At 36.4% G+C, this 129,600-nt stretch overlaps 1 protein-coding gene across 1 annotated transcript; it reads right to left on the reverse strand.

The window, feature by feature from the left end:
• Positions 1 to 27,531: 27,531 nt before the first annotated feature.
• Positions 27,532 to 121,416, reverse strand: LOC104279527 (voltage-dependent calcium channel subunit alpha-2/delta-3; the record flags this gene model as incomplete). The annotated part of the gene is made up of 21 exons (XM_009876839.1): positions 27,532 to 27,941; positions 28,757 to 28,839; positions 29,591 to 29,703; positions 45,942 to 46,053; positions 48,374 to 48,429; positions 50,014 to 50,066; positions 53,259 to 53,334; positions 60,503 to 60,573; positions 63,219 to 63,281; positions 69,246 to 69,290; positions 70,228 to 70,289; positions 105,913 to 105,993; positions 106,562 to 106,683; positions 108,118 to 108,213; positions 109,825 to 109,918; positions 110,711 to 110,808; positions 110,962 to 111,007; positions 112,797 to 112,864; positions 114,739 to 114,800; positions 115,035 to 115,106; positions 121,333 to 121,416. Coding segments are annotated over 21 exons (1,650 nt in total), but the record flags the coding sequence as incomplete, so codon positions are not given.
• Between the last annotated feature and the right edge of the window lie 8,184 nt (positions 121,417 to 129,600).

Genomic DNA, 129,600 nt, shown 5'->3' on the forward strand with positions numbered 1-129,600 from the left:
CATGTTAAGTTCCTACCTGGTCCTAATTTCCTAGGATGTGCTTTATATCATCTTGGTTTTGTGTTTTTGCCAGTGGTAAAAGTTTGTATACGTCAATTTTATCAGTTTTCTGCATATGAGGAAAAGCATCAATTAGATCAGCACAACATCTCCCTTTCCCAAATGAGAACAACCTTATTTTTCTCAACCAGTGCTCATTATTTAAATTCTTTTGGTTTGCAAGTGCTGTGTGTTTTAACATTCGATACAGAGATTTAGATTTCATTACAAAGTCACATGAAAAAATAGTGTTTGTAGATAGCAGCAAGAACATCAAAACTCAAAGCAGCACACAATTCTTTGGCAACAATCGGCTAACTCTTGCTTCCAAATCAGAATAACTAATTTTCACTATCTTGAATTTCATGGAATTATCACAGACAGATTCTTGAGGTAAACACAATTAAACTATTATCTTACTGCAGTTTGAAAAGTAACACATTAAGTGGCAATAGGGGTTGCCACTCTTTATTGCCCCTCTGTGGCTCCCACATTAAATTTGGGCAGTCAGTGAGATTTACAGCAAGCTTCCTAATCACACTTTTTTTTGTTACAATTTTGCTCTAAAGCCCTAGCTTTAATAAAGTTCTCATCATTAACAATGTATATAAAACTAAAAAAAAAATAGCAAAAGTGCCAAAGGAAAAAGGACTGTTCCATGATCCATATTTGCAGTAAGCAAAACACCATTCAGCATGTCTTTAGGAAGGACAATGAAATCAGGAGAAAAAGACCTTGAAGAACTGTAAAGGGGAAATACAAGACGAATTTTTCATCTGAAAAGAGAGATGATATGTTTGTCATCCTTTTCCATCAGTAATTATGATGTTTGCCTCACTCAGTGTGTTGGCCATTTTTAAGTACATCGTACATGGAGGAGTGCATTCTCCTTAGCTGCTTTCCAAGCTTGTAGGCTAGGAGCTGGCTGGTATAAAAGCTGTGTAGCTGCATTAACTTGGCACTGATCCCAGGCTTGTCAATCCTGCTGTTTGCACTTCCCAAGTGTGTTAGATTTATACTAATATTCTGCAGAAAGCAACTGTTAGGAGAAATATTTGCCAATACAGCTTTCAGAAATGACCACTGTAGTACTGAACATTAATGATGTACTAAAAGTACTTCCAACAGCACTTGCATAGCAAATACCATGCTCACACACCCCACCAAATCTTGCACACGGGCTGTGCAAGACTTAACTATGAACAAATTGATAATTGATGTGCATATTTATTTTGAACAACTAATATATCTTACCAGATCATCTGCCCAGTAAGTTAACAACACAGTAATATTTCTGCTGTACCTTCATGTATTTTGTCTGGGATAATAGCAGCAAGAAGAGTCAAGAGGTTAGGAAACGTCAGAAGAACTAGGAACATGTTCTTATTTACTGACTATATCCAAAGATGCTCTGTTCTCAGATTCACTCTCTTGGTCTAGCCTGGAGCTGAATCCTTTCTGGAGAGCAATACTATGTAATTATCATGTGGGATTCACTCACTATTGACGTATTCCTTTGTTTTTGACAGATGCACGTGTACTACCATGTCTATTATTTCTACCATGGGTATTGTTTTTATCTCCCATGATACCATCCAAAACTGAAGTCAGCCTCTTTCTAACTTTCTTTGACTATGGTTAAAGGATTTTAACTGGTTGAATGTTTTCTTGCTCTTCTAAAGCTTCCCATTAAAATTGTGAAATGTTCTGGTTTGTAATGTCCATGTGCTCTCAAATGGGCTTTAAAAACAGAATAGCAATAGCCACTATGCAGCCTGCAAATACTTTCTCCAAGATAAGCAACAGTGAGTGTAGAATTACAATTCTTTTAAAGCTTTTGTAGTGTACAAATAGTGCACCGGGGGAACACAAAGCTCCCCATTCACATTTATTACCTTCTCTGTGTCATTTCTCACTTACCAGGGCACTTCTTGGTGCATTTTGACAAGCTCTGTAGATTTAAACATTTTAAAAAAATTCATTCATCTGCAAAGCAGTAGTTTATCTCTTATTTTCATTCTCTCAATTTGAATTTTCATTAATCTCTCTCATTTTTCTAGCTTAATGCTTATATTCAGAGGCACAAATTCCAGGGTTCTTTTGATGAGTTAAATAGTCTCACTGCATGACAGATTTGTTTGATGAAAGTCACCTTCCTTCCTGCCCATGCAATAGTTTTCCATATTCAGGAAGCATTTTTAAGAGGAGACAGCATTGAGGTATTTCTGCCCCTACTTAAATCCTGTGACACCCATATCCGAAACTTAACACATGTAGAGGTGAAAATAAGAGCTCTTTAAAAGTCTTGGAGTTAAGAATTACACACAGGCAGTATTTAGCCCTTTTGCTTGCATTTTTGTCCTTCTCCTAGCAGATGCAGCAAACAATTCTTTTCTCTTTATTCTGAGCAATGAAGTGAATGATATAGCACTACAAGTATGCATAAGATTTTTTCACTTTTTCTTTTTTTGTGAGAAAACAAACTAACTCTGACACATATGAATAGAAAGCTGTAATTTTGACCTGTACAGACAATAGCCTGCCAGATAGCTGGGATAGAAATATCAAGGAAGAATGAAAAAAGACAGATATACAAGGAATTCTGGCTCCATTGAAACGGATGGGAATTTTGCCATTGATTTGAATGGAGCCAGGATTTCATTGTGAAAGCATTGTTCAGCTGTAAAAGTTGTCACTTTCAAGTCTGTATACCCTCATGCAATCAGTTCCAAACTCCTGATGAAATGATTCGTAATTTTTCGTATTGCTCAAATATTTTTTTTAACAGATGACCCTTTCTCTTAGCTAAAGAGAACCTCCATCTCCAAGACATTGAATGCTTTTGTTGATTTTACAATGACTTTTAGCAACTTTCCCACATTCCAGCAAAGTCTACTTAAGCCATTTGCCCCCACTCAGTCCCTCTTCTTCTCATTTTTGCTAAAATCACAGTGAATTAACCAAAAATAATACAGAACCTGGCTGAACTGTGGCACTTCCTGATAGCAGTAATATTTTATCATTATTTTGTCTATGTTTTTTCTTGCCAATACATCTAGATGAATTACTTATCTACTGCTGTTATCTTTATTATGCCAAACACTTTAGTTCAAACACGGGGCTGGATGTTTGGAGAAATTTTATGTTGTTTGTTTCATCGGGGAAATGTCTTGCTTGCTATCTATATGGACAGTGCATCTGTCTACCCTCACACCTGACTTTTGGAGAGGTAACCACATGGTTCGAAGAGGAAGAAGAAGAAAGTAGAGGGTAAATATTTTGTATTATGCTTAATATAAAATATTAAATGATGTAACTTGCAATAATGTAGCATCATGTGACTTACACAAACCATTGTGATGCATTCACAGAAGAAATTCCTATTAGCTAATTTGGGACTGTGTATTATCTGCTAAAAATAAATAAATCACAAGCAAAAATAACAGACAAAATGGCAAACATACCAGAAAAATATTTAGTACAGAGGCAGTGAGGAGCGCTGGGCCCTGGGCTGACGTGGCAGTCAGGCAGCCCATGGTGGCAGCAGGCAGGGACCTCTCCTGCTGGGAGCCAGGCACTTGCCCACAGGTCGGGTCACAGCCCAGGGCTCCCCTTCCAGGGCCTGAAGGAACCATCCTCCACAGAAAGGTTAATACCAAAATGGTACTCAGTCACCCCACTCGGCCACTGCGCCAGTACGCAGTAGAGGGGCAAAGTGACTACCTGGAACAAGGAGGAAAGGAAACACTTTTGCTGTACTGTTCCTGCGGGCAGAACGGGGAAAGTGACTCTTAGAGCTACAGCAACCAGCTCCGAGGTGACAGCCAGGCTCGGTCTAGTGCATGGAAGGGAGCTCTGTGGACACACTCCCCTTCAGCACCTTTAACCAAACTCAACAGGAGCAGTCAGCTTTTGGCCCTCACCTGATTTTCTAGGATCTGAGAAGCATTTTGCCATTCTTTAACACTATGGCAAGCACTTCAACCACACAAAGCCTGGTGGGACCCTGGCTCCTCATGAATGCTGAGGAGCACCCTTGCACAGAGGTCAGAAAGCTGGTGGCACCCACCTGGTCCCATTTACAGCAGCGGGTGAGGAGAAACAGAGAGGCTGAAGTGCTCCTCCTCAAATCCCTCTGCCTTAAGCAGTCCAGCCCCAGCTGCCTTGAGGTGAAGGAATAGGGGTCTTCACCAGCCTGACACTGTGACCCAGAGTCAAAGGCAGTTTTGCCAGCATGACAGTCAAAGGGAAACCTGTGAAAATACACGTTCTAGCTATATCCAAGAGGAACCTATCCTGAGAACAAGTCACGTGAATTTAACAAACACATCCTTAAAATAGTTGATGCTTTTACTGAAAATCTTTCAGCGAGCCTAGCCCCTGAAGGACATCTCCTTAGGGGTACACCTATGTCTGTCAGATTTGACATATAAAATCATGTTAATCTGCTTCAAATTAAATTTGAGGAGAAAGAGGGTAAAAATTAAACACAATTGGTTTAGAATGAAATGGCTACTTTGTAGTTCTTGACCCTTTTATTTATAGTAAATATTTGGCTTGCCTTGGAGTAATTTTTATTTTGGATGTCTGTAATTAATGACATGGTTCATTAGTTGCAGGGAAGCTAATGTAGCTCGGTTATACAGTAGTTCACATAATTGTGGGAGGTAACTCATTCCACATGCTCGAACATTGTAATTTCAAAATATTTTCCTAATAGTTCTCAAATAGAAATATTTCTAAGTGTACATCGAAAACCGCCTATATCCAAGTAACATTAACAGACCATAGTTTAAGCATAACATGCCAAGAAGTATTATTTTTGGCTGTAACATAATTGGTATCACATGCTGTTGCTATTTTATATACTCTTTCACTTTTTGCCTAACTTTTATTATTTTATATGGGCACAGGTATTACCTGAGGGTCACTTTTGCATAACAAGATGTAGGCATGTACTAGGCACTGGAATTTTAGCCATTTAGTTTTCTTGTTACAAGTTGCAACAAATACATGAAGCAGTTAAAGAAACCGATCTAGCAAATATTTCCCCTTACACTTGGCAGAAGAAACATAATTTTAACATGGCATTTTAAAAAACGATTTAGACAGGACAGTGAAGCACAAGATCTAGAATAAGACTGAATATGGAAAAAATGAAGTCGGTGAATACTCCTGTAAATCTCACCTTTATGTACAAGTATTTAAGCATTTCAGCTCTTTTGTCCAATTTACCTGTAAGATCTTCAGAATCCTGATAACTTGCAATCCATATCCCAGTGGCTGGATGTGTCCTTATCAATTCTTTAGGATGAATCAGACATTGATCTTCCACCTTATAAAACCCTTTATGTGTGTGCCCACATAAGATTAACCCTTGTCAGTCAATGGCAAGATCCTCAATATTGTGTGCCCGAACTAAAATGCAACTTAGAAATCCCCATAGTGTAACAGGTGCAGGAGATTATTCCTGTGCTATCCTGCAACTATTTAATGGGGCACCTGGGAGGAGAGGATACAGCACTGCTAAGAATGTGAAATATTTACCTGTGTTTGCTCTCAAGAACATTACACAGATGTGATAAAACAGATATGCTATTGTTGTGGTGACAGTGGATATTACTGGTTTCATAGGTATGTAAGAGGAACCTGCTATGCATTTGTTTTTAAAGAAAGAGTTTTTAAGACTTTTAGGATATACTTCCAAGTATTAAAAAACTGTCTAGCTACTGAAGCAGAAGGATTTGCTTCCAACCCTGCGAAGTAAATACAGCCATTAAGCGACCTGATCGATTCATGATTCAGTCTTCCATGATCATGCAATAAATGCATTGACAGTCCAAATTGACTCAGGATCAAATATCTGTGCTTGCCATACTTTGACTAGTTAACATTTACATAAGTAACCAAACCTCAACTCATACTTCAGGTTTGGGTCTAAATCTCACTAAAGTCTACATGAGCCTACCCATTGGTCTGAACCGCACTTAGGTCAAGGTATTTTCTGGCTACTGGCAGATGGTGTCAGGTGAGTCCTGACCTCAGCTGTGCCCCTGGTTCTGCCCCAGCTCCACAGGTGGGTACAACTCCTTGGGATGGAGTGAGGCACATGGGTCAGGCAGGCATCTGGGCTCTTGAGATTTCATGGTCTGGGCACATGAGGGACCAAGACAGAGATTTACCTGTCCTGGCATGTACAGGTGGCCTCTGGAAGTAAAAGCAAAATTACAGACCTGGAAAAAGTACCAGTTATATACACAGCAAAAAGTGCTAAGTATGGCTTGTTATGACAAGCAGGTGTATTACGTAGGCAATGCCACTTTTCCAGAAACAAGACGGGAATAACAGCTAAGAAGGGAGAAATGTTTATCCACTTGAGGAAAAAACCCAAAATATTAAATTATTTCATTATTTTCAGGTTTGAGCTATATCTCAGTAAGACTGAATTGTCTTAGTACTGAGGATGTGCAGTGATCTTTCCTGTGGAGCTCTGCTTCTACATACTTGTTTGTGCATTACTACTATATCCTACCTAAAATATTTGGGCATGTTTTTCACATTGAGGTTTGAATTCAGTACACATCCAAAGACAAATTAAATGTTGCAAAAGGGAAAATATTTATATTTGAAATAGCCATATAGAAAAAAAAGTATGCAATGCAAATCTTATTAATTAGAAAACTAATTAAAAATTAGATTATATTTGGATAAAATCAGAACTGTTATATATCAAATTTTCTTGATATGTTAGTGTAGAACACAAATTTACTCCTAAAGGCATTTTAAGACAAGTGTAACTAACAAAAAAAGTATACTTAAAAAAAAGTAGACTTAAATTAATACCCATTTTTATGCAAAATAGCGGTACGTGAGTTAGAAAATAACAGGGAAATGTAAATTATTGAAATAGTCATTACTGAGATCCTCTTCTCCACAAGCTTACTTTCAAGATTGTTTGTGTGATAAGAATTGCTGCTATTATTATTTTTTTTAAAAAAAAAACCAAAATGGTAGTCCCCAGCCAAAAGCTTATCTGGTACTATGATGTACCAGACAAGTTTGTAAAAAAAAAAAAAAAATAGTCAAAGCTACACATATTGTTGGGGTTTTGGCATCGCTGTTTGTGACACAAGGTAGGCTGTTAATGGCAGGTAGGTTGTTAATGGCATATCCTGGGAAACACACTCAAATTTTACCCTTGCATCAGCAAAGCAACAAAAAGCATAATTCACATGATATATTCAGGTAGCTCTAAAAAGTCACTTTGGCTAATTTTAAGATTTTTTGAGTACCCAGAATAGCATCCAACAGCAATATCATATGAAAAATCCAGAAGGAGATGCAATTATGTGACGAGGTCTAGTCAATATTAGTAAATCAGACAGGTTTGAAGCAAAACCATTCTGATTACATCACTTGAAACATAATTTATTAGTTCTTAAATCTTATGTATAAAATTAAAGAGCTGCCACATCAACTTAGTATGGATCTCCTACATAGCTTCCATTTTCACATATTTTCAGTGTAATCTTTCTATCTCTTATTTTAAGTAATAACCATTTGTAATTCAAACAGAAGTAGTGCAGTTAATTCATGAAGCATACATAAAGTAATATCCACCAATATATTTTACACTATTGTTTTGTCTTCAGAAACTATTTTAGAATATCTAACAGCAAAAAAAAAAAATAAAAAAAGAAAAGCTATTTTTTGTGCACTTAAAACATACCTGTTGAAGGGATTCCTCCACTTGCTTCATGGTGTGGAGCTATGGAAGAACCCACAATGTGGATGAACCTGAACTGGAAGATGTATCTCAGAAGCCCCAGTAAAGTACTGGAGCTGTTGGTTTACTCAAGCGACTGGGCTAAACCTTTGCCAGAGTTGAACTCCTGGCTTTACCACATGGTGGAATGTCAGATGCTCTGCACCAAATATGTCGTGTTACAAGAGTTTCTCCTGCTGAGCACGTGGCTTGCTAACGTAGATGTAGTGTACGTTTTTCAAACATAAAATACATAGTTCTACTAATTACCAGTGATCTGTTTCCAGAAAGTCATATATTCCAGCTTCTACAGTGCTTGGTAGATGGAATACTTGGTTCAGCAGGAGCCCTATTTTTTGTCACTACAATAGAATCTATTTGTCCTACGTTTGACAGAAAACATGTTTAGATATTCCAAGTACCTAAAAAATACTTTAAAAATCCCAAACTCCCCCCTCACCCAAATGGATATGGAAGGATCGTATTTATAGTGAAGGAAAGAGAAGCATAGCTAGATTATGTCTAATTCACCTTGATTTGCGGTTGCAACCAAACCTCCCTCAGTATCAGAAACACAAGTTGTTCTACTTACGTCAGTTTGTTTGGGATTGGGACTTCTATTGCTTAGAATGGGAGTGCTAAACCATGGTGTTTCCCAACTTGGTTAAATCAAACTGTTTGTACTACTTCTTGTGTTTGATTCAGCACTGCTGAAGTTAATAGAACTTTGTCCTTGGATTCCATGTAAGATGATTCAATGTTTACCATTAAAAATGTCAATATAAACCCACAGATACTTCACAAGTAGTAATGGGGATTTGGGACTTCTAAGTTGCGTATAGAATAATATCTGAAATTCAGAGATGTCATTGGTAAACTGTTGGGAAAAGATATATATTTTTAATTTTTTTTTTTCTCATGGAAGTAACTTTGTAGAACATCCAAAAAGTTGTCGTTGTCTTATCCATATTTATGAAGGAAATTCTCCATTCTAAATTTCCTGGTAGAATCCAACCATTTGAGCTAATTTTAATTTCAGAATGGATTAGGCCTGAACACTCAGCTGGCTATACCAAGAGAACAGACTTCCTTGTATTTCCCCACCCCTCACCCCCAATTTTGGACGTATTGAACATAAAGCAAGACAAGCAGACAGTCATATTTACTTATAGCAGATACATTGCCAAGTTTACAGAAACAACCTTTATCAAAAGTTTTTTTGTCTACTATACTTCTCTTCCAGATACATTTTGAATTTTCATTTCTTTTCATATTCCCTTAGATACTTTGTTGATTTTTCTGTCTTGGCAACACAGTCTATCATTATATCTTGTTTTAAAATGTGTTGAGTGATTAGAGAGGAGTCAGTGTAAAAATAGCAACAGCCATGACTGCCTGTGCCTGACCGAAAATACCCAACCCTGCACGCCCTCAGAGACATTGAGCTCTTGAGGCCACCCCATGGTAGTGCCCATTCTGAATTAGGCTCACCAAAAAGCAATATAACAGTGATAACAGAGCATTACCCAAATTAGGTCTTCTGTCTCACATTCATTTCTCTTGAGGAAAAGAAAAAACTATTTACTTACGCTGGGTAAACTACAGGTGACAACTTCAAGTCTCTCTGTTCTCTTCCTCTAAGCCTCTATTTTCAATTAAAATAAAAATAGTGCCTGTAACTAACTGTACTGTAACTAAACTGTCTGTTTCATACATGTTTCCTTGTAGCATATGTATCCATCACCCTTCTGGTTTTGTTTTTGATTTTGTCTTTCAGAGCAGAGATGATGCATTTTGGTTCTTTGCAGACTGACCCATCATCTAGAAGCTTGCTCTCATTCCTAAACCCTTACTGCAATAATTAATAAACAGTTAGCTATCTGTGTTCTGATGATGCTTTCACAGTTTTAATTAATTAAAGGTCTATCTCTTCAAAAAAAACCCCAATAAACACAAAACAATTGGTCTTTTACCACTGAAGCCACTGAGGGCTACAGGGGGAATTTGCTTTTCATATGCATAAGCTGTCAGTCATAACTTCATTCCCACTCTCATGCCCCCAATCTACTACCTTTTCTGCCTTTCAAAGTATTTGCTGATCAAGTTTGGTTTATTCATCATTTTGTGTCCCTTTCTGATAATGGAATTCTTGTCATGGTCTTTTTACAGATTTTCAGGATAAAAGCAAACCAACCACCATATTTTCTCGTGGATGAAGCTTTGTGTCTTGGCCAAAAGCCATTTATGGAAGGAATACATCAGTTGGAGGCCTTTCTCTCCAGTCTAAATGAGAAATTGCTCCTTATGTTGTCTTTCATCTTTTAAATATGTTCCGATCTGATCTGAGCAGCTGTCTATGTTAGATTTATTCCTCGGCTTGTTCACTGATGTTCTCATCCATGCTAATCAGTCTTCCTTTGTACATCTTGAGCATTATCTTCTTAATCAAGTTTATTTTCAGACCCCATTTCTTGGCTTTCATGGTCCAGTTCCTCCATTAATTCTTGTAGATTGAGTTTTTAGACCAGCATGATATCTGACAATCTGATTTACTTATTTTTTTAAAAGAAATGCTAGGCATTCATTTCTCTTATTCTAGACATTCCTTTTACAAAATTGCCATGGAATATCTGCAAACAGCTTTAAAACAGTAATATCACATAGTTTTATTTCTCTCTCTCTCCCCCTATAAATACACACACACATGCACATATAAATAATCCTACACAGTTTAAACATATGGTGGATGTTTCACATTACTGTATGCTTCCTGGAGACACAAAACAGTGTAACATTTTTATGTGCTTTAGCTTTTCAAAACTCTGACTCTCGAGTTTTTCTCCAGCTGAACAGCTCTGTTCCTGCAGTTCATGAAAGCCATACAGAGCAATAGTTAGGCCTATACTTGTTCTCCAGTAACTCATTAATCATTTGAGTATTATCCGTTACAAAGCACCCAGAACAAAAGCCTGTCTGTTTTCATTGTCTGACTAGTCTGGCAATTTCTGCAAGAAGTATCTTTACACATTTCATTTCTGAAAGGCCTCAACCCCACCAAGCTTCACAGCTTCTGGGCCAAGGCATCATTGAGATTGTTTGGAGTCCACCACAACAACTGCCAGCATTAGGGTTTCTTTTTGCTACCTCATTCACTGCTCATTCTGCTTCATCTTTGGCATTATAGAAAATGCCTGCAATGATCACACAAGGAAAGTCACTAAGACACCAAAGGGACTCCCCAAAGCAGCAGGCAACTGCTTCATCCACTCAGCTGCAGGGCTGACGGCCGCTCAATAACCATTCTTCCTTGTGTCCTATGCAAAGCTAGAAGGACTTCAACCAAAGAAAAAAGACATTGCCTTGTCTTCATCCTCCCTACAGCATCATTTTTCCTAGGAGAAATACTCTTCTCCCTGTCTACCTGCTCTCTCTCAGGCAAAATTTCTGTAGGATTTTAGGCAGAGGACAGGATGGGAAAGCACCCAAGCAGCCCCCACCTCCACCTCGGCTCCACACCCAGGCTACCTCTTCTTGCAGCACAACGCAGGTTGTCGTGTGGTCAGCTTACGCCTCCTTCCTGCAGTGCTGAGTCCTTGTTGCCAAAATCTCTGGTTTCTGAGGACAGGTTTTACCTACAGAGAAGCTCTATTGTGGTGCTCTGTGACAGCACAGGCTCATCGAGAAACTCCCCTCTGGCCACCATTTACTGCTTTCTCCCTGCTTCTGTCTTCACTCAGGCACTCTGCCCCTTTCTCCAGATGCTTTAATTCAATGGAAATTGTGAGGGAAATTTGTCTCCATGCCCAGGGCCCACAAAGGTCCCATAAACCATTTCAATTTTATTACCTAATCCTGATTATTGAGTGTTTTGCCACTGCCTATAGGTTGCCAGAGCTTTGGTCCAACACAAGGCTTAAACAGTGCATCAGGCCCTGGAATGGAAAAGAGCTTCTCCCTGTCTTTACTAAAAGGAAAGTCCTGACTGCTGCCACTAATGCCTGTCACTCCCCGGGCATAACTGTGCATTTCATCCAAAATTCTCATCTTCTAGCAAAGGGCATGCAAGTCATCGCTTTTATAACAGCACTGACCTACACGGCACTAGACCAGAGGCTGCCAAAGTATCTTAAAAAAAAAAAGAAAAAGTGAGCAGGTTTCGTAAAACCCAAGTGGCAGCTACAAGCCAAACACAGTGGGTGGCTTTCACCTATTCTAATGCCACAAGAGGATTTATGGCAGATTCCCTTAACGATTGGAGCTCAAGGTGCTGTTCTCTGCTTTCACAGCCTGGGAGCCGTGTGCTTTGACATCATCAGCCCGAATCTTCCTTTGATCTGCACTTCAAGGGTACACAGACCATGGAGGTCTCTGCCTGAGCCACTCAGGTGAAAACACACCCAGCACCAGCACTCAGTTTCTTACCTGAAACAGCAGTGTGGAGCCCAAAGCCTGGTCCACACCCATCTGCTTCCCTTACAAAAGCAGAGTGTAAGGGATATTGATTTAAAAGGGGACTTTGCCTCCACTGAACAGCATGGGGCAAACAGATGTTTATGTTGAGGTTCCATTGTATTTTATTGTGGGCTTGCCTTGATAGTGTTCAATTACACATATGTGAAAAATAAATAAAACCATATAAGCACATGTCTGTTACAGCTCAGGCCAGTTAGTGTCAGGTCCCTTGTTTATTTTTTTTTAATTGAAGATGCTTAGGCATTTAATAGATTGAGACAGAAAGAGGTCCCTCTGTTGGCTTGTGTTCAGGCTCATTTGTATTCAACTCCACATTTTGGAACAAAGAATCCAAAGTTAGCACATATTGAAGTTGAATGATGCATCAGTCACTGAGCATGGCTCTGGAACATATTGTGCATATAATCTCACAGAACTGGGTTTGTGAAGCACTGTGTTTCAAGGGGGCAAAGTCCCTTGCTAAATCAGGCTCTGCTCTAGCAGACGTTTATGCATGTGCTTAATTTTTAGAAAAAAAAGCTGTTATACTAAAGCTGATGGAGCTGTGCATGAATCTGAACGAACCTTCTAGCTCAGTGCGTGTTGGATCAGGGCCACTGGCCGTTATACTGCAGTACAGAGGGGAAACTTATTGAACAGAGACAGCATTTTCTTTTAGGAAAGTGTCTCATCCTTCATCTGCTTTTCTCAAAGTTAACAATCAGAAAGATCTGAATTATATTTCCTTATTCAAGCATGCTGCTATTTATATACATATAAGTTGTATGTAATTTTACAGCTCTCAAGTTAAAAAACAAACAAACAGGTAGTCAACAAAAAGAACATTTCCCATTCTAACAAACATTTTGACATTAAATTCAAAATGACAATATTTTAGTGGAACAGAAACTACTCATTTTATTTCATGTCAGTTCAAAGTAAACTTTTTTGGATTTTACTTTTATTTTTTTCAAGAAAAGAGTGTTGTGTTTTTTTTCCCTCAAGGAAAAAATATTTTCCATGGAAAGAAAAAGGTTACAGCAAAACCATACTAAAACCTTTTGTCCAAAAATGTTGACCACAGCTTAACATAACTTAACAGTTACCCATATTGTTGTACAACTGCCATCACGTATTTCTGTGGCATGAAGCCTTTCCTCAAAATCTATCGTGTCTTTTATCTGCAATGCGCATAAATGATTTTCTAAGTAGTAATGCATTGTGACAATTGCCAAAACACAAGCATATTTAATATGCTGTGACATTTAAAAAGACTACAACTGTTTCTTGGTGAGGTACTGTAATTGTTTTTCAGAATTAAACAGGAAAGAAAAAGCCAACATGTACAGTGTATTATACATAATTGGCCAATCATCAAAATGACCAAATAAGTTTAGGACTCAGCCCATGTGTTAAACATAGCTAAGGAAGTGGCATAAATTAACTAAGCTTCTGTATTTTATTTTCATTTCAAAACATATTACTAGAGCTGTAAGAGCTTGGGAAAAAAACAGCCTGGCAGCGCACACTTCTCTAAGCGGCTCCTCAAGCTGAAGAGTCTCGGGAGAAATTCATTAAAGCCACTCACTATTGCTTTTACATATGTCTCCAACCTTGGTTCTAAAAGTCCCGCCTCTCTGTGCCAAAAACTTAAGTAGGCATTTTTAAATGAACAGTTTAAAACCCAATAATTTGAAGTTATATAGCACATCTCTTCCCAAAGGATCCTGAAGCATGTTACAAAGCTGTCAGACTAACTTCACGATTGTCTCAGCGCAGCCAAATCTCTCTTACCTTCAACTGCAGATTTCCCTTTGCAAGGTACTTAGAATTAGGGCCCATAACCAAGCGAGGAAGGATGGAAGTATGAGAAAGTAACTAAACTTGTAGCTGGAGAACGAAACAAAGAGCATTGCTCCCGGCAGAACACCACTGTTCTGACAGCAATGGAAAATTTCTCACTGTAGAAATGACATGCAGATAAAAACCATCAACTATGGGACATTTCTTATTTCAAGCATTATTAAGAAAAGCAATAGAGAGCTGAATTAAGCATTAGCATCAATGTCTAATCCATCCATTGTGTGCTTCTCCTCTCTGAATCATCAGAAGAGGTGTGCCTAATTTATCAGCTCTAGATTTTAACTACAAATGTTGCTACAGTTTTTAACTGATTTCCCCAATTCATTACTTACTGTCTGCAGCACTAGATGAAATGTGATTAGATCTTCCCTTCTGAACATGTTTAACAGTTCACTTTTTTTTTGTCTCTCAAAGCTCTATTGATATTTTACACTGTTTTCAGTGGCCAAATCTAATAATAGAAAATCAGAGTTAGAGTTCCAAAAATACATAAGTCCTCCAGCAGTTTTTCCATGCTTAGTACAATATTTGTTCCTGAACACAGACTGATTTGTTACTATGAAAAATCAAAGCGTGTTTCTCATAAGAGCTAGTTCTCCAAGTATATATAATTTCTATATACAATTTATTAAAGTTTTCTAGCTACAACTAAAATATAACCAGTTGTGAGGTCAAAGTTTATCAGTGCATCTGACAGTATATGTTTAAATATTTATAGAAATTGTCACAAAGAATGAGCATTTACCCAAAATCTTTTTGTACCTTTTAAACTACCTAGACAAGATTTAAATACTCACATCCTTCCTTAACAACAATCAGGAAAAAGCCTGTGCAAAACTCCCCTACCACAGAGCTCCAATTTCCATCATAACACATAAATTCCAAAATTCATAGAAAAGGATGTATTTTGCAAAATGCCCTGAAGACTGATCAGCACACTCAGGCTCTTCTAGTAAGGGATGACATTAACAAAGGATTTATAGACACCTGCCTCCTCTCTTCAGACAGAAAGAGGACGCCTTTGCTCATTTTAACTATACAAGTACAGTGCTGGAAAGTCATTCTCTCATATAGGATAGTCCAAAGCTATTTGGAGCTTTCTAAATCAAAACCAGTGTCTTAAATTCAGCTTGGGAGCTAATACCTGTAGATGACAAAGTAGCAGGACCACATGCTATAATAATATCATCTATTAAGTAGGTGACATTCTTCTTCAGTAGTCTACTCTCCAGGAGTTACGGTCTGATCCAAGGTGCACTGCAGCAGCCCCACCTGGGAGTGGCAAAAGCTCCTGGTCTATATCGGAAACAAAGAGTCAAGCTTTTCGCCAGGCACAAATCTGACCCAAAGAAGAATCCTGACTAACCATCCTTAGAAAGGTGGGGAACACCAGTCTGGCCACATCACCCCTTTCTCCAGCATACCATCACCACCCCCCAACCTCCCCATTCTACAGCTATACTTTCAGTTATATTAAGAACAGGATTCAGCCTATAAAGGTTCCCCCTCTGATCTCACACTTATCCCACGCTCCCACACTGAACAGGGCAGAAAATGCTGCCGGACATGGTGTTGCTTTAAAACTGGGTGGCATTAGCCGACTGAAAACCTTTCAGCCCATACCTCCTAATTTAGGGCTTCTCTACACTGGGAAATTTACGAGCATAGTTATAGTTGCTTAATTATAACTGTTATGATTGGGATATAAATATAACTCTCTGTTTGAACATTCATATAAGGACTATAGGTGCTTATCTCTGGTTTAGCTTATGTCACTTTGAAAACTGTTTAAGGAGAAAAAGATATCTTTATTCCATACTAAATATACCCAAAAGAAGAGTTATACTGGCCAGACTGGTGTAATTACAACTGGTCTAATTATACCAGTATATCCAAGCTAACACATGTTTCCCTGCAGACAGTCCTTCCTAGCAGACACACGCACATGTTAAGAGGATGAGAAAGCAGAAGGATGTTTGTGGAGTCCCACCTCACTTGGGAAGGAAGCATCCTTCAGCACTCACTGAGATTGCGAAGCAAGGGATGAAGACTGACAATTGAGATAATATTTAAAATTACAGTGTGTGATACAGGCAGAAACAGCTACAAATATTTTGACTTGGCAATTTTTTATACTTGTGCAAAGTGTCAGCATTCAATGATGAGAATTGATCAAGAGCTCTGTTCAGTCCTTAGTGAAATAGTAGCACTTGTAATAGCTGACCAAGACTTGCTGAGAGCAGGGAAGCATGCCAGCTGCTCAGTGCTCCCTGAGAGACCTTCATGCAAAATATAAGCTTATATGATGTACTTAGGAAGCAGCTCTAATATTCTACTTCCTCTAATTAGGAAGCATCTCAGTGTGAATCCAGCATCACTATTATTTTTTTTTCACTAATAAGTTCCTGACATGTCAGATTCTTATGTAAGAATGGCCCTCCATATGTGATTACTATTGCTCTTCATATTGACAGAGGTGCACAGAAACTGGAATCTTTTTGCATTCATGCAATATTGAAAAACTTATTCATACTGAAAAAAATATTAATTCAGATTTTTTCAAAAATCCACATTTAACATTTCACTGGGTATTATCCATTATTTTTCTGAACAAAAAAATAATCAAGAATAATTGCAGTTCTAAGTTAATTCTGAAGAAGACATATTTGTCTTTATAACAAATTCATAAACACTATCAATATGCAATACCTTGCAAACCTTTCACAAGCAAGAAAAAAACAACAGGATATCATTTGCTGTCAATTAGTTAGACAGTTCTATCTCTTTGAATGTTTCTCTTTACAGAATTGGACCAAATAGATCTCATCTTGTAGAGAGCTGTCTTCTACAGACAGAAAATTAGCTAGACTATGTTTTCTCAGCGCTAGGCTTTCTGAATTACTTTAACAGTGTGGTTCAAAAAAAATTTGTTTACATTTGCATGATCTCAGTTGCTTTTGATTGCTAAACTTTAAGAACTTCAACTTATAGCAAATGAATTTCAACCAGGCAAAAACCAATTCCACCTGGCTCTGGCCCATGGCATGGGTGAAGATAGAATGACATATTGCTAACTTTGGAAATCCAGGAAATCATCTCCCGAAAACTCAGGAAGATTTACGCCTTTCTAATCCAATCATAATTCACTTCCACAAAACATGGAATGAAATCCACCGAGAATCATCCAAGGAAATTCTTTGAGCAGACATATGGAGAAATTCCTCAGTAAAGGTAAAAGGTCATATATTAACCTGAGACAACTGAATAAAAATAAAGAATAATCATGGCCTCCAATCCTTAGAAGAAGAGTCGTTTTCTGAGATCTGTATAGGTGAAAGAAAATGGGGAAAACACAGCAGCACCACAGATATAGACAGCATTTCTTCTTGTGACTGCATTAACCAACATGGTTAGCACAGAAGTGAACTTGAACCAGCAGCTCTTAGAAAGAGCCAGGAGGCTAACACATGGTTTATAACTCTGCTAAGAAAAAGAAAGTCCAAGTCACAGCCCAGAAACAGCAAGGTTTCAGTTGTCAGTGGCCACCTCAAACACCCACCACTTGCAGTGGACTACAGAATCAGGCCCATATGTACTTTTCTGCTAAAATTGCTCGAAGTACGTCATCGGTCCCTTCCAATACAGCTTCCAGCAAACTTGGTAGAAACAAAACGAAAAACTGTTTTTGTTAAAGTTAAGCCTCAAGATAAATCCAATGTCTTTTCTTTCTCTGAAACTAAAGGGAAGATGAAATGACAGGTAAAGCACTAGGCATTGCTTGCATTTAAGAATATAATTTTGAAGTACACCATGGAATTCAATTACTTTTAAATGGTCCTGCCACACCACTTCAAGTAGGGCACAAGTGCTAAAAAGCACATTATGTGAATGTACAAGTAGGGAATGAAGTTAATTCTCTCTAACAAATGCTTGAAAAACACCAAGTGAAAGCAAAAAGAACTGAAAAAAATACTGTTATCTGAGGCTTCTCAATAGATGTTCTTTTCTAATTCTCCCCCTCCAGCCCATGTATTAGACACTTTAGAGGCAGTCCATGTAGGGAGGACAGATGGAATGAAGTGTAGGGAGCCTTGTCGTGCAGTGCATGCTGCTGCACTCTTCAAATTCATTGGGGAGGGAAAGGAGACAAGGATTTACATTCTCTGTTGAAGACTGGACCAGGAGATTGTGAAAGAGTTATGCTGTCACTTGAGAAGCCAGCTTGAAATATACATGGTCTATAATATTCCATGAATTATTGCACTCCAGTGCATAGGTATAGACTAGGTTAAGAGAGTGTAATCAGAACCAGAAAGTAAGGATGTTCTAGGATGACACGTTGCTTATCAATATCTGAGTAAGTAAAATAATGCTCTTTAAGACATAACTTTTTTCCAGAGCTATAATATATACAAAAACACATACATATATAGATACATTCACACACATACAGATATCCCCAATATCCCCTATAGTATTGCAAAACTGATCTTTCTGCTTCCAGTGGTAGCAGTCTATATGTAAAGCTATAAAAAGATTCATTGAGCTCTTTATCTTCTTCGATCTGATGCTAAGGTCTGGTGGTTTGTTGGGTGTTCTAGGATTTTTTTCAGAACTCATGGAAAAAAGTAAGTAGGAATATAAACACAAAATGGAAGAATTTAAAAGGACCTAGAGCCCTATAAGCTACAGCAGAAAAGATCCATCATGACAAAACTATAGAGAAGAAACAGATGTGGAGTACAACAGCCTCGGAAGACTGGAACAAAGAATGAGAGGTCAATCTTATATCCATTTGCTTTCCCTTTTCCCCTTCATGAATGCTGTGACTGTGTTTCTGCAGTGACTATTCAGCTATTAAAAAATGCAAAACCTGATAAACTGATATGTTAAAAGGTTGTCTGTTTGACAAAGACATGGGTTTTTTATTTATATGAGAGGCAAACCTCTTCCAGAAGACAGTGCAGGTAATAGAAATTCATGTTTCTAGAAGTTCAGCAACAAATGGGTCAAGAGGCTTGTTGAAGGTATTTTTCAATGTTACACAGTTATTTAGCTCTGTTAAGGCTTCAAGAATAGTTTAATACTCTCTTCTTCCAGAAAATAGATTTTTTTAGGATATTACACTCCAGGTCTTAGAGGCACATTCAAGATTTCTCTCCTTGAGAGAAACTGCAACTTCTGATAAGCACAATAAACATGACATACTTTACGAACTATTTTTCATATAATTTCATATCATACTTACAGCACTGATCTTAAGATAACATAATTGAGATAAAGGACTTCATATGGTCCAAGATAAAGTGGAATATGGAAAAGATACTTGTACCTATATCCTTGTCTTTTCTAGTAAAAAAAAAAAAAAAAAGAGTAAGACTCCAGTAGCATTTGCAATAGAGATGAGATTTTCACTTGATATGTGTCCATTTAAACGATCACTCTACTTTGTCTCAGGACACTGTGATTTAATAGGATGAACATGAAACTGGTATGTAAAATTCTTTGGAGTCATGTCTTTAAATCCCTTGTGCACAACTGCCTGAATGACTAGACTCCTCGATTTTAATTCCTAACTTGATCGATGTAGCATTTCTGGGGCAAAGTATTTACACCCCAGATAGGTCAAGCGCTAGACTATTTTTTCCTTCCTGATTGAAATACAAATGCAGACTCTCAAGGGATTCACATCCAGAGCTCTCTGCATTTCCATCTTGTCAACTATCAAATGAGGACAGTACAGGAGAAGAATTCTAGAACCTTCTGCTGAACTGAGAGAAAACCTAGCTGAGTAGCTTGTCTTTTTGTTATTCTATTTCTTCCAGAATTTACTCAAAGACAACTTCCCTCCCTTGCTCCCTTGTCTACTTCAGGTCTGAATCTGTGCTATCCTTGCTTGTGCTCATTCTTGGATAACAAACGAAGCTTCTCATAAGACACCTTGCTTGTCACAAATATAAGCATGCACCAAGTTGCCTTTTCTGCAAGTTGGCACTGAGGCACTGCCTCTAATAATACAGAGTTGTGTCCTTCCACATAAAAACTCCTTTATACTACAGCCATGGAAATGCTGTCTAACCAAAATTTTCACTCTCTAACACCTAAAAAAAAAAAAGAATCTTATATGCTCTACCTGTTCATAGGTAGTTTTCCAGTAGGTCTACATAAAAGCAAGACTATTTTCAAGAATGTGGCATGGATATTTCTATGGACCTTCAGAACAGGACAGAAGGAAATTGTGTCATTCTTTGCTCTCAGGAGGCCATAATCTTTCCTTTCTATGCCTCCCGTTTACCAGGAAATTTTCTTCTTGTGTTAGACTAAGGCAAAAGCTAGGCAGGCAGGAAAAGAAGTATAAAGCATAGAGGATTTTTTCCCTGTTTATTCTGCTTATAGAGAGGATTTAATTTTTTTTTGCATTAGGTATCCTCCACTAATCTTAAATCTGTCAGATGCTAATGAAGATAGGGTTGCCGTATTTGGAAAGGAATGGGCAGGACAAATTTCCAGGTTTTCTGCCATGAATATCAGAAGGATAAAGCCTTCTTCTCTCAAGTGAAACAGTTAAGAAATTCATGGTTTGTCCTAATCTGAAACAGCATTGCCTAGAGGTCCCAAATGCAGCGCTGAAAATATGCAAGAATCTTTGGTGCATTAGGAGTTGTAGATCATTTACATGCTTGGCAAGGCAGTTTAAGATCATTGTTTACTGTTAAGAAGTTCTCAAGTGTTTATTGAAAAATATGTTAAATGTGAAACTTCTAAGTATCTCCTATTAAACAAAATATCTTTCAAGATAGACAGATGTAAATACATAATGACTGCCATATGTCAAAAGGATTTCATGGTTAAAAAATGGACTTCAACAATGCCTCTCTAAGTACCAATAAACCCAAGTTTTTAAAGTTTTTTCTTTTAAAGAAAATCTGGAGGTTTTCTGCCAAGAAAAGTTTTATCAGTGGAAAAAACCAATTCTTGACCTTCCTATATCTCAGAGAATATTTATCTTCCTACAGAGATCTCTGCTTATATCATTACTAGTGTGTCTACAGGATATTAACTAGATATCCCTTATTGAGTCCATAATTGTATGAATTTAAGTGTATCACAGTAACTTCAGGTTTTAAGCTGAATTCAAAATACTTTTTGTTCACAATTTCTCCAGAGGATAGATTTCCTGGGAGTTCTTGAAACCATGTGGGCTTGGACTTTGAAAGACTGAAGAAGAAAAAGCAGAAAGAATGCCTGCTTTAAAACAAAATGCCTTTCTGAAACCCACAAAGATCTGATGATGGGAAATTACAAGTTTCTGTTTGTCTTTATCACTGTTTTGTGTCCTGCTTTTAAAAGTCTGTTAGAGGTAATGAAATTACAAATTAATTGTGTGTCTGTTTTGTTTTGGATGCTTAGAAACTAGCAATGTAAGTAGATTTTTTTTTTCACTAAATACTCCACTCACATCTGTAGACATGAAACAGATGTACCTAAACAGCTTCATTAACTATAATGGATAATAAAATATCAACAGGAACTTGGGATTCTATCTTAACTATTGCACATATCACAGCAATGTCTCAGAGGTGGTATTAGAAGATCCAGGAATGCAGCTGGATGCTTACAAGTTAATTCTATCTATTTTTTTCTCCACAAACAATATGGGCAAATGAAAAATAATCTTTCATTTTTCAGCTAAACCCAACTGACCAGTGCCAAAACACTAATAAAGAAATGAAACAAAACAATTCTCTATTTCCTGTCTCAGGAGCCATCTGCACATTTGCATGCCTGCCAAAAGCACTCTCAATTAGTTCAGCTATCCCAACTAGTCCCAACTAGCTTTCCCTGTTAAACATATAGCACTCTTCCTAGGACATTTGAATTGCTGATTCAAAACAATTCTTGCTATGAACCGAAATCTGATCTTCCCTTTCTCCTGGAAGTGAAATACTCAGCATGTTAAAGCTGCAAACTAAATCCTAACGTAGTCAAACCAACCCAGCATTAACCACTTGAACTTCTGGTGTTAAGGTTCAAATTTGACTCAGAATTGTCAAGTGCAACCTTTTCTTACAATGCGCCTTTAAACACATGTAAGTGTAGTTCAGGAGAGTATCTGGAACAAAAATACCAGCTTTCAAGTTAGATCTTACAGAGGCCCTGCTAGCTGTCAACTCCTTATAACCTTTTGATAAAAGAATTCAGGTAAGAGATAACCAACCTCTGCAATACTTGAATGAGCTAGAGCTCAACTCTTCAACAAGCATCTTGGATTCTGTAGCACTCTGACATGACAAAGTGGAAATTCATCCTCAATTCTATTTAATATAAATGTAACAAAGGACTTTCAATTAATAATTAAAACATCACAGGGTGCTTCTGTGCCACTTATCTTGATAGTGCATTGGTTATTCTTTTCCACTGCTATTTTGACAATTTTGGGTGAATTACCTACAAATCTCTGCATAGACAATGTGCCCCACATGCTTCCAGAAACTGTTACCACTGGAGCAGAGAACAAATGTGAGCTTTTGGCATCTGGTGAGGTGTTAGAGGGAACCTGACATAAATGCAATTACCTGGTTCTTTCTGCCACAACGACGAGCAATCAAATCTGTTAAAACAGATGGTTGGATCAATTCACAACTCTCTTGGCTACTCTTAAGTAAGGCCACCTTCAGACTTAGGAGAAAAGCATAAAAAGATTTAGTTACCACTCTGATTATTTTTCTTCTGTTTAATTAAGGGTGCCTTTCTTAGAATTACAGATCTAAAGGAAGCCTCAGTAATTAGATATCTAACAAATCTGTACATGAGAATGCAATGCTTTCACAATGAAAAAGCATACCTTGTTTTTACTCATTTCAGTTTCAATTAGATCTGTTTCTGCAAGTAAAGTTTCATGTTCTTAAAACTGTCATCTGGCATTTAACAAGTGTTACGTAAGGTATAATTTTTGTTTTAAAAAGTTAATACTAGTTACTGAAGGGTAATATAGCTTTGGTTTACCATCTTTAATTTTGATCTAACTCTATCATAATGTAAAACTACCTCTTGTTTCAACTCTAATTCAATGAAGGTCAAAGGATTCCCCCTAGGTGAACAATGTCCTTTGAAATTTTTCAAAGCATCTGGTAGGCGGAACTATGGTCTTCAAAAATAAGTTGTAGTGAGATTGCAAACAACAGCATAACATTTGCTTAGCTGACCACAGGTACTATGGGAAGAAAGAAAGAACTCTTAAAGAGTTGGAAACATCCACTCAGAGAATCACAAGAATACACTATGACTTGGTATATACAAAATTATAACATCCAGCTCCAAAAGTATTCTTGGGAAGAATTAGAGGACTAGCTTTGGAAGATGAGGTAAAACTTCCTAAGGAGCTATAGCAATATTATTAAATTGGAAAAAATATGATCTGAGACTAACAGCTAAAGGCTAGATGAGAGAGAAGAAAACTGCCTTCAGACTGGATTGTGATAAACTCCAGTGTAATCTTCTGACATATATGGGAACCATATCTCTCTCAGTAGGTATGTGGAAGCTGGACCTCTCAGAGAGAGTACATTGTTTTCAGAGAGCAAGTCAGCTAAATACATACTTCACATCTTCAGAACCATGAGGAAGAACTTAGACAAGAAAAAAAACATACTAATGGAAGTATCATGGACAGCTCAGGGAGAAGAATATTTAAGCGGGACAATTAAATAAACTTAGTATTTTTTCCACAGTTGCAGGAGTTTGATGCACTTTTCTGCAGAAAACTTTCCAGTTGTGAATGCCTATTTACATTAAAGTTGCACAACGTGGAATTTCTGAGGTGCATGAAGTCCCAAGATGTAGAAGTCTTTGGAGGCCATAACGGGTCCAGGACACAAATAAGTGGCGTCTTCCAGTTACCAACCTTCTGAGCCAATCTTCTATCTTGCCTTCTGAACCCAAATGACTCAACAGGCCAGTGCCTTGCTCTGGGGTTCTCGCTATCACAAGAAAACTGAAACAGTCTCTTGAAACCATTTAGCCAGTGAAACAATCACTGCTGCTTTTCATATCTTCTGGCCTTAGGCTACCACCTGTTTCGCCTAGCATATATATTGCAGAATCGGCCCTGGCAGCAAAATGCAGTGGGTCAGGCAGGCTCAGTGTCACAAAAAACAGTGACAGGAGATAGCACAGCTGCAGAAACCTGCCTGAGGCTCTCTGTCTTGCAGGATTTTAAAGGAATGTTTGCAGCACTGACAGTTACGGGTAGACAGTTTTCCCACACAAAGCCATTAGAATGTGGTGTGTTCATGGACAGTCCTGAGACCTCAAACAGATTTTGCTGTATCAAGATGAAAGCAAAATGAGGCAGCTGGGGCTAATAAGTTGAAAATCAATGCCATTAACAGAGAAAAAAAGAAAAAAAAACCACATCCAAGCCCTGTAGAAGCTGAAACTTTCATCTATGCCTCTTGCTTTGTAGAAACAGACTGTACAGCGTCCTGGCTCTCCTTGGATTTGATCTCAGATTTAGGGAGATAAAAATATAGATGATATCCAAATTTCCTGTTTATTAAAAATGCATATAGTGTACTTATATGCAGCTGTATGCATGCATATGTATATATCTCTGTTTTGCTATTGGCTACATTATGCTTTGAACAGACATTGCATGATATTTTTAGGATTTGAGAGGAGCAGCACCTATGATTAGTGAGGTTATGAAATTTAATTATACCTTCTATGACCTGCCACAGGTTATGGTGTGACAGCACAGACCCACTTCATGGTATCTTCACACCTTCTTAGTGTTTCAGAGCTAATGATGACATACAGACTGGCAAACTCAACAGTCAGGGACATTCCTAGGCATTAGAAGATCAGCTTTCTTTAAAACTGTTTCAGATAGCCCTTGGCATGCTCTTAGCCTGTGTCAGCTAGCTCTGTACCATAAAACTCATAATCATCGTTTCTGTGTGGAAATTAGCTGTTTGTATTGCAGCTACTCCACTTTGGAGACCCAGAGAACTTAGAAGCATGTACACACACCACTGAGCCACTTGGCCCCAGTGGCAAGAAATCTTTTCAGACACACTCACTTTACTGGTATAGGTGCAGCCAATTAGTTCAAATAAATAGAGATATCACAACTTAATCGTTCGCCTGCTCTGTTGATCTGAAATTCAGAAAAAGCAACATGAATGCCAGTGACTGAACGCACCCAATTGAATATGAGGACCTGAATAGGCAAAAGTCCACAAATATGAATCCAAGGCAACATCTCCATTTCCCTAAACTAGTGGCTTTATAAACCTGAATTTACGTTGCATCAGGAGCTTCTGAAGGAATATATACAAAATTAAAAACATATCTTCATTAGCAGAGAAATGGCAACTTAGCAGCTTATTTGAATTTTTCTGGTTTTGCACAGTAACTTGTTTGTGTACACCAATACAATCTGCTTTACAACTTTGCCTGAATGTGTGAAAATGAACTGTTGCATTTCCCTGAGCAATATTAATGTACATACCCATCTTTTAATCTCTTTCATAATATTAATTTAGACTGTCATATTTTAATCTCTTTTCTTACTGTCCTGCTCCTTTCTAATTACAAAACTGTCCACCTCTTTCCAAAATTAACAATGATTTATTATTAGGCATTTTCATCTCATTCCATAGAATTTAATTTTCTCCTTTAATTTATTTCTTTTCTTTGTAAGAGCAATGATGATTTATATGTCAGACAGAATAGGCATTTATATGCAGAGCTGTTCAATAGCTCTAATGAGAAAGATTTTTCTTTTCACTTTCTACTAACAAGGAAAAATCACCTAGACTATGTTCATTTCTAAACATTTCCCATTTAAGTTGCATTGAGAATGAACAAGTATCAGACATACAAAAGTGTTATGAGGCTGTAGTGTCTTGCATTCTAGAAATTTATAAGGAAAATTAAAAACTAAAATACTTTAAAGTATTGAGATTAATTTTTGACAGAATGATGGACAGTAAGGAGGAATGATGCTCAGAGAAAAATCAAGCAAAGAACTGCAGGATATCCATGTCAGTCCAAGTGTAGAACATGCCCTGAATTCCCAATTAGCTCAGTAAACAGAGCATGTCGCTAGGACAACAGATTGACTGAATGTCAGCTGGAAAATTATTCCCACAGTGAGTGATTTTGAGACCAGCAAGGAAGGACAGAGAAGTCTGCAGGAAACAGAAACCAAACTAACCAAAAAAGGTGAGGAAAAGAAAATTGTGAGTCCAGACAAAGATCTGCATGGTTTCAGAACAAGAGGAAGTACCACTACATTCGAACCCCTTAAAGCATTGAAGTGAAAATGTTATTTCACTAGTTCCTCCTCTTACAAGCTGGACAGTATTCCTTGAAACAAAGCCCCTCTCAGTGGCTTAGCTCCTTGTTCTCACCTAGTACACACAGCAAACCTGCTTAGCATTTTTATCTAACGCTAAAAGCATACTTACTCTGATCAGGAAAGCGCACTCTTCAAGCACCAGGTTTGTAACAGTGGCATTTTATTTTGTGTCTAATGTATTATATTGTTAGAAGGTCACGTTATTCTCTTGATAGCATTCTACTTCACATAAACTTCAACTGAGAGATTAAAATGCGTCAAAGACCAAGATCTTCATATCCACAACAGGGACATTACTACCAACTGAAATAGGAATATACTCGTTATACTAGGGATAGGATAAATATCCCTCTTTGTATAGGGTTTTAAAAGACTCAAAGGTTTTATTTTATCTTCTTGTTTCCCTTACAAAGAAGTAAATAAAGAACTAAAAGAAATATTGGTCTTAGTCTTTGCCTACCAAGGATGAGTTTCAATGAATTCCCAGTGAAAACCATAATTTCTTCTTCTTACACAAACGTGTTTTAAGTCAAAATTTCTCTGCTTATGAATTTCCTCATAACAAACTTCTTCTAGCCGACATGACATCTATAGAGCAGAACATTAACAGAACACTATCATCCTTTCATATAGATTATTTTACATATTTTCCCACAAATTGTAACAGATGAAAAGTATTTAATTTTGCCATCTGCAAACAAATCAAACAATCTGATCTAAAGTTTGGTCAAGTTAGGGAAAAGGCTTTAATCACGCTTTGGCTCACTTTCTAAATGCGGCTGAGAAGTTTTATAGCTGTTTCCAGAAACCAAATCTTCACCATAAATCAGCACAGCATATTACCTGCTCAGATTCATACATGCACATGTGTTTCCCTAACTTGTTAATAAACCTATTCTGTCTTATTATAAAAGCAAACTCTAATTTTTCTTCTCTGAATATTCTCAGAAATAAACTAAAAGCATAAGAAAATATCCTCCAGCTATTTTATTCTCATCATTAATTAAAGGAACAAATATATTATCGTACTTAAAATACACTCTGGAGCTGTGATTTTAATATACTTTATTGAAAAAGTACACAGTTTTAAATATTTTTTCAATGGGACAAAGCAATGGTCACCTCTATCTACCAAGTCCTTTTCTGATGAATCATGACTACCATACGCCAAATTCACATCTGCATGACTTGCAAAGTAAAAAGATAAATCTCTTTTCAACATATCTTTAAGAATTTATATCACCAACAGTTTAAAATCATGAAATGCTGATGCTCTGACTATATTTCGCGTCCTTTATGTTGCACCATTTCCCAGATCACAGTTTATCCATGTATTAGCATGTCAATTGAACACATCAGTCAATGTCACCTTGAGAAGATTGCCAATAGCAGAGGAAGAAGAACAAAAGGAGGTTTAGCACTAAGGCCTGAGACACCACCACATTCTCTTGCATTTTCCTACAGAAAAAAAAAAAAAAGAAGAAAAAAAAAGAAAAATAAATATTGGCCATAACACTCAGTTATGATAAAAGATCGTTTACCAAACTTCACAGGCAAGATTGGTGCAAACAAGAAAAGCGATGAACTAAATACTTTCAGGAAGTCATACAGGTACGCAGTTATTTGAACAATCTTAGATTGTAGACTGAAAGTGAACATGACCAACAAGAACTACAAAACCCCCTTCATGCCATATTTTGGGTCTCATTCTACACTGCATTATGCTATTGAAGGCATGCGACTCCCGAGTGAAACAGATGTCTATGAACATATGCTCTACAAGCCACCTGGCACTATACAAGTAAGAGTACTATATGTGGAACACGGAGGAGGAAATATGTGTAGCCATCCCTCCCAAGAAATACTATGTGTAAACATAATGACTATGGCATAACAGTTGGGATACTGAAGCTAGTTACTGAAAAAAAAAAACATTAAAAGCACAAGGTTCCCAGCCATCTCTGATGAGGAATCTTGCGGTCAGTGTTTGAGCCAGACTAAGTTCTCCAATACTCCTGGCTGCCAGTCTGGGCTCACTTTTCACCACATTCTCTTATATGACACAAACCAGTCTATAAAAGCAGCAAGTCACAACATTGTCTACAGGAGTACTAAAATGTTTTGCAGCACTTACAGCATCACTCACTTGCCCTACTACTGTGCTCTGAGTGTTCAGAACACTTCCTGATGTTTCACCTTAGTTTTCCTATTTATTTTTAAAAAAAAAAATACAATCAGAGTCTAAAAGAGAGGAAAAGAATGTAGAAACTTACTTCAGGGTGAAATCCATGACAAGATTCCGGGCGTCTTCTTATCTTCTGAGATTTTAAACGTTCACATTTAAGGGATTCGTTATGTACAAAGCAGTTAAGGAGAGATCTTCTGAGCATTGCATTTTAATATCTTGAGTATATGTGAGTGTTTTGAAATTAATATAATAAAAAATTTTCAGTTCCTTCCTTTCTCTCCATCAGAAACCCAAGGTGATATGTGTGGGTCAACATAAGAAAAAGAAGGTAATTCTAGCACTTTCTCCTCAGTGACCTATAGTTGAGACAGTATCTTTTGCACTGACACTGCTAACCTGTCTTTCTGTAAGTCTGCAACAACTTAGGCAAGAAAATAAATCCTAAACTACAGAGCAGCACAGAATAAAAAGTGGGGCAACTAAAAATCACATGACATATTTACTTTGCTACATTTTTATATTTTTGAAAAGCAGGGTTCTGAAATATTTTCAGTACTCCAGTCCAATACTAAAATAAAAGATTTGTAAGGAGCTCCATTCTCATGAAGAAATTACTTGGGAGCTAATTTGAAACACATTCAGCTACCTGAGGATGAGCATAACCTTACATTACTTACAGACACATATAAGCGTGTTTGCTTAATTTGTATTCACTGTTCAAAAAAACCCCACAAAGTGAATTATCCTTGAAAATAAGTAAGAAGGCATTCTCAGCTGGCTTAATCTCAAACAGCCCCAGCATTTTGCAGAGGGTAATGATGTGTTCATAAGTCACATAATGCAAGTTTTACATAATAAGAAAGTTTTCAATATTTGCATCTTGAATCTCTTTCTGACAACTTTGCAAATAAAAGGATATACCTTATTTCTATGGGTGCCATGGTAATCGGTGGGACAGAGTCACAGAAGCATTCATTATCCACTACCACCATGAAGAGATTGCTGCTTGGAATTTGCTGGATAACAAAAGACCTGCAAATTAAAGAGAAATCAAACAATGGTGACGTTATCTATATTTCTGAGGGACAAATTTCGTTAGGGTTTTTGAACTGTCAGCAACACCTGTATTATACAGTCACAAATACCACTGACGTTATGCAACATACTATATCTCCACACTTTATAGAAGTAGAGGGCCTTGGGCAAAGGTTACCCCAGAATGTGTCCATTTGGAGATGTCTGTGCTGAAAGGTGCACAGGGGAAGCAAAACGGATGGGCTCAGAGCGCTGATAGTCAGCATGGGGACTGGGACGCATGCGAAATACCAAGGCGTTTATCAGATTTTAATACTGAATCTCTGCCCTGCTATGAATACCTAGCTATTTATTTATGATCTGGAATTTTTAAGTACACACGAAAGTGACGTGCAAATACAACGGAGGTTATTCTGCAGCCACACAGTGATAACTCAGGGTCCCAAAATTTAGTCCCTACAATCACATTGGGGTCTTTATTCACTCTGGGTCTTGCCTGAAGCAACATGAAATACTAAGAAAGATCTCAGCTTTCAACTGTCCTCCTGAGACTCATTTTATTACTGAGCCAACAAAACAGAGATTAAGCCCCAAAATCTTTCTAAGCAAGGAGATTTATTTTGGAATAATGACGACTGTATGGTACAAATATGGTGATAACTCAGCACCACATTCAAATTAAGACAAAGTAGGCAACTCAAAAGGAGACTGAGAAATAAAGACACTGCCTGTAAGAAGGAAAGCACCCAGGGGGACCAGGGTAGGATCCTGTGGGCACTATTCAATGATTCACAAAGTTACAATGAACTAAACTCTTAAGCACATACCAAAGAGGGAACAGGAGGAGGCAGAGCCGAATAAGCACTGTTTAGCCTTTTCTTTGAAATTCAGGACACAACACAAAGAAAGGCTTTAAGGCTCAAACCCAGTTCTTGATAACTTTTTAAAACAATCTGTCAGAATTTATATATCGTACCAACAGAATATGTGCCATATTGAATATCACTGAAATCTGGCAATTCCAGGAATTAGGTGTTTTTCTGTGTGGTATGCTGGTAAATGCACAAAACGTTAAGTGAGGGTTTGAGCACCAAGAAGATGTGGAGAGAAACATATTTTTCCTCAGACATCTTTATTCAAAATACAGATTGTCTTACTAAAATAACTCCCTGCTTTTTCCAAAGATCACAGAAGATGAAATAGCAGAGGGGGCAGAGAATATTCAAACCTAGCTTCAGAAAAAAAAAATAAATTGGAAAACTTACTATAAAAATGTTGCCAACAGAAAGATTAAACACTTTTCAGTACTTTTTAAACTTATTGAACCACCATTAAAATTACACTTAGAGTGATCTGCAATATGTTAGCTTTATGTTTATACATGAAATATACATTTATGGCATAATGTAAAAGGCTGAACTTTACAAATGTACCTACCAAACAGCTGGAGCAGACTGACATCATTTTAACGGAGCATCTGTGGCTTTGTGGATTTGTGTGTGGGAGAAATGGGGCCAATAAAAGGAAAGGAGGGAAAAATCTTTAACAGACAATAACACCAAAATTGTAATGCATGAATTTCTCATAAGAGTTGTGAATAAATCAAACCCTAAATGGCAAAAAAATTACTGATTTTTTTCCCAGAAACTGGCACAATGTCGATTTTGTGCAGACTAAACTTGAATTTATTGTATCTTTAAAACTAGTTCAGAAAAGGACCTGAAGGGTATTGTATCAATTAGCTGGATGCCAAATGATTAATTTCTGGTTTTGAAGAGAAGGGAGTAATCACCCTTCTCTTGTACCTGTGGTGTGCCTGACTCCAGGTCCTTTTGTGTCCCTCAGGTGAATTGTGAAGCCTGTGAGAAAGCACATACTACATAACCAGGCTTAAAGGTGCCATATTTCATGAAAGGCGGGCATGTTTCCCATTTAATTTCTTCTTTCATCCACTTCTCTGGGGTGGTATAAGGGCTATACAGCACAGGCTATTGCTTCCCTCAAGAAGAGAAGGGGAAAAAGAGAAGTAAAAAAAAATAATTGCACTAAGCCAGAAGAAAATTATGATGCTGAGTGACTTACTATATCACTTCCCTGACAAAACAGTCAAAAACTGCAAAGTAATTAGGTGATACAGAAAATTTTCTTAGACCTGGCCATTTGGGGAATGCCATGTATACATGGATTGGTGAAGATTATGAGTTAAAGGAAATGCAAAGTGCAATATATTAGGATAAATAAAAATAATTTCTACTTTAAGAATTATATGATCGATATTGACCAATTATACTGATTCAGTTTACCAAACAGTGACTTTTCTTCAAAATCTGCAGTCTGTTTATCTAATACAGATGTTTGGGAAGTGTCTGACCTTATAGTGACTGTCACGAACGTGCGACTGCCACTTAAATAACCATAAAAAGATAAAACTTTTGGAGCACTGCCGCATTTTTTTCCATAGTGCATAATACTATCTTAACTAATATCTTGTGAATTGGAAGAATTAACTTCTAATCCACCATACTAGAGGTGAAGAAAATGTTATGTTCAATGAGCATTAAATGAAAGTTTTACCTTTCACGATTCTCAAACATAATCTTGAAATGAAGTTGTAAAGCCCAATGCACGTCCTCACCAGTCATTGACTTGTGAGGTCACAGGCAAAGGATTAACATATCAACAAGTGAAGACAGGGGACTGAAAACAAAGATTGAGTCAAGAAAATAATTAAAGGCAAAAAAAGGTTTATGTCCAATTTAGCTTTCTTTTCTATTACTAGAACGTGCACAAGCAAATTATACTTCTCTCACCTACTGTAATTTAAGATCATTTCACAGTCATGAAGTATTCTCACCCTCACTAGATCAGGAGCAAAGAAGTTTCTGCCAATTACACCCACTGCAGTTGCTCTGTGACTACTCAAATAATTCACAGGGCACTGCTTCCATGCCCAAGCTGCATAAAGCACACAATCACCTCAGCAGCAGCTCCTCTGTCTCAGTTCAACTTTCCGTCTCCATGGTGACACGCGCAGGCATCGCTGAAATTCATTTTTAGTGAATGTTCATGCCAATAAGTCTCAGGAACTGAACATTCACAGAAAACAAAAGGTGCGTAAATGCAGTCAGAACAAAGTCTTTCAAATGCTGCAATATTCCACCACAATGTTTCACTGCAGACGCCAAGATTCAGTTGCAAGGGAGAAAAACCTCTAGCAAAACAGCTTCCATGACTGCAGTGGGAAATAAAGAAAGGTGCTGACAAAGTAACGAAAATGCTCGCCTTTTAAGTGAGCTCTGCTGTGCGTCCCTAAAGTTTCTATTACAAAAGCATTTTTGAACACTTACTGGCTTGGGCTGTCATTTGTGTCACTGGCAATATGGGAGCCAATTCTCAGGGACAGAGTAAGAGTTTTTGTTGAATGTATTGCTAATTTAACAATCAAAAGAAAGTCTATGTTCAATAGCCTATGTTTAGTATTTATAGAGAATCTTTCATATTTAAAGGGTAAAGCTCTATTTGCATTAAGTAATGTAAATTTGATTTAAACCTTTTTTTCTTTTACACTGGTATCATTACCATCATTTGACAGTGACAGCACAGAAAAAACCTTGCATATGTCTCCATATATAAAATGGAATAAACTGTTGGGGTTCCTGTGATTTCGAAGCCACACTGAGTCAATAGGAACTTTATTAATAATTCCTCCTCCATCTTTCATCCACTGAGGAACTAGTTTGGTTTATTTGATGTGCACGTTCAGAGGCTTAAAACAGATCTGAACACAAACTGCTTCTTCATTTTGCAGGGAAGGTGAGGAAGGAAGAAATTTAATACCTGAAAGGGGTAGAGAGAGAAGGAGGAAGAAAATCTATTCATGCCAAGCTATTTTGTTAATGAAAAAAAAAATAAGGACAGAGAGCAAATTTTCAAGAACGCCTGTATTTGGAGTCAGAGCTTTACTCAACACTTTTCTCGGTTTCTTGCTCGTCTCCTTCTGTATCAGCCCATATAAAAACATCCGCATAAATATGGAACAAATTGATTTGGAAAAAAAGACCCAAAAAACAGCTTAATGTTTTGCTTGGAAATAGTAAATATCTGCTCAAAAATGCAACTATTTATCAAGCTGTTCACTGAAAATTATTTTTTCATTGTGGAATGACATGGGAAAAGACTTGGACTTCAAGTACTGCTACATTCATAGTTATATTTGCTAAAGTTGTGCTTATGAAGGCATGATAAGAAAGCACATTTAACATGTGTCTGGTGGCTAAATGACTTTCCCACAGAGAAAAAGTTCCTTCTAATTTCTTAGGATAGCCTAGAATTTGGAAAGCATCATAACAAGTCTGTAATACAAATCCTGGAGGGCAGTCACACCAGGTGCCTTTGTCCATATAACCCAGCTTCCTACGTTAGAAGAGTAGTCATCTCCAACCCTGAACAGAGCACAGGCAGAGACACAGCCTGTCCAAGGATAGCTCAGAGCAGGAGCTTGGCTTCCGTGACCTGAATCATCCTCTGCAGGAGGGCATTTCTCTCTCTAATGGCTGAAGAGTGATCCTGCAGAGAAACACATCCAGAACGGGGTGAAATGTGATGCCTAAAGCAAAGAGCAGACTACACCACCTGCTCTAAAACAGCCAGAGCACTATGTTCAAACCTGTGGTGTTGGGTTTTTTTCCAGTTTGAGTATCTTCCTTTTGCTCGTTTATATAAAAGTTGTCAGACAGTTACATATTATATTGCTATCATAATAATTTCTTCCATGGATTATGTTAAAAATAATTTTTAAAATACCAGCTTTATTTTTTTAAATAAAAATTCCTCCTGTGAGGAGGAATAATCAGAAGATATCTGCAGGGCAGTAGAGATGTAGGGATTGTGCCAACAATACCGCTGCTGCACTGCTCTCTCTCCACACCATGTGCTCCTTTCTCTTCCTTTCGTTTCCAGCCTCTGAATCTCTGAGGTGGCAAAGTACCAGTAAGGCAACTGGGTGAAGGCCAAACCTCCCTGGAAAAGAGGGAGATGTTCCAAGATGTGGGGAAAGGGCGGGGGTGGTAGGACAAGCAGCGTCAGCGTCCTGTGTGAAAGGGACCAAGGGAAAAAGGTTATTTGTTACTGCAGCAGGTGGCTTTGCTGTGGGCCCTCTGCAGTCTGTCCCATTAGGGATTTCAGGTTGTCTCCCACATTAATGAAAACAAGGACAGCTGCAGTGAGGCAGAGCTAGACCCTTTTTTCTTCCTGGCTGCTGCAGTCATGAGGCTGCTCTGTCTCCTGAAGTAAGAAGACCAGTTTACTGGCCAACTTGAAGGTCACACACTTCTCTAAGTCACTTATTTCCTCGCTTGATGCTGGTCATTGCCTCACTACAACTTCCCAAATCAGAAGGTGCAAAATCTGTCTGTGGTAGGCTTAACATCCTGTCTCTGAAATGCCGTTGGCTTTAACGTTCCTTTCCTAACATAGCTGGATCTATAACAGGCAAAGCTAAGGTAATCCAGTTTCAAACATGCAAGAGATGAGGCTTGTCCAGCTAAGCAAACTTAACCTTTAAGTTGTTTACTCTCTACTATTTGACTATAACATCTGCTATTAAAGAAAATCAATACTGTTAAACAGCTTAGTCTCTGTATTTCCATGCAGAAGAGAGAATCCATTTCCTTGTGCCCCCGTGTTAAGTTTTGGACAGGATATAAAGTGAGCACAGAGCCACTAATAAGCAGCCACTTATATAGCCCCAGACACACCCAATCTTTAAGGAAACACGTTGAATGCAGCATATTTTGTACAGGGCTGAGGGTGGGCCAGACAGCTGTAGAGAGGACATAGTCATATTAGACCTTTCAGATTGAGGATCCCAAAGAGCACCATTTAAAAGTCACTTGCACTGAATTATTTGGCTTTTCCCAGCTTACAACCATGCTGCCATTAGCTGAGGGCCAGTGACACCGCTACATGACTTGTTTCAACAACAAAGAGTGGTAATAAACCTCCCAACAGCATTCAGAAATCTCGAATTTTCAGAACCATTTTCCACTTCTTTTCTCAGACAGTCACAAAGTTTGCCAAGTGTTTGAGGGAACAAAATGAATGACAAGCAGCATGGAACTCTGAAGATACTTACAGGATAAGACTACACTTGAGGAATGAAAAGTTTAGAGAAAATATCTTCCCATTATCCTGCAGAATGGAAGATATTTCTGTGTAATTTGAGGATGCTTTGTACACAGCAGACACACTAAAAGCAATTCAGCTTGCTAAAAACCAATACTGTGTGTTTCTAGTTGAAACTTAATTCTTGTTTTCTCACAGGAATACTGCATTATCGTGCTTTCTTTTAAAACACGGCTGTTCATAACTAAGAATTATTGATCTATATCGGGTATTTTACAAACAATATACATGTTTTCAATTTTACAAAAATATGCTACTGTATCTGTGCTCATGACGACAGATGCTATGCAGTGGAAAAAAATCTGTATTTTTCATTTGTTTCTGTAATGACCACAGGAACGCTTTCATACTATGCTTGATGTTACAGTGATGACTGTGGGACTTACATTCGAATTATACCATATGTCACTCCTGCACATACATAATCCTATCAGTCCTTTTTAAAAGTAAATAGAAAAGATCTTTTAGCCACAAGTTGTTTTGCCTATGCAGATGAATCCTACACGGAAGAATTTCACTATGAGTAGTTTAAACTGAAATAAACCGAGGGCAGCATTTTCAAATTGGCAACCTAAACACATGCACAAAGATGTGAAAAAGTAGCCTGAATCGCCAGGTACTCAACTCGTAAAGCCCCCACTGGGCGCTCTGATGCTTGAGCAGCTATGTAAATTCAGCCATTTCCCTCCAGGCCCTTCAGCATCTTTTTTTTAAAAGAAAACCTGCATTAATGAAGTTTGAGTATTTTGGATTAAGATTAGTTTTTACTCTGGGATTACATTTAGTATCTGTCAAATTTGATCTTCCCTAATTTGTTAGAGAAAAAAAACACATATCAGCACCAGGGTACAGTAAATGGAAAATGTTGTGCACTCTGCACTCAAATATGTGTTACTCACATAACTGTTGGTTGCAAATGTTCAACCCTAATGGTCTGGAACAAACTTTAAGCGTTCAACAGAAGTGCAGATATCCGCTGTGCTCTTTCCCAACTCCTATCATGTGCTTTCCAGGCTGCTGGCTACATTTCCAACCCACATTTCTCTTACTTATCACATTTTTTTAAATGAATGAATGAAATGTTTATATCACAGTCAAGTTGGGCTACTTGGGTTTTTTGTTGGTGGGTTTTTTTTAAATAAATGATGATAGAGAATGGAATATCTTTAATGCAATTTATAAAAATAACATATATGCCAACAACAACATTTCTGAGAGCTGGAGCAGTTAAAATGTAAGAAGAAAGCAGCTAGTGGTTCTCTTAAATAAAAAGACAGATAAACTCTCAGCCTCATGCCTGCAACCTGCCCCCGTGTGAGCAAAACACGGCTACCAGGTATAGCCTGACCGTAGCACAACGTGGTGTCAGTGTAAACATACCTGCTCAAAGTAAAAGTTTAGAATCAAGGATTCAAATGAACAATATCGCCCTCACCATTCCTGTGTCTGCCAAAGTCTTGCAACCCTGGGGAGCTGTGGCATGGCTGGCAATCGCTTTGCTTCAGGCAGGAAACCCCAGAAGTGCCATTCCTCCTTCATTAGCAACCAGGGGAGGCTTTCTCAAGTAACTGATGCTCAGATGCTAAGAGTGCCTTACCATCTGCATGTTAGAAACGTTACAAATATCCAAAAGCTTTGAGTGTACTGACTTTAGGATGAAAATAAAGTATTGTGTCATGAGAAATTTGGCAATGCTCCTAAGCTTTCTAGCCCAATTTGCAGATGTAAGATAACGGAGAGCTTCAGATTGCTAGTTTTAAAATGGACTGCAAAATTTTTGCACAGAAACCAAGCTCAGAAATCCCACAAACTTTAAGTAGGAGACAAGACTCACACTCCTGAGAGCGTGGCATAAGTGGCTATCCATAGGCAGAGTGGGTCCCTTGTTCTGTGATAAACTGCTCACATTGAACAGAGGAGATGCAGCAATCAGCACAAAGCGATCGCTTCAGAGGTCTCTAAAAGCTTGGCTTTTGTTTTTTGACAGTGGCTCCTGATTAGCAGAACAGCGATAGGGATGTCAGAGAAGTTACCCAGACAGGAAAATGCAGTTCTCCTAAGTGTGTTAGCCAACATGTGTTTTTCGCAGAGTTTTTGAGCCCGACATAAGTGGCTGTGGTTTGTACTGAGAGACGTCTCAGATAATGGTTTTAAAATAGTAGATGATTTCTAAGCTAGATTCTAAATAATAACTTAAAAGATTAAAAAGCCAGTTGATTTCTTCTGATTTAGGAAGGCTCACATGACCGTGTAAAAGTAACTTTTGAATTGCATGAGTTGGTAACTACTCTTTTCCACAGCTTTAGGTCTAGTCTAATCTGCAGAGATGATACGGCACTAGCAAAGAGCTACACAACGCAAACTTAAGTATAAAAAGCAGAGATGATCAGGAGATTCATATTACAAGTGTAATAAATACTAGAACTAAAATCCTCATCCAATGTGCTTTACAAAGATGTTGTTAATTTGTATCTGTAAACATAAGCTTTAGCAATGACTGACTAGGCCACATCTGAGAGAATTAAGTACACTGCATGCCATCTTCTCCATAGCTAGCTGAAATTCTTCTATATTTTAGGTAATATATAAATGTTCCCTCCATGGTACTCAAACCTTAAGACTCATGTTGTTTTTTTGAGTTAAAAGCTATTAAATGCCTACTAAGCTCTCAAATATTCTAAAAGAGAAGTACTACATGTACAGATGTCTGTCATATTTGAATTTTCATCAGAATATAATGTAAAATGAAAGTATTATAAACGTAAATGAATTTCCTAGCATTTGCAATTCTTCACAAGTCTGCCTGCTTTAAATATTCATTGCAATGTCTTCCAATTTTAATAAATTCTCCTATTCCAAGTAATTTTTAATACATACATATTACTACTCAGCTCTGTATGTTATGGCACTCTTACCACCTCTAACACGTCCTGTCATTACAAGCATCCTTTCATTGTGTCAGCTACAATCTATCACTTGGTTAATATTTCTTACTGCTTGTTTAAAAATGTAAAATTATGTTAACTGTTAAGTAGAGTAACATTTACATTTTATAGCACTACTGAGCTTAAGACCAGCGAATGGGTGGAGATGACCACCTTCCCAAGCAGGTGTTTTATTTACAAACTTCTCAAGTAGTTCAGCTCTAGGCTCCTTTGGAAGACTTAAGTAGGGACGTGGGGAGTTAAGAGAGAGAGCATATTTCGTCCCATCCCTTAGAAAAAATACAACCCTACAGTGAAAGTAATGACAATATTAATAGGCTTAATTGCTAGGAAGCTGACGCACACAGCTCCAACTTTCTACAGCACTTACACATGGACCACATGGTCGGTGCTATAAAGTCTTCTAATGAAAAAGTTGCACATATCTGCAAGGAAAAGACCACTGTACATATACTCATCTTCCTCTTCCTTCTATAGAGTTCCCCTCTCATTCATTAAATATTCCTTGCCCTTAAAAATGCCCTTTGAAAGATACTACTATGGTAAGATTTTTTATTTTTTTTCATTAAATGTACTTATCCTTTGATCTATAGTGATTCTTTCGGTCTCTAGATTTTTATGATTATTACAAAGTCAAGAAAATGGACAGATTTGCATGGTCTTGTCAGCTAAATAAACACCAAGGTTTTGATTTTTGGGGGGAACACTGATATAGAAACTGAAATAATAATGAAAAACTGTTTTCAATATACGGTGGCATTCTGTACATAAGCAGTTACAATATTCCCGAGTTCAACAAGCACACTAAAAAACTTTGGAGACAGAAAAAACAATATTTAAAATCTTTGTCTATTCAAAAACAAGTAACTCAAGGAAACAACAAAACAAAACCCTTGAAAACTGTCCAAAGGATTGTTAAACTAATGACTGGCGGGCACAGACGTGCTTGGTAACTTATATATGTCTTGCCCTGTTATTTCATATATCTATTTTCTTAAATGAAAATAGTAATTTACAGTGTTTTCTGAACTGGTCATTTAAAATACACATTATCAAAGGGTAGAGTTAAATTACCCATATAGTGACTTTAAATTGCACCTGCATGACAAACATTATAATCACTGTTGCTTTTGGAGTGAAGAGGAAGTTACTCAGCATAAAAGTGGAGAAGTGTGGGTAACACACACTATTTGATTTTAAACTAAGTATAAAGACATTTAACAAACAATTCTAGCAGCTGAATGGCATAATTTGGTACTTTTTACAAGGAAAGAACAGGACCAAAGATCTTCTGGGATCTTGTAGAGTTTCTGGGGGGTTGGCTACCATAAGTTTCTACCAGTCCTGCTGTTGCCAGAGATGTAAAGATTTTTGACACTCATCAGTATTCTGTAAGTCTGAAATATCTGATTTTCAAAACAGAGGTGCAAGATGACTCTATAGACTAGGATTTTGATTACTGAGACTTCAACAAATCACAGTTAAGGTATGTGAAATGCTGTAGTTCCCTCGAAGACACTCCTTGATTTCTGTGCACATCTAAGCAATCTTTTCAAAACTAAGGTGTGTTCAACGTGGCCAAGACCAGCAGTGAACAGTCTGACTGAAGCACACCTGAGACTCAGTAAGGGCACAGGTCAAGCTCGTTTACGTGCACAGTATCACATGTGTCCCTGGCATGGTTGCTGAAATAGAAAGCCTGCAAAAACACACAGCCTAAACAAAGTGCAGTGAAATACAGAGAATATTCGGAGTTTTTTCAGGGTCCTATAAGATTAATACAGTAAAATGAATACAATCCACAATGTCTTCTAGAAGACTGAATACAACCGGCTGCCCAAACTACTCCAGGAAATCTACAGAGAGATTCTGATGTACATAGCTAGAGGTCCAAATGAGAAGAAATTCGCCCAAATGAGAAGAAACAAGCTTTGTTGCTTGTTTTACGTGGCAAGCTGATTTGTTTAGAAGTAAACTAACTACATCTGAAAAGGCAAATGATTACTTATTTCATGGGAAATTGGACTGCATATTTATTTACACATTTTCAACAGGATCAAGTACAGCAGTTTGGCAAGCTTCTACTGAGAAGGAAATGCAGAAATATTTTAACAAATGGGGGTATGTCTCAAGATTAAGTACTTTTTAAAAACCATTACCATTTGAACGCCTGAACATGGCATTACTTCTGACACTAATATACTCATGCCCCTATCTGAATCTAATCTGTATTGTTATTTATTTGTTATTGCCAAATAAGCGTGTTCAATGGACAAGTCCGAAATCTGCCATTATAAATCCCCATGACGGGTTCAGTGTCATACTGAACTATAATTCCACTGCCATTTACCTATTTTTATTGACAATGTCCAGTCTATAAGCAAGCAAGAGAAGGAATGTGGCTCATTAATGTTTTCCCCTGTTCAGTAATTGTCTGGCCCACTCCAATGGGCCAAATATATAATATATGGGATCGTGTTTAACCAAATAACTAGCTCCTATCAAATTAACGGCAATTTACATGTGATATACAACAAAGTAAAGGGAACACTTACATTTATCTTGCATAATGAACACACACACACACACAAGATTTTGCCAGGGTTAGGATGTTCATAACTACATACTTCCTTGCTTCCCGAGTGAGAGCATGGCTTTCTTTTCTCTTTATTTTGTGTATTAAGACTGTGCACAAAGAGTCAGCAGTGAACAAAACAGTTTCTTTGCAGTTTTGCTATCAATCTTGTAGATCCATGAGTGTTGCAGTTAAAAGAGATGGGGGCTTTGGTTCCAGGGTCATTAGAAGCAAGGCCAGACTTTTCACCTGCATCCAAGCCCAATATATCATCAGACATCAACAGGAGAGGTTAAAAGGGCAGAGGTTTAAGTATTTGACTGTGCAACTGCTGCCTGCTTTGTATGCCCATAGTTTTTACTGTTGGACACAAATTTTTGGCAACTCTGCACTCAAATAGTTCCTAGCAACTTTAAAATTTTAAAATATCTATTTAATGTATAAATAGTCAGATGAGTAAATTGCTGTGCTTACAGAAGATCTATACTCACATTCATAGCAGCTTGACTTAATGCTGAAACTAATAGTATTTGCCCAACTGAAACTAAATAAAAACACATGAATTTTCATGCTAAAGCAAGATTTGCAATTCAAGAAAGCTTTTTTTGTTTTTTTTATAAACAGATGAGCAGATATACTAAAAATATCAGGTAACGTTCTCTGGTCAAATATAACAGCCATCTTCCTTTCTGATTCATAACAATAACTTTTTCTTGCCAAGGATGCTGTCCTTAAGCACTTTAAGTGCTTTTTAAGTATCAGCAATTAAACTTTGGTAATGTAACCAGTGAGAATTGCTGAAGAACTCTGGTTGACACACTTACTTGTATGGAAAATTGGCAAACACATTGGGGCAATACCTCATAAAACCATAAGCAGAATCGAGATGCTTATTTCACCAAAGACTTCAAATTTATTGTCTAATCAAAAACACATCTCAGAGTAGCACACCTTTAAAACCCATCCCAAGTGCATTCGGCATTAGTGTAGTTCTGACTCAACAAAAAGAGTGCCAGATAACATTGAGTAAAAAAAACCCACCCATTTCTGTTTAGCAATTAACCAACATTACCAACATTGAAGCTGCCATAGAACATTCAATAGTCTACCATCTGAGTTTTCAGAAGCAGCGCTTTTAAAATTATTTTAATTATTTATTTTTTAAGGTTTTTTTGCTATAAAGGGGAATAGCTTACTGGAAAAATATGAAAGCACTTCAGATTTTTAAAAAATCACAATTTTTCTCTTGTTGATAGTGCTTAGCAAACGTAGGTTGACTTGGTTTTGATTGCTGTTTAAATAACAGATTAATATAATAATCGTTGGGATATTGAATAACAACAAATTATGGGGCAAGACAGCCAAACCCTGACCCTAATGACATTCTTATGTTAATTCCTATCTTTTTTTAGGCTCCTGCTTTCTTAATAAAACCTATATTTTTGAAAATCGTTTTTAAACATCACAAATTATCTCAAAGTAGCATTTATTTTTTGCTAGTAAGAGATAAGTTTACACATAGAATGTGTATTTTCTCTGTTTGTGTACATTTAGTGCATGACTCAAAGCCTGCCTAAGTGTACAGGCATCATTTGAATGATCGAATAAGTTTTCAGAGATGGCTGAAAAGGTGAGCCAGCTAGTTAAGAAGTAATTAGCACACAGCCCTTTCTACTGTTTGATTTATTTGTGAGGATACTTCTATTTAAATCCATGCACCTATGATTAAAAATGACGATTGGAAATGTTTATAAGAACAAGGCTTGGTTTTAATAACTACAGTTGGTAACTGTTGCCCTTGCTAACGGTGGAGTATTTCTCTCAGATCAGTCACAGCACACCCTCAATGCAATAAGATAGACTCCGACTCTTACTCTGTGACCGTTTTGACTGTGACTGTGATTTTGTTAGCAATAACACAGTATTTGTGCTCTGAAATGTCTTATCTAAGTAACATTATATGGTTTCAGTTAACATCAGCATCATTTTTACTTCTGCTAAGAGACTGCTTTTAATGTTTTTCGAACAAGAGCTCTATAGTAGGGGCTGACACTGTCGGAACAAAAGACAGTGACTCCAATGAGTAACTTGTGGCACAAACTTTCTTGCAGCAGAGCATTTGTGCAACTTCTGTTTGCAAACCTGTTCACAATATACTGATTTTCCCACTGTCTTTCAAATAGGTTTGCAATATTAAAGTGGGTGTACATTCAGCTAAATATTTGCAAATATATTTTCCTACTTGTAATCAAGATTTGCGAGTGTATATCACAAACAGAATAACCTATAACATGATCCAAGGAGGACACAGGAAATAATCCCACTAACACAAAAGGATCTGAATTCAGGGTCTAGTATGCAACAGTTTTCCATGTAGAAGAATTTTGACTGATTGAGCCCATCATTCTTAAATTACAAGCATTAAGCATTACACTTGCTTGTAAAAATATTTATCGGTACCTAGACCATGAAACAGAAAACTGGGTCAGAAGATGTAGGTCTACAAAGGACTTTGGGTCAAATTCCTTAGCTGTTCTGTGGGGAAGTGTCCTGGGTTATAACAAAAATATTTGGAATCCAATGCAGTCTGCAGTCTTAGATGCAATTTGTAGATTGTTAACGACAGTGGGTAAACATTATAACGAAGAACTTTCCCATGAGAATCTAATAGTTCTTCCGGATTATTTCTTTAGGTTTTGCCATTGCTTGTGGAGAAAAATAATGGGTGCCTTGAGATCAGTTTGTAACTTACAGGGTTTTCTTTTATTTTCTTGTTCCACAGTGGAACACAAAATGTTTTTCTATGAAAAAGATCTTAGCGCATTATTTTTGAAATACTATAATTTTCACTGAACTCAGTTTCCAACTCAGTGCTGTCCAAGTATTGCAGAATTGTGTTATTTTTGAAAGCTTTTTCCTTTGACCTGAAGTTACCTAAGACGACAGACTGAAATCTGCCTTCCTCTGAGAAAACCTGGTCCTGTTAAATTAATCTTCTTTTGATGGATCATGTCTGTTTGCAATATTTAAACAGAATCATAGAATGGTTTGGGTTGGAAGGATCCTAAAGATCTTCTAATTCCAACCCCCTGCCATGGGCATGGGCACCTCCCACTAGACCAGGTTGCTCAAAGCCCTGTCAAACCTTGCCCTGAACACTTCCAGGGATGTGTGATCATTTGTTGCACAATTTCTCAGTAATCTTCTCCTTAATCATCACCCAAATAAGGCTGCTTGAATTCTACAATGTTGGCACGAAGAACTCATAGCAGTGTAACATACATTGTACTTGATACGTCAATTGGAAATGTCATGGCTCGATTTTTTTAAGTTTGTACTTTTCAGGCAATGGGACCTATTGTTACATTTAAAGGGTTCCCCAGGATCAATTTACAAAGCACTTTCATACTTCTATTCCACAAAGCCATATAAAAACAATTATTCATAGTAGACATTAATAATTTATTTACAATTAAAAGCTGGTGAGCAGCAAATTAAAAGGGAATATTAACACTTAAAATATATCTCTAGGGTACTTAACTCCTATTTCCTGATTTAAAACAACAAAGATATCAAGGAGAAAATTTAGAAGCAAGTCCAAAAGCACACCTATTGACTTCAAAGAGAAGTTTTCACCTTTATTTGCTAAATGCATATTGATTTGGTCTGGAAAGGGAGAGTTGTAACAATTTTTGTTTGACATTTGTATTGATAGACAGACTATTGCTGTAAATACTTATCTCCTTTGTGATGATGACCTCTCAACATAAAGGAAATCCTATTAAGAGACTTAATGAAGTACAGAAATTTGCATAAACAATACCTGTGTTATTCTTCAATTAAAATGTACCATAAGGACACTAAGAATGCCACGCAATAGGCACAAAATGCAGAGATAAGACATTTTCAATATGTAGGAGGGAAGCAAGACTGAAGTCTTGCTCTTTTAACCCTACGAGGGACAACTGCACAGTAGCACTGATAGAACTGACAAGGCAGCAGCACTGACATGGGAGATCTGTTACGGTTAACTCAGCTTTCCAAGCAAGTTTGGAAGATAGGTTTAACCCTCTCCCATGCTTTCAGCCTTACAGTTCCAAGAAAGAAACATTGTTTGGCATTCAAGTAAAACAACCAGATCTTGCTGTACCACAAAGGAGCGTCTGACATCACCATCAGGGTTTTGCTCCTGTACAGGAGAGCTAACAGCTCTAACCTGTCTGTAGCTAAATCTTCACAGAAAATGCCCTGAGAACGTTGCCTGCATCCAGGGAAAGTCTTAAAACATTCTTTGAAATTAGCATAAGCATCTACTAGTTTTACATTTTTTGGTAGAAAATAACAGGCTCTGCTTTAATTTAAGAGTATAAAACTTTTAAATGACCCCTGCAATAAGAGAAATGACACCCTGACAGAGGTCACTACATAAGATACAACATAACAGACTTGTACATTCTTTAATATAACCTTGAATAATTCAGCTTTATTGCTTTGTCACAAACAGCTGTATAAAAAAAATTGAAAGGGCTTACTTGAAACAGTCATCGCAAGCAATATTCCCCGTGGTCTCCTTTATAGTGCGTTCGGAAACAAAAGCTGGATATTCGGTATCACAGGGCTCTAGGGTTTGTTTCAACCTCTGCGCTATAGGCACAGAAAAAATATCTTGATGTTAACATGGGAAGAACAGCACACAAAATTCTGAACAACATGAGATGCTGTATTACAGAGCTCCCAGAGAACGGAAATGTTACTCAGCTTCTGCCACCCTGTGAGATTTCCTAGGCAGTGCATAACACTATTTTTTCAATTACAAAAAAATAAAGTTTATCCATGGAATGCAATTTTGTAAGACATAACTACTAACGTAGTTATTCATGGTTTAGCTGTTGCCAACACACTTGACATTTATGCACAGGCTTTTATTTTCTCTGCAGATTCAAGCTGGACTTACTGATGTTCTTAATTCCACGGTGCTGTGCATCACTAACTATTATGTACAGAGGTTTACTTTTATTTGATATTTAAATTGTGTACATTTACCCAAGTCAAAACATTTTCTTGGATTTCAGCTTGGGAATCTTTGCAGAGTTTCATCAGTTAGGACAACTCTGTGGGTGGGGGTCAACACCGTTACTTCACCCAGAACCAAAGCTTGTTATCTGTTTCCAAAATATTAGTAATTAAGACTCCAAAGCACTTTTTAGTCTGAAGCCCTTATAGTGCAAGGGGAAAGAAAGTGTCACTATTTTCATCTTCAAGACTGGGAAGTTGAGGCACCAGGAAGGACTAAGACCGGTTCAAGGACAAACTACAGGACAACAGCAAAGCTGGGAACTGAAAGCAGCTCTCACACAACTCCCACACTGACAGATCTGTTGGACAATGTCTCTCCCTCATTCCCTTTCTTCTTCCTCCCCACCCCTTCATTCTTCCTTAACACAGAGATACATTTGCACATCAGCACAAATGTTAAGCCTATCTTAAACTAATTGCTAAGTGAGAAAACAAGACGAGGCATGACAAAAATAGATTACACTAAACAGGCTCTTGGACTTGACAGATCTTCCATTTAAGATAATCTATTTCAGAGCCAGTGGTGTATCTACTGCATAGTGCCAGGGGAATGACCAAAATTCTATTTGCAATCACACTCTAGGACATGCATTTCTGAACTGTTCATAACTTGTGTATATAATAAAAATATTCTCCCAAATTCACAGATCTCAAAGCAAGCACTAAAGTTGGTCATAAAAGTCTTGGTTTTTTTCTCATGTTTTCACTACAGTTGTGACATATTTAACAATTTAGGATTTTTTTAAAAATTGACTGATTACCTCTAGTGCACCTTCTCCCTTTCTATTCTCTTCTCCTTATCTGTTGCCAAGAATGATGGAAATTTATCACCTGTATTTCGGGTCTACCCTCACTTGTATCAACATATGGCTTATGTAACGAAGAGACTGCCAGAGATCCATGGGTCTCAGATTTCCAGCACCTCGTTAGAGTCCAGAAAATGATGGAGTGGCCCAAGGTTTAGGGCATCAGTTTCTTCTTTCTCATTTACAAAAGTGGTTAAGATTACAAGATCTGTGCAGAAGTATTTTTCATATTAGGGTTTGGTAAACTGGCAGGTGCGTGGTAACCTTCCAGGATTCTTGCAATATGTGATGTTCTCCTAGTGTCACAGTTTGAGCAGGAAGCAATTCCATCCTCAGAGGAAGTGATTTTTTTTAGAAACGTTTCTGAAATACCATAAAAATCTGCTAAAATATTGTTGAAATTGATAACTTCCAGTTCTTATAGGTACTGTTAAAATTTCATTATTTCAAATGAAGCCTCCACATTTGTAAAACATCATTTTGACTAAACTGAATTTTAGTTCATCTAGATGTTATTACTTTTAAATGTCTATTGGGACTGGAATGGTGACACAGTTTTAACCACTCTTGTTAAAAGTAAAAGGATAAAATTTACTATTTTAAGCCTTAGCAATTATTTTCAGAAGAAATTATATTGAAACAAACATATTCCTATGGACTTTTGTTAAAATGGCATTTTCCAGCACAATAACCCCCTACATATTACAGCAGCTCCTGAAAAAAAAAATGAAGCACCAGCAGAAAAAAAGCTAGTGTAATGGCTTTACTCACAAAGACTGCTTTGGAATGAAGGGAAATCTTTTTATAAAACATATTTAATTGTTATCTACTACTTTAACTTTTCTCTTATAGTAGTATACCATATTCCTAGAATACACACAAGCAGTTTGTGGTTATTCATAGAATACTCTTGTGTGTTTTGGGCAACATTAACAAAGAAGAGGATGCTGACAAGGGAGACAAACTATTGTTAGCAGCTGTCTGTTATTTAATCCAAAACATTTTATGCACATCTGAATTTCAAAAATCCACTTTAATATAGATATTTCTGCCATTAAGGCTAAGAAAAAAATGACACTTACCTTTTGCTGTTAAGTCAGAGTGCCACCAACTGCATAGATTGAATTCCACAAGGAACCTAGAGAAATTATTAGAGTTCTCATATTACACCACAGAATGTTTTCAAAACACTGAATTGGCAGTAGTTTGATATCATTAATCTTATCTGAAGTAAAAGCTAACACTGAACTGAAATTCATGTTACTAGCATAACTCTGGGATTATCAACCATTGTTATTCTCACATTTTCACTCTGTGGTATCTTACTGCTGAGAATTTATCCTGAAATAAACCCCATCAACAAATTATAGATTTACATGTTATTAACTTAAATTATTGATGTTATTTGAAGTGTCAAAATTCTCAAAGCATGGCATCATACGGTATTTTCACTGTTGAACATTATTTCTTCACTATGCAGGTACTTTGACTCTCTAGTAAAGTGCCATAGGATTATAACTATCCTGCCTACAGTACAGGAATACACATAAAATACTACTTATAGCAAACCTGAAACTAAAATATTAAAACTATTTTCTTTTTGGAGGAGAAAAGATTGATTAACTGGTGTCTAAGTAACTCTAACTAGGCATGTAGAAAATGCAGTTTCCCACTAAAATATACTGCAATTTACTTTGAAGAATGGACTGAAATGTGTCAGTTTATCAGTTATTGGAAGTGTAAAGAATGTGAAGACAACATCCAGTTTATCACACAGACAGGAAACTACAATACCTATAAGCACAGAAGGTTTCTTGAGATTTTTGAAGCTGTTATAAACTAGCATCAAAGTCTAATTTTAACATGATTTCTTTCTCCAATATTTACTTTGAAAGCTGCATTTAAGATCAATCTCTGCCCTCTGGCAACAGCCACTCAGTTAATTCTCTAACTCCTATTCCAAACTTTGATGAAAGCTTATACAATTTACACTTGAAAAAAAAATATTATAAGAAAAATTTAGTTCTATTTCAGTAAAGGTAAAATTCACTTAAATCTGCAACTCTGCTCTCTGATAAGAAGAGTAATAAAACATATAGGTGAATAATACAAGACACATTTTAAAGCTTCCTCTTCTCCATATGATATTTCTCTGAGACTTCTTAGGCAATCTCTCTTAAAGCAAGGCTCATTATATATTAACTGGCAATGTTAGAAGAATTAGACAAAGTAAAAAAAATCAGCAATAGCCAGAGTACACCTTATCTGCTATAAGACCGTAAAAGGTCCATCTTACAGAAATTCATGAAGTGACAAAGCAAACAGTGAATCACTGCAACAGTTTGCTATATTGACAGCCCACCCAAGCAGTGTTAGAAACAGCCAGACGTTTATGTAAAATTTAACATAACTACGATAATAAATTTGGGTTGTATATTGCGATCTGCTAGACTAAGCAAAGACATACGGATATAAGTGAAGACCATGAATAATGTAATAGAAATGCGACCATGCATTTATATAGCCAGAATTTTTCTCAGATTTTAACAATGCAAATATTGGAAAGCAAAAAATTGATGAATATTACTATATTTAAAACCTTATAATAAAAGCAGCACAATGTAAGTAGAAGGCAAAAAATACAAATACTCACTAGGTATTCAGCAGTACAAATATTCAGTAATTGATTCAAAGATTTGTTAAGTTGATAAAATTTACTTACAAGACAAGCTCAGTCATAATCCATTTTACTGCAGCAAAGAAGGCATTGTAAGGCTGAAGAGAAGCAACACATTCAATAAAAGAGCAAAACATGCAGTATGTATATCTTAACAATTCTTCATGTAAAGACAATGTTATGGATATTCAAATGCAAGTGTAAAATGATAAAAAGAACAATAACTTTTTCTTATGAAGAAATAAATATTATATTGAATATATATAGTAATGTGTAGTAATGAAAATACATACTAATGAAATTTCCTTTTAATGTGATTAGTTATATACATAGATTATCAGTTGGAAAAGGAAAGTTTTGCAAATGATTCTTAAATCTTTAACCTCTAGGGGTTCCTATTTCCCAGGCTATTACTGAAGGAACAGCTTTGGTAGATAATACGAGCTTTTCATAGGCTGCAATTCACAGGCTTGCCTCTCTCTAACGTTACTCTCTATTCAATACCTCGGTCTAACTAGACCAGGAAAGTCTCAAGTTTGAATTTACCTAAGTTAATTTACCTCTGTCATATTGAAAGTAAAGTCCAGTTATAAGCACTTTAAGTAGTCTTTAAGATTCTTCCCTCCTCCTTCTATTTTTCTAGATCATAACAAATACAGTAAATATTTTGAAAAATCCTGTGTTTACAGTACTTTTACATTTTGAATATTTTCTGTTTGAAAAGAATATCAAAAGGATTTTTCTTACATGAAAAAATCTAAGGCAGAAAAGCCAATTTTCAGAAATCTGGATTCTATCCTTGCCTCACTCGCTTGTGTTAGGGTGTCCTAGTTGCATAAAATTTTGCAACCTTTTCAGATTCTGTATCAGCAAAGTATTTTGGCACATGCAAGAAGTCATACTTTTCGTATGTTGCATAATGCCATATGATTTAGTGTAAAATAATATATTACTTAATTATTACAAACAATACATAGTTAATGTAAAATATGCTATGTATTATAAAATAATTTTAATATGAGAACTAAAAGAAAATTTAAAAACTCAATATATTTGAAAAAAACCCAGTATGAATAGAAAATGAGCAAAATAATTTGTTTTGCAATTTTAGTGGAAAAATATTTCACTACATTGATACAAATGCATTCTCATGAAATGTCACTTTACTAAGACAGCCTTTTCCACTCAAAGACTGTTGCTTCAAAAACTGCAACAAAACCTGCAGGAGTTTTATTCTCACTTTGTATCTAAACCATCACTGAGAGACGAAGGATTGGAACTGGGTAACTCTATGGCACCACGGTGTTTGCAACACAGTGGTTCTATGGAGAGTTATCTAGAATTTAAGTTAATTGAAACAAGAAAATATGCTAAATAACAAGGTATCTGGATATCCTTTAAGACACAATCTCATACTGTCAAATAAAGGCACCAGATCTATAAATCTATATAGTAGTAGTTCATCCCTAATTTATCATTTCAGTCCCACAGCCTAAAAGCTGTGACAGAAAAGGGTCCAGCCCTGATGCTTGCTTTCCATGATTTTTTGCTGGATTCTATCACACAATCTCTAATGTCTGTGTTGTTTAAAAGATGAACTTTTTAGATAGGTTAAATCTTGTCCCTATATATATGCCTGTATTTGTAAAATCTTCTATTTTCAGAAGAATGAACATCTGTAAACAAATTTTTTGCTTATGCAGAAACTGCACCGAATACTGACTAATAACCTTGTCTATATGTACAAAACCAGGCATAAAACCAGAAAAAAAAAAACTTTTGAGGAATCCAACCCTACCTGGTTTCAATGCAAGTTCCCTTTATAGTTTCTCTGTAGCCACGGTTATTAGAACTGACTGAATCAACAGGAAAATAATAACCGAAGCTCTGCCCATTTTTCATGTGGAACATCACAAAAACTCACTTGAGCTTTAAAAGAGAGCTTGTTTATCTTTAAAAAATAAAGAACATGCTCGCCATTTTTCAGTGTATCCCACAACAGTTGCAGAGGCTTTTTTCTGTAAATACAGCCAGGATAAAAAATAGTGAAAATCTCTTGGATTAAAGCCCACTTTTAAGAGAGAAATACTTCATTTTACATGCTGGGTGCTTATGCAAACTGAGCTGAAGCTCCAAGCCCTAGGATAGGAGGTTGCTGCTAGTTGTTGTACCATAATTATTTTTTTTCATGCAAATATGATTCAGAGCATCCCATTCTATTTCACTGAGAGTTCAAGTATTGTTCCACGTCCTTGTGCTTATTATTATGTCAAGATATTCCTTTTTCAGGTTTAGGCTTTAGCAGATGCCACACTGATAAATGCAGTAAATCCAAATCTGCAGGCATTTGAAAAACACAGAGTCATGTAAATATGTAAATGAAAACATCCCTAAATGTGTATGATTATTAAACCATAGATGCTATATATATATATGTTTGGAAATTGCCAGATATTTACTCAACAGTTTAACTATGTATAGACTATTTTTCTAGGGGGATCCTTGTGCATTTAAAAATACTATGAGATAACTTTTCCAGACTGGTAAGATTTTTTCATGTTAATCACAGAATGATAGGTGTTAATACTATCATATATTCATTAAAATGGTTCTTTAATACACAAAAAAACTGTACTTCTTCTAATAGATTATTATAGTGATCAGTAAAATATATATGTTTATAAAACACACCTGAGGTTACCGCCTAGATATGTGATTTAGCAACAAGGAGATGTTGCCCTTGCAAGACCCAGCTTGTCTCACAGAGCGACAAGGTTTGTATCCAGATCTGATATTAAGACAAGAGTTTAAATGCATTGAAATTGTACCTTGAAGGACATCTTTAAACACTAAGGAAAAAACTATTTTAAAAACACAGACTTGTAGCCTGCCAATTAGTCAATCGTTTTGTATTTTCAATTTGTAATTTGAATTGCATTTCTACATGTGTGTGTGTGTTTACGTACAGAAAAAGCATATGTGATTCCTGTCCCGCAAACAAAGCCTGATCTATTACCAAATTTACAAAATCCTAAGAGGGAGGTTTCATGTGGTGCAAAGAATATTCTGGTGGTCTGGCATTAAAACTGGTTGTATAAGTATTTCAACTTGAAAATGCTTAACACTTCGCATTTGTTTATAATGAACCACTCCCTGTATGCACTAGAATAAACACAAGAGCTGTAAGCATTCCAAATCAAAATAACAGACTTACAATGGCCATGAGGTATTTGCAACAATTTACTTTGATGACTGCATGGAAAGGTGCTCAGAAAATTTACTATACTTACGTCCAGTAAGCTATGGGCACTGTCGCTACTTTCTTTGTTTGTTCTACACATGGCCTGGTAGTCATAAAGTGTAATTCTACAGAGAAGAACAGAAAACTACTTGACTCAAAGAAGAAAACACAGTGGAATAAAAATGATGATATGGAACAGTCTGCCCACAGCGTAGACAGGAAAATAAGAAGTTTAACGGCAGCGGGGAAAAGAGGGAAAGGGATCATTAAATTACAGGTTACACAAAGGAGAATAAAGGTAAGGAACACCATGAAAACGTTCTAAGGTTTTTATCAGACTACAGACCAAAGCAAAAGCATAACTGGGAGACACCAAGGAAGATACACATACAGTGTAACACACAGTGATATAAACAATGTGAGGAGGAGAAGGAGAATACACATTCAACATGATGCTTAAACAATTGGTTCTGGACTAAGATCAGCACATTTAGCCCCAGAAAGTGAAAGAACCTATGCATTTGAGGGGCTTCTCACAACAGACCACTCTTTAACTCCAGTAAAAGCAGAAAGACACTTCCATAGCTCCAGCATCTCAGTGCACAACTAATTTGTAAAAACATGGAGTTGCTTCCAAAGAAGAGAGGTGGAATTTCAGTGTATTCACAGCATAGATAATTGAAGCAGGAGGGGTTTATTTTTGCTTCTTTTCACGAGGGCAAAATATGCCATGTCTGGTACCTGTTGTAATCAACACATGCCAGAAGCCTCCTCAGATGCATAGTAAACAGGGAAAAATATTTCTGCTTGTGATTTTACTCATCATTGGTACACTTCAGAGATCTAAATGTAAAATCCAGAACTCAGAGATAGTAAATGGGATTGTGATTATTTCTCTAAATCTGTCTGTCCATAGAACAATTAATTAACTATATCCATCCACATAAAAAGCATTTAACATCTATAGCAGATGTAAAGAATCTTTAGCTGATAAGCTGCAACAAATGTAAATATATAGAAGTTACTAGTATTATCTGAACATATCCATTTGACTTTGCATCATCAGAGGCACAAAGGAACACAATCAAACATAGATGGTTTATAGGTGTCTGAGATGGGACTTCAATGCTTTGCAATGTGTGCCTCGCTTCCAAGGGAAGAGGAAAAGAGAGCACACAAACTCAGGTATGGAAAGGATGTCCCAGAAGCTGCCAAAACCAGGTCATGAAATGCATTCAGCATCACCATGAGGCATTCTGCACTGCATGCCATGAAACATTGCAACCTGTACCAATAACGTTGTAATCCATTGTGGTAAAAACTGTATATAATTTTTCTGATCTAGTTTTGTGACAGCAACCATCACTAAAAGCTTCTTTATTATGCCTATATTTTCTTTTTTGGCTTAAAGGCAAAATATCTAATATATTGAATCTCGCAGCTTCAACTAAACATTTAGTACATGGTCATACTGCTTACATTATTATTTTTTTCTGATCTTGAGAATAGAAATGGCTAGGAAGCCATTGTTTTGTGGACTGGCAGAGAGAGGCACATGGTAGACAAACGCAAAACTAGAGACCTAAACATGGGTGTAAGTTGAACACTGACCATATTTGGCAGAATCACGCCCACAGCCAGATCCGCGCACACAGATCTGCCAAGACAAACAGAGCAGTACATGGTGTAAGCTGTGCTGCCTGTGTGGCATGCAGTAATACACCACTTTCCCTAGCATTTTTTTTTCTTTTTTTCCTTTATTGCTTTCCCCCTTCCTTTTTTTCCCCATGGCCAGAATCCAGACCCTGAAAGGCTGTCTCTATAGCTCAGCCTTTCAAGTCTTGGTGGGTTCGTTTATTCCTCTAGATTCAAGGATTGTGTTGCTTGTCCACTTGGACCTCATAGTGAAGGTGGAAGTGCTAAGTGCACCGACAAGGGCAGTTTACAGATGTTAATGCGCTCTCTGCGGAGTAGTCATGGAATTCTGTATGGATTAAATGGTCCCATCCTGCTTCATTCAACATCTAGTGTTATAAGCAAAACAGCATTCAGTTTTATCCTTATACTTTGTAAATGGCTTTTCAGTATAGTAAGTTTGTTGCTCATTTGTTTGTTTGTTGTGTCATTTTCAGCACACGTATGGATTTCTGCTTGGATAGTGTAAAATACCATCACTGGAAGTTATAATATCTAAAAGATCTTCAATGCATAAAATTCCAAATGTTTTGTCACCTGGTCAAGATTTTGTTTTTTTTCATATAAAATATAGGAATAATAATCTTTTTACCATGAAAGTATATGTCAAGTCCACAGGAAAAAAAAAGAATTTCTCCAAAGACTCAAGTCAATAATACAGGAATCCCTAATTACAGACACTAGGCTATTCTCAGTAGTCTGAGTGGAAATGAATGGTGACTACAGCTTACTTGTGGTGGAAAGATATTCATCAACTAAGATACAAGATACGCAGCCCGTTAGGCATTCTCACAAGGAGGGACAGCGTTGAATGGTATGAAGCATAAACTAGTTTCTAAAGTCTAGAGAGGGTCCTTGTGGGGAGGTAGCAGGACACTAAGAAATCCTGTACTGTTGCTGCTCTGGCTCTACCACCGGCATTAACAGATAGATTATTTGTGTCCAGAAGCTGTCAGACTAATACCTTTCACCACCAAGAAAACCAATGAAAAGCATAAAAATAAATTACAGCAATTTGACAGAAAAACATTTGTCATCACATATCTTTGCCTTTATTTTTCAGCTATTCCCAATTGCCAAGGTGCTCCAAAGCACAACGTGTGTAAAAACTGCAACTCAACCCGAATGGCAACTTGTTTACACAGCACATGTGCCTGAGCTTCTCTTGAAGTAGGTAAGAGGATTCCCATATATAATACACTGCATTAAACTGGTGACAGTATTTACAGAGATATAAACTCCAACAATGCCTAAACTCAATTTTAAGACATTAATTTATGAAGTCACATGGACAAAATACCAGCAGAAAACATACCACAGAGGAGTGGGGGAGTTTCTGAGCACAGGTACCAGATGTAAATGCAAAACCAAACAAACCCAGAAACCAGAAAAACCCAAACAAACCCAATAACCAAACCCAACCACCACCACCAAAAACAATCCCCCCCCCAAAAAAAAACCAAAACATAACAGGGTTTTTCCTGTCGGTAATGACAAGAGGGAAGTGACAGATATTATTTGGTTCCTTGTAAATCTGTTCTAGAGAGTCTGCTATATTGTTGCCTTTCTGACAGCTATTTCGCTGATGAAAATGGAATGTCATTCTTCAGGGCAGTGCAATTACATTATTCATTTAGAAATTGAAGATTAAGGGTGCAGGCCTCATACATGCTCTGGAGAGCACATGACAGCTAATATAGAAGATAATTATCAGAAATAGTCTGCTTGTTTTCCTACCTTGAACACCTTCTGTCTACCCATACAAAAAACGCATATTCATCTACTCGACTAATTTTTGTCGTATTTATGCCATAAACATGGGGCATGTTTTGAGCTTAGTTTTTCTTTTACTAAATAAATCATCCCCAAAGATAGGGGAATTTTTTATACCATTAGAACAACTATATTGCAGAACTGCACGTATTGTGCATTTGCACAACACTAAACCCATTAGTTCCAATCTGAATCCTTCAATCTAGCATTGATCTTCTCCAAAGCACATGTTCAGAAACATTGTCAAATTAACAGACATTCAAATCAATGACTGTAAAAATCCACATGAAAATAAACACAAATTTTAAGTATGTGTCCATTTAAAACCTTCACCAAAAATTTAAGAATATCATATTAAAATGAATGCTTAAATAAGAAAGCATGGCCTAAACTAAACAGAAGAGTATCCTTCATTTGGAGGCTTTGGTCCCTCAGAGGAAATTATCATTCTGTTGGTGAGCAACTAGTTACTATTTTCATTTTTTGGCTTTAAGATTGTTTAAGTAGCTTAATAAAGCTACTTAAAAAAAATAAAGGTAAAAATAATTTTGTAATAATCTTATAACCTGGAGGCAGAACGCTTGCTAGGGTTTGCTTATAAAACAAGCCAACGCAGAGAGATGAAAATCTGCTTCTCAGTGCACGCATCTGGAGAACACAGGTGAAAGATCTGGATCGTACGGTGCCATAAGGGCACAGCCAGGATGCAATAAGTAGGAATGTGAGTAAAGATACAGGAATCAAGCAAGACGAAATGCGAGACAAAAGAAGCTCTCAAAACAACAGGAACTTATTAGAGAGAGCCTTTGCATCTGGGAAAGCTAGAATTCAGGGGTGCATCACTGCAGTCATACAACCTAACAATGTGATTAAACACCAAAGCATAGATTCTTCTTCAGAGGCCAAGAGGCTGGCTGCTGGAAGTAGAACTGTTAAGAGGAAATGATGTTGCTTCCATTTTGTTGTACCAAAATGCTTTGTTTTGCTCATACAGGAAAGGATGAAAATGTTTTGAAATCACGAGATATTCAATCTTCTCTTAGAGATTTATTAAGCTCATTTCTCTGGGGATCTTATTGCTCCAACAGTCCTTATTTTTTCTGATGTTAATGTGGGGTTTCTTGACATTTTCATGCTTTGAGCAGTTGAATCTATTTTTTCACTGTTTTAATGTAAAGTGCTGAGGAAATGACAAAGAAACTTTTTTCTAAGTTATGCGGAACCAATACTTTTCCATAAGCACATACTAATTTATTTAATAATAAATTTAAATTACATTTAAATTATTTAACTGTGTGCAATATTCAGAGCATAAGATAAACATAATTTTCACTAAATGAAATCACAGAACATGTCATGTTGCTGTGGAGGAACTGATATAATTTTTCTCCCTAAACATAAAGCGCGTAAACTAAGAAAATATACACACGTACATATGTACACATTATTCAAAAGAAGGACTGAGTTTAAAGAAATTGAGGGGGGAAGGAGGTATTTAAGTTCACTTTAAAAAATAAACAGCGAACGCAAAAATTGAATTTCATGCTGCTGCAGGTTGAAAAGAAATACAGTCAGGAGCAAACAACCCCCTTTTGTTTCACACTTGCAGCTCAATCCTTAAAAGAACTTCTATATCCTCCAAATTAGCGGTAGCTGAGCGAATGCACAAAGGGCTATTTCATTCCTTTTGTGGATGGAGAGCCTGAAAGCTGGCGTGAATCAGCGAGGTGGTGGCACATATCTGCACTGCACCAGAAAGGGTTCCCAGTCCTGTAGTTACTGGGATGTCAGTAAACTCAGTTCTGAGTGACAAGCAGGCACTGTAGAGCCTTCTGCTTTTAAACCAAATGAACATGGAGCAAGACCTGATCAAACAGGGCACAGCTATATAATTCACCTGTGGACAGTAAATGCCATACAATAAACAAATTTTATGAAAGGACGGCTCTGGAAATTATCAGAGTGAAAGGCTGAGGAACAAATCTTGCTCTCCAATTTTTAATCTGTGGCAAGAGCAGCAATGACAAGTATAACGCATGCAGTATCTGCACTGCTGTGCTCTCAGGGAAATGGTACTGGTAGTAGATTTTGGCACTGCATTGTTCAGTGCTTTTTTTCCTTATGTGTAATTCCACGTAAAATATTTTTTTTGAAAAGCAAAACACAACTCCACCCAAACAAATTAGTGATGTTAGAAATGGTAAACGTGTCTCACTATTTTGCATGAGAGCCAGCAGAGATTTCTTCATATTTCTGGAATCTAACACAGCTCAAAACCAGTTTGGGGTTATTTTTGTGGCTGCACAGAGCTATCTGCTGTACAGCAGGAAAAGCAAGTGGCTCATTTAGTGCAAATACACTACTTTGATTCTCTCTCATTTTTAATTGATTGGCAATGGCCAATCTATTGTGTTTAAACAATCAGCCCATTGTGTTTACATTTTCTTCACCATGCATTTAGCATGGCTTCATTATCAAAAACTCCCTCAGAGCTCAAGAGGAGAAAAATCCTAAGGCAATGACCCACGCCAAACTGGCACCCACTGAAGTTCAGACGACACACTTGAGTCATGCAGTCTTTGTTTTCTCAGTGGTGGTGCCTATTACCATCAATTGTTCAGCAGATATTCTCTATGAAATGCTTTGCTAGGCAGGACAAAACAAATTGGGACGAATTAAAGCATTATCCCTTGATTTTGACTGTATGTTTTTGTTTGCATTAAATAAAATGCTTCATCGCTTGTATAAACAGAACTTCGCATTGCAGAACTCAGTCTGTAAATACACATTACTTCACTTTCTTTTACAGCATATGTTAAGAATATAGTGCTAAACACAAAAAGGTTGTCACCCTCAGAAAATCAGAATTTGGGATGATTCAGTGAGTGCTAGAGCTTTCCATTTCAGGTCAGACATTTACTGAGAGTGGCATTCAGCTATAATGTGCAGAGGCAGCACAGAAAGCTTTTTCCCTTTAAGAGACCTGGTTTACCAAGGAAGCATATAAACCATCTGTTTTGAGAGCCTCTGTACACACCCTCACATATAATAACTAAAATCAGTGGTTGATGGGATCAGTGATGTGCCTTTTTTATATATATTAGAAATGCATAGGAAAATAAAAGGGAAAAGGGTAATATATATGGTCAGTGCTTCTGTCATGTTGTAAGAAGACAAAGGCGTAAAGAACTTAGACCATGTGAAAGCCAGGAAGACTCAGTGTTACAGGTTAAGGGGAAAGTTCTTTCTTATTTCCCCAGGATGCATAATTCATTTCAAAAGACAACACATAAAGTCACTATTAGATTTTATCGTCATCATGACAGTAAGACCAGGTGAATTGTTAGAACAATGGTCAAAGGTGAGTTAGCATGTGAATGAAAATGAATTGCTGGCGGAACACTTTCCCTTTAACAGCAGGACATTTTGCACTGCCTAGTCTGAGTAAACTCCAACTTTTCACAGGTAAAAATATTTAAAGTTGCTTCAATGATTTGCTTTAGAGCTCTCTGAAACCATTCAGTAGTAGATAGGGCCCAATCCCTTTTTTTTTTCCACTTGAGCATAGTAGGACAGGAGAGGCACACAGTTTTAGCATTGTAGTCAAATAAACTGTTCTTTTAACAAGAAACTCACTGTAGGCTGTCTCCAATACTCTTAACATTTAATGTGCAGAGCATCAGGTTACACTCAGATCATATGGAAAAGTGGCATAAATGAGAATCCAGCCAGCCTTGGCCTTCCTTTATACGGCTTCGTGTTTGTTTTATTGCATTTTGTTGTGGCAACATTTTTTAAGAGGTAGAAAGTTGAGTTAATTCTTACCTCTTAAAGGAGCCCATTGTTAGTAGCTTGTTCATCACAGCCCCTTCAACCTCCCCAAAAAAGTAACCAGTCTGTAAGGGGAAAACACAAGAAATGAGCAGAAGTGTACACAAATGCAAAACAACTCTGGATACAATTTGAACTGGCATATTCTCAGATCTGACAAGAGCAGCTTTGACAGTTACACAGATAGATTTTCAGGACTACTGCGACATAAAAACTGGAGGACTTCACAGTCATGGCAAGTTATAGGGATTACATTATTACCCCTGAGCAGATGTGAGAGCTTAAACAATATATTGAGGTACATTATATAACATCTAATATCAGAAATAAAAGCCATCCAAACCTAAAGCTTGTAAAGAAAACACACTAATCTGATCACAAACCCTTGTGATTAAAATTTTACTCAAAAAAGATACAAACAGGTTGCGAGAGGATTTCATAAATAGTCATTAAAAAGCATTTTTTTTTATATAATTCCTGCATGACCCGTTTAAGGAGCTGGAACAGCTCAATTCAGAGTCATTTCATATTTAAAACCACTCAGTCTGATGAATAACTCATCTTGTCCTTGTTCAGTAGTTGTGGACTAATAAAAGTAAATCTGTTGAGAAAACAAACATTCATGTTATGAATTTGGTACAGAATATGGAAGGGACTCCATTGTCCACAGTCATTCACACAACACTGGAAAATCCTGCATGTTCGGCATTTTTCTAGTTTGGGAAGACATTTTTAATTTTAGAGTTTCAACTCCCAGAAGGATTGGGTATGTTCTCTGCTTTGTTTAAAAGGAGAAATCCCACAATTTATGGGGGGGAAATGGCACTACACTCTCAAATTGCATAGATTCCATAGGTTTTGTATGAACTAAACCCCAATTCCATTACAAGAAACTTAGCTGACCTCAAGCATGCACCTGGGATTTTGCAGGCAGAAAAGTTACAGCTCTAGCCAAAAAAAGGCATTCCTCCACCTACAAAGCAAGTATTGCCTTTTTTTTTTTTCAACTTAGGGGAAACTTGGAACATTTTCCAAAACATGTGGGTGTGTAAAGTCTCCTAGAAACAAAAGGAACATTTGTAGCTTATATGACTAAAAATACTAACTTCAATAGCTGTAGCTGATGAAGAAAGATTATCCTTAACTATGGGAGAGGCAGTCAATGTCAAAAAGCTCAAACCATAAATGACTAGTATAACCTTAGATAGTTATAAACCTGATTTATCAAGTTGCGCTTCATTCTTATAAAGACATTTCAGTGACAGCTCTCCACATAGAAGCTCCATTTGGAAATGTTAGCTCTCCCCCAAAGCAGTAACACACAGATTATCATTACTTTTTAACACATTAGGATTTAGCTGGAATACAGATGAAGAATTACATTGTCCTTGAACAACATTCTTTGAGCAGTTCAGGTAAGTTTTGGGAAGTCCATAGAAGAACAGTGCTGAAGCAACCCCTGACAGATGAGTAATTGATAATGCATCATCCCACTTCCCTACCTCTTCTCCATCAACAAGAGTGTATATATTATACATACACATATAAAAGTAAATATATGCTATTGCAATTATGATAATCTTAATACTGCATTATATAAACATAGAGACTTTACTGTCCGTCTTACACTTAGATCAGTTGCAACTAAAAAACTAGGTCATAACAAATTTCTAACCTAGTTCTGGTAATGGCTAGTATCAGGTAACCTGTCAGAGAAAAAAATCCCTTCCTAATCATATTTATTTACTGTAGCCATCTATTAACTAGGAAACCAGTTACACAAGTCACAATTAAGCAGCTGTGAATAACAACAATGGGAGGAATAATGAGACAAATTGTTAAGGTTGCAATAACCCAAGCTTCTGATTTAAAAGCAAAATGCTCGGTCTGGCTTCTTTTTTGTCATTCACTTCAAGTTTTTTATCTCTCCAGTCACTCTTCCATACCACCCAGAGCTCTTTCCAATAGCTGTTTCTCAGTAACCAGACTAGTCATAACAAATTTAATTCACCTGAGGGCTAAGTAGGACCGTGGATATTCCTATTTACAATTCCAACTCATAAAAGAAATTCAACTCCAGACAATTCTGGCATAATTGGGGCACCATCCCAGCAGCTTTCAGGCAAAAGTGATAGGTTCTTCATAAGGTTTGCAGGATTGAGCAATTAGACATTCATTTTTCAATAATTTTCCATGAAGGCAAAGCAAATTCATGTTTTGAATGATCTTCTCATTAATCATGATCCTTGCCCTCTGCTGTGATGCTTAGTGCTTAGTTTTAATCCTTCAATGACCGTAATCCACTTCAGAAAACAAGCTCATCGGCTAATGGCTCCATAAAATTTCATTATCTCAAGTCTGAATGTAAAAGTCCTGTGTTCCCAGCATCCTCCCTCCCCAGTGTTTCCATCTGGCAAAAAAATGCTGTACAGAATCTTTTTTTCTTGGGATAAAAATGTCTTACAGATGACAGACACTTCTGCAGCAAAAAAAGCCCTTTAAGAGAACGTTTAGGAGTTTAAGAGCAGATCCTGCCACAATGAGAGACAGAAACTGAGCTCCTGTGACACACAAATTCCTTGTTGAAGGTATTATTTTAATCTTATGTTACTAATTCCTTAACATTTAAAGATAATGGCCCACTCAACAAAACAAGTTATTTCATATGAATATGTTACATGAGAAGACTGAATAAAAACCTTTCCCTTACCTGTCTATAGTCTTCAGACACTAAAATAAATCCATTGTTATCTATTAGGTAACAGTTGATTACCTGAAAAATAAAGAAATACAATTTTAATTTTTTATTTTAGGATACAGCAATAAGTTCATTACTTAATTTACTCTAATTCCAAGTGACTTCCAAATCGGTAAATTTTTCAGATTGCTATAATGGCTTAAATAACTTCTAAATGGATGTAGTCTCAACTTACAGGATGTTATTTAAGTTTTTTCCATTTGTTTCATGCAAAACAAAAAGGAAGATGTGTACAGAAAGGGAGAATATAAGATAATTATAAACAAAAATAAAAAGAACAGGTCAGTGTTTTTATGATCCATTCCTAAAAGTTTTCCCCAAAACTAAGTTTGCTGCTCCTGATGGCTTCTCCTGTGTTTGGAGAACAACATCAGCACAATGTCATTACCCTAATGATGTATTAATGAAAACACAGTGTCAACTGGGAGAATCAACTGGGGACCAGGTAATATTTTTTAATTTGTTCATTGGGGGATGGGACCAGAAACTTCTGTCTAAGAGGCCCCACAGGTCTCCTAAAGCTTTTCAAATTGTGTTTTTAATTGGGAACTGGATTTAGAGGCAGGACTGCTAGCTTTTCGTAGGTCAGATGTATAAACTGTGGAAAATAAGGTAAGCCCAAAGCAGTGCTTCCCCCCAAACATGCATGCACTATTTTAACTTCAAGTGAATTATTTGCTACAGGCAAAGTTTTAATTACTGCACTTCAAAGCTTAAACATAAATTTCAGCTCAAACCTTGATAGAACTCAGTTTCTCTTCAGCATTGCCGAATACCTGGCTCAGTGAAATCTTTAACTTATTTCTATTGTTGCTCTAAATCAGCAAACATTTTATCATTCTTGCTTGAATTCTTTGTGACATTTGTGAAACAAACGATAGCTTCCAATATAGGAGTCATCATGTCTCTGCTTTTCATTCAAAGCCTTTTCTTCTGCAAATGAGCTGTACAGAAACTGATAAAATACGCTACGTTCTGCACATCCAGCAAGATCTCTTTGCTGTTCTAGAAAGGAAAGCAGTTCCATGCAGTTGTGGTTGGGCAAGATGTTGTGAAAATGCAGTCTGATTTTTCAAGAAGTACTTAGATGTGTCTGATTCCTACTCTGGTCTCATACTAGTCCTGTTCTGTGGGGTTGGAAAAGATTTTTGCAGAAATGCTGGCTATTTATTAAAAAAGCAAAGAAGTCCAAATCAGGCAAAAGTTCGGAATGAATATCATCGCCTAACTCAAATGCAGGATACTCATTTCAATAGGGGAACCTAAGCTACAGACACTCCCAGTGACAGAAAACCTGTCAAAAGAAGTTGAAACAACTCATTTCCAACCTTTGATCTGCTAGGAAGCCCAAAATTGGCAAATGCAATGTGAAAAGCTGGTGATGCTGGCAAAGAATCAAGTAGAGCTAATGCATTCAGGAGAGGCAGCTACTTAACCTCAATGGTGTGTGAAGGGTGGAATTTCAGAAGTAGACTGTAACACCAGAACACTGCTCTCCCCAAAGTCAATCATAAAATTCCCACTAACTTTATTAGGAGAGGAGCTAAGACAACAAAGAGCTCTTTTGAGGATACATATTTGCAGTCCTCATGCATGAACGATTAATCTAAAGATAGTGCTTCAGAAACAACATTTCTCCACAGTATAGAAAATAAATAAAAGTAGTTATGCTGGACGAGGAAGAGTTCAGGCTTAATTTCATAGTTTACGGATTATATGCCATTGGGAAAACACTGGCTTGATTCAAGAATTAGTGGCCATGTCTCAAATCTTTAAGCCATAGTCATTCACTAGCTTTGTTCAGAATTAAAAAAGATACCAATGTTTTAACATTTTTATTGGAAACAGGCATAATGCAGTAAGTTGAATCTGTATCTTTCTGTAGGAATGTGAAGATAAGAGGGTTTCTATTTCAATCCATTTCAGAAACATTAACAAGGGAAAAATATTCATTCAGGACCATTCATTCACTTGCTTGCCAGCAAGTTAAATAACTTAATATTCAGCAGTACATTAAAGAAACAGTTTGCAACTTAAATTTAGCACTGACAAAGAACTGTGGGGTCCAATACATTAGCACATCTCAAACCAAAGTTTTCAGATAGAAGATTAATGCGTGGGATATGAACTATGCATAGGTTTGCCCAAAGGTTTAAGTTCAGTGAACTTCAGATTTCAAGGGGAACTTTCCATAGGTACAGAGTCCCTGAGCTTGTAAAATAGAGTAGGCATGAAGTCCAGAATAAACACAGCAAGAATGTTGACTGAGGTCTGGGAACACATTTGAATTATAGCAGCTTTTGACCAAGTTCAAGTACTCTACGTATTTTTCACAGCTCCAATATACAAATAACAGTAATGGAATGTAATATGGGTTAAGAAATCAAAAACTAAAAAGAAAAAAACCAGAAGATTTAAATAAAATGTGAGACACCAGGAAGAAAAGAAGAACAAACAAGCAAATTCAGAGTTCTTGGGGGAAAAAAAAACCACGAGAAAAGGATTTCTAATTAATTGGATATCTGTATTTTACAATCACAAGTATCACACAAACTCACCAGCTAATTCTTTGTATTCTGTTGAGCCACTCTATTTGCACTGCTGTCTTAATACTTTTAAATGCTTTAATTTATACCATAACTGTTCACTAGATATTTTCTTGCCATTGAGAAAAGACGGCCATGAAAGTTAACAGACTCAGCAGAGAAGCTGTGATATTTGACTGAGTCCCATCGTGCTCTGGCGGGGGGGCTGGACTAGAGGATCTTGTGAGGTCCCTTCTAGCCCCGACATTCTGTGATTCTGTGAAAAGTATATTTTGTCATTGAAAAAAAAGATCGGAATCTCTAAATCACCAACACTCACACTATTGCTAAATTTCTCTACATGCTTACATGGCTCCTGCTGGTGTCAACTGAAAGTAGCTGAAAAAACTCCAAGCTGTGTTTTCTTTGAATGTGGATGTAGCAGTAAATAAGTTCTGTGTGAATATTTAGCAAAGTGACTATTCTTATTGACTGCCAATGTGATAAAAAGCAAAGACTGCTTCTGGCTGCACCCTCTTAGAAACTTTATCAGCATGTATTTGCTTCCCAGCAAGGACAGACCAAAATCATTTTTGCAGTAACAATAATACGCTTGTTTTGACGAAGTTGTTGGCAACTTTGCAGCAGAAGCATGTTTTAGATAAATTATGTAGTATTAATGTTCTATCACAAAGGCTGTTGCAAAGCAACAAAATAATCTCTGCCCAGTTTTTAATCCCAAGAGCATGGAGATTAATCTAAACAAGGAGTAGATTTTATACAGCACTTTACCTAGACTACCTGCAGTTACACTTCTCAAGCTGGTTGGCTATGATTGCAAATCCCTTGATGAAAATATTTAAAGCTGCTGAAAAAAAAGTCTACAGCAAGCTACATCTACAGCAAGCTACAGTAGAGACAGGCCACAAAATTCAGGTAATTAACAGTTCTACAGAACTTTTTCAATAGATGTCTGATCACTGTTAGGAGGATGGGGTAATAAACATGAGCTCACCTTAAAATTTGTTAATATGCAAATGACAGCCTAGAATTGAGCGAGGTGAGCACTTTCACCCACACCTGTGTGGAATCTGCTTTTCTCAATACTTCATATTTGGAAAAGTTTATCTAATAATTAAGATGATACTAGCTTCAAATGGAAGTTGTTATAGCTAGAATTGCAAAAGATAATGTTGCGATATGACGGTATGATCATCAGGCTTTTGCGGCTTGCCTTACTGCAAATTTTATTTTCTAATATTTATTGGTATCTCTATCCTCCAACTGTTAGATCCCAGGGTGCTAGTAGATTAATTATCGTTTGTGTTGCTGATTTGGTATGCTGAAAAAGTCAGTGTTCCACTCTTAAAACTGCTGTTGCTTTAAGTTCTGATTCCTCCCTGGAATGACTTTTGTGGTCAAATCTCCTGTTAAGCAGACATACATTTCAAAATGTTTTATCAGTGCACCTATGTCCTGGACTGACTTTTCAATAAAATACATTTTAATGTCACAGTGTATTAAGCTGTGAATCAGTATCCTAGAAATGAGATTGCTAGGACTGACAATATACTTTTATTTTATACAAAAGTAATAAAATAATAAAATAACTTTTTTTGCCTTAAACAAATAAACATCCAACACAATAGTGGTACATGTTAGAAAGCAGTCCTCAAACACATCTATGAACTCTTTTTTTTTTTACCATGCTTATTTCAAGTTTTATATTGCCTATCCACAGGAGAGCCCAACTCTGCTGACTCTCACTACAGGAACATCACGCAATGCTTTATGGGACCAGCCTTGTTACAGTCCTGAACAAACTTCATGCTACACAACACAGAGCACACTCCAAATGAATTAACTATTGTCAGGCAGGAGTACAGTCAGGGCAACAGTTCAGGCGGTGTAACACGTGGAGATTTCACTGAAAATACATTAACACAGGGCAAGTAGCATCTCTGTGATAAGAAGTGGAAGTTTATTTCAAATGCTGGGACAGTCAGAAAGAAACCTGTAAGGTGAGACTATAAGAAACATAAGAAGAGAGAGCAGAGAAGGAGAAAAATAAAGTCTTGCAGAATACTGCAGATAATATATGTGGGTTCCTATTGTAAAAAGTACTGACACAGGCTTGTGAGAACTTGAAGATATTCAGAAGAAATGGTATCAGAGAAAAGAGATGAAGGCTTTGGTTAAACAGCAGAGTTTGCAATGGTGGAGGGAGCTGCAGTTGTCATGGTTTGTTTTGAATACCCTAAGTCACGCCTTGTTGAAATGGGAGAGAGAACTAATGCTGTGCTCTCTGCTGACTCTTGGCCATGCAGACAGCAGCTGTCCTGAAAATATCTAAGCATGTATGGTCTAGTTCAGGGTATCCTTCTAAGGTCCCTTCCAATCTAAGACATTCTATGATTCTACGTATGAAAAACTGAATAAAACCATATAAAAACCTTATAATTGTATATAAAAAAATATTATTCTACTTAAAAAAATTGCAAAAAACACTGCACTGACATGAATTACAGAGTCAAGCAGACTCTTGTATTCTAGGCATGTTTTACAATAGTTCTACTGGCCACTGCACAAAAAGTATCATACAAGTAGAGCCTGCAGGTTTTTATTTCCAGATGTATGAATTTACATTTTATCATATTTAAATTCATAAAGCTTGTTCAAGCACAGTTTATCAGGTGATTCAGATCTCCTCACATCTTTCACTCAGTTTAGAGATAACACACTGAACATTATCAGTAATTGTTTTTTCTTTAAAATCACTAACTATACTTGAAACAATATCTCAAATTCAGCTGTCCTTTTTTAGAAAATACCTCAATTTTCCCCATATAACTATACAGTTTGTGCTTTATTAACCGTTTTTTAATTCATTTAACTTGCCATATATTGGTTGTTTAACCAAAATACCATATGGTATGGTGTCAAATGCTTTGCAAAAATCTATGCAGAGAATAACAAAAATACTTTTTGTACCTAACAAATTAAATTACATAAACATCTACTTTGGTGAGTACAATAAGCCAAATCGACTCTGGTTACTTCTTTTTTTTAATTTCTGAGGTGCTATTAATGTATTAGTTCTGCAGTGACTCAACTCTGCATTCATGTCTAATTCTAGTGTGAACATCAGAGATTAGTTTCTAGGATGAACAATAAAGTAGCAAAATATGCCTTATAAGAGATTCAAATTATTTCTAAAACTTCACAAATTTATTACAACACATATTTGAAGTATTGGTGTCAACCTTGCAATTAAATGGATGATCATAAGCGGCCATTTAAAAAAGCCTTATTGTCTAAATAGTATAAAATTTAGAAGATGATTCCAAATTACACCAGGAGATTATAATGTACAATGAGATGTTCACATTAATTCATCTTTATGTTCTACTGCAGTACAAGTATAAATGGAAAATAAAATCTGTTAAATACTTACTTCATCATCGCAGCTTATAGCACATCTGCCATCGAGAGATGCACACTAGGGACATAAAAAAAATCAATAAAATATTTTCATTTCTCGCTTAATACAAAATATGACATTTATAAAGCCGTATGAGCACATTTGTAACGAAGTTGACATTGCTTACATTTTTATCTGATAGCAATTGTTCTAAAAATGACTAGGTAAGTTTTAAACCTGTTCACCAATCCTGTTCTGCTCCTGCCAGCAGAGAAAGGGTGCATTCACACCATAACAATTTCAGCTGTTTCAAACACCATAATCTCTGTGATTTAGAAGCTTGGGGACCATCTGTAGATAAGAATACATGTTCTCCAACTGGGCTGGGATAGGATCTGAATTTTAGGGGTTGTTTTCTGAAATAGCACAGTTCCAATCTATTCTCAAAATAGGGATGGCATCTCCTAATCTTCAGAAAGCACATGATTATCCTCTTCAATGATAACAAATCCTGTATCCTGAACATTTTCAGTATAGTTCATTAAAGATTATGAATGCAAATCACGATTCAGTAATCTAGTTTAGTTAATTACCTATGTAATGCTTCAGTTTCTGAATGTTGGAAGACAGGTCCTAAGTGAGTGAGAAGGCATAATTCTGCTATCACTGAAAACGAATAAATGTCAGTCTGGTTTACTGTTTCCACCTTTTTCTGAGGGAGAAAACCAAAACATGTCAGACCAACCAAGGAACTCCTTGTGTATAGGGCCTAAAATTAATAATCATCCGACTTGCTTTCATAAACATGGGATCAAGCAGCTGGTTTTGACCACTGAATTCTCTCTTTTGTAATCACAAACTGGAATGTAAATCAGAAGAGCTAACCATTATATATTTCAGATACCTTGTTTCTTTACAATAGTTTCACTTGTGACAAAAAAAATGCAGATCATCATCTGCACAGGTAGAAAGATGTTGTAGATTCAAGGACAAAGAAAATTTCATTAAAATATACCTGTCTGCTTGCAGTCCAAAATTTTCGTTGGAAAAATTCAAGTTTCATCTGGATACCTACAGCTGGGAAAAAGAAATAAACAAAAAATAAATAAATTAAATCAGTGTATTGAATTGCCTCATATGATTATTTAAAATTAATCAGAAGCAAAACCAGCCTTATAACAAAAATGGAAAGTAAGCACTAAAATATAAACCCACAAGTAGTTAAGCTGAAGTTAACACACAGTCATATTTTAAACCATTTACAGTTTGGTTAAACATAAAGGCATTGCTAACATAACGTGAAGAATATATGAGGAAAACATCATTCTAATTGCACATCTCCATAATTAACATAAAAGAACCACAACTTGAACACAGTTTTGTTCACATCTATCTCAAATTTATAGTTTACTGATAGTAACAGCTGTAGGAACACACACGGTGTGTTTTGTGTTGAAACCCAGGAAGATTTGCTGAAACAACATGAATATATTGGTTAACATTTCAAGGGATCATTTGGGTTTGGGCCAGTTAACCCATACATTATCACTGGAACACAAGAAGCCTATTTCAAACATTAAAAACTTCTTTAAAAATTTGAAATTGAGAGCATTATGTGCAATTCTGTCACATGAAGGTATCTGACAAACATTACTGCTTTTCAGATCTCAAAACAAAGGATGCTAATGATAATTAGTTAATATATTTTTCAGTAATGATTCAAGATACTATTGGTTTAAATTATATGTTTTTCATAACTTCAGACAGAATTATGTTTTTACTAATATCAGTGAACCTTTCTTCCAGCCTATTCCGATGTTTCTATCAGATCTAGCACTACATTGTTTCTATTGAACAACAATAAATGCACTGTGGTTTGCATAAGCTCTGAAGCTAATTGATTCTTCTGGTTTCACCTGCCTAAAGCAAGAGAACTATTAACACATCCATCTACCTGTGCTGAACATTTCCAAATTAGCTTCCTTTTCTTTAAAAGTCCCTGTACCAAGTGATATTCTAGTTGTTCAGTACAATTTATTAGCAGGTTCTAGTTCAGTGCCCTACAGCTCCTTGATATCAGCTTAGACAATACATAATCGCTACGGTAAAAAGAATTAACTGGGCCCTAGAGAGTAATTTATAACCTTAGTATACTATTTTCCTCCCAAATGCTACAGTTTTTAAAGACTTGGAAGTGTGAAGACCTGGATTCTAGCAAATTCAGTGATACAATGCTTCAAAATAATCTAGTTGTTTTGGAAAACTGAAGAAAATTTTATTTATTCATTTCTCCTCTAAGATCCACACAGCAGGGATCTTTTAAAAACATATTTACATTTAGATTATTGCTACTTGCTTTTCCAAATGCACACATGCTGATGTCATGCATATATTTGGTTTTGTGTCAGCAGGTAGGAAAAAGTATGTGAAATGAAATCTGCAATGAACTGATATGATGGGATGTGAAACTACATAAGGAATTTTCTTATTATAGCAGGTTATAAATAGTTTTTTTGCTATCTCTAAAGTCATACACGCTTCTTTGCTTAAGAGAGTAAGTGGAGAAATCCATTACTCTTTTGAATAAACTCCAGAGGAGACTCTCTCCAACTACATTTTATTATCTAGTAATTTATTTTACAGTCAATGAGATGCTATCTGACAGCCGTGCAGCACATGTTTTCTCCATCTGTTGTTTGCCTTTAGGTTCTTTCCTAGCATGCAGGTGATCTGCACATTCTAGCCACATTTTCTGCAATGAAGGCAAAACGAAAGAGTTCAGAAACTCTCCATGAGGACATCACATTGCTTCTGGATGTTACATCAGTACTTGAAATGTCAATCTCATATTCTACCAATCCATTTACTCGTATAAAACAAAAAAAAAAAACCCTTTTATATCAGTAAAATTCTTCTTGATTTCAGCAAGCAAAGTTTATGCCTTGTTTTCTACGTGTGAACTTTCCTGTTGAATTCCCTAAATCAAGCCACACGATGAACATCATATACAGAAATAAGAACTTTGCTGAATCAAAGACTAGGATTTGACTCCAACAGTTAAAAGACTCCAGCCTGCAAAGACTGTTACCTTTTGCAGACTTCAGGTAGAAACAATAGATTTCTGATCATGGAGGATCAGACATCTTTTCAAAAAGAAACAGAATTAATAAGCTTTCTGAGCAACAAAACATCATATCGACTGGAAACCAGAGTGGGAAATGGTTATCTTTACTCTGCATTGGAAAAATATAAATTCTTAAATCTATGTTGCAAATCTTTAAATGCTTCTGAGCTCTCAGTTTAAAGGTAACCTGACAGGACTCAGTGGAGTCAATGCACTTCTCAGATGAGACACGGCTGTAAGCCAGTAGGCATTTCATGGAGCTTCATCTTTCCCCAAGGGATTTTCTAACAGCATCTTCTGGCTGATCTGTTTTGAATGGTTGAGTTCCTAAAAAAAATGGATTGTTAAAAGTGTTTGGGTTTTTAAAGATGCAGATTTTCAGAAGTGTTTACACAGAATTGCTATTAACTCCTGATTTCTATGGTTCCATAACCAAGCATGACTGTAATCTGTTTCTCTAGAAAGGTTTCTAACTATTTCTGCAAACCCTCCAAAATGCTTGTCTTCACTTATGAACTCTCAGGTGCCTTACAAATTCTATTCCTCACTCATTCATGAACACTAAAATCTTCAACTAGCTACACTTATTACAGAGCACCTCTCACTAAAGAATCTCAAATTACTCATTAAATATGGTTAAGTCTTAATATTCTTATTTTATAGCCGGGAGAATGATGCATAAAGGAAATGAATATCACAGTTCACACAGAGATATCCTCCAAAACCCTGTCCTATCAGTTAGAAATACTTCTGCTTTTAACAGGCACAGATGAGTGGACTGTACTTAGATATTGTTCATTTAAGTTAAGGATAAGGACCACCACCTGCACGCATATTGCAGGACAGGAGAAGACAACACAGCTCCCACAAACATGGTATGGTGAAAGCAGCAATAGACATTTTCTTTCAAGGGCTGTATCTTAACTGAGATTTTAATCTCACAATTTTAGTTTCTTTACATTTTGTTCCTTGCATAATTCCACATGGAACTTCCCTGTCACTGAATGTGTAAGTTCTAAATATTCTATATCCTGCATGATACATAAAAAATTACAATTATGAATGTTTCCCACAATTCAGCTAATAATTATTTGAATGCCTCTACAGTTAAAAGAATTAACATTGTTAGTGTACATGAAAATCATTTTCTTTTCTGAGGTGATACTAAAGCATTTTTGCAGGCACTTTTCCCCTGAGCTTTTCGAGAACATACTAACTAGCACAGAATAGTTTTTGTGCAGGTCATTTAATGCCTTAAGAACCATTCAAATATACTTCAAAAGTTTTTAAAGTCAATACATTCTTCTGAGCAATCCCTAGTCCTTCATCATTTCAGAACTTCAGAATGAAATATGTGTGCTCCAAGCTACTTCATTTTTAAATCTATGTTTTAGAAACTGGATGCATATGCAGAAAAAGGGAAAAAGGGAAACTTCAGAATTGTACCACCCAATTCCAATGGTCTTCACCACTGCCTTGCCTTTCTAATGTCACGGGGGAAGGGGGGTCTCGAGCTTGAGGTGTACAGGAGATAGCTAATGAGAGCTGACAGAGGAGTGTTAAGGCTCTTTTCCCCATGTTACACAAAAGGTGTCATTTCAAATGAATATTGCAAGTCCCATTTTTTGTTTCAATCATATTAGCAAATTAGGTGATTCCAATAAATGCCTTTAATGCTGCCTATGGAAAACGATTATTAACTCCCTGAGATTTCTTTCCTTTGTTTAATAAAGTGGCTGCTATTTGGTAGCACATACTCTGTGAAATAATAACAGATGGTTGAGAATTACAAAGTTAAATTCTTGGCTTAGTGATAATTATTGCCAAATAAATAGTTTCCTTATGCATTGATTACACGGATGAGGGTAATATTTCACGCTTTTCATAGGATGCTCTGAGAATATTCAACTGCAGAGCTTGGGGCTGCTTAGTATCAAGGCAAACATAAAGAAAAATAAGTAACTACTCAGAATAGAGCAGGTTTGCTTGTGTTCAAGATCTCCACAGTTAAGCAAATGGACAGAAAGATAAGGAAAGCCTTCCTCAACAAATTACTTCTGCGCACAGAATTACAAGAGATCTTAGGCTCTAAGTAAAAAGAATAATCTCCTACTTTAAAGAAGAGAGGAAAATAGATTAGATTGGTTTATTTCAGGCAAGAGAGGAGCTGTATCTCCCTATAAACCTGGCAGAGGGTTTCCAAATACATAATTAAGGAAAAAGTAGTAAAAGCTAAAAGGATTTCCATTCTGTGAAATATCTATAGATTGTTACACTACATAAAAGCACTAGATCAGCAAGGTTAGAAAAATATCGTAAGGTCTACATTTTGTACAGAATATGCTAAAATTCTCTCACACCTAAAAGACATTCAACATTTTGAGGATATTTGTGGCTCCTATTTCTGATGGAATTATCTTAAATGAGGTTTAACTTGGCTTCAAAATAAGAAATCTTGGAAACAGATTTGTAGCAGGATTACTTTGTTAATCTGTATCACCTTTGCATATTAGGTTAGACTCCTTAAGATTCCCTTCTTTCTGCCTACTCATATTACTGCTTATTAATATAATTTGAAATATCTAGTAACTAAATGTGAAATAATCCAGAACACCTTCAACTACTGTAAAAAAGTTGATTGCACTTCTTTTGCTTATGCTTTAAATCTGTTCAGTTCAAAATCTGTCTTCAGTTTTTAGTTCAACCAAAGAGTAAGATGTTGAATATCACACTGCAATGCATAATACTGAGATAAACACCATAACTGCCAAAAAGCACCTCCAGTACACATTAATGGAAGACTCCACCACCAAAGATATTGCCTTTAAAAATGCTTATAAAATATATGTGTTACATACTGCAAATAAAAAGGTACAGATTTTTTCCCCTCAATTCCAAGAAGTCTTACCTAATAAATTAGAGGTATTCTAACAGGCATTCTCTTATAGTAATATAGCTGTGCTTCAGTATTAACCAACATAGCTATATTGCCAGTGATAATCATTCTTTCATCACATTCAGGATATAAAAAATATGAATAAGCATTCATCAAATGTGCACTTCCCAGACTGCTTCTAATACCAGTTTCAGTTTACTTGCACAATAAAATGCAGTTTCACCCTTTCAAATTTCACACTTCATTGGGTTTCCTTCTCGATCTCAGTGATCATTTCTATTGTACCCATACCTTCCTCTTCTCACCCCAGCCCATTCTATCTAGTTCCTCTTTTCAAATGGAAGATCATAATAGTTTTATTATCCGGAATGTCTGAACCTGATTCAGAGACTCAGCATAAAAATTTCCAGCCCAGAAAGTTTAAGTCTGGCTATTTTTTAATATACAGAAAACATGAGCTTAGAATTGGAACCCCAATACTTGGTGGTGATAACGGCCATCTTGATAATGAACGGTGATAAGCAGGCTGTGATACAAGAGTAAAACTGACAAAAAGTTGGACCAAACTACTGAGTATTTGTGCACTTTCTTCTGTTTTGCTTATAATAAAGCATAGTTCCTACCCTAGAAAAAATAAAATAACAGTTATGCATTTAGACAAGATACTACTATTATTCACCAACTGTCTTCTGCAATGTATTGTTTTGTTGGTTTGCTGGGATTTTTTATATTTTAATATTTAACTGAAAATTTCTAATTTTCTTTACAACTTTTCCTGCAGCTTCTTGCACTGAAAATCTTCTTGCATAACCCTACAATATGTTTATGGCATATTTATTTCCCCTAAATTATTTTAATATTAAATCAATCTGGAATTCATGCAAATGTGCACCTACCTCTTCCACCTAAATTTGAGCTCCCATGCCTCATTACCACTAACAAGTTGATTTTTCCAAAACCAAGAAGTTTAATAATCTATTTTGGATTGTAAACAATATTCAGGAAAACAATCCTGTATTATTACTGGTATTTTTCCTTGTTCTGTTCAAATAACCGTAATGACTGCACATACACACACATTTCTAAGTCCTAGTTTGTTATGGAAGACAGGTTTCATATGTCACAATATGTTATTAGATTTTAACAACACAAAGAATACTTCCTTCATCAGAGCTATCGGTATGCCACATGTAAATGAGTAAATTCTTGTCAAATGGACAACGGAAAGTTGAAGGTCTGTCTCTTTACTCATGGACATCAACCTGCTATTTTCTTCCAGAAACTTTTTAGAATTAGAGGTGGAAGCAGTTGCCTGGATGGAAACTCCCAAGATACTGGGAAGGCAGTGACAACTGGTATTTCCTGGAAGCCAAACTCAAGCAGAAAGGGAGGAGATATTTGGAACTTGATGTGAGGCCAACCTGAAAGGGGAGCAGGATGATGATTGCTGTGAGGCCGAAGTTCATCCAAACTGAAACCACTGGGGAAAGCTGAAGGGCTTGGTTCGCAGCCAACCCCCAAAACTGAACTGCAAAGGGCAGTCTGTGAACATCATCATAAACCAGACTCCCTTTGACTCCCTGACACGTATCTTCCTTCTGGAGGACTAATGAAGTAGCAGTAGGAGCAGGAGGAAACACAAAAAGGATATAAATTGAATGAAAGCATTAAAAAATATAGATACTGTTGGCTGAAAGTCCATTGGCTTTTCAGGAGGCTTTGCTGAGGAGCTTGGAGGGAAACAGGTTATCTGTAAATTATGATCCAGACAGTTATGCTGTATTTCAAACTTTACACGATAGTAGCTGATGTGCTGCCAACACTCTAACAAAGGGCTCCCACAGAAATCCACTCATTTACTCTGTGATAAACTTGGTGTACGAGGAGCACAGCACAAGGGAGCTATTCGGGAATCCATCTGTAATTAAGAAAAAACAAAACAAACCCCAAGCAACCAAGAAAACCCCAAACAAAAAACAAACAAACCCCAAAACAAAAACAAACAAAAAACACTAGGAAAAACCCTCCCAGAAGTTTGGAGTGAGGTAACCACTTGGCATGCAAAATTACAGTAAGTGCACTTTGCTGGGAAGATACATACCTTGAGTCTGAGAAATACAAGGAGCACATTGATAGCATGAAATAGGGGGTTAGACTGCACAATTTGAAGAGGGTGAGGCAGGGCACAGTTAAGCCCTGTCTGCTGTCTGGAGTATCATCCCTGAGACTTTTAGAAAATACCCGACACCTACTGACACCTGGTTCATTCTATTACCAAGGAAAAAAAGAAAAATACGGGTTGGGCAGTATTTTTATTAGCCTCAGAAATGCTTCAGTAGCATGCAGAGAGAAGGCAAGCACCATCAGAAAGAAAACTGTGCTGGCTGTGGAAAGTTTATAAGGAGTTCCTATGAGCTTTCAGCTTGCTTTCAACATCCCCCTGCTTGGCCATAGTCGGACAAATATTTCTAAATTCTGACGGTAGGAAGCATGTGAAGACTGAAATCTGACTACAGTAACACTAAAATAATGAAGCAGCGATGGTATTTTAATAACTCCCTAACCATTTTTTAGTTTTATGAGATTTTCTTACTCGTTTTTTGGCAATATTCAAGTACATCTCATGACTGAAACAAAAAGAAAGAACAGTATATATTCATAAGCACATTTACAAATCCTAAGGGAGGATCCATGACTTATCAAGTTCTCAAAAAAAGCTTTACTTCTTACAGCCGAGGTCCTAGTGCAGAGCAGCTTAGCCAATATACCTTTCACATCTCAGCCAGAAAGCTGTGGTTTCAGGTTTGCAACTAATGAAGCCTAAGAGGCTCAAAGTTCACACAAACATCCAGAAATTAGGATACTTATCTGAACTCTTGGAGACTGTGACCACATTCTCTTAGGAGATGTCAGGCTTCCTGCTTCTATGTGTAGCTAAAATACAACATGTTCAAAACTTGATAGTATTCAGGCTTGATCCTGGCTACTACCTAACTGTGTTGACAAAGAAAGTCCATATCTCTGTATCTCAGCATTGTCAGTAAGGTTAATTTCAGAAATAGGCAAAAATTTATTGCTTTCCAAAGAGGTTTTCCCTCTCAAACTGAAACCCTATCACAGAACGGCTACAAGTTGTCCTACTGCCAGGCACAGAATACTTTGGACGACGCATTAAAGACAAATGTTACAGCATTCAGTGCAAAATGAACTCCGGAGGTCTCTGTCCAGTTTTTCCCTTCTCAGTTTAATGCCTTCTATCCTACCACTGACCTAGAACCCAAGACATGGAGATTCTGCTGTTACCAATCTTAGCACAGAGGGAGATATTTACAGAATATAACTCCCCCTGTCTCCAGAACACACTGATAGCAACTGCCTGCTCTATCCAACTAGCATTGTGGGTACCTGCATGCAGACAAGGTCCGCAAATGTATGAAATCTCATTAGCAAAACCAGACCTAGGACCTCAAGTGAGAAAACATCAACATTTTCTCAGATCACATAATTTGGAACTAAGTCTTGGATCTCTAAGTTATTATAGTGACATTCTCTGCAAATTGTTTGTGCTATACAGTGATTAGCAAATTGCTCTCAATTACAAAAATATGAGTAATGTTATTTGAAGTCAAATAATACATCAGAAATACCTCATCATGAATACAACTCTCCAGTCTTTCAACACCATACCTACTGGATGTTTTAAAAGTCAAGTATTTTCTGTAATGTTCCAGAACAGTTTTCATGGTTTTATTTTTCTAAGATCACTGCTTTACTTAACCATGGTTTTGCTGTTTAACCACATGGTGGTAATCTATAGTTTCAGAGCGGCACAAAAAAAATGTGACCAAAAGTCTCAGTGCACACACTTTTACGTATGTGAAATAGACTCTGAGTAGTTCCATAGTACCCTGAAGTAGGAAAAAAAAAAAGAAAAAAACAACGGTGGATCTTTAATCCTCCCAATTTAGGCTTCTGTCTTTTACTGAACAATTTTAAAAGAAAGTAATAGCAAAAGATACAGACATAATATTTTTCCATGAACAGTATTAGCTGCAAAAGCAGCTTTGTTAGCTTGTTTTTTCATTTTTGGTTCAAAAATGTATTTTTATTGATCTCTGTATACAAAAGGACACAGCTGCCTATTCGCTCTACAAAAATAGGAGCTACTACTTGAGCTTGTCCTTGGAACATCCTGAACTAGAGATTTACAACATGGAGAGTAATTAATAACACTGAAACATCGCCCAGTATACTAAAATGTAAGTTTTCTTTTTTGTATGTGTAAAAGAAAGAAGAAAGTATATTTCAAGATGTGTTCAGTATATGACATATAAACATCTCACTTGAAAGTTTCTAAAACCATGGATTAACATTGGCCATAATCTGAACATTTCACATTTACCTAACTTTATTTCATGAGAACATATTATTGCCACCATTTTGAAACCCTGTCAAGAAATGTTAATTATACCTCTTCAGAATAAACTATATTGGTGAAAATAAATTATCTTTATCTTTTGCTTTATCTAACCCAAATAAGTTCGTGAATTGGAAAATGGCTAATGTGCAGCCAACAGGTTAGGCATTGAGGGACGGAACGACAGCTTTCTATTTTGCTTCTCTACTCACCACATTTCAGGAAAAATAACAAATTTAGAAAGCAACATCTTCAGAATTGCTATATAACCCTACATACTCTTCAGCAGAATCTTTGCCTAGGTCTTATCTTGTGAATATTCATGAATTGCAAGAGGTCTTCATATTGCTGAAAATTAGTCAAGAGCTTCATTAGACAAAGTTGAAATAATTCCTTAATGCCATGACATACAAAGAACAACCTATTGACTAATTTACAGCCAAATACATAATTACTAAACGTTTTGAACTGATACTTCAAGAAAAAAATAAATATGCATTTGGTCATTAAAAAGAAGACTTTTTAAAAATGTTGAGTGGTAAAATTAAAAGGCACTGACAGATTTTTAAAATTTCTTAATAAAATGTCATTTTTGCTTGAGATCTGTGTTCCAAGTTATGATCATAAGTGAACTTCTCCAGGAGAGTTATTAACTTCTGGAAATAGTGTAAGTGCTGACATGACTTCCACAACAGAAGTACAAATGTACTATACTTACATCACCTAAACCATTATCCAGATGCTTCAACAAGTAGTATATTAGAATTTATATCCTAATGATTAGTAGGATTTAGTTGTCAATACAGAAGTAAAGCATAAGTTAGAAATATAAATTTGTAATTTTTGAGGAAAATCAATATCATGGATACCAGCTGTAATCCTCTTTAATGGAACAGCTTTAGAATAAATCAGGAAGGTTTGCTGAAAGGTAGCTGTCTTTGATAATGCATTAAAGCCATGATTTATCATATTAAACAGCTTTTATTTCTACTAACTCGCAAGATAGGTGCAAATTCAGCTGGGGCTTCTGCCTGAAAGGTGTTGAGCGCTGCTAGTGCTCATTGAAGGCTGTGAGAGTTAAGGGATGCCCGGTGTATGATAAGAATACTTAGCACCTTCCAGAATGGAGCTCTGGAGAACACAGAAGTCCTCAGATCTCCGCTCAGAAAAGGACTTTTGGCAATAACTTTCAGAAATTATGCTGTTGTCTAAAGGCAAGCCTATTATTGACTTCCAATGAAAGTTAGCCTTCCAAAGGCCAGATTTTTATAGCTGTTAAGGCATATACTAAGAGCAGACTGATACTGATGGGATTTCCAGCAGCACTTATTTCACACTGCAATCGGTAAACATTAGGTCATGATTCTGCAGTCTCTACTTCACATTTCAAGATGCAGACATTTCTAAATAACAAAGATTCTCTTGGAAATGTAGATATAACACATTTTATAAAACATTTAATTTTCTAAAAGGATCAATTCAATCAACTCTGCATTCTACTGCTATTTTACAAACAAGGATGCCAGAATCTTTTCGAGAATTCATAAATCTTCCCAGCATGCCTATAAGGGAAGTAAAGATTATCTTCTCCATTCTTTCAGAGTACAGAGCTGATACGCCCTACACTAAGGGAAACACTCTTCTCCCTTTTGTTAAGAAAGGAAGTCAAACAGACACACTAGAGATGCAGTAAGTTAAAACCAACTTCAACAAAGCACATTTGAACAGATATATTTTAAATTCTGCTCTTGATTTTTGTATTAAAAATGGTACAAGGAAAAAGAGAAGGATCACAAATTTCTCTGCTTTATTGTTCTTACATGCAGTTAGAAAGCATCTATAAGGATGGAAGACTATGACTTCTGCATGTGTACAGATACTTTTGTACTGTGCTGACTTCATAACTAAGGCTCTTTTTCATTTAACTCAATCAGATTAGATTGTGGTGCTAATTACGATCATATCCACAAATCAGCATTTTAACTGAGTTTCCATGGAAACACTATATGTCCTTGTTTTCTTTTTAGACAAGGCTATGCCTGTTTAACAAGTTTGTCGAGGACAACATGTTTTGTTTAAGTTACATTAACTGGAGCCAATACTTCCTAATTACATTACCAGAAGAAACATTTACTGCAGTACTTTTACTATGGGAAACCCTCCATCACTCAGCCCACCTTAATCTCTGAAAAATAGGAAACATCAGTATTGCCATTGCATGAAACGTGTTAACTGGTCTATAAAAATAATCTCTTTTATTAAATGACAACATTGGTCTTGTTTTACAATATTCATGTATAAGGACATTATCCCAAATCCATTATCCGGATTTCTGTGAAACTTCCATCAAGGAACATCTGTCTATGAAGACGGGGTAGTCCAATGCCTAAAGAACTAAACCGGAGATAAAAGGTTTGTTCCTTGCTCTGCTGTTTACCTGTTGTGCAACTGGGACCAAAGTATCTCATTTTTCTGTGAATTTTATGAATGAAACCAATAATAATTTAGTAATCCTACAATCATACGTTATAGATTAGGGTGCAATCCAGAAACACACATGAAAACTTGCATGAAGACATCTTGGGTGAGTAAAAAATATAGCAGGATTTGATCTTTAAAATGGTAAGAGAGAAAGTGAAACTTTTTATTCAGAAGCAAAAGTCAATCTTCTAAAAACACTGGACTTACTGTTTTATAAAAAGTTAGAAAATAAAAATCTTTTCAAAGCATACCGTCATTAATTTTTAGTCTACAACTACAAATAGCAGAAATAGCCTGTGGCTTTTTTTTTAAAAAAAATCTCCCAAACAGAGCACTTGCTAAAATCACATAGTGGGTGTCTACTAACTCTTAACAGAAGGTGATCACAAACAAAAAGAAGGTGGTTTCTTATTTGTGGTTCCAGACAAAAGGCTGAAAGTCTAAATCCTAAAAGCCAGAAAAGAAAGACAACACAACTAGTACTTTTTTTAAGAACATTATGACTTTAAGTTCCAATTCACAGATCTTACGCCTTTTCTCACAACACTGACAGAAGTAAAAGAAGTCCACTCATAAATATTTTTCTTCCTCTAAAGGCTAATAACATTGCCTATTTGAGCCTTCTCTCTCGTTGTCTCTTACCTTCAGTAGAGAAGCAGCATAGATTAATAGACTTATTTTTGTCCATCCCAACTATTTTTTCATCTTAATTTATCTTAATTATCAATCTTAAAGATACTATATGAATAGCAATAAAAATCAAACAGCCACTCTCTTTCAGGAGTGATTTTTTTCCACATGTTTAGCTTCACTAGAAGTCTAGAAATCTAGGTCTCACAGGTGCCATCATCTGTCCAAAAAGATCCAAAATGTTTTGAATCTTTTACTAGCTTATTTCGTTTGCTCTTTCATACTCTGCTTATTAGGAAATACAGAGAGATCGTACCATACTCACACTCACAGGTCATATGGTATGTTGATGAAAGCATAGGTATTACACTCCATCTTAGCCCTGCTGAGTTCAATGAAAGACTTGCCTAAGATTTAAGAAGAATCAGGCCCAAAGTCTTAATTACAAATATTTAAAGCCGCAAGACACACCTTAGAAAAACTACTGTGACCTCCAATGAAGAGATTTGAGATCAACAGTTTTTTTGAATTTTGTAGTTACATCTGCACTGTACAATTTGTTCTGCATAACTGATTTCAGCCAAACTCCCTTCAGAAAAAGTACTGGAGAGAAACAAGCATTATCCGACTCCTTCAGATAAACTGGAGTCTCCTCCTTTCTCAAAACTGGTTTCACCAATCTAAGAAAATGCAGCACTGTTCTATAAAAGATCTCCCTTAACTCCAAAGCTAAGAAACCAACAATAGGTAAAGTATGGCCAGCTGATGGTATATGGCACAGTAGACAAAGTATTTAGTTTCCATGGAAAAGCCTGTATTACATTTCCTTTCAGTTGCACAAAATACAAATGCTCACTTAAGTGCCTATGTATGGAACATGACATCTCTAAATTATCATGACCTACAAATTACAGAGAGAGCTCTCTGCTCTTTCTTCTTTGTAAAGGGTTTACAGAAAGGGAGCTTGTAGCATAACTAATGGAAACCTATTTAAGATCTTACTGACACTAAAAACCAGAGGTATGGAAATTATTAGTTCACTAAACCAGGCACATGATGCTCAACTTTAACTCCTAAAAGCAATTAGCCTACTTCTCTCAATGAGTACTTTAAGAAACAGAGAAGCCAGTAGTATTGTTCTTTGAACTCATCTATTCTAACGGCTGAAATGCAGAGATGGAGAGAAAATGGACACTGAGCAATTTTGAAAAGGGAGAAGGATAAAATGTCTCAGCCAAAACATGAATAACCAAGGTCTGCCCTGCCATTATGTTCCAAAATAACATACTGCAGAAAGGAATGAAAGCAAAAAAAGAACAAAATACACCCTTTTTGACCAAGACCGCTACAGCTCTATGGACAGAGGAAAATCAGCTAGGCTTGGTGACTTCTGAGATCATGCCCTAAATGAAATAGTACCAAAATAAAACTGCCTTTGGATAAAAAGGGATCACATTAAATAATAATAGGTATTACTTGTATACTTTATACTATACAACAAACACAGTGGCAGAAATCAGATATAAATATTGAAGACAAAAAAAAAGCTGAGATCAACATTTAAACTTTGCCTGAACTTTAAGGTTAATAATCTACTTTTATACTGCATTTTTACTTTATACTTGCCTGCAGGCAAGTATAAAGACTATTATACGTTTATCCCCTCAACTAATGCATGTGCTCCACCCATAAAGTTCATCCTTCAGCAGCTTAGGGGACAGTGAAACAGAAACCACAGTTAGAAGTTTGCAGACAACTTTGGTTAGTACAAACAAAAAATAGGCATAGCTCAGTATTATGACTGTCAGGACTTCATCATTTATGTCCATCTTATTAAAATATTTTCCTTCATGCTTGGAAAAGAGCAGTCAGCTATTTGGTATGATCCTCATAACAGTTGCATTAAATCTCAGTGAACAATCTTCCTTTCTATTACGTCAAGAAAAGGCAAATATTATACACTGCAGATACTTTATAAATTGCAATAAATATATAAAAAACCCTAACATATTCTATTAATGAGAAAAGAAACCATAGAATGAAGGCCTTTTGCGATTCTCAGAATGAAAACAGGAAACCAAAACAGACATATAGAAGAACATAGAGTCAAAACAGACAAAAGTAATAATAAAGAGGTAAAAAAGAGTGTAAGAACAGTGAAAACATGATGCGCCGTAAATATTTCGACCTTTAGTGTCCTTTATTTGCTATTAGGTTATCCCAGTCAAGTTGCTTCATTACTGCTGGTATAACTGCTTGCTCACCTATGTAAACAGAGTTTTAGTAAAACTCTTTTTTATATTCATAGCTACAGGTTTGGGGTTTGGTTTTGGTGTTTTGCTTTCAGTTCTTTTTTTTTTTTAATTTATATACCTATTATTTTACTTCTGCATAAATTTCCTCCCAGGGTATCTGAAATCCTTAATCATCATTACAGTATTTCTCCCCGACATTACACTTTTAGAATCAAGTTCCATGACTTTTAAGAGTTATGCTTACGTCAGAGAGATCAAGAGGCTTAAATTTCAGTACCTATTAAAGGAATTTAATTATCCAAACAGTTCCATTTGGATACACTATTACTGTTCTTTGCTAATCTATACCAGATTTTCCAGTATTGTAATTCTCATTAATAAAATGCACTCTGAAAGAGCTTTTCTTTTCCTTTTTTTTAAAAAAAAAAAAAAAGAAAAAAATACCTCAGTAGCCTTTTGTAATGAATTCTGAACAGAAACTTCATTATCCTTTAAATTAGCTAAGTTTCCCAAGGTTTTATCATGTCTGAAACCAGCACAACTAGCTAAACTTGAGGGATGAGAAGCTGGCAATTGGTACATCATACTTCACCTGCTGCAAGACAATTAAGATACTTTTAAGAGTCACAGGCTTCAATTTTTTTTCTCTTGCAGAGGAAGTCTGTCAAAGGGAAACACTCCATCAAAGTTTGAATCCAAAGCTACTGAGCATAGCAGTTCTGATCCAACAGAACACTTAAGTATATATTGATGTTTAAATCCACAAAAGTTACATCTTTTATGTTTACCAGCTGCATATTTTTAATGTCAGCCTATTTAATAACTTAAATTAACGAAAAAAAAACCCCACGGCTATTTCGAGTGTTGCAAGAATTACTGCAGCAAACATCATCCCTGCTTCTGCAGGTTCTCGTGTTTAAACAACTACTAGGGCAAGGAGAAAGAGAGTCCTTTTGAGCCCATAAACACAGGATTTTCCAACATTTAATAGCGAGTTTTACTTAACTACTACGCTTTACGTTAAAAGCACAAAAGGTATTCATGAAGTATGAGTTCTATTTTGTAGCACAATTGGTGAGCAGCAGCTTAAGAAATGTTTATTACGCTTTACAAATTCCATTTACAGGAAGTTGTTCAAGAAAAATCCTACCAATTCTTAAAAGAACTGGACAAGAAAAACAACAGTGAGAAAGCACAGGAAATTTGTATTTTGTTCTTCAGTGTAGGATGAATAAACTATCTAGCACAATAGTGAATGATCTCAATATTATGTTTAACAGCTGAAAAAAGCATCTAAAATGTCAAGATAAAACGAAATGTACACCTGTTCTTATCTTCTCATTTTATTCTCTTTGTTTCCATAAGCTTTATATCAAACAACATACTCTTCTATTTCAAATAACAGCAAAAAATAATTCATTCATTAACTCTAATCATAGTCAAACTACATTTTATCTACAAATGCTCTGCATGTGTAATAGGTCATTGTCATTAGTCAAGAAATTATTGAAAATTGAATCTGCACCCCCCGTCTCCTCCCACTGCAATTTGTGATGAACAAATATACCGATGACACATAATCTGACCCTTGATGCAACCTGCAATTAAGATAAAGAAGCCCAGCATCTCTGTTCCCTGTGCTTCTCTTTTTGAAGGACTCGCATATTGCGCTTCTAGGAAATATTCTACCTACCAAAGCATACTGTAAGGCTGGTGCTTGAGCGTTTTCCATGTAATCCCTTCTCATCTTCATGTTTCTGCTCATTTACTCATGAGAAAAGGAGTACAAGCCAAACTAAGTCCTAACTACATCATACTAGAGTTATAACATCACAACAAATTCCTTACCAATCTACCCACTGTCTTGCACCACTTCAGCGGAGCAAAAAACTGAAAAGAACTGCAGACAAAGGACGGACCCAGACAGTTGTCTACAGATTACCAGCACAGACATGGACACGAATGTTAAAAGAATTTTCTACTCCAAACCAGAACAGTGGTCTGGAGATGAACAGAGCCCTGACGCACACTTTGAAGGTGCTCAGACTGGGAGCCCCAATGGCATCCCTGAGACAGCAGCACACACCTCTCCAGCCTGCTCCAAACAGCAGGGGCTAAGACTGCCCAGCTACCCCTTCCCCCACTGTACATTCCCACCTGGAATGCAGCATGTTCCAGTTCATCTAGTCCACTATTACATCTCATACACTGGCCTCTTCTAGAGGTGTCAGAGGAAGGTGTAAAAATTCCCATAAACAATAATTGTGGAAGAAAAAAAAAATGCCCAGAGGGAAAGGTTTTTCTCCATAACTCCTGTCATTAGTGGTTGATTAAAGCCCTTAATAGTGTAAGTTCATATCCCTTCTAAATGACTTTTTGCCCCATGAGGTAACTACAGCACTAGATTATATGTGAATCCTACTAATCTTTTGGCCTAAGGATAACTTCCAACAATACATTACATAGATTAATTATGCATTGTATAAACAAGTACCAGATGTATCTAAGTAAGGTAACACAAGCCACTGTAAAGAAGAAAATTAGTGTCTTCTCCTCATACTCAGTGATGCAAAACATAAAATCACAACTGGCTGTTTCCTCATTTCTATAGTTACAAAATATTAAAGTGATACCACCAAACAATTCATAACAACTGCCAAGGACAGGCCACAAACAACTTTTTAGATATCATGGTGTCTCCTCTTGCCATGTCATAACTAAGATCCAATGTTTTTAAACTCTAGCTGGTATTTCTCTCCCTTTACCCTGACTAAGCAATAAGATGTCAGAAGAAATCCATGCACCCACCTCTACTGGAAAATACAGCCAGCATTTTAAGGTATAAATATTCCTGGCCCAAATTGAGTTTGATCCTTTGGCTTATACTTCTCTTGCGAAAGGTAGACAGAAGTAGGATCCATGACCTTCCTCTAATTTTTGTCAACTTTTGATAAACCTAGTACCCTGCCAGGCAAAAGCTGAGAGGGTCCTGTGCTCTCAGAGTACAAGGACTGCCCTTGTAGAAAGAAAACTATGAGAGATTGGACAGTTTCTCATGTCCTGTCATCTTTATGCAGCATTCTGACTCAGAGCTGGGAAAGAATAGGATTTTTCTCCATGATGCAGCACTGTGGGGGGGTTTTTTAAGTGCCAGTTAAAGGGGGAAGACTTTTAACAACAAAGGCATGAGCTGTTTCACTAACAAATATGAATTAATTTTTGCCCTGAATCAAAATGAGTAGAGTCTGCATTGCCTAGAATTGCAGTTAGGCTCTTTGTCAAGAGCTTAGCTGTTTTACCAGTCTGGAGACACATGTTAGTAAAGAGAAAGTCAATGCTATTTCCTGTAAGTTTTACACACAAAAGCTTAAGGAAAATTGGTCGATGCGGTCTCAGGAACATATTTTTATATATATATAATCATGTCTGCCTGGACTTGATATACAACATAGTGGAATTCAAATGCTGTAGCTTTTAAACTTCTGAAATATTTAAATTGTTTCCTTTCTGCTAGAGTTTAATTAACATAATGTTGTTCTGTAAAAAAGATGGTTCTTACACATACTAGTCCCTCAAAGCAGATGGCAGTAACTGCTGCAACCCCCACCAGTCAGCCAGTATAGCATATTAGTTCATTGGGCTGTCTTGCTATTTGCAATGGGAAACATATCTGGTTACAACAACGCACAAGTTAATTTAAGCAGTCACAATAACACAGTTGCTGCACCACATCAGACAACTTAAGAGAATCCTGCTAGTTGTTCAAAAGGCCAGAAGTAGAGTAGATTTCATGGATATTCTGTTTCTGGCAAATCTCTACCTGTGTCACAACTATAATCTTCACCACATCAAACTTCTCTGTCATAACCAAAGTATTATTACTAATAAATGGGAACAGGACTTGGATTATAGGTTGGGGAGACTTCTGTTTACAAAACACGTGTATTCAGAATTCTTAATATAAGGAAAAAATAGCCACATCTACATGAAAAGCAAATCGACAGATTTAATCATATGTTTCTAAATCTGAACTCGTCATGAAGATTTAAAAAAAGAATAATTTCTTATACCACAATTCAGAGTACATAAAACAACCTCTGCATTATTGTTGGAACTGAACCTCCCACAGTGCTTAACTTTCAGTGACCTTGTCCTATGAACATCTCTTTAATATGGCATATGCTAAAAATGATACAATTATAGTAGCAAAGACTTACCTAAAATAAGAGAGGCAGTTAAGAGACTTTAAGTCCTCTGTTAGATGACACAAATTGCTGTGGGAGCTTTTAAGCCCACCTGGTCAGCAAACATCAGTTAAGAAGGAGAAACAACTTTAAAAAGAAATCTTTGAATTCACAAACCAAAATAAAATTTTAGATTCCAAAGAGAATTTAAAATAATGAAAGTCTTATCCCAGAAAACAATAACTTAATAGCTAGTACCTCCTGCAATATAATCAAAAGTCATGAAAGGGGCTATCATTGACACAAGGGATGAGCTATTGCAATGACAGAGGGATGTCAACTCAAACAACAAATACCTGACCTAAATCTGTTCTTTGAAAGAGCAAAGCAGAGTATCTGCAGCTAGCAAGGTTACAACTTGTAAGGATGACAATATTTTATAATAGCCCTTTTTACATCTAGTTCTGTTGTCATCAAACTGATTCACTGCTACTATTTAAGATAGGTGTGTTTGTATATGTGTGCACATACATGGGCTAGGAAAGGAAATAGCAAACAAATGCATTGTGCAACAAAGATTAGAGAAGCTTTTCACTTTAATCTAGCATTTATTTAAAGCACATTACAGCTGATCTTTAACCTTATCTCCCTCTCCCTTTGTAAAGCTGTATTTAGTATGACCATGGTACCAGGTAACCTACATATACAGTATTCCTCCACACTAAATAACAACTTTCATCCTGTATCAGGATGATGTGTCATTCATCAAGAGTGTCAAGGACAGCATGGTCTGCCATTTGTAGCACAAATCCTAGTATCCTCAAGATGAACAGTCATGTTTTCAGAATGTCAGTTGCTCTACATTCTCCTTCACTGCTCAGCAGTATTCACTGTTCCTCTGGGAATCTTGACTGGCATTAGAAACAACTAACAGTAATAACAGTCAGAGCTCTCACCTGTGCTGGTGGTGGCAGAGATCTACATACAGGTTTCAGTAACCAAGAGGTAGCTATGGAGAAGACGGAGTTACTTTATTCACAAGGATGCATGGTGACAGGAGGTGATGGACAAAAGTTGTGCAAGTAAAAATGTCTGGATGTAAGACAAAATTATTAGTGGTGAGGACAGTTAGATGTGGGAGTTGGTTGCCCAGAGAAGTGACAGAACCTCCCCTGCTGGAAACATTCAAGTTTCAGCTTGACAGGACCCTGGATAATGTCTGGTAAGACACTGTTTGCTACAGCAGTTTGGACCTGATGATCTTGCTTTTCTGTGATTCTTTCCATGGCATTGCCTATAGCATATAAATTTTGCTTTAGAAAGTGAACTTTGTGTGATCTGTTCAAAAGCACCTAAAAGCAGAGTTTGAACCCAAGAAAGCTATGTTACGTGTAAGAGTAAATCTGAAAGCTTTTGATTGCATAAATTCCCTCTCTATGGGATGGCTAATAGATGGAGTGATAACATGGCCTTGAAAAAACTCTACTATACACCAGATCCTATAAACACCTTTGAGTTCATTCATAGTCACAAGTTATTAATTCTTTCATTGTTGTAGATGGTACAGTATGAATGTCTTATACTGAAACACTAACAAAGAGAGAACTCAAGGCACCACAGGAACACACGAAGCACAATTTATTGTCATCTGCTATTTCTTTCCAGTATCTTTGAAAATAAATAAATTTGTTCCGTATTCCTGGTGACCATAGCAGTATGTATGCCATTTTTACAGAAGAAGCCACCAGTCCTGTGTTCCCATGCAAGAAAATCCTGTCAGCACAACTAATGGATGTCAGATGAATAAGCTTAGAAGAGCAAACAAGTGCACTGTCAAAACCATGTCATCAAGCCACAGGCCTATTCGTAGTGATATTATACACTCCACTGCCTCCAGTCACAGCCCAGGATAATCGGAATCCATGTTCAGAGTCATCTGATCCTGCAAAAATTGACACAGCATAGCTAATAATCCACCAGAAATCAGAAACTGTACTGGATTTAAAAAAGCAGCTTTATTTTTGTGCCTTGCATTTGAGGCAGATTAAATAAATGGAAAAGGCAAGGCTCTCAGGTCATTATTTGTATGTTACAGCTGTCCAGCTAGAGTTGACTGACACTCTTTACATGGCCTGTTGACTGATTAAGAGGCAGAGTGACTCTGAGGGTCATAAAGGGACAGGGGAAGGCAGGGGGGAGATTGTGATGAAGAAAAAATCAAAAGCAACTAGAAATAGTTGCACTTCTACAGAAGCCACAGATACTATCTAAAAAAGCAAACAAAATTCCCGCAGAAAGGAAACTGGATGAGCACATCACAGTTCTGAAGTGGGAGTTGGAACAAAGTGTTAGTTACTGTTCTGCATCAGAGAACTTGACTGAATCTTCTGCAAGGTGAAGAACAAGCAAAGCAGAATGAAAGGTGAGCTACTGAAGCATTCTAACTAATAATGATTTTTTTTTCTGTTCTCTAAGTATTTCCTTGCTGAGCACTGTTTATTTTAACTCTACGGTGGAAGCTGTGTCTCAGCTTCTGAAGCCAAATGTTGCAGAACAACGTGATGAACTGAAAGCAGTACTTACCTTGCTTGCAAGATTGTTGAATTCTTTCAAGTGAATTCTACCACACAGAATTCAGCACTGCAGAAGGTTATGCATAATTTTAATACACATATAATCTTATTTCTGAGTGAAGAATGAGTAGTTTATGACCTAAACTGTAGTCTCAAAATAAAACTTTCATTTATACATTTTTCGTATTCAATGTTATAATTGTATGCTGTTATGCCTTTAATATGGTATTCTCTACTCCTAACACCTCATGTCTGTAAGTCAATAAGCAGTATATATCTTTTAACTTCCGAAGATTTCAAGTAGTAACTGGCCAACATGTTTTTCATTTTGAAATAGCAAATAGTAAAAATTATTTGAGACATCTCAAAAACAACGTTATGAAAGAATTTATTATTCTGACTTTCTTCAGTCAAATAGAAGTTAGTTATTCAACACCGCCTGATCATATTGTTTTCTTTTCATGCAGTGCATACGAACATAGATTTAAATGGCATCTTGTTTTCAAAGTAAAATCACTAGCAAGATATGAAAGGTAAAAAACAATATTTTTTTTCAGTTAAAATTGCTCTGAACATCAGGGAAGAGAAGATAATTATAAATACTAAATATTACTAAGCACTCCTGTCAACTCATTTATCTTTTTAACAACTTCTTGACAAATGTTTACTGACTGTGTAGAAACCTGCATCTATGGAAGTACAGCTGCCTTTTAGATAAGCGAATTAAAGTGATAACTATAAACATAGATATTTTAAAGAACAAACGTACAGAATCCAGATTGCTGAAAAAGTATTGTTAACTGCTTTTATAGCAACATTTTTGAAGTTATTGTTTTCACAGCACATTAACTTAATTCTTTTTAGGTAGTACGATTAGTAAAAACACATTTCTGCTTGCAGTTCTTTTGACAAAAGGTGACTCAAAGTTGTTACTACCATAAAAAGAGAAACATTCCAATTTAATAATTTTAGAAACTGTCACATTCCTTTCAAACATCACTGCTCTCCTGATGGCAAATCCTCCCGAAAGATAGAGCCATGGGAAGTACTTCATTTTAAGAACATTTGTATACCCTTTGCCCATGTTAATGGCCTGTATCCTGCCAAAAGACAAATATTTTAAACCCATTTAAAATACTCTTTTACTTCTAATACAGGTAACTGGCTTTTGGTTTTGAGTGTCATCTTGTTACTATATGCAGTTCATGGATGTCCTGACAAATGCCTGTGCTACACAGCTTCAAAGACTGCAGACTGCAAGAACAGAGGATTTACTGAAATTCCTGCCCGTCTACCTCCTGAAATTCAGATACTGCAGTTGCAGAACAACCGTATTTGGAGAATCAACCAAAATGCATTCACTGGAACACCGTTGCTCAAAATCTTAGACTTGTCTAACAATTCTCTCTCAAGTTTGGCACCAGGTGCTTTCCAAAAATTACGGTATCTACAGGTTCTAAACCTAACCAGAAATTTGATTCATTACATAGAAAACAAGACTTTCAGTTTCCTCCCACACCTAAAAGAACTGGACTTGTCATCCAACAGCATTATACGTTTGCCTGAGACTTTTGGAAACAGCACAGGGAACATAACGTTGCTGTCGGTGAAGCATAACAAACTTCAGAAAATGGAAAGAAGCTTCCAAACCTGAAAGTCGTTCTTTTCAAAGATAATCTCTGGCAATGTACTTGTAATGTCTTTGGTCTCAAACTGTGGCTGGAGAGTTTTTTATACAGAGGTAAGGAATTCTCCTCATTGCACACAAGAACATATAACCAGCACCTAACTGATCTTCACTGCTACGGCTTGACAATTTACCCCACACCTTCAATCATCCCCTCAGATAAGGACACGGAAATATATTCTTACACATGGGTCAAAATATAGGCATTTCTGTAAATACAGATGTCATAGAGGAACTTTATACTAGCAAAAAGAGAGAAGGTTAAACACACAAAATTGCATAATCTGTACACATAAATTCTGGAAGTATGTGTAGTGTGTGCATGCATATATATCCACACTGATATATATAACAAGTATACTTGTGCACACACACTTGCCTTAATTCTACTAATATATTTTTGCTAGAAACAACCTACTATTCAAAAGCTATTTACCAGATGCACGACAGTAGATCAAGACAGACATCAATGCCAATCTAATTCTAGAGAAATCCGGATTCTAATTCCTCTGTGAAGTGTCACTTATTAACTATTTAAAATTGTAAGAATACTTTATCCAAGAAACATGGTACACCTTGGACAAGTTTACTCTTGCATAGCATTGCTTCCCAATTTGTTGTTAGCCAGAGGAGCTACTAAATTCATTGAAAATTTCCCAACAGAAATGTGTAATTCCATCACACAGGGAAAAGTGAATTTTATAAATAAAAGTAATCTCATATTTTGGTCACAACTGCTTTAAAAAATATTCATGAGTTATGCTGTAGAAAAAAGAATGATTTCATTCTAAAGGAATTAAGTATTAAAAGAAATTAATTTATTTCTCTCAGGAGGTATTATCAGTCTGAAAATTTAGAACAGCAGGGCAATTTGCTTTTCTGTAAATCAGGCTTTGAAGCTTGCATGCGATCACCCTGCTGGTTACCTATCTGTACACGGAAGTGGTACGAAGCGTGCTGCAACCCACCGTACATGAAGACGGTCCACGTTGCCCGCAAATGAAGCGACTGCCATTTTCAGGCATCAGAGCTCTGCAGGCCAGCTGCAAAGCCACTGGCTATGCAGGGACACAAGCAATACAGGAATGGTCTTCGGGTAAAGTCACTGCCAGAAACAACCTTTCAGAAAAGACAAAAGGCTAAACTCCTCTCAGGGTTAAAATCTTAATATTCTTGACTCATAAAATATTACATTATCCCAGCGCTTCAGTTGTATTATGCTGCAACCATTCCCTACAACAAATTTCAGTGGGGGTTCTGACTTCACTGTGCAGAAGAATACAATAATCTAAGATAAACATATCAGATTATCCTAATTATGCCAGCAGCATAAGTATTGTAATTTATTTTAAAAACTAACATTGTTTAGAAACTCAGTGATGCCCTTCCATGTTTCCAAACATTGCATAGTTTACTTAAATGCACTGATATGGAAATTACAAATTCATTTTTAAAGGAAGCCCAAATACTATTGTTCTCTTCTGTGTTCATATTTCCCTAAAACTACTTGTGTGAACCACATAAAGAAAAATTAGTTACACTGCACATTAATCTTTCCCATTACTTATGTTGTACACTTAGGATAACAAGAGTGCTGTGGCTCTACAGATACTTCTTGCAAGTCCTAACAAAACACTGCTAGAGATGGAACACTGCCTGAATTTAAAAGTATTGACTGTTGTGCCCAATATAATTCCAAAAGATACTAGTATTTTTAGCTGAATCCAGCCCAAGGAATTGACATTTGTTGCACGCTCAGAAGCAATTACAGAGAATGCTTTAATTCAGGTGAGACTCCAGTCTTCCCTTCCAAGCACACAGATTCAGTTACATAAAACCATAAAAGGATCACATTTGCAGGAATTGCAGTTTTATCTATATCCACATTCAAACAAACACATTGGCGGCATCTGGAAACATACTTTGGGTTTGACTAGCAAGCCAAGCTGCTGTGCTCATATCTATCTTGGAATATCATCAATATTTGTGGAGTAGTCTCCAGGTGTCAGCTACCCAAGCTGTGTTCACTACTTTCTGAGATAACGTCCTTTCAAGGTGAAAATTTCTAAGCCTGGTTTAAGCTGAAATGTGGATTATTTTGGATAGACAAGAGAAAGAAAGTTAATCTGATTTGATTAGTTAATTTTTTAAAATATGTAAACATTGGTTTTGGCCTTGTTGAATCCTTGACACACTATACCCCTAAATCCGTGATGTACAGTCTAATTAGAAACCCAAAGGCTACGCCTGGTGTGTGTTCCTCTACATGCTGAGGAACAACTGTGTGATTTACCAGGACTGAGGCTCCCTCCTTCACTTGCTAAAAACAGCCCTTGTGAGAGAGCAGAAGTTGGTGCTAAGCAATCATGAAATTTACCATTTGGGCAGGGTAATAATTATTCTTAATTCTTTCAGATCTCTGTGTATTTTCTTATCATGAGCCTTGCTTCAAAAAGTGGCTCAAGTATACATACAACTTACTGAACATTCTTTGCTTCATTACAGTTAGCATATGATGCCAGAACAATGAATATTTCATGGAATAGTTCAACCAAGTGAGAAATCTTTACTAAATATATTGTTTCCATTTCTCTTTATAAAGAGAAGTAATGGTATGTATTTGAATTGAATTAATTTGCTATTAACAATACTTCTTTGTTTTCACCTACCGTTTAGTTCTTACTTTTATATCACTGTTGGTTCTTAGTTTCCCATGAAGAAAATCATTGATAACTTAATTCCTGATGCATTGCTTCTTGAAAATTATTGTCTTACATGAGTGTTAAAGTGTAATAATGTCACCATTGATCTAACTGGGAAAAGATCTTGAAGAAAAATAAAGACAAATCGCTAAAGGTATAAAGTCAAAGCTGATGACGAATTTACTTCAGGTTTCTGTTAATTTTACATTAGGCTATTTCAGAAACCACCAAATCTTAAGATCATAAATCTCCTTTTTTTACAGGAGGAATAAGCGATGGCATTATCTGCTCAACACCAGGGATTCGGAAGGGAAAGGACCTCCTCAAGGTTCCCTACGAGCTGTTTGGGGCATGCCCTCTAACAACAGCTCACGTCCATCTGGCTAGCATTCATCACCACAGCTTCGAGCACAGAAGTTCTCTGAAGCACGTTCATCACAGTGAACACGGGGAGATGAGCCGGACAAACTGTGAACCCAAACCAAAGCCAAGGCCTGTTAGTTTGCGTCATGCAATTGCCACTGTAGTAATAACTGGAGTTGTCTGTGGAATTGTGTGCCTAATGATGTTGGCAGCTGCTGTTTATGGTTGTGCCTATGCTGCAATTACTGCTAAATACCACAGAGAACATTTGGCCCCCATCAAACAGCATAGGACTCCTGAGGAAAAAGAGCCATTTGAGAGTTCCTTGGCTTGAGTTAATTCTGTCTTTGGTTTCTTGAAAATAAAACCCTTACTTCAGTTGGGAATATAAATAGGATTGAACTAATAGTTATTGCTGTTTGGGGTTTTTTTTTGCTTTTTCACATTATTTTTTAATGTAAATATATTCTTTCAAATATATATTAAGAGTTTATGTAGAAGAATGTAAGTTTTTTTGTATTTTGTGTATGTATATTCTGAAGCCACTATTTAAGGCTGTTTGAGATAATGAAATCTTGATGTAGCCACTTTATTGCATTCCCCATTATTAGCTCTTGATGTAGCAGATAAGTTTTGGCACAGCTACAGTCAGTAGCCAATGTGAGTAAGCTTCCTGCAAGGAAAAATACAAAATAGCTACATATGACTGACTGTACTTTAAGATCTTAGAATGTATCCAGAAATACAATCCTCAGTTTTAGAAGCAGCCAGTCTATGCACTGCTATTGATAACTTAAACGTGTTTAAAACACCTCCAGATACACTTTTCCATCTTCCAATCTGCCCTGGAAGACAACAATTAAACATTACATTCATTATCTAACTTGGAAAATCAGAAGTACTTAAACTATAACATACCATTTTAAAATTACTTAGTAGGGAAGAAAGAAGAAAGCAGAGAAAATGCTGAAGAAAGAAGAAACGCTACACTTTCTGACACAAGCACTGAAATGAGCACATATAGCATATATGAAGAGACTCTACCCATTATTCTGCTGACCTACATGCTTACTACAGCCATTTCTGAAACTTACTCCCAAATCTACACATAAGTGACCATTTCGCAAATATCAGGACTGCAGATGTAGCTCGCATCAAAGTGCTGCCCTTCAGTACAGAGGATAATATAGTTGTATGTTTACATGTTCTCTTTCAGAGAGAACACTCAGCTGAATTCATTCAAGGGTCCACTCTAACTTTTTGCAACACAGTTCTGCCATCAGAGGAAATTAGAGTCAAAACCCATTGAGTGTAAGTTTAGAACAGAAATAATATTTTGAATGTGCAAAAGTATTGTTAAAATAATTCTTAGAAATTATTTTAAGGCAACCAACAGAGATCAGCTACTCTACCATTTGAAAGAATAGACAAAATACCTCTGGGTTATTAGTGCCAGATGTTCAGTGTGTTTTCTACATCTCTACAGTGACAGGGTTAAAGACCTGCCTGGGTAGCTAATGCATAAATCAAAGAGTTTTTCTTACGATCTATCCTAAATCTTTGATGAAAATCTTGCCAGTGTATTCCACTGGGCAGAAGACTTGACGACAATGGCTGAGTAACATTCAGCAATAAGGGCAAAAGGAAGCTGTCCTGTGGCATTCAGAGACCTCCGCTCTCTTTCCAACAGATGGATTTCAAGATCAAGGTCTGTAGCTATTCTAATAACAGCTTCAACTGAGTAATGGGCTATATGGCAGGAGTCACATAACCCTTGCTCTTATCTACTTAGTAATAATTGCAACCTGAATATTAAAGCCCATTCCTGCCTCTGCAGTTACTTTCATGTCCAGAGAAAATTAAGCATCTCGGTCTTAATCTAAACCTAGCAGACACTGAGAACAATCAATTACTGTGTGTCCCATTTTTTTAAAACTGCTAAGTACTTCACGTTGTTATTATTAGGCTCTCTTCATTCTGTCCTGAACTAAACAAACCAAGCTGTTTGAAATTCTCCTGTAAGACCACATTCTCCAACCCTTCTTTTTTTCCACTGCATACCCTGGAACCTTTTCATTCACATTTTAAAATGGAATACTCTAGCCAGGGTACATTACTTCAGCTAAGACATCAGCAGCACAGAATTTTTAGAATATTTATATTCAGGCTCTTTAAATGTGATCTCTTGATGTTTCTCAGAAACAAGTTTGCTTTTTTTACCTTTTCAATATTCAGTAAAGCTTAATGAATAATCTATTTTCAGAGCTAAGTCAATTGACTACAGAGATTTACATTTTCTACTTAGTGCAGTAACATTTTAGAAGGCAAAACACAATTTTTCAGGTATACTGAAGTAACACCAAATGGATCTTATTGCCCCTGGGCCAAAAAATTAGTTCAGAGCCACACCAAATCAGTGCTTTTCTACAGTGACAACCTGAAATAAGGACACTTGCCCTCACACTGCAGACCCTAAGATGAAAGCTAATAAACCTCTGACCTCCAGAGAGATTTCTCCTACAGTGTTTCTAATAGGCTCAGATAGAACAATGCAGCTTCCAATGCAAATAAGTTTACATTTCTCATACCTTCAAGCAAATCAAAACCAAGAACTGACTTGATATTTCCTAGTCAGGAATAACCAGAACATCTAGTCCTTAAAAAACAGTCCTAGCAATGAAAACCTTGGGCACAACATCATTTAAAGAAACCCTTTCCAAGTCACACTTCAGATGCTTCAGGGATTTTCATGCACACATAAGGCTGTAAATTGATATGGAGTTCTGCCAGAAAACAGAGTATTTCATATTTCCATCAGTTCGCTGTGCTGTGGGAGCAAAGCAAGACAACCCATGCAAAATCTGATTTCTGCTAACTTGCTATTTCCTAAAGAAAGGAAAAAATACTCAAACAACAAAAATCCCAACAAAAAATCCAAGAGGAATTTTTCATTTGCAGTTTATCAGACAAATTCCAGTTATTTATGATAAGCTAATAGCAGACATTCAACAAAGTATTTATTCAATTGCTTAAATTAATAAATGCAGAATTATTTTTCAGTAAAGAGAATGCTGAACTACTGGAAAATAGAGTTAAAAGCCACAAATTATTGTCCATAACTATTACTGACTAGAGCAAGTGGAAGACTGCATCTAGGGATTCCCCACAGAACTGCCCTTAATTTGTAAAGCTTAGCGATGGACATCTGCCACTAAAATAAGTTGTCTGCACAGATTTATTTTTCAGATAAAGGTTCCTGAGAAAGCTTTGTTGTTTTTCCAGCAATCTCATGAGAGGTATTACAGTGAGCACAGTATTTTTTTCTAATCTCTGTGAAAAAAACTCTATCCCCCAAAGTCAACAAAATATCAGGACACACTAAGTTATTTGCAAAGACAGAGGAAGTACACATATTGTTGTATTCCTGTTTTTCCTACAGATGCTCACCATATTACTTTGTTTTCAGAGGCTTTCTAAGATTTCCATTTGGAACAGAGATAAAAATCTACAACATGCCAAGGTTCTTTACAGAAAACATCCTTAGTATCTCTACTGAAAGAAAGCAAGCTTAAACTAAAACGCACTTGTTTGCCATATGTGTCTTTCCATCTACAGCCTGCAAAAAGTCAATCAAAAATCTGCTTCATTATTCCCTAGTAATACAATGTCCAAACAAAACCAGGATCCCCCTTCTTGAATATCAAAGCAGAAGATTCAATGACATTATACATAGCTTATCTATCATTAACAACTTTAACAAAAAAAATTACCAACTGTTGCCTATTAATAACCATTTATCTTTTCTGGCCAGAAGACAAAGAAATGCAGGCTTTAGTTAAGCATCCAGAGAGTACCGTATGCCTACTTTCACAATTTCTGTCTTTGAACTTGGCTGAAAGTGGCATGGTCGTAATAATAAGAGTACTTCCTGGGTTTGTATGACCTGAAATGTGACTGTACGTTCCCCAGATGAGACAGGCAGCAGAATACTTTATGCAATTTACTATACAGGTTAATACTATACACGTTAGGATACTGCTGTAACTCATCTGTCAGAGTCCCAGATTTTCCAACAAGTGCTGAGGAAAATTCAAGAATTAGATATATGAGGGTTAAATTCTTAAGCCAGTACTAGCAGAGAACTATATTAAAAACCCATGTTATGCAATTATTCTGGACTCTCATTCTGTATGGTAAAATGAATTGAGAACAAATACAAATGAATACAAATGTGCAAATGATTGTAAATCCACCATCTGAATTCAGATTCCCTGCTCAGTCAATGGAGAGAGGCAGGATTTTACCACATGCTCCGAGGCATTCTGTGGAGGAGCTTACCTCTCACCAGGTATTACCTACAAACCTTGTTTTCTAAGTCTATGAGTTGTTAAGGTTAGACTGTACAAATACACATTTCAATTTTTCTGAAACTGAAGACATTAGGCTATATAAACTAATACTAGATTTATGAATGCAAAGATAATATTCAAAATGAACAAGAAACTCTGGAAAAACATAAAGTAGTGGTTTTCCACCAAAGCATGAAAAGCATTTTGAGGGATTTACTAAATGCTACTGCTGAATATAATCTTCTGTGGCTTATAATGTGGAGTAAAGATTAAGTAAATCACTGTCTTGCCTGACAAGGAAAACATCTATTTTAGACCGCTTCAAAAATTTGGTTGGTGTGTCATTACGGTGACATATTCATTTTCCTTTAGGCCTTCACACTAAAATGCAATTTTATAGATGGTATCATAAACTTTAAGAGCTGTGTGTGCCAGTGACACTTGCTTGAATGTTTTTAATAATACAGTAATACCAAAGCAATACATGTGAGAAAAAGGGGGGAAAAAAAAGCATAAGCAGTGCAGAGCAGATGTATTTCCGTACTTGTGTAACAACAGCAGATTTAACTGTCTGTGCAACATTTACATTATCTGCCACTCCTAGAAATATCAGTAGTTCAAAATACTTTTGATTAAATTACTGGGAGTCACTTTTTTCAAATCATGTTCTGGGATCTTTTTCAAAGAGATATGCATGTAAACTCCATTTGAATTGACTCAAAAAAAAACTGAATGGAAAGTTCAGGTCATGTATATACGATTATTATCACATACAAAAGACATAAAAACCGTAATTCCTCGTTTGTATAAAAGTATTTTTGGTAGAAGCATTTAAAATCAAACTGTTAGTGAACAGAAGGTTAGCATGCCTTTTCTTCAGATTCAGTAACACCTCCTACATCTGACTACAAAGGCATGTTTATTATATCTTCAATGTATTTTAGTGTATATTTAAGCGTAAATAATAAAGACATAACATAGCACGCATGTTCTACACTTTTAGCAGAAATCAATACTAGATATTTCTTTTATTCTGCTAAGCAATATGGACATATTTCCTTCCAAGAAAAGTGATAAATTATTTCCATTAGTCCCACAGCATTGCTGAGTAGCACAGAACGGGGAGTAATCTACCACTTAACATGCCCTTGTGTTATGGCACCATCTACTACGGAATTAAATGCACTTGCCACGCATTTAAGCACAAATTCCCTGGAACCTTTCATGTCACACACCTTTATAAAGGCAAGCTACTATATAAAGATACAAATCATGGGTGGCAGAAAGTATCTACCATTTTCTTTGCAGCAGAAAATAACGTCTGTGAGGAAACTTTGGCTATCCATGTTCTGAAACTAACAGTAAATCCATTCTCTTGAAAGGACTACATACAAAGTATAACTATTATTCAACATGTTTGTGAATGGCAGAACCTGATGGGTCTGGCATTCTTACAAAAGCTATAGACTTTTTTTGGAATCTATGCCAAAGAGGAACCTGAGAGCGGCTGATCTTCAGGCCGTCTGAATGAGGAATGCTTAATACACAGAAGAAAAACCAAAGCACCAATCAAGAAGCTTGTAATTGTGAAGAAAAATAGAGTTCCTTCTGCACTGTTTTTTTCTTTTCTGTCTAAACAGGAACTACTGCAATCTTTTTATGTAGATTCAGTACAAAAGAATGAGTCAGGGTAGATTCACAGAGCTATGGCAACGTTTGAATGAGACATCCGAGGCAATTATTTTTCTTTGATAGAAAATGACTGTAAAGATGCCTTTACATAAGAAGAACATGGATTTCTTTCCTTTTCAAAATTTCGCTGAAAAAGAGAAATCTTCGGATTACTCTCTCTAATTTAGCTACACTGAGCTTCTGTTAATCTACTATTTCAGTTGACATAGAACAATGAGGGCTTGCTTCTTGTCAGAAGCTATAGGCCTGACTTGTATTGGTAAAGCTTTTTATGTTTTTAAAATTAAAACATTATTTGCTTTTGACTGAGAGACCACAGAAACGCATGTGTGCAGGGAAGACTCATTTAGTGCTTTCTATGTCCTAATTTCAACTTTTATAAACAGGAAATCCAATACAAAAGAGATCAGATATAAAGTATTTTGGTAGGAAATAAATATAAAATTGTTTTATATATTCCTCCCTCCTACTTTGGTACCATAGAAAAAAAAACTCCCTTGCATTTCTACATTTTTATCAATAGGTGGCAATAGTAATAAAAAACCCCACCTGTGTTTCCTATCTAGTTCTTATATCTAGTTATATATAATAACTATTTTCTACTGCAATGTTTCCATCGTAGAAGTAACAGGCTGGCAGCATTCAAACTGGGTTCCAGACTAGTGCCATATTTTATATGGTCATTTTTTCAAATCTATGTACTTCAGTCCTGGCAACTGACTACATAGCCATTTTTAGAATGAAAAGACTGTGATATACAGACACTCAACAATCTTTCTGATCTTTAAGATGTCCATCTTTGTCACTGAAAGGAACACTGATTGTACATGAATCTCAAGGAATTTCAAGACTAGGGTGATTCTACAATTTTTGGATCACGTTGACAAGAATTAAAAAATTAAATTCCACCATCTTTTATTCTCCTTCACATGGTAATATGAACTGTTTGAAGGAATTTAACATTTCAGGGTAACCTTGATAGGAAACATGGTCATAGAGAACACTAAGACAAAGCAATTTTGAGCATAAATGTGTTTGCTTTAATCTAAAGAAACCTCCGCATTCAGTAATATTGACCCTTTCTCTCCTCGAAATAAATTGAAATCTGTAAATAAAAAAATTAATACATAAGCATAGTAGCATCATATGAAAGATGAACCTCCTTCTTCCACACTTTCTATAGAAATTTGCATTCATTTAAGTAAAAAGACCACAATCTCAACTGAAAGAGGAAGGAGGGATTTTAAAAACAATAATGTATTTCTTTGCCAATAAGCAAACATGTTCTTACACTGAACTGGAATTACCAGCTACAGATGGTGAAACAGAAGCAGCAACACTCAAGTTCTTTGTAGTAATAGTCTGGAGACTCACTGATTTTAGGATTTTCTGCCTCTACTAAGGAGCTGAGCCTTACTTGTAACTTTAGATTTGCATATGAAGTCTGCTATAACTGACGATTTTCTAAAAAAGGATTGGAAAAAAAAAGAAGAAATTTTGCAGATTTGGTTTTGTTCCTTTTTTTCCCTTCTGGGCAGGTCTAACTCAGGTTTCCATTTCATAATAATGTTCTAGTTTCTCTCTGCCAGTTTTAAACTCTTGTAGTGATCTGTAATAAACAACATTCTGGCACAGCTTTATTTTCAGTCAAATCCCTCTAGGGATTTTACATGAAATGTGTATCCTGTCCTGCTGCATCTGTAATCCACTCAGACCAAATGGGAATGAGGAATACTTACTTCACACAAATTATAATGAGACATTTTGGCTAAATTTGAACTTCAGTGTAGGTATTTGAAAATTCAAACTCCTCTCATTTACCACTGCTCCAGTTTCTGCCTCCAAATCAATTTTGCTTAGAATATTGTCAACCTTACAATAAAACCCAGAAATTTACCTAGATGCTGTGTGCTTTTTTCAAAGTTTTTTGACAGAAAAAGTAGGACTGACAAGTCACAACTTAAAGAAGACAAAAATAACACATCTATCTGTTTGCCTACAAATGGCTGTAGCTGACTGGTGACACTTTCATGGAAAATGATTTTGTACACATCCAAAGAGGCCTCCTCCCATGCCACCCTCAACCTACCAGAAAATTAAAGCACGCAACCATACAAGAGGAAAAGGAAAAAATATTCAAAGCAAATTCTTAAAAATGCTTCATAATGAAAAAGAATATCTAGCACACAGTTTGTAAAGTTTACAGTAATAAAAGTAAAAAAAAAAAGCAGTGATTTGCATCAGAATGTAAATATGCTGATTGTACTTTTCATGGCACTATGCTTTTACAGTTATCATGGAAATATTTTACATGTTTTGGTATTAAAAAGCTTTAAAGATTCTGTCTTTATTTTAGAAAGTATGCGATCTAAGTAATTTTGAATGTTCAATATTAAACATAATTATTGGGGAAATTGAAGTAATATCTGCCTCTCTTTTTTGCAATTAATACCAAAAAAATATGGTGATACAGTATTAGAGTTGGTAATGTGCATTGCCTCCTGGAAGTCAAAACTAAATTGAAAACACTAGTGAGGAAAGAATAAATTTTAGGATATAACTCTGTACATTTTACAGATTATGACAAACTGCATGATGAGCCTTTTGCTAGTTCCAAACAATGGCGCATTCTAGAAGCAACATGACAATTTTCCTCATTGTACAGTAAAAACTCTTAATTATATCTTCAGCAGTTTGCAGATATCTGCATTAACCTAAGTTTTTAATGCTGTTCTATGCTTTAACTGGAGTATGAAGTCATAACTAGGATTCCCCGATATGGAAAATTTCAGCAAGTTGTGCAAAGCGTACTCATAGAATCACAGAATCATAGAACAATTCAGGTTGGAAAAGACTCTTGGGATCATTGAGTCCAACTATTGACCCTAGACTACAAGTTCACCCCTAAACCATATCACCCAACACCACATCTAAACGACACTTGAACACAAACTGGAGTCAGAAGGGTGCTTCCCTATTGACTTTATAAAACCTACTGTTAGCAGTGGAGGTATGCAGTGTTTGAGAAAATAGATTAGAGTTTTCCCAGTTATTGGGCACAATTTCGCCCTTTCAGGATTGTATTTGCTGAATCTTACTGCATCTTAAATCATATTTTAAATAGGAGAAAAATAGGATGGTTCTTCTCTGTGGGGTATATACATAATTTTCCACGAGATAAGAGAGCTTGGTTTTTGACATAATAAACCATAACAGTTCTCTAAATTAATTAATTCTTCAAAGTCAGTTGATATTCTTACATTAAATTCCTGGTAATCCAAAAGTGAAAGTGAGGAAATCATAAACTGATTAAAAAAAATAACAAAAATAAACTACAACAATTTTACCTGCAACAACTGGAGATTTTCTGTCATCCAAAAGTTGAATAGCAGTACTGGCTGTCACTACGTTGCTTTTGTTTGCAGTTTCTGCAGGGTGTATTAAGAAGAAAAAAACCCAACAATTGAAATAACATATTGCAGAACGAAGAAATTGAGCTTTTTTTTCCCGCTTGGTTTGAAACAACAGTTCATGCAGATTTAGTGCCCAGAAGATATGACAGCAAACATCACGTTCTATGCATATATGCACTGCCATTTCAGAATTTCCCATCATCCCAACCACAAGCTTAAAGCTCTGAAATGAGTAATCAATTTCTTCCTTCTCTGCTAAAAGGAGCAACAAAGGTGACAACTGGTAGGGCTTCTCATTAATGTGGACACTTGCTCTGTTAGAGTTGTCTTGCTTAAAATATTAGGTTGTAAGTTTAAGCTGTGCAAATATTAAATGAAAACTGTTTCACCACATCTTGGGGTTTCACCTGGAACCCTGTAAAAGATGTACCTGGTCAAAGGACCAGTAAAGTAGCTGCAAATTTTGATACATATTTCAGATTAACCTGGAGATTAGCTGCAAAGCCCACTTGGTATTGACAAGCTTAGAATTCTTTCAGCATCATACATGCCTCAGCATTTAGAGAACGACAAAATTATAAACCTGTACTAAACGGGATTGAATAGACAAAGCTCCCAGGTATCTGCTCAGCAGCTCTTCTGTACCAGAGTGGAAAATGGTCAGCGTTAAAAATGTTCTCCTTATCTTCAGCTGTCAGGAAATCTCTTGAGAAAGAAAAGAGAAAGAAAATACTTGCTATTTGTTGCATGCATGACTCACAATATGTTTTAGCTTTGAAAGACAAGAAAAAACAAAATGCAACCTTCTGGGAAACAAAATGGTTTTTGACAATTTTTCTGATACCGTTTTGATCAACAAAAGGGTTAACTTTAGCCCCTAATAATTATTTCTGACACATTTAGAATTGCTTTTGTTGTGAGGGATGGAAAAAGTGCTAATGAAAACAGTGCCTCTACATACCACTAAAAACATTTGTACTGATGTGTACAAATAATTATGCTTAGTCTAAGAAGCCTTTTTCTCCTAGCACAATGCAAGAAGTGTGAACTGCACATAGTGGAAAAAGCACTGGAGATTTGGTTGTTTGTTGCCAGTAGAATTTGCTCTTAAGTAATGAAAAATGTAATTTAGCAGGTTGCTTTCAAAATAATAAGGTAAGGAGTAGTAGTGGACAACTACTTTATTTTTCAATAGTCTCAGGGAATGTTAACCAAGGAAAGTTTGTGTCAGTGAAAAGAGCAAGTATGGTCTCCACACTAGAGCTCCGGTTTGCTTTCTGACAGTAAGAAAGTGTAGTGGTACTGATCTCACCTTGTCAGGCTACTCACACTACAACAATATTTTGTTGTCAGATAAGCACCATATAATTTTATATTTAATAAACAGAGTTCATCATAAACATCAAGTGCAGATTTTCTTTTACATGCATATAGATTTGCCTGACATTATCAAACTGCTGCCTGAAAAAGTTATTAATTGTGAGACCTTTCTTTATAGCTCTCCATTTTAAGGGACCTGTACCTCCACTAGACTGCATCTTCTCCAAGAAAAATAGGAAACTCTTGAATGATGACATCTCCTCTCTCGCCCAGTCTACTTCTGTCACTTGGCTTTGTTTCAACACCAAAAAATCTTCCCACAACAATGATGCAAAATCTCTGAAAAAGCCTACAGATATTTTTTTATAGATGGGATAGCGGAAAAAAATCATCATCTGCAGATGTAACACGTTTGTAATTCTGCTCCAACGACTGAAGATGTGAGGCTACTCCCCAAGGGAGTCAAGGGAAAGTAAACGTATGGGCTACAGGTGTAAAACAGATCACTGCTCCAACCATTCCAGTTGATGAAAAAATCTAAGGGATCCTATAATATCTTTAAAATCATAGAATCATAGAATCATAGAATGGCATAGGCTGAAAGGGACCTTAGAGATCATCTAGTCCAACCTCCCTGTTATGGGCAGGGACGCCACCTCTCGACTAGACCAGGCAACACATGGGGACCGAGCGGGAATTTTCTATGTATTTCAGTGTGCCAGTGTAAAATCCTGGAAGAAACAGATGGGCTTCCTAAAAATAAACATTTTTTTTCCCTTCTTTTCTCATATGGCTGCCAAGGATAGCTTTGTTACTTACTGATTAGTAAGCTGTTCCGGACCCACAAACAGGTTGATACGAGATAGTCCAGTTCGTGTTCCAAGGAAGGCAACTTCCACTCCCTTGTCAGAGTTCCTGAAATAGAGCAGAACACAAGCAAAGATAACGTTTCCAGACAGTAAGCAGATAAAGCTATACTACTGGTCACAGAAAGTACAAATGTATTCATTTTTACAAAGATTATTTTAAATACAAATCCTTGATTTTTTTATATGCTGGTTTTTAAATTAAAGTCCCGTGGGTTTTGGAAAACATACAATGTAGAAAAGCTATTTAGACCAAGAGTCACCAAAAATTCAGAGATGGTAAATTTGGTAGCATTTGTGGGGAGGGAATATATTAAAGCCAGAGAATAAAAAGGTGTGGCATAGCTATATACCAATTATTTAATATAACCAGACACCCAGTGAATCAAGACAGGCAGGAATTCCCGATCCTGCTCCCAGTCCACTCAACATTTCTGTGGCACATTGATGCTTCAAGTCATAGGTGTGACTGTTGCTCAAGCAAGCAAAAACTAAGCTGGATTTAAACCACCTAGCTCAAATGGAGCTGCCATCAGGACAGGTTTCAGCCTCTAGACCTTAATCAAAAAATGTGGCAGGTAGCTCAGGCTGAACTCTGTTCCTGCATTGTTATCAGTACTAAACTTAAAATTAGTTCTCATATGGCTACAGAACTTCAGTCATATTACCACAAAAACAGGGACTACAGTCTTAGCCATCTTGCTGTCTCATACTTTATTCTTCAATAAAAGGCCTGTCTCATTAGTATAAATCAGAATATGGAACGAGATCACAAGCCTTCCACTAGCATCTTCCTGCAGCTGTCTTCCTTGTGTTTACTGGATCTATCATTTCACTGTGTAGGAGGATTCCAGGAAATCTTACGCCTCTATATAAATTCATCAATGTCTACAGTATATTAGCATGCAACAATTTCTTTATCTTCTAAGATGAGACTGGATAATTCTTAGATTGATGAATCTGATCCTGTCACATGGATTTTACTCATTCAGTATGAGCATGTGCTTTACAACATATTTTTTGGTTCAACTTTTAAAAAAACAGTTCAAATCTAGCAAAATCTCATCAGGATAATTTCCAGAATTGCCCTTCTACCATAGTATTTCATGCAAACTTCTAATCCTCTTTTCTCTAATATATCCAACATCTCATTACTTAATAACATAGATGAAGTAAAACATACAAACTCTAAAAAGGACCAGCTAATCTCCTGATTATCTATAACAGAAACCTAGATCCCAGTTAGTTCTGGGAAACAACTAAAGAAAAAAATCAAACAAAAAAAGATTGAAGAAATTAATTATTTTACCAGTGCAAGTTTTTCCATATATGATTTGTTCCAAGACAAATCACCAATTCCATCAACAATTTTGGTAAATTTTGCATTAAATTTCTCAAGTACTCTAAACCATTTCTTAGAAATACTCAGAACTGTAAGCTGCAGTTACTATATAATTTCATTAGTTATACCGTGAAAATTGGGTAACCTTACAACTAATCATCATGATGTACAGTGCAGCATAAACAGTTAACACTGACCTTAAAATTTGTGGTACTTAGGATCAAATGGCCAATACTTTCATGCATACCAGCTCACCAACATAAATATTAAAAGTTCACCCGTGACTGACACATAATGACTGACAGAAAGTTTGCTTACTCTGATTTATTTAATGCTAGACTGGTCCAATAAGCCTCAATTGGTGCACTCACGACTGCATCAAATAGAACCTCCTGGATCAATTCTTTATCACCTATTACAATATATTAAAATCAGTAAACATACATGCATACAGAGAACTTTTTTAGATGACTAAACAATTTTTGAACTGTATTTTGTCTGTGATATGTGTTCAACTTGCTGTACTATTAAACATTTACTACATAATATTATGTGGTATTCTTCCACAGTGCAGTTCTCATATATAGTTTCATTGCACTAGCAACAAAACCAAAAAAAATGATTCTCCACTTCATGTAACACCTTCATGTGCTTATTATCTCATGCTCTCATTTGCACATGGCATAAGGTTAAAGTAACCAAGTCTACTAACAGTCACAAAAGCTCTACATTTCTGCAAATAGACAAAATATGCACTCATCCATCTGATTTTTTTTTTATTGTCCTTTGCAGTTCAGAAATGCTAATTACATACGCATTCTCCCAAAAATACTCATGGAATATCTGGCATATGCTTTAGATGTATGACCCAAGGATTGATTCAGATCAGTCCTGTTTAACTTATAAAACCAGATGGAGCGATAATATTGCATAGTATAGCTACACCATCTGAACAGAAACTTGAACGTTTGGTTCAGGCATATTGTCTACTGCAACAGTCAGAAATTTGTATCATCAATATCTTGGCTGATACCCTGGAAGAAAGCTTAAATCCAAATGAAATTCCAAAGTGACATCAGCCAAGCAACCCAATCTAAATTTATCACTGGTTAAACTAAGTACCTTTGCATTAAGCAGAAGGTGCAGTAAAAGAGTTTTTAACTGGGCTATTTAACAAATATTGCATATTTAACAAAATACTTGCATTGGAGCAATGGCTCTTTTCCTGTGAGGTAGCGTTTAATTGCTTCTAACTGAGTCATTTGACGATGTTCAGGATGTAAGTCAGTGTTGCAATAGGACCTGTGAACACGTTGTCAAAACATTAAAATGTTAATATGTATAACCATGATCTCTCTTTGTCTTTGATCATAAAAAATAGGGCTTAGCAAGCACAAACCATATGAAACCAAGAAACGTAACAGACACCAATATCATGCTTTGTTTAAGGCTTACCATTCATCTGCTAAAGATACATCAGGGTGTTCTAAATCATGTAAACCTGTAACAGGAATAATAATGGGTTATTTAGGGAGCAGTCTGGGTAACAGATGGTTATTTACATATACTCAATAGCATAAACCCTTCCTTCTCAGAAAATGCATTATTACCACAACGTAATAAATCACAGTAAACTATGTTCAAATACACGTTAGGGTCTAACAAATCGGCAAAAGCCAATCAAAACTGAAATGGTAGGAAAAACGGTTTTTATGCCGATATGTTTAACTCACACAAATTACTCACATGATACATTTGAAGTTGAGAAGAAAACTTGAGCAGTGAGAATTACACAACGGTAAAAGACTCCTATTCCTACTCCTTCTTCTATTTGGCTAGTAAAGTTCCTTATGCTAAAACAGATAATTCTCATTTCATAAGAGCTGTTCTTTTTAAAAAGAACCCAACAACATTTCTTTAAAAAGAGCAATTCCCCCAAAACTAAGCACACAGCCCATGAACACAAACAGCAGTTTACAGGATCATTCAGAATAGGTTTATTGTACTAACAGGTCATGCAAATGCTTGTAAATAAGAATTGTGTCATTAGTTATACAGCACAATAGAAATGTACTATAGCAATTTTAAAAACTCTTCAATAGACGATAGACAATAAGCAAACAAGGTTCAGAAGGCAGAGTCTGAGTTTAAACCTCCTGAGTATGTAATAAACAATGAAAAGGAAGCCAGAAAGAGAACTATAATCATAGTTTTGGGGTGGAGGGTGAGGTGTCAGTAACAGAGAATCAGTGAAGGTAAGAGAAAAGGAACAGTTAGTTACGGTGATGTTAACAATTCTGGTGATGCATCTGGGAGGAAATATCAGACAGACTGGCTGAGATGTATGGCTGGATTTAAGAAAGTAAGTGAGAGGTAGATCGGGAATGGTTTGGAGAGTAAGCAGCTCCAGGTCTCCTCCTGTGCTGTCTTTCTATCTAGACATGTATTTGCTGTGCAAGTGACTCAAACTTTAAAGCACTTCTTTCCACATCCCTCCTGGGCACAGGAACATACTCATGTTCTGAAACACAGCTGAGGAACAAAGACTTGAAGAAATTACCTGTCTCATTTAACCTCCGTGACAAAACAAGAAGCAGAATTGGAAATGGAGACTTAAGCATAAAATCAGACAGTATTCATCTGTTGAAACATTTTTTTGTTTGGCAACTGCTAAAACTTCTCAATCCTTTATTCACTATTCTGAAATGCCTCTGCTCTTCCTTCACCTTCAGGAACCGTTGTTTCTGATCTTGTGGCCAGATTTTATCACCACTCACAGCTGACTCCTCTACTCATTTTAACAGTGGACTTACCATGAAGTAAAACCATAAAGAAGAATTGTTTCCCTGGTTACTTCTATTGTATTGTTATTATAAAAATGCAAAATGGAAAGCCCTGTAAACAACGCCCTAAGCAGTCACATCTCTGAAAGATTCCATAATGCTTATAGTCTATGAACAAAAAACCCATAGCCATTACAGTGCTCTTAGTGGTTACTTCATTCAGAAAACACAAATAATAATTAACATTGGACCCTGAGTGATTCTCTGGAACACTGAGGGAGGAGGACAGAAGATGATCCCCATCTAAAGAAGATTCACAAACAGTCTGAGTATGCTCAACAAAAATGAGAGGGGAACATCTCATGAAGTAAAATATCTTTAAAGAAAAAGAATAAAATAAAAATAATAATTCCCTTATGGAATCTGCAGGCAAATATACAAGCTTTAGATCTATCAAATCAACAATAAAACTACTGTGCAAAGAACTTGAGAAGGTAGATATCTTACCTTCTTCTACAGTTACATTCCCTCTAAAGAAATATTTTCCATGTCCTCTAGAGAGAGCCACACCTAAACTGTGCAGAGAAATAAAGCAGACCTTGAAATCTATGAGACAAACAATAGCAGACATTCAGAGCTATTTTCATTTCTAACATTCCCAGCTCGTGTTCTATGATTAACTTTAAAACTGTTTGTTTTGAAACCCTCTCTGATCGTATTTATTGTTCAACTAGCTGCTTCAATGCCACTTCAGTTCTGATGTGCCTGCAACAATTGGCTGTATTTATGTGTGCTTAGAGGTGCAGTAAACCATTATTCTCTGGCAAACTAATAAACGAGCCTCTCTAAGCTCACTGCTGTTCACCCAGCAAGAGATTTCTTCAGCTGAGCCTTGAACATGCCCATGGCCTTACAGTGGAGACTACGATTTTTTTGTAAATCAGACTAAGCTGTTGAGAAACTACATAAATCCGTGAATCAACAGTGGTACTGAGAGGAAAAGAATTCTGTATTTTACAACAGTATCATAACTTCTCTTGGACTGATTTTCCTGTGATTCATATTTTCAGTTAGTTTAACTTTCTTTCATTGACTTCACAAACTCTCAACAATTATATATACAGTTTTGGTTTGGTTTTTAGTCTACCAATTAAACTATTCAGGTTTAATGAACTGGCTGGGGGGATCCCTCCTCCTATTGAGCACTTACACAGAACAACTCTTGGCTTCCATTCATTCATGGGGATTGTATCAGGCTAGGAACCGGCCAGTAATCAGTAAGATGAAAATGCATGGGCTCATACTTCAAGTACATGTAGAGGCACCAACTCCATGAGCACACATGCAGTAATCAACAGCTCAGTCAGGAAACAGGCTGAATAGGAAATATTTTTGACACTAAAGCACGTATTTCACTCAGCGCTGCCCCTGCTGCCTTCCTGAATCTATACTCCTACCCACCAAAACCAGGTACAGACCATGCTGAAAAAGGCAGGACAGTTTTCCTACTATATTTCTGTCCTAAGAATCAGAACTCGCCCTGCAGGCAGATATATAGCCCCATAACTGTTTACTAAATAGGATAAGAATGTCAGTGCCACAAAAAAAAAAAAAAAGAAAAATAATCAAAACCCCCAAACCAAACAATAACAAACACCACAAAATAAAAGCAAAACAAAAATCCCACTGAGTTTTACCACCCATGTGTGAATCTCTTCGAGAATAAGCACATGCATTAGAGAGCAATGTGCCTGTATTTTCCCTGTGTGGAAATGCAGCTCTGTGAAATGGTTCCACTGAAGAAATTTCAGTTGAGTATTGCAACTATCAGCCTCCTGCTTTAAGCATAAGGTACAGTTAACATTCCTCATTAATGGATTACTTCTAATTCAAATATTAGCATTTTTAAAGTGACTTCCTGTCTTTCTTTTCTTTTGTTTTCCCCTCCTAGGATGCCTGCCAAAATAACAAGGCTGACATACTGAGTTTTAGCTGTACAAATACACTGAAGGTAGTTCAGAGAAACAAAATATCCAAACCTCAAATTGGAAGTGAAATACTATCTCATTTTACATTACATTTTTGTTGTGGAAAAAAATCAAAATGGGGCTCAATATGTAGTTACTTAAATGGATTATAGTATTTATAGCTCTCCAAGTATTTGCAAAAGCCTTTCGTTCAATGCAAACCTCAAGTGAATATTTTTTTAATGAAACGTAAGCCATGACAAACACTGTGAGTTTGCCTGTGTGAGCTTGCACAAAATTTCCATCCCTGGAAAAGCTGGGAAGGAATACTGGTAGCCTCCTTCTCCTTGCTATTTTCAGCATTGTCCAGGGATATTTCATTGTCAACTTTTGCTGATGAGCTTTTAATGAGTTCACAAGCCCTGTATAAATGCAAATCAAATGAGTCTGATGAAATGTCCATTTATTATAGTCAGCTCTACCTGAATGGAGTACCCTTGATGTCTGTATAATAGTAGTCATTTGTCATCACCAATACCCGCTTCTAGATTCAGAACAAGAAAGTCAGAAGGGGAGAGGGGAAGAAGTTAGTTTACTATAAGAAATGTATAAAAGGTCAAGTGGTTAGTCACTGATAAAATTACAAGCACTGTTTACATTCAGTGAATGAAAAAGAAAATATACTGCAGTGAATTATATTTATGGCAATCTTTAAAACTGTTTAAAACATGAACTGCTTGCTTTATACTTAGTTGGAATAATATTTTATACATTGTACCCCTTTGTCCACTGTCTTCTTCACTTCCATGGAGAATTTCCCTGTTTTCCGATTCACCATTGCATTTCGAAGCTGAAATGAAGGAAACATATGTCAATTCTTTTATTTGTGTTTTCTGTAATTCTTTCAACTCTCAGTATTCTGGTGCACTCATTTAGCCCAAGCAGTACTTAACTTTCTTAATATCTTCATTTTCAGTTCTACGACACATTGAACAACCCCCTTACAGATTTTATTATTGACTGCATAGGCCAAGACTCCGGCCACACAACTTTAGGCAAGGTGCTGAGGTAAATAAGGGAAATAAAGTAGGAACATTCAGCATTCTGCATGGGAAAACAGCTCTTTGTATTGTAATCTGGACCTTATGGTGGATAAAAAGTGTAGTTGACTACTATCCTGCAGCTACTGCATGGGAAGATAAGGACGCGGTTCTCAGCTGCATTTAGCTGAAGTTAGACCAGGGCTCAGTGTTTAAATACATAAAAAATTATACGCAGAATAACAAAGCAAAACAGAGAAAACCTCACCCTATACTATTCATTCTGCTTCTGCTTGTACTCTACATTGGACTGCATCCAAAACTAGCACCAGAAACTGCATCAGAAATCATAACTAGCAAAAGAATGGCAGCCCACTGGATCAGTAACATGGTTCAATGCGAACACATGTCTGCAATGAGTGTTCTTGTGATTCCCTCTGTTTGTTCATTGGTGTCCAGGCACCCCTTCCAAGGCCACAAATTTTATCTCTTTAATGGAAGCCTTAGGTGAGCCACAGCTTTAAAAATTGGCCTAGACCTCTCCCTCTCAAAGTAATCCAAAAGACTTTTCAAATCCCCTTCAAAAACAGGTTTCATTTCTATATAAACCAAAAAGTCAAAGTAGCAAGAGAAAATGGAAAATAAATAAAAAAGGTTTTATACACAATGATTTGTCTGCTGCTCTGCAAGTTAAATCTGTTACTTTTTAGACTACCACAAACACTGCTTTTCAGTAAATTCATCCTAGTCTCTACACAAGCTGCAAGCTCCCAAATCTGTTCTGCAAAGTCCCTTCCCCATCACATCTAAAATGTCTTCCCAAAGCACACCTATTTGCCACCTAGAGAAAAAGAGCCTTCTGCCCAGAAGACATCAGCTGACACAGTCTCTCTCTTAGGTGCATATGCCAGGATGATAAAAAGAGGAGTAAAAATACCCCAAAACCACCAACAACTCACTGTTTTGAATTTGCCTATTTATCAGTGCAGGACTTTAGGGAAGAAATAAGAAAGTTACTCCTTAGCAGTTATACCAGTCATATATGAAAGAATTTTATTTTAATGCTTTTAGATTTACAAATGGAAGAAGTAACTTCATTTGCTTAAATCTGTTAATTAGCCATAGAATCACTAAGGTTGATCGTAAAGATCAACCTTAACGATCATCAAGTCTAACCGTTAACCTAGTAATGTCAGGTCCACCACTAAACCATGCCCTGAGCACCACATCTGCACGTTTCCTGAATACCTCCAGGGATGGTGATTCAACCACTTCCCTGGGCAGGAGCCTGTTCCAATGCCTGACAACCCTGGTGGTGAAGAAATTTTTCCTAATATCCAATCTAAACCTTCCCTGGTGCAACCTGAGGCCATTTCCTCTTGTCCTATGGCTTGTTACATTGGCACAGATGCAGAAAGTTTAGTGTTTGTTTCAGGATATCTTCAATCACAAATTGAAGTTGCTATACTTGTGGGATTAATTTGTGGCAAGAAGCACCTAAAAATCTTTCGCAGCTGTTAATTTTCATTACAATAGGTGAACTCCACTGACACAAATCAATTCACACACCCTCTTCGGGGATACTCATAATGCAGAATAATATTGACAACATTAACATTTTTATGCCTCTTCTTTTACTTACGTATCTGAACACAACTTTTGACATTGTGTTCTCACTGAATAAATATCTCATGGTCTCGATTACTTCATGCCAGATTGTGCAATTCAGTCAGATTTTAATGAAAAATTGTGAAGATAATCATATCAATGCACTTTCCAGGCTTTCTAAGTTAGTATGGAGTGAAAAGAGAATGACCAAACTTGCCAATGAAATATTTGGTTTAATTCTTGTGAACAAGTTGAGCATGGCTGACCTATCAAAAATTGCAAACTTTGCAGCTCTTTAAATCTAATTCTAGGGCATCTAGATTTGAATTAACAGTCTTACTCTTCTGTCAGTGAGTGTAAAAGAAGAATTTTTAGCTGGAGGCATGTGTAAAATAAAGCATATATTTTACTGTAGATTTTTTTTTTAACAATACATAATAGGTAATTCTGGAAATAGTTTCCCATTTTAAGTTTTGTGGTTTGGACTTGGAGAGCTGGTCTTAATTAACCATCTACTTTCTAACATTTACAGAACTGTTCAATTTATCTTTAACATGGTTTTCATTTTTCTCCTATTGGTGCCTGCAGTTGTCTAAGATCCATTCCTCTCACAAGCCTCAGGCAAGTCATAGATTTACTAAAAGGGCCTCCAAACTCTCAGCAGTGTTTAAGATCAAGTCTGCATGTGGGATTTAGAGTTTTACTTTCCTTCTTTTTTTTTTTTTGCTTGCTGGGATTACATTTCTTAGTTTTGTAATCTGGTTTCTCGGCTCTTCTGCAGTTTCATCTCCCTCCTCAAATGCATAAAATAAGTACTGCCTCAGTTGGCTTCAAGCCCCAAACATTCATTCATGGTCTTTTTTATTTGGGAAAAAATATTTCATTCAGCTAGAAGTTATAATAAAAAAGGTTTCTGTCCAAATTGAAACTTCTTGTCTTTGGTACTGCATATTCTCAAACTTTGCTGGAAGACACCGTTAGTTTAATAAGCTGATGCTAAGATTTCTATTTCTAATAATATACAGTAACAGCAGGTACTGTTAACCTGGAAAATTAACTGATGAATATATATTTAGAACACCTCTATTACATGGTGAAAAAAATTCTAACCTTAGTTCTGCCACCTTTTCCCTACTGGATGACTAGAGAAAACCTAGTTTTTCATCTCTTCAGAGTAATATGCATTATTATTGCTTTGACTAAATATCTTCCAATCAATTGCTAAGAACCCACTTTCACTGTTATAGTATGAGATCATTCTATATTCTTGGAAAACTATGTAACTATTTAATTTAATGTGGGGAAAACGTAAGAAAATATCTTCAACAGCTTCTACATAAGCGTTTCATGGGAGAAAAATATACCAGTAGTAGTCTACTGTATTAAATGCAGCTATATGAATACATTAAATCTTTTCCTCTGCAGTTGAATAAACAATGCTTTACTATGCAAGCTTGGAAGAAATTAAGAACATCAAATTCAAGGCCCTGGGTAGCTCTCAAATCATTAAATCACTTCACAAAGTTTTAAGTCTCCTATACAACATTTACGTTTTCACTCAGAATTAACACTACTAAGGAACTGCATGTCGCAAAATATCGACTTAAATAACACACACTGTGAACACTCATTTGGATCCTCACATCAGAAAAGCTGCAGGAAGAGCTGGATTTCACTACAACAGTCTACAGAACTTCCTTCAAATTCCATTTTCATTTTAGCTCCAACGTTGTTAATGACTCCGCCTTAGTTTTGATATTGCTTTATTTCATATCTCCTTCTCCTTTATTCTTCTGTTAGTATTTCTGACCCTCTGAAGGTCTTAGTAACATGGTATAAATTACCTAGTTTTTATTTCACACGAATACAAAAACTTGTAACAATATATCAGGCTTGCTTTTAAAAATATTGTTTGACATTGAGTTTGTTCCTATTCAGGTATTTGCATGATGGTGTCCACTTTTGTGTGGCACTGCTGGAGGACAACATTTAACCTGATTTAACCAGATAACACTTGGCTGCTAATCATCAAACACTAGATGCATGCTCTGTTTTACAAAACCTATCTGTTCAGGTATTACTTATCAAAGAATGCACACTTATTCGGGCATGTACTACAGAATTATTAGCACTGATAGATGGGGATCATCCAAGAAAGCCATGACAACACATCTGTATTATACAAGAGTACTGAAAATTGTGCTTACTGCTGCTCCAAAGCTACAACAGAATATCTAGGGGGTTTTCTATTGTATATTAAATATTTATCAAAATTAATTTCACTTCTGATTTATCTGGTTTTTTTACTCTTATATATTGGCCAACGGACTTGGATCTTTTCTCCAAATTTAGTCCTCAATTTAGTCTATAGTAGAAGATTCTCTTCTCCTTCAAAAGAGAGCAATTGGAAAGGCTGTTTGTTTCTATATTACAATTAAAAAGACTTTTTAACAAACTTAGGAGAGGGCTGAAAATGAAAGAGTCAGATAAAATGTATATATGCATCTTTCATCAAAATGTGAAAGAAAATGTTTTGCAGTCTATGGATAGACAGAATCCCAGTTTTGCTAGAAATTTCCACAAAATGTGACAGAACTTAGGAGACTCTAAATACTTAGAAAGCACCGGATCTTAACTTCTTGCTTTCATGTGTATTCAGATAGAATCTCAATTACAAATAAAACTTCATTTTTGATGTCACAGAAATAGTTCAATGTTACATTAACTGAACTACCAAACTTCTAAGATACGAATAAAAATGAGTGATTAAAACAAAAAAATAAGCAGAGAAAGCACTGAAAGAAATAAAAATATAAAACCCAAAGAGAAATAATAAGAAAAAAATCATGAGGGTTTTAAAGTTGTACCTAACTACAGCAATAACATTTCAAAGGAGAGAAAAAAATTTAAAATGTCATTTGCAGAGGAACTGATGGAGTAATATGTGATTAAAGACAAAAGAAAAGGTAAGGTATAAAATATGAAGTCAACCCTATTGCAAGATTGCAAAAGGTGCCTACAGTATATGAAAATCTAACGAAGAAGCCTTAAATAGTGCATGCACAGAAAACTGCACAAAGACATACAAGAAACATAAAAAAAAAGTCGGAGTGTGCAGTCCAACAGAAAACTACCAAAGGAAGTAAGATGGCCTCCTAGGAGAGGATGAGGACAGTCTATCACCTGATGAAGCAGACGTTGCTTAGAACATAAATGAACTGCTTCCCCATTCACAAACCGGGTGGACAGAGAGCGGAATGTAAGATATATATTTTGAAAGGGAGAAAGAAAATATAGACTTATGTCAGAACAGGGATCAAGAAATTAGTACATCTGAAGACTGAAAAGACTCCAGGGGCAGTTGTACGTGATCCATCCCAGATTTCAGAAGGACATGACAAAGTAAATATAGGAACCTTCAGTGGATATATTCAAAACCTCTCTGGAAAAGCAGGGGCATGAGGGAGCTGAAGGTAGCTAACACAGTACTGACATTTGAGAAGGGATCGAGAAGGCATCTATGAAAAATACAGACATGCAGCCGTGACTTTGGCAGTAGAGAACTTATGGGAAAAAAACTACATTATAGGACAGAAAGGGGAACACCTGGAAAGTTACGATTTAATTAAGGACAGTCAACACAGATTCACACAAAATGAATTATGCCTAACAAATCAAATTTATTGAGGAAGTAACAGAAAGACCAGGCAAAGGTTAAGCCATGGACATAAGGAAAGCTTTTGATACAGTACGGCAGAAAAGGCTAAGCCTGCAAGGTAAGAAAGAAGAAGATAAAGAGTGAACTACAGAGTAAATGTAGCACTGAAAAATGAGTTTAATGGAAAGGATTGTGTGCATAACAGCTGACAGACATAGAATGCGCACTTCTGTAGCTACCCATATGTCTGAAATTAGGGGTTTGGAGTGAATCTGTGCTCTGAACAGAGGTCAAAGAATCCAATTTTGTTCATTCATCTAATGTTTTTTTGACTTGGTACATTAAGGAAAATAGCTCTCATTTCTTCCATGAAGAAAAAAAAAGGATCTCATGGAGAAAAGTTAAACTTATTCCTTCATTTCTCATGTCTGAGTTTCAGCAGTTGTCTGGGCTAGCCCTAAAGAGATATTCTATTCCATTCTTTAGCGCTATTACTTGCTATTCAGCAAAAATACACAACAGGATGCATGGACAATGCAAGGGTGATGAGTTTTCCAAAGACACAAAGAGTCTGTGTTTGTGGTATATGCATACACAGGGAAGAATCAATACAAAACAGTTATAAAATTCAGAATGAATTTAAAGGGGCTATTGTCCTTCCCTTCCTGAGAGCAGTCAAGTGGCCTCTCTAATGACTACTTAAACAGTTTCCAGGTACAGAAGTGGATGCAACTATGTCTTCTGACAGGGCTTTAAAACACATCACTTACCACATCATCTCTGTCTTCCCACTCGACCTCAGAAAGATCCACACTACTGTAGTTGGGCTTTCTTCGTTTCTTCCCTTCTTCATACTGGTATAAAAAATGAGAAATATTTAACACATCCTCTTTCATTTGCACATTGTAAGAGAAGATTTTAAAAATTTGCTGGATGCATGCTGACTGTACACAATACACGGAAGGGTAAGTAGCTTAATTCATACAATGTGCACCATATTGCCATATAAATGCTGTCTGGGAACTAAAAACCTACATTGTAGATGATTATCTGCATGATCTCTTGCCACGATATAAAGCTTTTATCCGTGGATACATTGGGAAGTCAAACTCACCAGTTGTACCTTCTTCTCCCCATATGGAAAATACATGAGATCTTGATCTTGTTGTTTATGTTAAATGTCTCAAACTAGCCCCTTCAGCTGTACAGGAAGTTATATTTACTATAATCTTATCAACAAAATGTTTACTCATTTCTCTTTAAACAAGATAATATGCAAGTCTTGGGAAGTATGGTGTTAACATTTGCTGACACTATACTTTATCTACAACTGCATGGCTGAAAAAGTAATATACTTTATAGGTTTTATCAGTAGTCAGTGTTACACTGTAAATTGCACATTTAAAATAAACATGCTAGTGACAAATTGATTTGACACCGAGGCGTTTAAAACATAGGAAATTCTGCCCTCTGCTGAACATTCACAATCAGAGGGTCTACTAGCGTGAGAACAAAATCTTGCTTGTTGGAAGAAAAAAAGTATTCAGGAAGATCTGCAAATAAAGAAACTAACTGGTTAGAAAAAATTTGGAGAATATATTTGAAAAAAGTTAAATTTGTGAGAGGATCAGGTCATTTTTCCTTCATGATGCATATAAGCGGGCGGGAAAACCACAAATCTTTATCTAAAGTATGACAGGAGACATGGGGATACTGTGAAAAATTGCCGGATTGCTTTTGTGACTTCCCAACAACAGCATCACAGAAGGATAGAAAATGTACCTGTAAGGCAGCATATATATAGTTGATTCTCCTCCCTCAGGGTAGGACCAACTATACCATAAACCAAATCTGTCAGTGCCTGAGACAGTCAATTCATCACTGGGGCCAGTTGTGCAGGAACTTTGAATAACGTTCTGCAGATTACAGAGAGACTAGAGAGGCAAAAGAAAAAACTTGCTCTCTGAACATTTAACAAGGTTATTCCTATCCTGACTTTTTCCTTTCTAAATCAAAAGATTCTCATGTGAATCCTACAGTTGCTTTTTTACATCACAGTATTTAAAAATATGCATGACAAAAATCTCCCTACTGGATCATAATCACAACGAGATTTTGAGATATTGGTAGCACCATAAAGTTTCTTCTAGCACAGGCTTCACTGAGACTCCTTAATTTTTCTCATAACAGCTTGGATACTCTAATGATTTCTATAGACGTTTCTTTTGGGAAACTGTGGGATAAAATCCTGAATCAATTCTATTCTTCTTTTGAATAACAAAAAATCCTAGCAACAATCTTGGTGTAAGTCGTGGACCAATTTCTGAGAATTCATGCAGATGCTACTGAAAAGTACTTTCATGTGCTTTTCTTGCCCCTCTGCTAGAAGCCACCATTCTTGTAACAATAAGGTTATCTACTTCTCAGCTAACGCTATTCAACAGATGGGTAGAGAGATATAAAGAATTTCTACTTTCATCACATGCTTATACACGAAACCGTGAATTCAAGTATCTCGGTGTGACAATTAATTCTTGCTACATGACAACTCTGATAGCCAGAGATAATTACACTCAAATACTGTAGTACAAAATTTGCTGTGGTCCAGTTCATTAGCAGGACTTGATTTTTGTAACTATGTTTTGCAAGTTTTTCATTATAGCTGCATCTATACCAGTATTATCTTTACAAGGAGTAATTATGCCTACTTTTTGAGGCTGCACCTATTAAGCAAGCAAATCTTTGATCTGATTTAATCATTCTAGTATAGAAATGGTTACAGACAAGCTCTGAAATACTGAGAGCTGAAAAGTGTTACATGGAAGTTAGCTGGGATCATTTGAGTAGAGCAAACAGCTCCTGTACTGGTTCCAATATTTAATTACATCCTTACTCACAGATGCTGAAGAGCTTCTGGGCTATACTGCATTCTCAGACACATGTGCAAATCCTTATTTATGACAATAGGAATTGATCTTGTGTGTCTGATAGCAGAAGTAGGCTTCAAATATAAGGCAATCCATTTGCATGATATTGATTACGGAGTTTGTATTAATTCTAACCATATAGATTCCACACCTTGCACTCAAAGAGCAAAAAAAAGACCCAAAAGCAATAAAACTAAAAGCTGAATAAAACATTCAAATTTCTGCAGCAAAGCCAGAACTGGAAGCAGTCATGTCTTAAAAAGTCAGATAAGCAGAAACAAAGCCAAAATTCCAATTTTGGCTCAAGCTGAAATGCTCAAGCAAGGGTTACACTCTATAAGCACTCAAAGGAGTTGAAAGTGCATTTCTTAAGCACATTTAGGACAGGAACTAATAAAGTACCGAGATGCCTAAGCCCTCATTCAGCTCTTACACTTTTTGGACGCTACTGTTTAACTGCCTACACAGGAATTCAGTAAGTGAAGAGTAGATTTATGTTATAGTTCAGAAAAGAATGGCAGAGATAAAAAACCAAAACAAAATCCAAACACCACTTCTGGCAAGCACAAGGATAAAAAAAAAAAAAGCAATTATTTATACATCTGGATAACTTTGCTTACAGATCTAATCTTCATAAAGATATTACTTTATTCCTAGTAGTAAATTTAAATATCTTTATTTAACATAATTAGGGCATAAAACATAAATGCATGTAGATAGTATATAAAAGAATTCATAACACTACTGTTTGGTTGGACCTTTGTCTTGAGCTTCCTTCTGGTTTTATTGTTTAAGTAATTTCTTAGTAAAAGTTATTCATGAACCTAGAAGCAATTCACCATCTTCCAAAAATTTACCTGTATCTTTTTGTCTGGTATAATATCTAATCAAACTTTTTTATCTCTGAAACTCGTGGGTGAAACACAAAATACTGAGCTAAGGCTGAAGCCAAACCCATCTGCAAGATTACTATAAAACATTGAAACACATTATTAAGGGAACCACTGGGAAAGATAGAAACTAGGAGCTCCATCATATTACTCTGATTTAAGTGCATGAGGAAAAGAGCTAGATGTAAATTGCGTGCTGTTAATCTGCTTTGGTCAGTATAAAATCTGTGGTGATATTATTATACTAAACCCCTGGAGGGAAAAAAAATAATGAAAATTTTTAAATATCTGGACTGCAATACCAAAATCATCTAGTCTGCTCAAAACTACACAATAGCTCCAACAATTTTGTTCACTGAAAGTACACAGGAAATGATTTTGTTTAGTAATCAGAATGAGCTTTATCTCACTCAGTATCTTTTATTTGAGACTTGGCCAAACTCTTATAGCACTGAATGATTCAAACATGTGACATGTACTGTTTTAAGACTGAATCACATTTTTTCACCACCCCATATACAACCACTTACATGTGCCATTATTAAAGTCTTTGCTTTGATATTTTATTTATTTATTATTTTCTTTTAACACATGCAGTCCCAAACCATCTGCACTGAATATGACCTGCCACATGTTTATAAAGTCAGAGTGTAGCAATCTGATCACAGAGAGAGCAAGCTACATCTTAACAGCTGCAGCCCTTGGATCTAAGGTGATTGGAATTTCTCAGACATGCTCCATCTGGATAATGGGGATGTAGGAGAGGGTAAGTTGCTGTGATAGCAGTCTTGGAAGCATCAATAGATTAGCCACACTTGTGGAATCACCTGTGAGAAAATAGCAAGAAAGTATCTAGTAAACAGCAACCAAAAGTTAGAGAGGTAAAATAATTTCAAGGGAAAGCTCTTCCTTGCCAAACTATTATCCTATGTACAAAAGCGAGGAATCAGAAACTAAAAATTTCCTCCAACTTTGAAAGCATCATTTGATTTTCATCTTTCTGCACCAGTACTTCAAAATTATGATAATGTATTTATCTAAACAGGATTTGAGAATTATCTCAATTTTTTTGTTTAGAGACAAGCTTGAACATAGGCAAATATTTTTTTCTGAACTTGAATTCTATGTAATTAAATACACAACACAATTGCATGTATGACTGTAATTTACATTAAGCCATCCCGTAAAGGAAAGGTTGCATGAACAAACACCAGCCGAAAAGCATCATTAACTAAAATGACACAATTTTCCATAAAATTTTAACTAAACTGACACAGACTGAACGCAGTGTCATTACTGCAATTCCCAAGTCTAGCTAAGTTGTTCAGCTACCTCCCTTCTCTCTGATTCTAGATGCTAATGCTACCACCTATTTATTGTCTAGTGTAGCTCTGACAGACATAATGCAAACACTGCAGCTGGGGGAATGGAAACTGCATTGAACCCGACTTCACATGGTCAAGCACCAGCTGACCCTCACCAGTCACCCGCCCCAGCACGCCTGCTGCCCAGGCACGCTGCTCCTTACTGAGTGACTGCGCGAGGCGAAAGCTCGGTTTACACCAACTTCAGGAGCAGAATCATCTGTTCCTGTCACCAGCCCTTCAAATGTGTGTTCTTTGCTCTTTGCATAGATCAAGGCAGGACTATATTGCTGCTTCCTCTCCTGGCTGCAAACAGGGATATGTCCCTGAGTGAGGCAGCGCTCCAAACAGAGCCGCGCCGCTCTGCTACATAAATGTGCACAGAAGGAAGGGGAGGGGGACACTCCCTACTTTTCAGCAAGAACTGTAATAATTCCAAACTGCAAAGTCATTTAAATAGGGATTGAGTCCTTCAGCATTAATTAAATTGATAAAATAATACTTCTACCCCAAAATGTTTAGAATTTAAATACTATGGGACAAAGACAAGATAATGGAAAATACAGTGGAAAGTCATAAGAAGATGAGGAAGAGATCACTTCAACAAACTTATTCATATTCTGACATTAAAAAAAAAAAGTAATGTAAAATTGCCTTCACTGCTTCACCTATTTATATACCATCACCCACAGTTATTGAGCTTTCATTCACCATGTGCTACAGAGCTCCAAATCATTCTGCGTGGGGCTGTGAAGCAGCATCCTATCTCAGTCTAAATCACTACTGCTTGGCTTTTAAGCTCTTTATTTCATTCGGATCCTTTTTGCCCTTTCACATGATCCTGATTTGTTTCCTGTGATACTTTTATTTCATGACTTGTATCTAGTTTGTGGCCTCAAACGATCTCCTATTGATCTGTACTTAATGTTGAATTTGTAGAGCGCTCATAGGTGTCCAGTCAAAGCCAAAGTTGCTTTCTGTTTGAAGCTCCTTATTTTAATGTAGAAAAAAAAAAAGCAACATCTTGATTTTCTTGGGAAAATAGGCAGAAAAACTTCCCTTTCCAAAGAGAGATTTTCATGACAAGCCTATTATTTAAGATGTTAATTCAGAAGTTCCTAAGTTATGGCTGGTATTAAAAAAGAGTTATTTTGGATCAGTTTTTCACGCCAGATGGAAGTGAAAAACTGCCGTATTATAAAATTTGCAGAAACACTGCAAAAGCTGACAACAAGAGCCATGTCATTTGCTAGGGAAAAGAGAATAACGCAATTCTAAGTTTACAGGCAGATAAAAAGTAGGAACAATTACAAGTACCATGTACACAGAAGAACTCCCTCCAGCAAAGTAATACAAGAAAATAATTCTCATGCCATGTGTATTTAAATGACTCTGTCAACTTACATGTTTGCATTATAAATGGTGCAGCAATGTTTAAACTGATGAAATAAAATATGGTAATACACAGGGTGAGGTAAAAGCAAATGTAAAAACCAGTTTTAAGTGCCACACCTACAAAATGGACAGACTACATGGGCTAAGCTCACATTTTCAGGTGTATTGCAGTCGATTAACAACGTGACATGTATGTGATTTACTTGACTGAAAAAAACAACCTCTCCATTTAGGATTTTATTTGCATTCTTGGGACTTTATCATTTGAGATTATGTAAAACTGGCAGCTGCTTATAATTATTTGGGGTTTGAGTAGAAATAATTAAAAACATCTGCCTTTATCTTAATACTACCAGACTTAAACCCATGAGTTCGGTTATACCTAACTTCAAAGCTGAAAGTAAAGAATAAAAGAAAGCTTCACATATTGCTAACAAATTTTCAGTCATTCATTTATATGTACAACCAGTTATTCAACAGCCTTCAAACCTTTAATTATCTTTTAAATATATGTAATTTTGCACTTCTAATTAGATAGCAATTTAATGCTCTCACAGGGATTCAGATGGGCCGTCTTTTTTGAAATGTAAACTCCAATAGGAATAATCATTGGCATTCAAGTGATTGAATTCTTCAGTTATTTAAATGAACATGAGGCATTTACACTGTTCAAATCATTTAAATATTCTGCTGTCAGCTACAGCTGTAGAGTTTTATGAAGTTGCTGAATAAAGCAAGGGTAAGTGTAGGTTATCTTACGTTCCAGGCGGGACTCCCCAGAGAGAAATGAGATTTGCTGCTTATGAAAGGCTAACACTGCTTAAGTGGGGCATTAATGTTTCCCCCGAGACTTGGATTTCTCTGTTTTTCTGTATTAGGAGAAACAAATTTTCCCAGAATTTACAGCTACAGAAGACTTAATAGTGACCTGGCAATCTTTAAATACTCCAGGTCCTTTAACTTAATACAATATATCATGACAGTCAGCATTCTAAATTTAAGGTGGTAATTTACTCAAGACATATAAACCACCGATATATTTTGGTGAGGGCATCGCAATATATACATGGGCTTTGATGTCTATGTGTAACTCTCCCTATTAAGACTGATCAAATTAAAGATGTACACTGTTTTAATGAAAGCCATGTATCAATTGAATTGGTTTACAGCTATAAAGAGAGCATTTTTATAAAGCCATTCGAAAAATCACCATTACTGCCTTTCCAGAACTTATACTGAGAGTAGGAATCTTCTCAGAGAGAGCAATTTGATTTAAAATCAGAAATGTTACAAAATCTTTAGTCATCATGGATGTTATTAGATGAATTCATAAATCATAATTCACTCTTATTCTTATTTGCCAAAAAAAAGTAGAATATGAATAAAAGATGCATATGCATTTGTCTTTAAATGCATATTTGCTTTAATTAAGGAATCTGAGCTCCCTATTCAGAAGCCTTAAGTATTATATCCTAAATGAACCTCATTGAACAAAATTAACCTCCTGGAACAAAAATACAAATTCCATTGAACAAAATGAACCTCCTTGAACAAAAATACAAATTCCATTGCCAATTATGAATTGAAAAAGCCACGTACGTTCACAAAATCTACTAGTCATCTTGCTATTATTCATTGAGAACCACACAAATACTAGGACTGAGAGGCAACGGTACCAACCCCTAACACCAGATAAAATTCACAAAGGTGTTGATCTGTGAAGGTGGCAGACAATAATCTGGCAGTGGCATTCCTTAATTTCTCTGTAATCCCACTACACTTTCCCAAGAAAGGAGTTTTCCTCTGGCAGCAACATTTAACAGGCTACATAATGACAGCTACAGTAACACACATTCAGCCACAATTAGTACGGTGGTTGTTTTTAAGTGTATGTAGAAAGTATGCATCACTTATTACTCTTCCCTTACATTCAGTGAACTCATTTCCTTGGCAAACCATAACACCATCATGAAATATTTTGCCTTTTAAAATTTAACAGAATAACAATTAGCACACTGCAAGTGCTAACAGGGTACTGAAAAGCACACAGCTAAATCTGACATAACTTGCTGAGGAAAACTTTGTCCTCATGTATATATTTCAAGTATGTGTAAGGAGCTGCAGCAACCAACTTCCTTGAAAATCTCAAAATTCACTTTTGAACTCTCAAACGATTCATTTTTGTCTAAATAGTAAATTTTAAGCTAAATATAAAATTCAAAATTAGATCATGCAATTTAAAATATTCTCTCGCGAAAAATAAAATACGACTCTATAAAAACACAGCAATATTTAGAAAACCTGAAATACCATTACCACCAGCTAAAGTTGCTTGAGTTAGCACTGGAGTATTTTTAATAGGGAACCCATCACAAAGGGTACCCTATAACGTGTAAAAACGTTTAAAGGTTACTCATCCAGAACAATAATTAAAAAAAAATAAGAAGAAGAAGAAGAAGAAG

Source organism: Apaloderma vittatum, unplaced genomic scaffold, assembly GCF_000703405.1.
Source record: "Apaloderma vittatum isolate BGI_N311 unplaced genomic scaffold, ASM70340v1 scaffold17189, whole genome shotgun sequence".
Taxonomy (NCBI): domain Eukaryota; kingdom Metazoa; phylum Chordata; class Aves; order Trogoniformes; family Trogonidae; genus Apaloderma; species Apaloderma vittatum.